The following is a 144,179-nucleotide window of genomic DNA, read 5'->3' on the forward strand; positions in this document are numbered from 1 at the left end:
AGGTTGATTTTTTCTGTAACAAAATGGAGCCGACGTAGGGACTGGGTGTGTTCTTAACACAAGAATACAATTATAACCCAGTCGGGACCCGTAATAGTTCAACTGCCCGTGGCCCACAGCTCCGGGACGTAGCTTCACTTGAGTGGGGATTATGTAGTAGTGTTGGTATAAAGTGCTCCTACTGGCAATAGGTAGTGAGAATTTCCCTATTAGCTCAGTTGGTAGAGCGCTGGACTCTCGTACTGAGAGTCCGTGGTTCTAAACCCCCCAGTGGAGGTTAATTTTTCTGTTACAGGTTTCAAATTCACAAATCGATAATTCAAACTTGCTTAGCGATTTAAACAAAATGAGCCCAGAACGTGTGGGGTTTGTTTTTAACTATACATGCAACAGTTTAATATTTTTTACGTTGCAGTTGCCCTCAAGATTTGTTAGTAGACACCACACAAGAAATAAATAGACAAAGTGAAAATGTATCCGCTGTTGTAGAACGTTCAACAGTATCTACAAACTTAACCTTCGAATGTACACTTTGAAATGTTTTGTCCACACGTATATAAATTGATCATGTTTTGGTGCTAATATTTTGGGTGTTTGCCATGGTTTGTCGTTGTTGTTGATGGGAATGTTTTTTGGGGAGTTATTTTGATATGTTTTTTCGTTACCAGTGGTCAGCTCGATAGGGGAATATATCGTTATAAATAAAGACACTTGACCCAAATAGGCCTATTAATAACTCATTTTCATCAAGCTGCATGGTTGGATAAATATTTCAATGTCGAAAATTAACAGAACACACCTAGGCCAATTTGTATATAATAATGGTGTAAGACAGGGGATCGATTTGTTATATTGTGTTGCGTATAAACAATTAAAATATGTTCAATACTTAATAATTTCGAGACTGTGAAAATAATGGATAGTCCGCCTCCTTCGCGCTGACTGGCCCTGCTTCACACATCTCGTGATATCATCGGGAATGGGCAAAATGAAGTGTCCATGGCTTCGACAAGTGTGCAACCATTTTTAGAGGGGGTGGGGGTGCAGCTATACTGTCCTCTAGAATTTTAGTTAGAAGAGTCCTTTCAAACTAGAAAAAGATACTTTTATTGTGTCCGGATTCTTTTTTGTCTATGGATAATTTTTGGCGTTCATCCATCATAAAACTGTTAAAGCACGCCTGTCATTGACACAGCCTCTTACTTCACCCGTGAGTTCTGTATATTCTGCTACCTCAAGTTTATCGATATTAAGCTACGTACAGCCCAGTAAACGCAGACCTCAAAAGGGTCCAATGACTTTCATGCCAAAAGGTTGGTGGAATGTATCGCATGGTAATGCTTGCCTCATGCCCTTTCGGTCTACGATCGATCCCCATTGGTGGGCCCATTGGGTAATTTTTCATTACAGCCAATGCTCCACAACTATTGTAACAATAGCCGCGATATGTACTATCCTGTCAGTGGGATGATGAATATAAAAGGTCCCTTGTTGAAGAGTAGTCCAATTAGTGGCGGCAACGAGTTTCATTTCTAATTCTCTCCGTAGTACTAAGCATATATTGGATATATCAGACGGCATATAACTTTAACGGAAATGTGTTGAGTGCGTTGATAATAAAACTTATTTCATTATATCTCCCTTCTTTTTTCCCTTCTTATGCCAAAAGGCAAAGCTGTTTTTTTTTGTGTTTTTTTAAACTGAATACGAAGACCATGAACTCACCGCCATCACAGAGTTTGTAGATGTCTTGCATGACTCGTTCCCAGCGCTGCAAGGTTCGTGTGGGCGGGTTGGTCCCATCTTGTCCACAGCCCGCTGTCGCGTCAATATAGCACTGCGTTAAGTTGTTCCCCTTGATCGTGTTTCTGAAAGCACAAGATTATTTCATTACAGACATGAAGCATATTTTTCATTCATTCATTCATTCATTCATTCATTCATTCATTTTACAATATCTAATTGTTTTTCCAGTCCCAAATCAGTGCCCCACAGATGGTATTTCAAAGGCTGTGATACTAACCATTAAGCTGCTGTCCTTGACAGACAGTTCAGATAGCCGAGGTGTGTGCCCGGGACAGCGTGTTTGAACCTTAATTGGATATAAGCACGAAAATAAGTATAAATGAATGAATACATCATGTCTGTGAGAAAGTGCTTATATAAGATCTCTTCAGGCTTGCTGCTAACAAAAAAACTGTGTATAAAGGTTATATGTCACCGAATCATTTTACAGTGATCAATTTAGATACCAAATAATGATGTATTTTCAGTCGTCTGTAGAGTCTACAAATTATAAGTTTGGTTTATTTACAGTAGGCTACTGTACAGTGTATTAATGCTATAAAAATTAAAATGTCTTAAACATTCATACACTATGAATTGTTGGTTATTTACACATTATTTATAAATAAAGCTGTTTTAAGTGACACGTTGTGTTAAAGGGACATTCCTGAGTTTGCTGCATTGTAAGATGTTTCCGAATGATAAAATATTTCTACGATTAAACTTACATATTAAATATATTTTCTTGTTTAGAATATCAGTGTTTGTATAGTCAATGTGTTTCTGGTCATATCAATATTTGTAAGAAGCCCAAACTGGATTTTGTCTTCAAATAATTTCGTACGTACGAAAAAAAGTTTTTAGGAAATAAAATGAAATTTAACCTAGTACAAATATTAGAACGGTCAGAAAAACGTTTAATATACAGCCAGTAATATGATATGCAGAAAAATAAATTTGATATGTAATTACAATCGTTAAAAAGTCTCGGTTAGGAATGTCCCTTTAAACAGCCACTTATTGTCCAAAATCCATCTAAATTGTACATAAAATGAGGTTGATGAGAACAGAATATTGTTCACCACACTCACGGACTTTTTTGTACAGATTCGTTTCATACATTTATTCTTATGTTTTTCTGTGGGATTTAAAAAAACCCCAATTGTTTTAAAACAAGTGTACCGGAATGTGAGATAGCGTAACGGGTGGTAAACGTCTGTGTTATTTTATACTGCGTATTTAATAATTGAAGGGCACACTCAATTTTTTAACATGGTCGTCCCGATCTTTCTCAATGAATTTTCTATTTTACAGTAATGTGTTTTTTTGTTTTTTTTCTTTCTTGTTTTTAATAGCATGCACATTTGTGGTGTTCCATAATTCATCATGTGGCAAAGGGGCAAAATACAATTTTTTTATAACATACTCACCACCCACAAAATAAATTTGTATTTAAATTAAGTATGCATAGGGGGGAATACAACAGACCTGCCAGGCATAAAATAATAGTTACCCCCCCCCCCCCCCCACACACACACACTGGCATAGTCATGATTTTATATTGGAGGGTGTGCAACCCCACTATTAGGGGAGGGCAACCCACACTATGTATGTATGTATCTATGCATGTATGCATGTATGTATGTATGATTTTATAAAATTTAATACAATAAAAAGCAAATGAAAAAAGGTTTGATTGTGGGGAGACATTGCCCCCGTAGCCCCCCTCGCTACACCATTGCGTGCACACACATACACAGTGACACACACACAATGAATCACAGCCACACACACCCACACACAACACACACCACCACACACACACACACACACACACACACACACACACACACACACACACCATCTCCCACATGTAAAGAAATATGAACTAACTTTCAACTCAGGTTATTTTTTCCTTTAAACCATTGGAAACTTCTTTTCGTCTGGGTTACAGCTAAAATACTCACAGACAGAGGTTTTCCAGCGTCTGTCCGCGATTGTTGGCCGTCGCCGACTCTATCACCTGGTTGAGGACGAGTTCCATCTCGACCACGCACGTCTCCGCCATCGTCGCATTGCAGCCCTGCGACGCCACGCCGTCGGCTGCAATAAAAACGTAGAGTGTCAGGGCAATGACGTGGGGAGACATTATCGAAATGTTGAGAGCATATCGTACATACGTATATGTATGGGGAGGCTGGAAGTCCGAAAATAACACGGGTCTAAAACAAACGAAGAGCTAAATAATTAAAACGGTTGGACTGAATTACCGTATATAGTGGGATTAGCGCATCGTCCAACCAACGTTAATCTAAGTTTTGGCGTGGCACAGGAGGATTATATTCAGCACGTACTCGATATATTTTGTTGATTCTGGGTTGTTTACTTTCAGAACATGGGGAAATAACGTGGTCGTATAGTCAAACATTCGTTGACTCAGCGAGGCGGGGAAGTCATTGTAATATCACTTTAATGACGATGTTGTTTTTCGACGTAACGTTAACACGTACCTATGTGTGTTTTAAAAAAAGTGTTTCCAATTTTATGAAGGTGCATCATGGTCAAAGTGTAATCGTATCCAGGGGCGGCACAGTGTAAAAATAAAAATAGTGGTACGGCTCGAGGTTGCCAGACTCTCCTTTCAAATTCACCTGTGAAGGACATTTTCAAAGATACAACAAATATACCCCCGCCCCACCCCCACCCCCACCCCAAAACAGTAGTACGGCCATGCCGTACCTCGTTGAATAGTACCGTCTGCGCCGCCGCTGTTATCGTCTGCGATCTAGGTAATAGTTGTAGTGTCAACATAATGGTATAAAAATCCGAGATAGCATCTCCATTAAAGGTACATTCCTGAGTTTGGTGCAATTTGTAAGATGTTATCGACTAACATAGACTTTTTAACGAGTGTAATTACAGATCAAATATATTTTTCTGAATTAAATATTAGTGGCTGTATATTAAACGTGTTTCTGATCGTTCTAATATTTGTACTAGGTTAAATTTCACTTTATTTCTTAAAACATTTTTTTTCGTATGTACGAAATTATTTAAAGACAAAATCCAGTTTGGGCTTCTTACAAATATTAAGACGACCAGAAACACATTGAATATAGAGACACTGATATTCTAAACAAGAAAATATATTTAATATGTAAATTTAATCGTAGAAATATTTTATTAGTCGGAAATATATTGCAAACTCGGGAATGTCCCTTTAATATATCACTGTTTTGTTTTATTTGCACCATTTTGTGGAACAGTTTAGATTAACTGCATGGCTTAATCCTAGCTTCTATAAGACTAATCCCGCGCTCAAACTGAAAATCCTTTTCACGCCAATAAATTGAAATTCAGAAAACAACAGCAGCAACAGCAACAGTAACAACAACAACAACAACAGTAACTGTAACCGTTATTCATAATATTATCAAACTATCTAAAACTCAAAAACATGATATATGGCATCATCAATGGTTTGTGGAATCATTTGTAATTGAACTAACAGTATTAGTAACACATAGGCATGTTTTAAATTTAGGATCAAATTCCATTCATAAAAAAATGTGTGTAACATTTTACAAATGCATGTGCTTGTCGATAGCTTATTTGTTTTTACTTTTCCTTGATTACAGGTACATTTTTGGAATGTGCGTATACACCTGAAATACCTGATGATTTCCGCATTTCTAAACTTGCCTACAGGATAATGTATAGCTCAAACGATCTGTACTGCAATAACCCGGATATATTAGGACAAACATGGAAGTACATACTTTTTACAATTGTGCCTGGATAATCGTGGGCGGGAAACACTAATTAAATAAAACAGCACTATAATTATATAGCATACCTAGCCGTTTTAGGGGAGCTATCACTCTGGTGACCCATCACTCTCCTGAATCTAATTTAAAGGGACTACCCCGAGTTTTCAGCCCTAGCAAGACTTCCGTTTGGTCCTCCTCCCCCTCAACAAAATAAAGACACATCCTGCATTTTCCTGTTTTTAAAAAATATACCCTACCTCAACATGATGTTAAGCATAAAGCAGTATACGTTTGGACGTTATAAAAAATTATAAAATAATACATATGAAATTGTTTTAGACAAAATTCAGTAATGAGATACTATAAAACATTACGGTGTACAGAAATGCATTTAATTGTTTATAGAGATAATAATATTCTAACAAAGAAAAGTAAGTAAATTGTCATTTTAATAATGTAAAATATTTTATATTTGCTGAAAAACTCTTAAAATTAATACAAACTCAGGACAGTCCCTTTAAGGAAAGTAATTTAAGCTTCTCTTAGATTGTGAATATGTTTTAAAGTAGGGGCGGGATTTAGCTCAGTCGGTTGAGTGCTCGCTTGAGGTGCTTGCGTCGCAGGATCGAACCACCTCGGTGGATCCATTCATCTGATTTGTTTTCTCGTTACAACCAGTGCACCACAATTGGACAACGGCCGTGGTATGTGCTTTTCTGTCTGTGAAAAAGTACATATAAAAGATCCCTTGCTGCATTAGGAAAAATGTAGCGAGTTTCCTCTGATGACTACGAATCAGAATTACCATATGTTTGACATCCTATAACCTATGATTAATTAATCAATGTGATCCTGTGGTGTCATTAAACAAAATAAACTTGTTTTTGTAATGTTTTAAAGTACTACAAAAGGATTCAACTACATCAATGCCCTGTACGGTAATATTTTAAAGACTCTCCGTAATTTAAGTTCTAAGGGGATTAATTAATCACTCACTTCTGGTTTCTTTTCACAGCGAGATCTGATATAGATACTAATAAACTAGTTACCAGTCGTTATCAAGTTTATAACTCGACGGCACTAACGACCGCCGGTAATAGGGGAGTATAGTAGGTGGTTACAAGTGCCTCGTAACAATGCCAGAAGTAACTAGTAAGCACTCTCCGAAGTGGTCAAACTAAGCCCACAGCTAAAACTGATGGGAAATGGCTGGTGTATGACACGGACAGCCATAAGAGAAAAGCACCTGTCACGGTTGGAAAGACAAGAACTGGGATGTGGAGGTGGACAGCGAAAGAAGTTGAAAAATAAGAGGAGCTGCCAGATCAGGAAAAAAATTAGATGGAAGTCAAAGGAGAGAAAGGAAAAGGGCATAAAGATATAAAAAAATATATTTTAAAAAACCCCGATATGTCATAATTGTCACAACAAATGGTATCAAGTTTATTACTGTTTTATTTGTTAATTCTGTGAAAATCATTACAAAATCATTACCACTACATATTTAAACAGAAAATTGTGATAAGAACAGACGATTACTAACCATTTATCTTCCCAATTACAAATTGTGATGTCATCAAAAGCAACAATATTATAACAACGTATGTTAGCACTATAACTTTGATGGATATGTGGTCTCAGGTACGATAGGTCGATGTCTCGACACCTCTCAGCGGATCCACTGGGTTATGTTCATGCCAGTTTCATTGCCGATATTTTAAAAAAAATCACTGTGTAGTTTGTCCTGTTTGTGGTAGGAAAATGAACAAAAGACTGAGCATTGTAGGGATCTGCTTCTCCTAAAATACGTTGAGGGTAGTGAAAAAAGATAGAGGAAGAATCAGGGAACATTAAGACAAAAAGCGCACTTTAAAACAAAATGGCCACGTTTTAGTGGCATGTTTTCTGCTAGAGGGCACAAAGGGTAAATTTACGCACAATAAAATCATTTTTGAATTTTTAAATAGATTACAGTAAGAGAAATGCTGTTTAAAATGTGTCAAAGTACATGAAATGCAGTGTCCAATTTCAAAAGATTTCAAACCCATAACCTAATCGTAGGAGCACTTATGGTCTTGTTTTTATTACGTACCCTCAAGTTACTTTCTGACAGAAAGCCTGAGTGAGGAAGGGCAACTGCATCTCGACCACCGATGGGCCCCGCCTTGCTGTCACGGGAGTGTATTTGTCATCTCATTCTTTATACGCAGTGTCATCATTTACCACATAAAAGTTTGTTTTGTTTAACGTTACCACTAGAGCACATTGATTTATTAATCATCGGCTATTGGATGTCAAACATTTGGTAATTCTGACGTAGTATTAGCGGAAACCCGCTGCATTTTTCCAATAGTAGCAAGGGGTCTTTTTATATTAATCATCCCACAGACAGGATAGCACATACCACGGCCTTTGATATACCATTCGTGGAGCACTGGTTGAAACGAGAAATACTCCAATGGGTTCACCGACGGAGATCGACCCTAGACCGACCGCGCATCAGTCTAGTAATTTACCACTGAGCTACGTTCTGCCCCACCCTCCCCCGTTACCACATTGTCAAATAAATACACCAGCGTCCAAAGATGTTAGCATTGTGTCACCAAGTCATATATTTTGCCTTTTCAACTCTCTTTCTCTCTCTCTCTCTCTCTCTCTCTCTCTCTCTCTCTCTCTCTCTCTCTCTCTCTCTCTCTCTCTCTCTGTGTGTGTGTATGTGTGTGTGTGTGTGTGTGTGTGTGTGTGTGTGTGTGTGTGTGTGCATAATCTTCATATTTGTGAGGGCCAATGCCATCTGACTCCCCACCCACTCCCATCGCCCCTTCCGACGCCTATAAAATATTCCCTTCTTTGTTTCCCTCTGCTTTTATTTTCAATGACATTGAATGCCCTTTTAACAGCGCGAACGAAACGCAGTGTGCGTGATATATTTGTATGTAAACTATGACTGTGTTCGGTCCTGGATTGTCATTCCTAGTGAAGTTTTTCAAACGGGAAAACAATGCCTGTGTACATTGATATGAGAGGTACTAAAATGTCACACAGATCAGCGGCTAAGCGCAAAGTCACTTTGTGACAAATCTCCACGGCCGTCGCGCCCGACCACGACCACGTCGTGTGGGCAAACACCGGTCTGGTTGGGGTATGACATGGCGGAGTCAGACATGCCGTACCGGTACGCGATATTTGGACCAGGTTTACCAGCCTCTCCCGCCTTCGCGTGACCGAGTAGTGAGCAGCGCGGCACGATTGTGTAACCGATGTGTGAACTGTGCCTTTGGTCAGCTTTTTTCACAATTGAAGTTTATTAAATGTTTTGCAATGGCATATAGGCCTACTCAGACAGAGAGAGAGAGAGAGAGAGAGAGAGAGAGAGAGAGAGAGAGAGAGAGAGAGAGAGAGAGAGAGAGAGAGAGAGAGAGAGAGAGAGAGAGAGAGACAGACAGAGAGACAGACAGAGAGACAGAGACAGAGAGAGATATTAAATTTTATATTTATATATGAATAGGGCAAATATTAGGACTAGTGTTAAGATTATATTCGAAGTTTTCATGATTTTAGATAGTCTTTGTTTTCAGTGTCATTTCGTTTTATCTTTGTTATTACATTTATAATTATCTCAGAATATGTTAGCGGCAAAAATACGTCAACTTAATTTGAACGACAAAACTATCAATGCTTTCAAAATCGGTTCTCTGCACAAGGCAGAGTTAAAAGGAACGTTTAACAATAGTGTGACTTCTTCCTGGAATCACTGTCAGTTGTTCCAGTTATAGGACTTCCATTTTCTATGATGATATATCCTTTCTAGTTTGCATGTAGGTAGGAAGGAATGTTTTATTTAACGACAAACCGAACACTTTTTATTTACAATTATATATGGCGTCAGACATATGGTTAAGGACCACACAGATAACGAAAGAGGAAACCCGGTGCCGCTAGACAATGGGTACTATTTCCGATTAATAGCAAGGGATCCTTTATATGCAACATCTCATAGACAGAATAGTACATACCACGGCCTTTGTTACACCGGTTTGTGGAGCACTGGCTGGAACGAGAAATAACCCAATGGGTCCACCGACAAGTTTAAATGTAGGAGAACTGTGAATAGCAAAACTAGTTTGACAAATCTACATCTGTACCAGACAGAGCTCATCAGTGGAACATGTAAACGGTTGTGATGACATACACTCATGAATCACTGTTCAAACAATGATTGCCAGGTATATCCGCTGGGTTTTTTTTTCATCCAAACGATACAAATTTAGTAGACGAATTACATATAAAAAACAACAACCAAACAACCCTTCCCCACAAATTGAAAAAAAAAAAATGGTATAGCATCATATATCACTTGTGATATATTATGTGGACGCCAAAAGCTGGAGCAGAAAGAATAATAGTCGATATACAGGAGGAAAATTGACTGTTGCAAAATTGCAGGCGTCCCTTTTGTTACACAACTTAGTTTGGAGGGCAATGTTGATTTCAATCTCTATGCTACCAAAATTTAAGATTGAACGTTATACTGGAAAATATTGGTTAAGCATTCATTGATTGAAAACATATTTCATTGCATAAACAACAAAAGGATTGGGCACAAGTTTGCCAACTTTCTATGCCCTCTCCTATATACATACAATATAATGGCGACAATTACTTAATTATAATATAATAGTAATGTATACATATAAAATTTGTATACAAATGTATTTTAATAACAATCGAATTGAGGTAACGAGGGTATTATGTACAACAGGATTTTGAGAAAAAAAAACCCAGAAAAGAAACAAAGAAGAACATGTGCCTTCAAACCATTAGACTATTTTAATCAAAACGATGTGTTTGTTTAATAACATTTTGAACACAAATAAATATATTTTTAATTATAGAGATCACTTAAAGTATTTCGACCATATAAAAGCAGTTGTAGATGTATTGGTAACGAGTTACGAGTTAAGCATTCATGTTCGATGCTATTTGCAAAAGCAAATACATTTTTGCTCACTTGGTCTTAAAGGGACAGACGCTAGTTTGTAAACACTACAGCATATTTTTCACTAATAGAGTCGTTTATGATCACTAAAATCAAACATTACTTATATTGTATTGTTTAGATTGTCCATTTCCATACAACTGAAGTGTTTCTGGTCATCCTGGTGTTTCTACGTAGTGTCCATTTTTACGGGTTGAAACTAGGGTGTAGGTGAAAAATATGCCTTAGTGTTTAAAAACTAGGGTCTGTCCTTTTAAGTATACTTGATTTAAGTATGCACTCTATTTTCAGAACTAGTAGCACTACCTGTACTTTAAATATCGGACCTGTTTACAAACAGTGAAGGGACAAGATATTCATTCAAACCCTTCCTAGTTCCGCATACCGTTTGTGGTGTGGTAATGTGTGAAATCTAAGTAAGCTTTTATCACTGACACTCGGCTCTTCATAAACCAAGACGATTACATTTAACCACAGTATTCACACATATTACATTATTTAAAAAGAAATTAAGTAAATAGAGTTTTAATAAATATGTTAATATATTATTAAAATAAAACACTCATTTCATTTTATATATCATCTGATATCTGAATATATATTGAATAGTGATTTTCATTTTTTTTTCATTTCAATTTAATTTCATGCTTAAGGTTCAAGCACACTGTCCGTAGCACACGTCTTAGCTATCTGGGCTGTCTGTCCAGGACAGTGGGTTAGTTGTTAGTTGTTAGTGGTTAGTGAGAGACAAGAGGGTGTAGTGGTCTTACCACTTACCCAGTGAGTCGTTAAAACTCGCTCTGGGTTGGAGCCGGTACCGGGCTGCGAACCATGTACCGACCAGCCACATGTCCGACGGCTTAACTACGACATCACCGACGACGGTCTGAATAGTGCTATGAACGGTGTATGTTTATATAAAGCGGTGTGTATGTATGTATGTATGTATGTATGTATGTATGTATGTATGTATGTATGCATATATATATATGATATTTGTATGTATGCTGCAGAATTATATAAAAGATTTACTTTATAAAAAACAAAAAACATGATTGGTCTTATCTATTTCCTCGATTAATTTATAGCATAATTAAGTGACTCAAAAAACCCAATCACTTTGTAGGTTTATTCCCCGAATATAAGAAGAGTTTTACGTCACCATCTTGTGTAATTAGAAAACAACAACAACACAAGAATAAAAACAAAACAGCCAACCAACACATACACACACAAACAGACACACACACACACACACACACACACACACAAACAAACAGACAAACACACACACACACACACACACACACACACACACACACACAAACAAACAAATAGACACACACAGACACACACACACACACAAAATCAACAACAACAAAAAAAAAAACCCCAAAACATTAGATTATTTTTGTCAGTTTTCGTCTTGGATGATATTATCAGTAAAGATTCGTTAATCGACTCATATGCAGGTTATACACCTCACACCGCTATTCGAAATGATGGTCTGTTAGCACTTCTCAACTTTAAATACACGAAGACTTCTTAAAATTCAAGTCTGGTTGTTTTCTCTCGAAACATCACAGTTTGGTGTTTTTCAAATTAAAATGAAACCGGATTTACAACCATCTAAAATAGAACAAACAAAGAAGCCAACGGGAAGCTGGGGGAGTATTTTCTTGGTTTAATATCCATATGTTTTCCTGTTAACTCGTCAACATGGGTTAATTTGTAAAAAAGAAATTGATAGCCTTTTATTCAAAATCCTTGAAATTATATTTAAGAATATTCACTATGGTTGATATTAATTAAACTGAATTAAAATTGTCTAAGTACAAATTCCTTTCCAAATTACATATATAACAGATTAAAAATACAAAAGGATGCAAAGAAATGTACAACGTTTTAAACAAATCAACAATAGTGCTAACATCTCAACGAAATTATTCAAATTTAGGTTACTTATTAAAATGAGTGGAAAACGATCTATAATTTACCATTTCTGTATATAAAAGACCCAACTTTACTATAGTTTCAATATAGAATTTTACATCGAATAATAACAACAAACACTTTTCTTTATAAAATAAATTATATTGAATCAAATATCAGTGAGTTTTGTCATACACAGCCAGAAACATTGGCATATTTGTTCTACGACTGTTCCAAGAAGAAGAAGACATGTTTTATTTAACGACGCACTCAACACATTTTATTTACGGTTATATGGCGTCAGATATATAATTATGGTTAAAGACCACACAGATATTGAAAGAGGAAACGCACTGTCGCCACTTCATGGGCTGCTCTTTTCGATTAGCAGCAAGGGATATTTTATATGCACCATCCCACAGGTAGTCGGTAGTACATACCACGGCCTTTGATATACCAGTCGTGGTGCACTGGCTGGAACGAGAAATAGCCCAATGAGCCCACCGACGGGGATCGATCCAACACCGACCGCGCATCGAGCGAGCGCTGTACCACTGGTCTACGTCCCGTCCCATGACTGTTCCAAAGTATTAGTTACTAGTATATGGAACGAAATATTACGGTGGTACCAGCACCAAGGTGAACATATACAACTCGATAAACAGACAGTATTGTTTGGAATTATAAACCGCAACAAAAGTATAATGGTATTTGTTAACTGGCTCATCAATGGTAAATAGTTTATATATAGATGTACAATGCAGAAACAGAGATCTAACATATATGCCCTTTTAAAAATTATAAAAGATAGAATACAAATTGAAAAATATATCCTTTTACAAAAATTGTCAGCTTAAAGAATATGAAGAATATTGGGCACTTTGGTTAACATTCCTGGAAATAAGACTTAATACATCGTTCTGTGGATATTTATTACAAGACAAAATTTACTACTTTCTATTTCAAAATCTGATATTAAACTCATTATTTCTCTATTTCAGTCGTTCCTGTTTTCCTTCTTTTCCCCCTTAACCCCTTTTGTCTCTTTACTTCTAACCTCACTGTTAACCCAATATATTAAATAATTATTTTGTATGTATCCATGTTTAATTATCCTGTCGAACTGTACCATGTGTATTCATGTTATGTTTATATTAACTTATAGCGCGATGTAAGGTAGTGATATCAGGGTCCCCAACCCTGATACTACCATATTTGTTTCTGCGATTAATAAATTATTAAAATAAAAAATACAGATCTTAATAGTGCATAATTTCAGACTTTATAAACCTACAGTAGTCTATAACCAAGTCTAAACGCTGACAGTAACCAATTCTTACGTTTTGGATAGATCAAAACTTGAACAAATGTAATACACAAACAGGATTTGCTTGGAGTGTTCCAAGAATCCTCAGTTTAATGAATATATACACTATTAATCAATTTATTTATTTATTTATTTATTTATTTTTTTGGGGGGGGGGGGGGGGGGGGGGAAGTCGACTCAATGTTTTTGATATACGCTATAATTCATATTAGTATACTTTGGAATATTGTAAGTGCCTTTTTATGCTGCAACCTGTCCCTAAACAAAAGTCCCCTATCAGCCCCTGACAGACAACACATTATTTTTAACATATAAATGTAGACTATGTTTCGAGAATAGTATATCATTAGATGGTTGGACTATGGAACAATACTTAATATAACGGCTCCCTATTGATATTTCATCAACAGAAATTAAATAACTATTGTCACTGACAGTGAAAACTATTTATATACTAGTAACCATAGATTTATTAATCTGTTTTCTATTAATTCTAGTAAAAAATAAAAACCATGAAAGAGCGTGCTTACAACTCTGTCGGGAGGGGGTTGATGAGGAGTTTTGTTGGACACAAAGAGAGATAAATTTGGCAGTTGCTTAGAGCCGTAACATCCGAATATTTTATCAGACTTTTGTGAAGAAGTTAAATGTGTTTTAACTTGGTATTACCCATGATTTATTTTATTTCACCTTTTCGTTGAGTTCAAATCTCTAAGATAGGAACCCACAGGCTTTCCTCCTCCCTATAGAATCAAGAAACCACCTGTAGCAATTAGAGGTGGATCTGGGGGGGGGGGGGGGGGGGGAGGGGCCCGCCGCCTAAATTTTGCGATAGTTATACTTTTATTATATATTTATTTTAACTTTTTTTAAGATCCCTCTCCAAACCTCCCCCAAAGTTCCCTTGGCATTCCACCTCATGTCACTGGGGCCCCCCAAATGGATTTTCTGGATCCGCCACTGGCAATCCTCCCCATCTAACCCTCCACCACAATAGCGCCGGCACCGTACAGGTAATGCCAATAATACATGTGCGGAAATCCTTCCCCTTGCTGACAAAGTCAGCAGACGACAAACAACTCATTCAAATGAACGGTCATCGCGTCGGTATTTTAAATGAACGGTCAAGACTGGAGCATTGCAAATGAATTCTGTTTGCTCACACCGTGTCGGTAGGCCTAATCGATCCCAGAGCCGCACAAGCCCCGTGTCTACACGCTGAGAGGAGATCAACAAGTCTAAAGCTGTGTTCAAATATAACGTATTTGTTGAGGCACGAACGTCGAATCCGTTACTTAAGAATTCAAATGCGTGGTGGAAAGTCACGGCGGCAGGTTTATGTGTTCCCATTTTTTATTAAAATATTTGTAGCTTAAAGTCATTACGTTTAAAAGAGGAATCACGTTGTTCTCTGTCCCTTGCGGTCGCATAATTACTTCACGGTGCATAGATGAGCATCAAGTATTTTAACTAAGTATACGTGTGTATATAATTGTTGTTTCGTGTTATTTTAAGTACTGTTTAATTTTTATTTGTTTGTTTCAGGGTTTTTTCTCCTTTATATAAATTATTATTCCTGTTAGCTTTTTAAAACTATATTAATATTGTTTTACATACCATCTATTTAAAATATGTTCTTTGGTATTACACCTGAAAGTACAACACATAAGGATGTGACATTATCATTAGTTTATAAAGTGTTTAAAAATTAACGAAATAGAATAGTCGTTAAACCTTTTTTTAATAAGTAGAATTCTAATAAATTCAATTACATGAAAGATTTAAGATTGGTTTTTAAAACAATATTTGAACATTTATTCTCATATTTATTCATAATATTTTACATATCACTGCGCAAAAACAAAATTAAAATTATGTTACAGTTTTAAAGGTATACAACTGGGCCGCGTTAAAAACTTAAAACTAATGATATCGAGTTTTACATGATTTACACGTGTACCCTTAGAAAACATATTAGGGGTGGGGATTACTGCTTGTAGAGATTTTCATCAAACATCTATAAATATCATTACAACAAAGTAAAAAAATACACAACTATACAGACCACTAATTTTCTATGGAAAGCAACAGTGTTTTGTCTATACTATACATAAAAAGAAAGAAATGTTTGGCACCTCAGCACATTTACAAACTATTGTGATATATAATCTACAGAGTGAGAAAAGAAATTAGTAGCCGCCAGTTGAGCTAATTTTACCAACTGACAGTAACAGATATTTTATATTAACTTTTTCCCACAAAAAACTTCAGAATATACCTCGGCCTTTGATATTCCAGTCGTGGAGCATTGATCATAACGGGAACAATCCAATGAATTCACCAAGAGGACTGGATCTAATGATTTATCGAATCCAAGATTGAAGATCTACAATAGATGAATGCAGGGGTGAGGGTGGGGGTGGGGTGGTGGTGTTGGTGGCAAGCGATAAGTACTTCCCTTTAAAAACTGTGGTTTGTTTAATTTTTACACTGGAAGTATTATATGTGTAAACATATATGTTATGTATGTACACGCGGCGAAAAGGAAGAAGAAAACCTGACACCCCCTTTAAAACTTTCTGTATCTTCCCTTGAATACTTAACCATGAGTGTCGAATCGATGTCTGTTGGATCTACATGCTATTACAACAATTTAGTTAGTGACTGTTTGTGAAAGACGCTTTCATCTAAATCTACTTTCGTATTAAAGGTATTTTGTTTGTGAACAAATACACGCAAGAAATAACTCACAGGTGTGTAATTATTTATCAAGGCTTATTAAATAGCAGCACAGTCAGTGCGAAGGTTTAAATTGTGACAGTGTTTAAGAGTCTGACGTCATTACAATTCCACAGCTCATCACAATGGGGATACTGGCCTCGATGGGAAGTTAAACGTTTGTTTAACAACATCACTTGTGAACATTGATTTATTAATCATCGGCTGTTGGATATCAAATATTTAATAATTCTGACATACGGGAAACCTGCTATATTATTCTATTAGCAGCAAGGTATCTTTGATATGCACTTCCCACAGACAGGACAACACATACCATGGCATTTGGTATACAAGTCGTGTGCACTAGTTGGAACGGCTACTGGATGTTAAACATTTCAGTTTTGATAATTCTTACATAATATAGTCTTAGAGAAAACGCGCTACAATTTTCAATATGCAGCAAGGGATCTTTTATATTCACATTCCTACAGCCAGAAAAGCACATGCCACGGCCTTTTCTTATATTAGTCGCGGGACACTGGCTGGAACGAGAAAACGCCTATAACATTCAGAGAATGGGTCCACCGTGTGGGCTAGGGTGGGATGATGGTGGTGGTGGTGGTGGTGGTGGATGGGGTGATCTTTGATCCAAGCACTTCGGACGAGCGCTTACTGATTGAGTTAGACCCTCTTCCCCTGGAATCCCCTCAACAGACACATTGGGTTTTCCACCGTCCCAACCAATTCCCCAATATTGGTATATCAAAGGTCGTGGTATATGCTGTCCTGTCCAAAGAAAAATGCATATAAAATATCCCTTACTGATTATGGAAAAATGTAGCGGGTTTCCGCTAAGACTGCAATTGCGTATGTAAGAATTAACAAATATTTGGCATCCTATAGGTAGTACTAAGCCAAATAACTTCCGGCTGGGTCAAAGTTGGAGGTGCACCGAACTTTTGATAGAGAAGTGAACACCACAATTCCTGTGATTGGTTATAAATGTGAGTGTGTTGGTTGTAAAAAATAACAGTTTCATCTGGGTAAAAAAAATATGCAATTTTATTTCATCTAGTACCAATGTGTCAAGTAGCCTTGTGCTTGAAACATGTATGGGGTACCTGTAAAAAAAAGTACTCGAATTTTGTGCGGAACTAGGGTAGTCATAGACGCTACCCGTTATCTCAGAAACGAGCAGATTGACCCCCAATTTTTTCTGATTCACTGTAAGTGTGAGGGGTGGTAGTATTTATATCCGTGGCATTTATGTCGGTTGATACGTTGCAGGTAGGAGTTTTAGCCACATATGTTACTATTGTCGTCTATGGGATTTGATTTGGTAGTATGCACCCTGATATGTTGCAGGTAGGAGTTTTAGCCACATATGTTACTATTGTCGTCTATGGGATTTGATTTGGTAGTATGCACCCTGATATGTTGCAGGTAGGAGGTTTAGACACATATGTTACTATTGTCGTCTATTGGATTTGATTTGGTAGTATGCACCCTGAAATGTTGCAGGTAGGAGTTTTAGCCACATATGTTACTATTGTCGTCTATGGGATTTGATTTGGTAGTATACACCCTGATATGTTGCAGGTAGGAGTTTTAGCCACATATGTTACTATTGTCGTCTATGGAATTTGATTTGGTAGTATGCACCCTGATATGTTGCAGGTAGGTGTTTTAGCCACATATGTTACTATTGTCGTCTATGGGATTTGATTTGGTAGTATACACCCTGATATGTTGCAGGTAGGAGTTTTAGCCACATATGTTACTATTGTCGTCTATGGGATTTGATTTGGTAGTATACACCCTGATATGTTGCAGGTAGGAGTTTTAGCCACATATGTTACTATTGTCGTCAGTGGGATTTGATTTAGTAGTATGCACCCTATAGTCGTTGATTAACAAATCAATGCGGTGTCGTTAAAAAAGAAAGAAACGATACAACAATCTCTTTACAAATTTCTGGAATAGCCCTTAAATATCAAACAAACTGTACATTTGTAACAGCTAAATAGCTATTAAAAATGTACAGCAGGTTTTAATGGTAATCAGAGTTGACTAATTACAATGTAATGTTAGTTAAATTTCTGTCATGCTAATAATTAAACAAAATACACCTTTTCACGTAGATTGCCGAATCACACTTTTATTTATTTATACTTTAAACGTATATATTACACGTACATCATCTTAATCATATGGATATAGGCCTATTGAAAATGTATAAATTGTAAACCTGATTATAAAACAGTTAAACTTATATTAAATGTATTTTTGTCAAGTGCATACGGAAGACGGTTTAAGACAAATATTTGTTTATGATTTGTTTGAATATTGTATACAGAATAAAGAAACAAGACAAAAACATATGGAAGAAACAAAAAGATGACATTTGTTATAATTCGTATATAATGAACACTTCGTTGTTGATTTGCAATCGTTTAAAATCAGCAGTAATAGAAAATGAGTAAAAACAAGGTATTTAAAAAAATGTTATTAAAAGTAATAATAATTCCCGAAAGATGTTACTAAGAGTTAGGTTAAATATCATTAACCTCCTTTATAAATCAAAATAAGGAGGCCGCAGTATACATGTAGTAACCGTGTTTGTTATCTTGATAATGAACTGATATACCTTTTGAACTTTGACATGTATGCTGCGCAGTCGGTGTGGGTTCGATCCCCGTCGGTGGGCCCATTGGGCTATTTCTCGTTCCAACCAGCGCACCACGACTGGTACATTAAAGACCGTGGTATGAGCTATCATGTCTGTGGGAAAGTACATATAAAAGATCCCTTGCTGCATTTGAAGAGACTACGAGTCAGAATTACCAAATGTTTGACACCCAATAGCCTATGATTGATTAATCAATGTACTCTAATGGTGGCGTTAAACAAAACAAACTTCTTCTTTTGTCATGTAAAAAAAATACAAGTTTTAATTTTAAAGAAACAATGACCCACCATATATATGATTTGTTTTCTACTTTGGAAAAGGAAAACTATCGATCAATCATTTGGTGAAATGTTAACATCCACCGAACGTCCAAGCACGCCTGTTTTGGACACACATTTCGAGATACCTGGAGAAATTTGCACAAGACAGACAGGTGGCAGAAAGCAGCACTGTAGAATTATTATTTTTAAAAGTAATATTCTGAATATTATCAATTAAATTACAAAATAAATTTGTAAAAAAACCAACAACATAAACAAGGTTTTCTTTATATTTCAGATGGAAGCGGACACTAGGACTCAAAAACCTGGACGAACCTGCGCGATAAAACATTAATATATTGTATGATTGCTATACACCAGAACTGCGTTTCTTACAATACCGAAATCTGAAGTACATTGACTTCAAGTTTATAATCTTTACTCGAAAGATTCATTATCCAAATTTACTATATAATCCCTTTGATTTGCTTACCTTGAAATACGTGTCCAGAACAAATCGAAACCAAAGCACAGAAACTCATAGTCATCCATCGACACATAATTTCATGAAAATAATACATCTTCCAAATTCAGTAATTAAACGACGAGAAGAGATTCAATGATGTACGATAAACACAATAAATATGTAATTTACGTGAATCATCACGCCTCACGTGTTTTGCGGTCGTTGACCAAATGGTGGACATCGTGACTGACCTATGGTCAAAAGCCTTACTTACCTTGGAAAAGCAGAGACGTCAACGCCAAAGTGAAAATACAGAGAATCCAAGACATAGTGATCCGCTCCGCTCGCTCTCTCCTTCCTAATCTGCCGCTGTTTAGTATTTGCTGGCGAAGGAAGCTGGAAGTTCAAGCAACGTCCACGACAACCAAGGGAGATAATCCACAGCCGAGTATTTCTCACACGTATGGGTTGGACGGACGTTGCGCAGATTTGCGGATAACGCCCGCTAGTCTATTTTTAAAAGAAGAGTGAACAATTCCTGGCACCGCTACTAATTGACAAGGTTACGCTGCCGGGGGTCGACGCTCTGGGCGATTAGAAGGTCCAAAGGGAGAATCACACGTCTATGCCTAAACCCGCAGATCTGGCGTTTGGTGGTTCCCGCGACAATATACGTCGATGTTTGTCAACATGGCCAGGTATTTGTGGAACGAGCGTTTCAGTGGAAAGGTCGTTTGTCTGGAGATGTGATGTGTTGGTTGTGTATCAGAAACTGTTTGCAGTTGGTTGTCAAACTGGATACAGTCACAAAGTATATCGGAGCAACACTGTTACGACGTCCCAGCCCGATTACATGGCCTGGAGTCGCCAGTGGGTGGACGGCTCCGGAACACCGACAGACGATAACGACACAGTTCGTAAAACATGTATGTGGGAATACCGGAAGAAGAACTGGAGTTGCAGGAGCCTATCCGTAACATTGTCCTTTCCTGTCAGTAGGATGTATCAATTTACTGACAAAAACATTAAACTGTGTAATCTCATATGTTTCATCAGTGTCCAACAAAAATGACTATATTTACAGTAGGTAGCATAGTTGAACAAAGTATGCGTATCATCTTTAGAAAAAGATTATGTGCATTCAGTAGGCATATATGGCTTTGCATAGGTGTCTACCCACCTACCAAATGCAACAGTTAACCAAACATAATCTATCTGGGGTGTCTGTCCAGGACAGTGGGTTAGTTGTTAGTTGATTAGTGGTTAGTGAGAGAGAAGAGGGCGTAGTGGTCTTATACCTACCCACTGAGCCCTTAAGAACTCGCTCTGGGTTGAGCCGGTACCGGGATGCGAACCCTGTACCTACCAGCCTGTAGTCCGATGGCTTAACCACTGCGCCACCGGGGCCGTATTTATTCATTAATATGCGTATATATGTATAACATCAAGTCCGGGACCTACCTCATTTGGTAGAATGATCGCTTGAAGTGCTTGGGTCGAAGGATTGAACCCCTCAGTGAACCTATTCTCTAGCTGGGTGTTTTCTTGTCCCAACTACTGCCCTACGGCTGGTATATCAAAGGCCGTTATATATGTTGTCATGGCTGCTTGGAAGTGAATATAAAAGATCCTCGCTACTAATAGAAAAATGTAGCGGGGTTCCTCTAAGACTATATGTAAGAATTATCAAATGTTTGACATCCAATAACCAAATATTAAGAAATCAATGTGCTCTAGTGGTATCGTTAAAAAAACCTGTAACTGTAACATCAAATATGGGTACAAAAGGTCACCAGTAGCAAATTAAAGGTCGATATGCAAATAAAAGCCCTTTGAAAACGGACAATGACAAAATATTTTTGAAAACTGAAATATTTTTTACATATTGAAAACATTTATTAGCTAAATCCATTTTATATGTTTTGCTTGTTTGTTATTTTATTGTTACATAGATATTTAAATTACATGCACATCAAATTACTTAAACTGGATATTTTTATTATTATTATTATATTATTATTATTATTTTATTTTTTCAACCTTCATGATGGAGTCGGCATAACTTAATAAGCAGTCGTGGATTAAAAACACGGACTAGTCTGGATCGAATTTAAGTTGAGGTAATTTGTTTAGCCAGGTTGGACAATAGATCGATTAGCCGGCGAGTCACAAGGCAAATAGTGCGAAAAGGCACGTTTCGTCGTTTTGCTCAAACACGCACACAGCGAGTCAAACAATTCACACGAACGCACAGTGAGCATTTGATACAAAGAAATGAACACTTGGTAATCAGATAGATTTATCAGGTAGACTATTGTTTGACAAAATGTTAGTCAAAATGTATAATAAAACATTAAATAGATCAGTGATATAAATAAAGTGTCTATTGCTAGTGCGGCTGCACTTGTCATTTTGTTCACCTTTTGTGTAACCGTCACCAGTAACAATGACAGACTGTCAAAATATAGCCTTGTTTTGATAAGCGGCCTTCCAGGACCGGCCTCGATGGTGAAGTGGTTAAGCCATCGGACTTAAGGCTGATAGGTACTGGGTTCGTATCCCAGTACCGGCACCCACCCAGAGCGAATTTAACGACTCACTGGGTAGGTGTAAGGACAGATAGCTGAGGTGTGTGCCCAAGATAGCGTGCTTGGCCTTTGATTGGATCTAAACACGAAAATAAGTTGAAATAAATGAATGAATGAAGGAACTGTTTTATCTAACGACGCACGCAACACATTTTTTTACAGTTATATGGCGTCAGACATAGGACCACACAGATATTGAGAGGAAACCCGCTGTCGCCACTTCATGGGCTACTTTTTTCGATTAGCAGCAAGGAATGTTTTTATATGCACCATCCTACAGACAGGATAGTACATACCACGGCCTTTGTTACACAAGTGGTGGAAGACTGGCTGGAATGAGAAAGAGCCCAATGGGTCCACCGACGGGGATCGATCCTAGACCGACCGAGCATCAAGCAAAATGAATGAATGAAGGAGCCGTTCAGGGGACGGAAACAAAAACGTTTGCTTTGTTTAAAGACACCACTAGAGCACATTGATTTATTAATCATCGGCTATTGGGTGTCAAACTTATGGTCATTTTGACACAGACATAGAGAGGAAACCCGCTACAATTTTTCCATTAGTAGCAATGGATCTTTTATATGCACCATCCCACAGACAGGATAGCACATAGCACGGCCTTTGATATACCAGTCGTGGTGCACTGGATGAAACGAGAAATAGCCCAATGGGCCCACCGACGAGGATCGATCCCAGACCGACCGCGCATCAAGTGAGCGCTTTACCACTTGGCTACGTCCCGCCCCTTCAGGGGAGGGATATCATTGGATGCGTTACCTAAAGCTATGGGGGAGGGGAGAACATGCTTGTCAAAATATTGCAAACTAATGTGAGCTTCCAGCCGAGTTCTAAGAAGCAACGATATCGTGATGTGTTGCAAACGTAACTCGTGTTTGTTTGGTTTGATCTTAAGCTTGTAACATCGTAACATTGCGACCTCCTTTCCAAGAACTGACAGAAACCACCTGTATTTACCAAGTAAAGGCCTTACTAGCAGGTGCACACGAAACATCCCTTGTCAAGTACCATGCTGTGTGACATACGTTAGTGAAGAAAAAAGACAAACACATATGCAAGGGTGGAATGTCTTAGACAACTTGTGCAAGCTGAATCAATCAATCAACCATTTGATTCGTGCTTACATCCACCGAAGGTTCAAGCACGACTGTTTTGGGCACATTCTCCTAGATTTCCCGGTGGATGTGTACAAGGCAGTAAACTAATAATTGTGATGAATGTACCCTAAGCTCAGATATATGTAATTTGTCCCACAGGTTATGTTGCATATGGCTAAACCAGCTAGATATTTTCTATATTGTTGTATATGTTATGTTATGTAATTAGGGGTGGGGCGTAGCACAATGGTAAAGCGTTTGCTTGATGCGCGGTCGAACTAGAATCGATCCCCGTCGGCGGTATCATTGGGCTATTTCTCGTTCCAGCCAGTGCTCCACAACTGGTGTAACAAAGGCCGTGCTATGTGCTATCCTGTCTGTAGGATGGTGCATATAAAAGATCCCTTGCTGTCAATCGGAAAGAGTAGCCCATGAAGTGTCGACAGCGAGTTTCCTCTCAATATCTGTGTGTATCTTAACCATGTCTGACGCCATAGAACCGTAAATAAAATGTGTTGAGTGGTGCGTTAAATAAAGCATTTCCTTCCTTCCTTGTTATGTAATTATTATATTAATAAATGATATCAAATTACAAATTGTTTGTAAAGTAAAAGCACAAACATGTTTATAACCTAAGAAAAATAAATGTTCCTCTCAATTAGTGGGTAACAACTCAAATCTTATAATCTTATCGAGTTACGGAGTATTTTAATAACATGCATCACATTCTAGCATCAGGTTTGCTATCCAATTCACAGTGGCTGCCACCTAAATTTCACGTAGTAATAAAAGTAGGTAAAGTTTTCAGTGACCTACATTAATTAAAAAGGTTGCCTCTAACATGACATGTCCGAAAATGCTGTTTTTATGCAATTTTAATTTTCATACCAATTTAGGCGATCTTTCTGTGTGTTAACACTGGCAATGCGAAGGTTGCCCAATAACATTAAATGGGTATATTACCATAAAACTTGTATGTCACGCAGAGATTGGCAGACAACTGAATATTAACTATACTGTCATCAGTCGTTCGATTCATTCAGAACATGCGCAAATTCATGTCAAGGACAGACCCAACATCTCGACAACGAAGGAAGACCGTTGCTCGTGTATAGTTTGTTTTGTTTAACGACACTAGTCGTCCTAGTACGCTTTGCAAGACGATCCCCAATGATCAACAGCAATGATAAGAGTCTGAAGGGGAAACACACAACATGGTGGCAATGCTTACTGTCGGCAAAAGGCTGCGTGCTGTCGACATGAGAGCTCTGGGACTAATCACACATCCACTACTCGCTCCTCTTCACAAATAGGAACGTCTGAAGTGGTTGGCAGCAATAGCCCATTGGAATCAGAGGACCCAGAGAAGGGTACACTAGTCCGATAAAAGATGGTTCCTACTCCAAACAATGGACAGTCAGAATTGAGTTATGGAGATCTAGAGGCATAGTCCATGACAAGCAACCTATGTCAATTGGTCGAGGTCCAGTAATGGTACAGGGGTGCTTTTCCGAGTGTAAACTACATCAGTTAACTGTACCTGGAACACACATTGGGCGGATATATTAGGATGCCAGCTTTGATAGAGATGATGTTCCTCATTTTGACAATCATGCACTTGCATGCTGTCCCATCTTCATGACGACGATGACACAGCAGTACTTGATCATCTGCAGCAGAATGCATAGGACTCTACCATGACCCGAATCCTATATAACATATCTAGGGTCTTTTGGGGCACATGGCGAGGAAGATAGATCTGAGGAATAGCAAAGAATACCACACAGGAGGATTTGTCATTTGGTGTCTAGTAAGCACGCCCAGTTGGTCATCCAGGCACACAAGAGGATATACCTGGTACTGTCAGTGACGGACTGTGAATTGTATTGTGATATTGGTTGACCTTTACAGGTGACAGTATCAACCATCAGGTAGTTCGTTTCAGCTGTGGAGCAATAGTTGTAAGCTGTCTGGCAAATGCTCATTTTCATGTCACTTATTCATATTAATAAAATCCTTTAATATTACCATTTAATCATCAGCAGCATTCTTCTTTCACTACTACAATCAGATATACAAGAATAAAATGTTAAACCCTAAAAGTATTCTTGTAGTACAAGATGACCTGTGCATGTCTCTAAAAAGAAAAAGTTGGTTGGTGATTTAACTTTTATTCAGACGAATATAAAAACCGAAAATACTTGTCTCCTCAGCACTTTTCTGTTTATTATCAAAAAGAACAACAGAACAATGTATATAGAAAAATAGCATTTATTGTATGTTTTCAATGTTAACATCAACCTAATTCTGCATCATATTCAGTAACACCCAGTATTTTGAAAAATTAACTAACAAATTTGAAGTAAAATGTTAAAAGTTAGAAAATAGGACTAAGCATTGAACGTTGGTTAGACATCCATACACTTTGACATAAGTTCTGTTCTCAACAGCAAAACCTGCATAAACTTTAAACTGCTATGTATTCGAACATGAAACAGTAGCAATGAGCTCATTACAGATATTCTTATTCTCTTCTTGCCTCATTTATCTACATGAAGATGTTTCGAGGAAATACCCGTTCTTCATGTCCATTTGAAGACCACTCAGACCTCAATTATCAGTCATGTACAAATCAGCTTGAAATTTGCACTCTATGTCCGTCAGGTCTGTGCAATACGAGTCGCTCTAGTAAAGGCAGGCGCCATGGTTAGTCTAGTTAGATTATCAATCAACTCCTCTGGCTCACATCTCTGGGTCGATACATGATTCCTTTTCCTCTCAGTTCCCTCACAATACCAGGAGGCAGTTTACCAGTCACAGAAATGGCATAGCAACCTTTGCAGAATCGTGCTGAAATGGATGAATTAATAAATGTGTTTATATTTGTAGGGATTATGTTAATCATGGTGATGTATAGGTACATGCAATGATGTGCAATACTATATAGAGTCTAATTTACAAAGCCTGTTTCTGACTTACACATGTACAACTGCAAGTAGTTAAAATGCTTAACACCTGTGTTTGTAAGAAAAACAAACTTCATAAATTTGGCCCATAATATCTGCCAGCTGAATCACTATCATTAAAGAAATGGCATGTTTTATGTACTGGGATATTGTCTCCCCCCCCCCCCCCCCCCAAAAGAAAGAAGCAATTCAGCCATTTGTAAATTAATGTAAATATATCCAACACCTCAGCACAGTATTTAAATCAACAAATAATATTGAGTGTTGTTGCGGGGGTTTGTTAGTGTTCATTGTCGGGGTGGTGGTGGTGGGCTAGGGATAATTTTTGCCATTTCATTTTCCCCAAATATCTTTTATCGTTTTTGGCCCAATTTGCTCCAGCACTGGGATGGCAGTTATTCCCTGTCTCGTATACTCATGGTGTTGATTACCTTTTAATGTGGACAGAAAATTTTGCAAATTTAAACTGACCTATTCTCTGCCATTTGGAAACCCAGCTGTCTTCTGGACTCATCATAGCAACCATACTGAAACAAAGAAAATAAATGAAGCCGATCAATCAATCAATGGACATCTGTAAGTTACATGTACATGTACTCTAAGCCAGAAAGAAAGAAATGTTTTATTTAACGACGCACTCAACACATTTTATTTATGGTTATATGGCATTAGACATATGGTTACGGACCACACAGATATTGAGAGGAAACCCGCTGTCGCCACTTCATGGGCTACTCTTTCCGATTAGCAGCAAGGGATCTTTTATATGCGCCATCCCACAGACAGGGTAGTACATACCACAGCCTTTGATTTACCAGTCGTGGTGCACTGGCTGGAATGAGAAATAGCCCAATGGGCCCACTGACAGGGATCGATCCCACACCGACCGCGCATAGAGCGAACGCTGTACCAATGGGCTACGTCCCGTCCCAAGCCAGAAAGTTCTATTACTGTAAAAACAAAAAAGCAGACTACAAGGCTCGAAATTCATGTTGTGGAATGGGAAACAATCTCTACTTCTGACATTTTAATCTAGATGCAAATGCTAGAAATTGAGAAGCAAATCTAGCTGTATAACCTACCACCTACAAACTATTTGTTCAAAAATCTGAACCCACTTTGCAGTTTATCAGTTCTCAAACCGTCCTGATATAATAAATCCATACTGCCCATCAACATTTGCACTGAGAAAACAATGCAGTAGACACACCAGGCATAGGATAATAATTACGGTCTCCCACCTTCCCCACATGATTAGTTCTAGAACTGTTCTGATATATAGTTATTTATTACAACTTATTTTCTTGCTTATATCCAGTTAAGGTGCAAGCACGTTGTCCTGGGCACACAGCTCAGCCATCTTTCCAGGACAGTGAGTTAGTTGTCAGTGGTTAGTGAGAGAGAAGAGGGCACAGTGGTCTTACACCTACCCGTTGAGTCATTAAAACTTGCTCTGGGTGGAAGCTGGTACCGGACTGCGAACCCTGTACCTACCAGCCTTATGTCTGATGGCTTAACCACGACACCACCGAGGCTAGCTCTCGGTATGCAAATAAATTCGCCAAATTTTCTATTAAACTAAAAAAAATTGCAGAAATCAACATTAATTATTATTTTTATTTCAATTATTACATGAAATAATTTCGCCAAATTAAAATAAAATTCGCCAACTGCTTTCAAAATTTGCAATTGGCGAATTTGGCAAGTGCCAAAGCTACATGTAGCTCTGACCACCGAGGCCGGTTCTGATATATAATAAATCCATGCTACCCAAGGGGAGATAACAATGAACACCAACAAACCCATCAAAGTTTGCAGCAGACCAAACAGGCATAGGATGATAATAGCAACATCTCCCGCCTTCCCTGCATGATTAGTTCTGGAAGTACTCTGAGAAATAATAAATCCATGTTGCCCAAGGGGAGATAACAATGACTGAAGAAGAACAAACCCGTCAAAGTTTGAGCTGGTACACTCGTACACCGCATCACGGTTGTTCTTCATGTGCAGATACTCCTCGCAGTTGTCACACCCATCAAACGCAAACTGATCCAACGTCTACAAGATATAAATTATCAACACATCAACAGATTTATTATAAAAATACATGTATCTGCATATATATATATTACATACATACATATCCCTTGTACATGAATTATATGAATACAAATTACATACCTGTTACAGCACATATATATTACATATAAGCCTGTACCTGCATACAAAATATTACAGTCTATGCATTACATATAACTTATTATAAGCCTGTTCTACCTGCATACAATTTATGCATTATATATACCTGTACCTACCTGTACATATGAATTATATATACACCTGTACCTGCATATATGTATTACTTAGATCTTTACGTACATATGCATGATGTATACATGTATCTGCTTAAATACATGTATGTATGCATTACATACTCCTCCATGTCCCATGTCCCATTAACCTGTATGTTAGCAGGAGTGCATAAAGTACTAGTCTGCTAGCTTACGGAATTGCGAGTAACAAATAAATTTGATACACCAGTTAAGAAACATCACTACCAGTCAGTGGCACATCCTCCTTTTCATACTCAATATTCAAATAATGTATGTGTGGTTCTACAATTCAGCTTTTAAGGCCAGTATGTGAAACAATATCAGGGCTAGCTCTAGGTGAGCAAAACAATTTGCCAAATTGTTTATTAAACTTCAAAAATTGCAGAAATTGTCAGTTATTTTCTAAAAAATGTCAATTATTACATGAAATTATTTCGCCAAACTAAAATAAAATTCACCAACTGCATTCAAAATTGGCAATTGGAGCTAGCCCTGAGTATATATAATACATTTTACTAGGTACAATGTTTTTAGAAAAAACCACAACGAAGACTTACCCACAAAAATCAGTTCACATCGTTGTGTTCAATGACAACATTGACTTAGAATTAGGCAATATTGAAAAAATACAAAGTTCATGAACATTTACTTTGCAACAACATTTTTGGAAATAAAGTTGCTCGAAGTCAAAGAAATTGAACACCAAAACGTGTATGCACAGAACTGACTTTACACTTTGACAGAATGTCTACTCTTCTGAATGTAGTGAGGTAGAGAACTGTGTCATGCTAGTCTGACAAATTCTACAAATGTATACAGTACATCAAGTGTACAACTTGAAGACACTTATATGTATCACACAGTTAAGTTTTATTAAAATCAAAGAAACACCATTTATCACAGCAGCCACTGGAGTAAATCTGCAGATGCTGCAATTCACAAAATTGCTTTAGAAAAAAGCCAACATCATGGGTTCAACTAAAATACATTTTGCTTCATCATTTAAATACAGGCCTCTGGATTTCACAGTAACGATAGTTTCTGGTACAGTGTCAGTAAAATCACACAACCGAAATTTTGCTTCCCATGATTATTATATCGAGTATGACTATGCAACGAAAATAACATTTAAACAGTTTCAGATGGGTTCCCATGATTACAAGGCACGAAACCAAATCAGTGTTTCCCATCAAGTTTGAAATCCTATGGCCTGTAAATATCATGTCATGTACTAGCATCTCTTCACGGAATATGTTTTGGCAACATAAAAATGCCGATGAGTGTTAATCGATTTTACTTCAGCTTTTACATCAGAATTGTTGAAGTAAATTTGCGAGAACCGAATTTGTCCCAAACACAACCCTTGTCTTCTTCTACTTCCAGTATTTCTGTATCACTCTAGACTTCGTGGTCTATTTGTTAATTTTAACATTACAGGGTGACAATGTCATTACATGTATGTCTTCTTTGCAGATTTCAGTTGTGGAATTTCAACAACATATGCGAAAGCAGGTGCAGATGAAAAAAAAGAAAAAGAAGTTAAATCTGATCGCAGCCAAAAGCTTACTGTTCTAATTTTACGTTTGCAGATTTCAAAGATTTTTTTAATATTTTTTTTTTTTTTGCTGGTAGACAAATATATCACTGTTAGCATGCATTTTCACTGCATTCAGCCTCAGATTCAGACTTTTGTGTTTCAACGATTACTTCAGTGACATCCTCAATGACATCTACAGTGACATCTTCGGCAATATCCTCAGTGACATCTACAATGACATCTTCGGTGACATCTACAGTGACATCTTCAGTGACATCTACAGTAATATCCTCAGAGTTATCATCGCTGTTATCGTCACTGTTATCGTCAGTATTGAACATGTCTGCAGGTATGGGTAAGGATCTGTCGATGACAGTGTGGTCGATGGGAAATATTCCACTTTTTTTAAACCCAGATATCAGGTTCTGAGGACAGAGAGCCTGCAGGTACACATGGCAGGCTATTTCGCAAACATTGTATCTGTTGACTGTGCCCGACGCCGTCCTGATTCGCTTGTGGAACTCGTCGTCGTACATTCGCTGGAATGGACCGTAGCAGGATATCTCCAATGGCTGTAGAATGCGACTTACGTGTGCTGGTAAAATAAACATGATAATGTTCTTCGATTTAGCCCATTCGATGAGGCCAAGTGAAAGATGGCTGGCGTGACCATCTATCAGCAACAAAAGTGGTTGGGTGGAACGGTCGGGAGCAAATTTGACAAAATGATTCTCGAGATAGAATCGGAACGTCTCCGTGTTACTCAGCCCATTTTCAGACAAGGTCCCATTTGCGCCAGGAGTCCCACCTTTTATCAAGTCGGCATTCCATCGCTTCCCGGCAAACACAAAAAATGGTGGAATAGCCATTCCCACAGCACTGCCCGAACCAATCATTGTGGTGGTCTGCAATTTGCCTGCCGTGATGGTTGGTGATGCTGCTTTATCCTTCCCACCAGTCACAGGTGATGGTGTAGGTTTTGGGGTCACCCCCTTCTCGTCAATGTTGAAAATCAAGTGAGGCTTGTCTTGCAAGTCATATTTTGCCATGACATCGGCCAGTTCTTTAAAATATTTCGATACAATTGTTTCAAGTGCTGATCTGACTTTGCCCAGCTCCAAACTCCTTACGCGTAATGGTTTCAACTCCGGCCATCGGGTTAAGAAACCTTCCATCCAGTTCCTGGTCAGGGGTTTGGATATCTTCCCTATCCGCTTGCCATAATCTGAGGCAAGCATGGTCACTTCATTTCTTGTATAGCCGTAGCCATATTGAGCAAAACGTTTTATATGATCGGTTATTTTGATTTCATCTTCCTTACTAAAGACCGGCGGTCTGCCTGTTTTCGCACAATCTGGATCAACCTTTCCAATAATCCGATCTCTCAGGGTTTGCATTGGTACAGCATGCTTTCTGGATGCACCCCTGACAGACATCCCATCTTTAACAGCTTTCACAGCATTTGTCAATGCTGTAGGAGAATAGGTCCGGTTTTTCCTTGGTGCCTTGAGTGGTTGCATCTGAAATATTTACAAAATGTACATTACACGTATTGCTAAAGCATGCATAAATTTAATGTTAATAAGCCATTTTGCAGACCTGTGTTTTTATAATTATATAATTTATATATATCAATTACTATTTAAATGTAAAACTTATGAATATCTAAGACATTTAACAAATTAACACCAAAATGCCTTCATTTTCATTATTGTTTTCCTTAAAATACAACATGCATCAAAATATAAAAGTGCCCTTTTTGCTTTATTAATGTGCCTATTACAATACAAAAAGAAAAATGAAAGCCCTAATTTGCTGCTTTTAGTAACTGCCAAACATGTACATGCAGGAGTTACAAAATTAACTATTAAAGGCATACTGTCATGGATTTAAGGACCTTACTTCTCTAAAAAAAGGACTATATAAGAGAAAACTACATTCATTTGGAATACCAAACTTTGCCAATGCTATATATCACCCCAAAATTAACCTTGATGGTTGAAAATTTTTGTCAACCCCACTAGCAATTTTCATTTTTAAATCTTGAATTTTACTGTAGTGAATATAGCAGGCAATTCTAACAGACATGAGTGGCGACTTAATTAAACACTTTATGTACACTTTAAAAATGTATTTTTAATGCCCAAGCCATAGGGAATACTAATACAGTCAAACTTTGATAACTCAAACTTGAAACTGCATTGCAGCTGAATGATTTCACTTGATAAATTGTAAGAAGCGGGTGCTTCACTGTCTACCTCTGAACTCTGAAAACTATGCATCCCCAGTTGAATTGATAATTGATAAAATTTATATAAACTGATATATAACTAGCAAAGCTAAGGTTTGACACGATTCACTCCTTTGAGAGCAAAAAGAAACAGCGCTAACAATTATTACAAGTGCTCTTTGAAGTTAACCAGACTGTGTCTGTAATTATAATGTATTGCGTAGCAAGGCCCTCCGCCACATACGAACACTGACACCCAAACACAGGATCATTTCCTTTTGCTTAGTCAGCGATCTATTATTCAGTAATTATCACCTTAATACTTGACAGCCAAGACCACCCGAGACAGGCGCGCTTCGCCTGAATGACAATTCATTTGTCTTTGAAATACTATCGGCAATGACAGTTTGATCAATCCACACACCGAGTTTTAGAGGTGCATAATTTATTAAATCTTTATGGTGGGACCAAAGAACTAAGTTGAAATATAGAGTTTTTTTGAGTTTCTGAAGGCTGTTATTACTAGTTTATATAGCAATTTGGCCAGGACTGTTGCTTCAGTTCAAGAGATCGAAGTTTTTAAGATATCAAAGGTTGAGTTATCGAAGTTTGACTAATATGCAATTGCACTATAGCATACCTATCACATGACTTAAAAATATAATAAGTCAACATGTTTGTGTTCCCAATCATCATTTTTTTTTTTTTATGAATTATGGATTGCTGTCATAATTCATTTTTTTATACAAAATATCATTAAAGGTAGGGTAAACTCAAATAAGAGCCGTATGTGTTGGAAAGATGCATACCCGGACCACCAACAAATATTGACACTTTAACAAATGAAAAACGCGTAATTTTAGAGTTAATAAAAAAACCATGATTATTCCTGCTAGCTGGGGGCAGACATTTTGTTTTGTTTTTTGTGACGTCTGGTGATATAGCTTGGGGCGAAGTGACGTCAGCTCCGTCGAACTCCTCTTAAGCACAGTGTAAACAAATGCTCTAATTTACGACAAGGCGCTTCGCTTTCATCAACCTGACTTGTAAAACAAAATAAATGACTTCATTTTGCATCAATAGAATGAAATGGTGTTATAGTATTGTTCTCTTTAAAAAAATCCAAAGAAAAAATGCTTATTATTAGGTAGGGTACGTTCGAGCAAAAACGACCACTCACGATACCCAAGTGATAACTTTCTTTTCTTTGGGACTACATAATTGGTCAGTTTTATGATTTTAGATGGGAAAGTCTACTTAATGAAGGGTTTTACAGAATTACTTACAGTACTAAAGTGATAATGTCCATTACGAATTTGAGGGGCATCCGCGCGGCTATCAGACAATACCTTGTAGTCTTAATAAAGGAGGCACGTCTTTTTAGTGTGTCTAGACACAGTGTCTGGGGACCGTCTAAATAAACGCCTGCCAATCAGGAACCACAGGTACAGGCCACGTAAAGAAAATACCAATTAACCAAGAACACACTCCGATTATTATTCCAGTACGTGGGTTAATTTATGTACAAAACATAATAGTTATTTCAACACTTTGACAATGGTGGCTTATTTTGTATTGAAAAATAATATATGTACTTGTTGCCGGCTTACTGGGATGGATATTATTACAGAACATTGCGATGCATCCGCAAAAATCAGGTATGTTTTGTTTCTTCAGTTCGAAGACTAATTCCTGACGTGACACGTTAGGTATTACGTAACCACCAGCTCGTCAGAGGGCGTATTCACTGGGATGGTACAAAATGGCTGCGCCCGTTATATATAATAGCCGTCACATTTAGCGTTTTATTAATTAACTATACGATTATACTTTTTGATATTAAACAATAATGTGCGTTATATATCGTTACAAAACGAATCCAAATGATGTACCCATCATGTTTTCCTTGTAATCAAATATATATATATATAAAATACTTTTCTGCACATCATGATAATTATTTTTAAAACCATTTTAATACTATGTATAATGATATACATGTATCATGATATCAATCATCATATAATAATTAAATAAGTGGTTTGCTTGCCAATTCAGTGGGTACTGTTCACCAGTGATTTGAAATGTTTGGAATCATCTAAGAAGGAAACTGAATGGGCCTTTAAATTATTTGCAAGCAAAAATGGAGTGGAAAGTTTAAACATATTTGATCATTTGTAATTTAATTATACAAACTTGTCAATACATATCTAATTTAAACTATGCATTTTAATCATGAAACAATAAACACACCATTTTAACAAGCATATCAATTTAATGAAAAAATTTTTACATAATGGTGCAAGAGTTCAGACAAGGGACATAACCAACATTGCATATTTTGTCAGTAAATATTGTATTTGTAATTATTTTATTTTTTAAAACACATCTTGTTTTTACTAAAGCATTTTATTACTGGAAATGAAAGAAGATAAAATTTTACATATATATATAATACATATATAATATTTACTTACATGTAAATCTGAACCGTGAGTAAATTTTATGCTTTATTGCCATTAAAATTTACTTTGTTAATATTATTAATTCTGTATGTCTTTCCTACTGACAACAAAAAATATATTACATTGCTCACAAATGAATCGTACCAAATGCTTGACAGGACTCGCACTTAAAAGATTTTAGTTTAGCCAATTTTCAGATATACATGTACATGTATGTAGATTACATTCATGTATCTGCTTGAAAATGTTATTCAAAAGTAGCTAATTTAAAGAGAATTTGATTAGCCAAATAATCAATGTTGTAGCCACTTCGTATTTATAAACATTAGCAATGAGCTAACTTGGCAGTGGAGAGGGTGAGCCCTGGGATGTATGGGTCATACGAAACATGGTCAGCATGGCATTCAGTCACACCTCTTTTTTCATTATCACATTCGTCCCAAAACATGACTCAGATAGTGTGGGTTCCTGCAGGGTTTCTAGATTATGGTAGCCCCACTCCCATGGCTAGTGATATTCAATGTTGGGCTAGTAAATAATTATTATCGCCATGTCTGATAGCTAGTGAAAAAAGAAGTTGTCAAATGCTGTATTTAAGTTTATTTAGAAAATATGAATATCCTCTCCCAAAATCTAAGGGTTTTAAGATCTATCTTCCTTTTTAGGCGACAATCTGATTATTACTATTAATAAAATTGTATTTACTTAAAAATAGGGCTAGAGAATTTTTATTCATGACTAGTAACTTTTTTAAAACTGATCCCATCACTAGTGATTTTTCTAAAAATTCTAGAAGCTCTGGGTTCCCCCACCTCCCCTTATAAAATCCTGGGTAAGCCAATGCATTCAAACAGTGTTACATGTACGTTAAAGGAATACTGTCACAGACCACTTACCTATTTAATGGTCTAACAAAGTATAGTATCTGAAATTTTTTAATTTGATTTGTACCTAAATGTACTTTATTCAACTATCTTCATAACCACCATACTCCATTTATTAATGACATTTAGTAAAAATAATTGAATTATGGCAATGGTCCTAATTTAAAAAATAAAATTACCAGGAAGGATATGGATTTCACTCCATTGTTAAGGTGATGCGATATATGTAATTTTTTATTTATTATCCATTTTTCGAGAAATAAGGTCCCTAAATCCATGACAGTATGCCTTTAATGCCACAAAGCTATTTTCACTGCTCAAGCAATGTGTTCGTGGGCACTTGAAAGCAATCTCAAAATATATAACTTGTCAATTTAATGACAAAGATGGTGGACAAATTATATTAAAGAATTTATATAATATGGATTATACTTAACACAGAAATAAAATCAACAAAACCAACAAAACCAAACAACAAAAAACAAAGAAAACCCCAAAAATTGTAGGCAATAAAATTTCCATGAAATAAAATCCTGCAAGATGTTAATTAATGCAATTAAAGCGGCACACCCTAGTTCCATCCAGCGAAAATAAATTATAATTTGGTTAATCTACAAACCTGTAACACACTTAGATCACGTTTTTATCAAATGGAGTGAAAAAGCAGGTTTTATATCGATAAATACCATGGGAATCCCCATGTCCCAATTGCTTGAAATAATTTTGAAAGTTAGTATTCTGATGTCACCGGTAGATGTCGCTCGAAGCACAACAATGCCTACGTCACGACAAATTTCACAGACTTGGGGTGCATTCGTTTCACCTCTCCTGGACATGTTCCAACTGTTCTGTCCTGGTTGTATCCCCTCTCCAGATATCGTAAGACGTAGCAAAATTATTGGTTTTAAGGGTTTGTAACGTTTTGTATTGAGACACTTACTTGTCTGAACTTTATTGTTACTGAAAATGTTCACGAACTGTGAAGAAAAATCTCACAAATGAACAACAACAAATCGGATGTTGATTGCGCGAACCGTGCACGAGAAAACAAACCGAACCAAAATGATAACGGTCACGTGATATACAAATGTCTGTGACATTGAAATGGAAATATCCCCTCTAAAAATAGATTGGACCTCGCTTGCTTAACGTTTTTTCTCTCGACAACACGTCTTGTGAAAAAATGCATTTCGTGGTTTTACAAACATCAGGATTACCAAAAAGCACTTCAGGTGAATGGAAATGTGTATTCTAAATAATAAAATGTAAGTAAAGTGCAATTTTATTTGTGAAAAATGGGGTTTAATAGCGAAAAACAACGCCGTAATGGTTAACAAATAAACGTAACTAGGGTGTGTCCCTTTAAAATGATGTCAGTAAGAATTTTTAGCACCTTATTAAATACAATATACATACATAATTACAGACATGTTAGTTTGATTTGTGTATTGTTATAATAAGCACTTAAAATTGCCAAAGAAAATTGTGAAAACAATGCATTGCAAACACAAACTTGATAACAAATTAAGTATCAGTTACGCGAAAACACCAAGACATAACCAATTTGAGACCTGACCTAACCTTCGCAATACACACATACATTTATGTACTGGAAGAAACCTGTCAGCACCTATATATTTAACCAGAACATTGTTTAAAGGAGGTGTTGTCAGGTTTCTTCCAGTAATGTATGTATTAGTGGTTAATATGTGAAATATTTGTTATCGACTAACTCGAAGATGATCAATGTAGGCCTAATGCTAGTAATGGTATTTAGCGTCAAACACAGGGTGTATTATTTAGAGTGGGAATCACTGCCTACCCAGTGGTAGGTAGAACTTCAGTTTTCATTGTAGAGTTATCCCTGACTGACACTGCCCAAACTCTCATACAGCAGAGTACTCAGGCTAGTATTTTGTTAGCTGCTTTGCAGTGATCACATAAAAGCAAACCTTTTACCGTCATTAAAAATACAAATTATACAGTTAAATAGATTTAAAACATATAGATCAGTTATTAATTTTATGGCTTGAACTTGAAGCAATAAACAAAAAGAACTGTTCAAAACTACATGTCACATGATGTGAATAATTTAAGTTTGTAAACTTTTCAATTAAGTTACTTACCTGTTTAAACCTCATGATTGCTGATGAAGATCCTGGAAGATGACAATATACTCTGAAAATGTAACTCGAGCAGACACCCAACAAAACTGAAACAAATTGCACAAGAAAAGAAAACGAAACGTCACGGAGTTTCAAGCATAACGGAGTTAGAAACATTTACGATATAATACGATTAATGGTACGAAATAACTAGTATCCAGTGGCTCAAAAAGGTTTAGGGTCCATTTTTATTTCACATGAGGTATTTACCTTTACAAGTGAACACAATAAACACGCTCGAAGATTTCGGACATCTTTCGGCACAGTTTCCAGTGACATGTTTTTGATAAAATCACACCGCTTTCTAAATTTCGTTTCCGGTTTCAACTGTTTTCACAAATTCCGGATTCCGGATTACAAATAAATGGACAATTTATTTCAAACTACTTTTATAAAAAAAACTGTAGGCCTAATTCATTAAATTAAATTATTGATAAAGGATATCTAAAATATAAATATAATTTTAATAACCCATAATTTACAATTATAAATATTGGTGTTGATCCACTAGTCACTTTATTGTAAAATCGATATTTTATAAGAGTGCTAGATCAACTGGTCCCAATTTGAGATGACACTAAACCAATCTAACCCAGTTTCTTTTTCTCATTCATTCATTCGTTCATAATTCATTCTTTTTTTCTTGTCATTATGATGAACTATGACACTATTTTATACAAGCGTACGAGACGGGTGGTGGGATCTGGTTGTCAATTGTCTCGCCTCCATTCCCCAGTGCTGGAGAAAATTGTGTCATGAAGACGAACGTTTTCACATGCATTTCCATCACCCTTCTCACAATATTAGTTGTAATCCATGTAAAAATGCGTAATTAATAGTTTGGAACCCTACATTGTTGTTTGGTATAGTAATGCATGCTATAATTTTTGTTTAATTCCATAAAAAAAATCAGCCTCTCTCCCTCCCATAAAAAAGATGCCTCAACGCCTATGCTATTTCAAGGAATCTCTTTACATCGTCGACACGTGGTAGCAGTCTGATTCGAGGACAAAACATAATACATCGTTGAACAATTATTTCGTTTTCTTTTGTAACCAATTTGACGATGGTGGTTTATTTGTAAATATTGTAAACTTATTTCTATTTAAGTGAATGGCGGTGCGCAACCTTGAGAATTACGAGACAATCTGCTCACTAGAGGGCGGATTCAATGGGACGAAATAAAAAGAGCCCGTTTTAATTATATTTAATAGCCTTCATATATTTACCGTTTTATTAAATTAATATAACAATACTCTTGTTCATATTAAACAATATGTGAATTAAATACCACGAATGTCCAGATTCTGTCTCGTATCGATCCGTGGTCACTTTAAACATTGAATCTTAAATATAAAAAAACGAAAATAATAGTTGTGATTTTGCCAACCTAAAAAGGATTAGGCTATTTGTTTTCAATCAAGCAATCAAGCAATCAATCGATCAATCGACCAATCAAGCGACTAACCGATAGACCAATTGATAGATCAATCAAACAATCGACCACCCATTTGAAACGTGCTTACATCCATTGAATAGTTAAGCACGTCTGTCTTGGGCACGTTCTTCGAATTTCCCGCCGGTTAGGTATTAGCTTTGCTGTGATTTTTTTTTTTATGGGACGAGTTATTTTAGAATGACTTCATATTGGGAGGTTTTGAATAATCCGCGTAGTAACACAATTTACCTCTTTTCGTATTATGCATCACATTTTGCAATACATACATAGAGTAAAGTTTATTTATAACACATATAATTGAAAATATAATTTAAAAGTATTATAAAATGAAAAGACCTAACCTATGTCGCGAACGGAAGGCGGATGTGTATTGATTGTTAGTTGTTGTTAGGCACCTTCGTATGTGTGGATTAAATAGGTGCCCGTAAGCTTTACAAAACGACCACACACTTACGTTCACCGATGACAACTAAGTATATTGATGACGTAACTAAGAATGTGCAAAATTTATTTAATATTTATACAAAAACATTGAAATCTTGACGTTTATTCTACGCTTAATTATGATCAGTAAATTTTGTGACATTCAAGTTCCAAGTAGCCTACCTGCCTGCAGTCACATACAGCCTGCCTCAGGCTCAGTAGGGCCTACTTGCGTACTGTAATAATTATCAAAGCGTGCTTATGACAGGCTATGATTTAATTTCTTGGTTAGTCATGAATGATAGGGGGAACATTGTACACTTGACAAACGTTTCAGATGTGACCCAAATGAGCTTTAACATTAATTGGCATTGTAGATGATGAAAATCATCATGATGTCATAAAACTCCGAGAGAACAACTTTCAGTTTAGCATTGATATTATTTTGTAGCAGAATGGTGCTCCCTTTCAAATCATATACCAAATTACGCCAAACATTTAACTGATCTGTCATCTCAAAGATCACAGGGTAGGGCCTAGAAATGTGTTTTTTTTGTTATCACATTTTGTTATGGCCATTTGTGTTAGTAAAATAGCAAAATGGATAAAATCACTATTTAGGTCCACCTTCGATTTGTTATAAAGGACATTTGTCAATTCAGTACTGAGTAGGCCAACACTAATACACGAAAGATGGGGTTTTGTGGCTCGATGCCGAATGCCATGAGTGTGAAGCATGGAGTTCTTCACAACACGTGTTTCGTCGATGTTCTAAACATGATTCCCCACATTCTGTTGGTTCTCATCTGTGTTTTCATCATAACGGTCTGGAACCATTCCGTTATTGGTAAAATCAAAGTCACAACATGGGTGCACTTTCAGGGTCACAATATTCGATGGATCTTGACACTGACGTTAATTTTTCTCAATATTGTTCAGATAGCAGAAGGCGTGATATCCGATTCACATGACCCCGATTCTGTCAACTACCACACGTTTGTACCACAGTGCATTGCAGCACTTGCGACAATTGTCAGTATTGTATATTATCACAATGTTGAGATGTGGAACTCGCCCAAGTTTCTTTTGGTGCTCATGATCTACTGGCCATCGGCTTCTGTCCTGAAGATTCTCAAGGCGATTTCTCTCTACAAGAACAACCTAACGATCGAGTATTTGAAACCGTGGCTACTTTGGATCGCAATCTCCATCTACCTGACCATGTTCTTTGTCGAGCTTAATCTACTTCGGATACAGGTTTGATTTCAAATTTTAAACTTTTTGTATTTACAAATTATGTAGTTAATAGTAATACATGTAAAATATATATTAATATTAAAAATATGTTTTGAAAGTTAAAGTTTGTTTTGTTCAACAACTCCACTAGGGCATATTGATTTATTAATCATCGACTATTGGTTGTCTAACATTTGGTCATTTTGAAATATAGTCTCAGAGAAGAAACACGCTAGCACATACTGTGGCCTTTGATGTACCAGTCGTGGTGCACTGGGTTTAACAAGAAATAGCCCAATGGGCCCACCAATTGGGATTGATCCTAGACCGACCGCACATCAGGTGAAAGCTTACCACTGGACTACATACCACTCCACCCTCAAATGTTTACAGTCGAGCATATAGCAATAATGCAGGTTGATCTTAAGTGTATTAATTGTTGTACATGTATGTACCTGTACATTGTATACTACTATTAATGTATGCATGTAGCAGATGTATACAGTCGAGCATGTAGCAATAATGCAGGTTGATCTTAAGTGTATTAATTGTTGTACATGTATACATGTACCTGTACATTGTATACTACTATTAATGTATGCATGTAGCAGATGTATACAGTCGAGCATGTAGCAATAATGCAGGTTGATCTTAAGTGTATTAATTGTTGTACATGTATGTACCTGTACATTGTATACTACTATTAATGTATGCATGTAGCAGATGTATACAGTCGAGCATATAGCAATAATGCAGGTTGATCTTAAGTGTATTAATTGTTATACATGTATGTACCTGTACATTGTATACTACTATTAATGTATGCATGTAGCAGATGTATACAGTCGAGCATGTAGCAATAATGCAGGTTGATCTTAAGTGTATTAATTGTTGTACATGTATGTACCTGTACATTGTATACTACTATTAATGTATGCATGTAGCAGATGTATACAGTCGAGCATGTAGCAATAATGCAGGTTGATCTTAAGTGTATTAATTGTTGTACATGTATGTACCTGTACATTGTATACTACTATTAATGTATGCATGTAGCAGATGTATACAGTCGAGCATGTAGTAATAATGCAGGTTGATCTTAAGTGTATTAATTGTTGTACATGTATGTTGTATACTACTATTAATGTATGCATGTAGCAGATATATATATATATATACATACATGTACAGTATACATGTACAAAACATAAAATGTAGATGATGTACATGTTACATATACACTGTTTAAAATTTAAAGGTGAACAATGTATGTGTAAAAATTTATACGGTACAAACTTATAAGGTGTAGCATACATGTATATGTACCTGTAAATATTTAATAATGATTGCTTCTCTTTTTCAGAGGTATTCGTTCTTTAAGAATGCACGCTTACTGAAGCCCCCTCCAGACCTGGAGCACACAAAATATGTTCACTCATACGTGAACTTCCTGTCGAAAGCCGTGTACTGGTGGGTCACTGATCTGATGGTGGATGGATTCCGACACACACTGGACCAGGAGAGACTTGGACACCTCCCATATGCAAGTCACATTTCTCACACAATGCTGCTCATTAAAGGAAATCCTGTCCTGGACATATCTTTCTTATCATTTCATATAAGATCATCAAACATTGCATGCAATTATAATTACAACTGTTCCAATATTATTATTCCAAATATTATTATGTGAACATTATTTTTATAAAGGTATAGGCATTGGAAGCTGTCAAGAACATACGGTGAGGTTTGGTTAGGCAAAGGTAGACTATATATTACTTTGCCATTAAAGAGACATACCCTAGTTTTTAAACACTAAGGCATATTTTTTACTATTGGAGCCATTTTTGATAACTGAAATCATACTTTACTTAGATTTTATTGTTTAGATTATTCATTTCCGTACATTTGAAGTGTTATTGGTCATCCTGGTGTTTTTTTATATCACAAAATGCATTTCTCATATTTTTAAAAACGCACGTGTGTATGAGAAGTAACAGTTATGGAGTTGGAATTTAGTCTATTTTTCACCATTTCAAAGTCACAGACTCATGTTTCACTCAGTTGTAACTTTATCCAAGTGTGTTACAGGTTTGTAGATTAACTAAACTTAGTGTGTATTTTCATGGACTGAAACAAGGGTCTGTCCCTTTAAAATGAGGGTGGGGAATGTGTAATGTTCAAAGTTCGGGGCCAAATTCTTTATTATGCATATGCACAGGTACATTGTGTATGATACTGAATGTTTTAACCCCAAATAATGGGTTTTATTACTGTTAGTTAGGCTGTTAGTTAGCAAGTTAGTGTAACAAGATTGTTTTTATTTTGCAGAGTGAAAAGGCTTCAGTACAGTATAAAAAATTGATGGCTGCTTTTGAGGAAGAAAAGGTAAGATAGTATTATTATTTTAGTTTTTTAGTATGAAACATGACATGTAAATGTATTTAAACACAAAAATTCCAATGGCAAAATCTTTTTGTCCCATCTGTTTTTCAACAGCTATTTTAATTTGGCAAACTGTAAAAATGACAGCTTAATTAATATATAGATAATAATTGATTACTGTCTCAACTTACCTGTACCAGCTTTATCCTGACCTTGTCATGGATATGGGCCCCGTTCTACGAAGCGATCTTAGCCCTCAGATTACCTTAGGCGCATAGCTACCCTATGCACTGAAGTTGATCTTAGGGCAAAGATCGCTTCGTGAAACGGGGCCCTAGAAGTGATAAAACGTCCTCAGGGCTTCTAGATTATGGTAGCCCAACTCCCGTGGCTAGTGATCTTCAATGTTGGGCTAGTAAATAACTAATATTGCCATTCCCAAGGGCTAGTGAAAAAAAAGGTCAAATGTTGCAGTTAAGTCTGTTTTGTAAATATGAATATCCTGACCCCACCCCAACCCCCATTGTTAGTGTTTTTAAGCTGTATCTCCCTCTTTAGGTGACATCTTATTATTACTAATATTTAGTAAAATTGTATTAACTTAAAGTAAAGTAGGGCTAGTGAATTTTTAATAGTGCTTAATACATTTTTTAAATCACTGATCCCATGGCTAGTAGATTTTATAAACATTATAGAAGCCCAGGTTCTTTAAAAAAAAAAATCAACCCCCCCCCCCCCCCCCCCCTATAATTTGTGACATGCTACATCTGGTCACATTAATAAAGCATTGTTAAATGACAATTTGAAAAAAAAAAAGTATGTGTTCGATGACCCAATGCTTTACACAAGTACATTGTATTTACTATACTGACATCAGTGTTGATTAACCTCCACTTGACTACATGTTACTCTAGTGTCAAATTTGAACCCAAATCAATGCAAACATACAAAATATACATTGTATGACAGATTGTCACACTACAGATGTACATGTATATAGTGTGATCCCAGCTTGCCAGGTGGCATTTATGTAGGCCCAGGAGTATGGAATAATTGACAGGACCAGGTACTAAATGGTGGAACTTGTGAACTATTTTTAATGAATTATGGTTATTAATCCCCTACTGGTCCAGCCAGAGAAGACTGTATGTTTCCACTCCGTCCTTCTGTCCGTCCCTCTGTCCATCTACAACTTGTCTGACTTTTCTTCAGCAGTGCCTTAAGATACGCTAACCTAATAGATCACAAATGATACTAATTCAGTCAGAGCAATTCAAAGGTGAAAACAACTTACCAATCATGGTCACTAATTTGCCAATGTAAGCTAAAACTCCGAGGAAAATAATAAGGTAAGCTACACACACATATCGGTAATTGAGCTGACGATGGCTGGTGTTTTTCTCATCAGGTGTTAACCGCTCAAGCTAATGCGGGATATGTGTTGGAGCAGGCTATCTGATCATCTTTTTTTACGCAATAACCATTTATTACCTAATGTGGCTTATCCGGTGCAGCGGGCGCTACACGTGAAATTACAGTATGTTGTTACATGTGTGTAAGACAAAAAACAGATTTTGTAAATTTGGTGATTTTTATATTTACAGTTTCAGGCCTCTCAACAGAATAGACCTCCATCATTGACCAAAAGTTATCTCAAAGCCTTTTGGAAGATGCTCCTGTTGGCAGGAATATTCCGCTTGTGTGGTGACTTGTGTTCCTTTGTTGGGCCAGTCTGCATCGAGTACATTATCGACTATGCTTACGATGTTTCCAGTACAGATTATCAACCAAGCTACAATTCTTCTTCATCTTTGGTTTGTATATATTCATTCTGTATGTACTGGTAGTGTGAGAATTCACAACATGTTCCATATTATAAAGCAGTTGTTACTGTAAACAGGTATTGAAGGGTGGGTCAAGGAGCAGGTGCACCGTCAAAATTTTAGAAAACCCTCTGCCTAAAATATAACATATATATATATGAAAAAAATCCCTTTTTTTAGGAGAGAGATATAGAAAGTTAGAGAAAGAGAGGGAGAGAAAGAGAGGGGCAGCACATCTAACTGGAGAAGACTCTGATTGTCTTTTCACTACCACCGACTTTATGCTAGGTCCACCGACTTTATGCTAGGTCCACCCACTTTATGCTAGGTCCACCCATTTTATGTTAGGTACACCCACCTTATGCTAGGTCCACCCACTTTATGCTAGGTCCACCCATTTTATGTTGGGTACACCCACTTTATGCTAGGTCCACCCACTTTATGCTAGGTCCACCCACGTTATGCTTGGTCCACTCACTTTGTGCTAGGTACATCCACTTTATGCTATGTTCACCTACCTTATGCTTGGTCCACCCACTTTAGGCTAGGTCCACCCACTTTAGGCTAGGTCCACCCACTTTAGGCTATGGCAACCTACTTTATGCTAGGTCCACCCACTTTATGCTAGGTCCACCCACTTTATGCTAGGTCCACCCATTTTATGTTAGGTACACCCACCTTATGCTAGGTCCACCCACTTTATGCTAGGTCCACCCATTATATGTTGGGTACACCCACTTTATGCTAGGTCCACCCACTTTATGCTAGGTCCACCCACATTATGCTTGGTCCACTCACTTTGTGCTAGGTACATCCACTTTATGCTATGTTCACCTACCTTATGCTTGGTCCACCCACTTTAGGCTAGGTCCACCCACTTTAGGCTAGGTCCACCCACTTTAGGCTATGGCAACCTACTTTATGCTAGGTCCACCCACTTAATGCTATGTCCACCCACTTTATGCTAGGTCTACCCACTTTATGCTAGGTACACCCCCTTTATGCTAGGTGCAATTGATACATTAAAAATTTATAATTTAATGAAGGGTTCTTTGTTTTTCCAGCTTTTCCCATATGTAACGCTTGGGGAGTTTGTTTGGAATGGTTACATTTTGTCTGTGATCATTTTCCTAGCCTCCATTCTACAGCATAGCTTCTTTCAAAACCACCACTTCATCGTAATTCGAGAAGGCATCCGACTGCGCTCGGCTATCCAGGTATGACATTATTAAAAATGGATTCCATCATCTGGTGAATTCAATAATTATCTTGTTTGTTATGACAGTTCAGAGATACATGTTTGTGATGAGATTTTGAAGATATTTTATATTGCCAATGGTTCGGTGTCATCTTTATGCTAAATTTATTTTGAAAATTACTAGCTGTAATTTTTTTTTTTTTAAATCATTCTGAGATTATGTTTTTAGCAAAGGTATATTTTTAAAGTGCTTTGAAACTAATGAATTTCTTACCTGTCATATCTTAATTTTTTCTTCCTTAAATTAAATTTTTATTTAATCATTCTCCCATACATGTACTTACTTACAAACAGACTGTGTTTTAAAATATTGAATTATAGGTTCTAACTTCATGTAATATTTTTTTCAGAGTCTTGTTTACGACAAATCTCTGAAACTGTCCACTCTGGTGATGAGTTGCGGAACCACCACAGTTGGTCAGATTATGAATCACATGACCATCGATGCCACCTTTCTCATGCATCTGTTCTTCTTCATCCACTACATTTGGGCTATGCCGCTTATGGTTTGTATTTGTCATTGGATATTATCTTTTAATGTATGTCAGTGCAGGAGGTAGCCCAATGGTAAAACACTTGTCTGATAAAACAGCGCTAGCCTGATGCGCGATCGATCTAGGATCGATTTCCGTTGGTGGGCCCATTGGGCTATTTCTCATTCCAGCCAGTGCTCCACAACTGGTGTAACAGAGGCCGTGGTATGGGCTATCCTGTCTGTGGGATGGTGCATATAAAAGATTCCTTGCTGCTAATTGAAAAGAGTAGCCTATGAAGTGGCGACAGCGGGTTTCCTCTCTCAATATATGTGTGTCCGTAACCATATGTCTGACGCCATATAACTGTAAATAAAATGTGTTGAGTGCGTCGTTAAATAAACCACTTCCTTCCTTCTTTTTATAGGTGATTATTCTAGGATTGATCCACACTGGTAGACCCATTGGGTTATTTCATATTCCAACCAATGCTCCATAACTGGTGTAACAGAGGCTGTGTTATGTATTGTCTTGTCTGTGGGATGGTGCATTTAAAATATTCCTTGCTGCTAATAAAAAAGAATAACCCATGAATGGCACCATCCAGTTTCTCCCCTTATTATCTGTGTGGTCCTTAACTATATGTCTTGATGCCATATAACCATAAGTAAAAACGTGTCGATGCATTGTTAAAGTAAAATGTTGTTCTCTCTTGTAATGGATGTAGTGGTATATAGCTCCATGGTAGAGTGCTTGGTTGAGGTGCCACACAACTGGTATATCAAAGGCTGTAGTGTGTCGTTTCCTGTCTTCTGTAAAAATGCATGTAAAAGATCCCTTGCTGCTGTGTGTTTTTAATAGGAATAACCTTTGTGAGTGTAACATGTTTCCTCTGACACTAACTACATGTAAACCACAATCTTTACCTGGAAAGGTGAGTGAGCGCACCCGCTCCCCTCCACACTCGCCTAGAAAGTTTTAGGAGAGTTGCAACCAGATTTCTCGGAAGTAAAATTAAAAAAAATATTTTATCTAAAACTTCAAGTGATTGCTCGCCTAGCACCATTTCAGGAGAATGATCTTCAGCTTGCCTTGATTTTACTCATGGCAAGTCTCAAAAATTATGAATACTGTAGGTTACATACATGTAGTGTATGGTTAGTTTTTTTTTTTAACTGAAAGTATATAGTTTGGAAATTTAAAAAGGTATGAGGTGTTTATTTACGAATGCCACTGCACCATGTATAAAATGTGTCACTTGTTCTGTGTTATCATTAGTATGTATTCTCAGGTCATTCTTGGCTTACTGTTCCTGTACCTGAAGCTAGGAGTAAGCGCAGTGATTGGTGGGATGGTTGTCGTTCTGTGTGGTCCACTCATGTACGGAATGGGTGTTGTCCTCTCAAAACTACAGAAGAGGGTTCTGGTGAGTAGTTAAACAACAATGTCATTCTTTATGATTTTTAGAGGGAACTTTAAATCCGTGATCCTAAGTTTCTGAAGTATGTACATTTTCTGTTTTATATAAAATGCATTTTTAGGTACTGGACCATTTCATCCAGAACACTGTTTATTGCACTTAATTATAAAGTTTTTAAAACACTTTGACTTCTATACAAAGTTTTAAAATATACTTATCTTGATTTTATGTATTGTATTATATTTTTCACCCACAGCTCCTTACACTGTGGTTTTACATAAATAAATCTAAATAATATTTTCATATACTTACCATTTGTGACACTCAATAGCCGATGTGTATTTGTGTGCTGGGGTGTTGTTAAACATTCATTCATTCATTCTGTTTATTGCAAATAATTTTAAAACTAATGATTCAAAGTTATAGTCCTTCCCATCATTCTATAAAAATGGTTTTTGTAAATAATTCCAGTTTGGTTTGACATCAGAAGTGTTTTGGAAATAACAAAAAAATAATATTTTTGTGTGCAATTTACAAATCAACCAGCTTTAGAAATAAATAACTTATAGTAAATCCACAGGATGAAAAAATGTGTTCTCTGTGGTATGGAGTATAAGTAATTTATGAATTATTACAGCTTTCTTTATTACTGAATTAATTACATATATAAATAACTTGTAGTAAATCCATAGTATGAAAAAAGGCATTCCCTGTGGGTCGAACTATAAGTAATTTATGAATAATCCCTAGGCCCTGTGTTGTATATATATATTATATGTGCAACTTTTGGTCTCTACAATCTTCAGCAGTTATTTGCAATGAACAAATTGTTCTAATGGGACAAAAAGGAGACCGTTATATGCAATACAAATGCTAAGATGTCCAGAAACATTTGATTTAACAAAATCGATAATAAAGAATGCAGTTAAAACAATGTGTAATTTAATAATAAAGAAAGCTGTAATAACTAAAATATTTTGCATCACCTAATGACTAATTGTTTTCTGGTCCATCGAGATATGAACGCAAAAACCTTTGCACCTCTCAACCAGTCAGATAACTGTACAGTGTACAGACGCAAAGAAAATTTAATTATTAAAATAGGATGGGATCATTAGTTGGGGAAATAAATGTAATTCTTTTATCACAAATTCATGAAATGGGTTTGTTTTCGTAATGGACTAGTACATCCTATGACTAACATTTAATTTTTTCAAGGTTTAGAATTGCCAAAAAAGCATAATAATGCTTAAAAGAGAATTCTTTGCACCCCACCCTCTCGTTGACATGCTTAGTATTATTAATTTAACTTTACAGTATTATGCACCATATTATTCACAATATTATATTAATATAATCTGGACTTCAGAGGTTATGGTATGTACTGTCTTGCCTGTAGGAAAATGCATATAAACTATATTAAAAGATCCGTTACTGCTATGGGTACAAATTTAACAGGTTTCCTGTAAGACATGTCAGAATTTATCAAATGTTTGACGTCCAATAGCTGGTGATTAAAACAAAATCAATGTTCTCTAATGGTTTGTTAAACAAAACAAACTGTAACTTTTAATTAACATCATCATTATCATTCATGTTTTGTAGGTGTTTACTGACAGGCGTATAAAACAGGTGAACGAACTCGTACATGGAATGAAGGTGATCAAGCTACTGGCCTGGGAAGACGTGTTTGCTAAAAGCATAGAGAAAACCAGAGCTTTGGAAATCCGCTTACTATTCCCCATCATGTGCATCCGGGGTCTCATAGGTGAGCACACTAAGTCTTATACTTGATTGGATGGATATTCTGTAACATGCCTGTATTCTGTTAAGTTTCAGGCATGTCTACCTTGGGCACGAAGTCTGATTGTGCCAGACTTCCCGTCCAGGGCAGGTCAAATTCACACACAAGACACTACACAATACACTACACAATACAATTTATAAACTGGCAGGGGTGGACTGATAATACCTTGGTACCAAATACAAACTGGCCCTGTACTTATAAAACTCTAAAAGTCTCTAATATAATGGCAACATATAGAATTACATATATGTGTGAATTCATTAAATATTTGAGTCTAGACTGAAAGTTTTGTAAGTATTGGCCCAGCTATATCAGTCCACCCCATCCCACCCCACAAAATGGTTTGGATTTCATGGTTTCTATTTCTTATTAACACTTCTCTAGTTCTTCATCTGTTTTATTAATAACGTTTTTAAATCAAAAGTGTTCTTCTTAGCTCACAAAGCCAACTTGTCTTACATCCTAAAACAAAAAACTAAATTTTTTCAGTTAATCTGTTATCTGCAAAATATTTCTGCTGGCCAGACCTGTGGTTAAATTAAAATGAGTAGAATAAGAAGCATGAGTATTTGATCTTTGAAATTTATTATGGCAAACGAGTTACTAATTCTTGGGGCGAAAGCTAGTTGAGTAATCTAATTATTAACCATGCAATATTGGTGGGATGAAATGGATTATTTGTCCTATAATACTGTCATGTCATGTCATAGGGTTTTACGTTCACATTCAGAACACCTGTCGTAGGCACAAGAGCCGGCCTTGGCCGGCTCCTCCGTCCATGACAGGAAAGGTGGGTAGAGGGGAGAGGAGGGACCGCCTGCACTGGCAAGTGCAAGGGAGCACCAGCAGCCCGATCAAATCGGTAGCAGGCGGGTGGGGGTGGTGGTAGTGCTATGGAATTTGAATGGAGCAGTTAAATGCCAAAGAGAAAAGGGTGCGCAATTTTGATTGAGGGAATTTGGCGCAATTTTGGACGGTCGGTCGAAAGGTAAATGGCCGAGCTAATATAGGTTTTGATATTAGTGAATCGAGAGTAGCTAGTTAATTTTAGACCTTTACGATGCTGTGGTGTCTCCCTAGGTTGCCCATAGGGCCCTTATAAAGGGCTTGACCGCTTCTGGTCAAGGCATCACCAAGTACCAAGTTATTACCAGCAGCAAGTATTGGGGGTTTGGGTGGGGAAGGCCGATATTCTTTTGTTCAGCTTCCCCCGGGTGCATTGCAATTGTGTACTCGGAATGGTATTCTTTTGTCCGGTTCCTTATTAGAGTTGGTGCTGGGCCATTAAATGGGGGCGGGTGCATTGTTATCATTAGTCAATGCACCCTGTGTACTGATGCAGTGAGCGTGTAGTCTGTGTGTGAATCCTAGTTTTGTGTTAAGGTTGTACCTAATTGTCTTAAGTCCCTATTCTAGTGAGTTCAACGGTCATTCATGACCACTCATCCCCCTCCGTCCTTGTATATCATTGAATATAATGACGGAGGGGGAGTTAAACTAGCCTAGCTATCTAATTTGAAGGGTTAAACCCTTATAGTGTAGGTATTGGTTTAAAAAGCCTAGTGCTTGTCATACTTAACTTTATTACCAATGCAATAAACGAAACTAACGGTGGCAAGTAGCAATTGTATACATATATTCACCAATCTAGGTATTTAGTTTGAAGAATTTTGATTCCCGCCCCCTAAATATAGGATTTTAGTAGGCTTACTTGGTTTGTCTTCAGGCTATCTGGATAGTTGGGTGTCGGTTTTCCTGCATGTCTTTGCTTCTGGAACCCTAGTTGACTTACCTTAGTTAGCTAGGATGGAATGCATCAGTAATAAAAAAAACAAAAAAACCAAAAAAAAACATGGTGCGGGTGCAAAGACAAATTCGTGCAGTTTATTTACAGTTAGGTGTAGTGGGGTTCTTGATCCGTGATTGGCTGGATTGGACCAATGAGAGTGCTGCAAAAAATAGGCGATAATTAGTGGTGTCCTATCTTGGTTGATTATCTAACGATGTTGATTGGCTGGTTAATTAGCCAATTGGGTTACTGCGACTTCGATCCTGTCTTAGTGACAAAGACAGAAAGAAAAAAAAGAAAAAAACCACGAAAAAAAATAAAATAAATAATAATAATAAGTAAAGAAAATTAATAATAATGTGTCGTTAGCGGGTGGTGTATGCCAGTTGTCAATCACGAGCTTCAGAACATGAACATATTTACAGTATATATAATACTGAACCGGGTATGTGCTTATATAGTGGAAATATTCTAGGCCAAGATGTAAAATCAAGTCCCCTTTAAATATCATTCCTGTTCTTCACAACTCGTATATTAAGCTGTGGTATGTTCTGTCCTATCTGTGGGATCCCTTGCTACTATTATACATTTTTTTTCTTGTTTGAAACACTTTTTTGTTGATTTTAACTAACTTTTGTTACCAGGTTTTATTGGTATGGCAGCACCGACTATTGGGGCCATAATTGTAAGTGTTTAATAAGTTTAGTATCATACATTGATGTATTTGATTTATATTTAGTACATGCATGGTTACCTGTTACACTGTTTTTGTAAGTTTGTATAACACATGTATTAGCACATTATGTAAGTTACTGTATCGTGTCTGTATTGATGTATCCTGTAAAGACCACCCACTTATAATTTAAACTGCTGTTTTTTTTATAAGTCCACTGGGTAGCTAACTGCATGATTATTTCAGATGTTTTTATAAATTTAGTAACATACATGTAATTGTTATAGTATCATGTATCTTTATTAACTACATGTAAGTACCACTGAGACAGTTAGTTATTTTATAAGTTAGCCATTTAATGAAATGCTTGTATCCTTTGTTTATATATATGTTTTATTTCAAGTATGTTTGAGAGTAGCATTAGTACTGCAGTTTGCGATGATTTGTGTAGTTTTTGTTTTTGTTTGTGTAGTTAGTATTAGCACTGAACTTAGTGTAGACAATAGAAGACATGGTAACAACCAAAACAGCAAGGACATACCTAATTGGGGATGGGGTGGGAGTGCATGGAGCAAGCTCTGGGTGGGAAGAAAATTTTGACAAATTATCTATGAAACGTTAAAAACTGCAGAAACCCACAGATGTTTTCAATAAAATATCTGTCATGGCCAGAAATTATTTTGCCAAATTACACATACATGTATAGTAAAATTCACTAATTGTTTTTAAAATTTGCACTTGGCAAATTTGTCTAGTGGAAGAGTAGAAACACAAAGCCTTTTATTCTAAAAGTGTCCTTAGCTAAAGAAGACTGTGTTTGTGGGTGTGGGTAATTTTTGGCATGTTTCCATCAGAGAACTGTTCAAGCACGCCTGTTGTGGGCACAACTTCCGACTTCACCAGAGAGTTCTGTCCATGACAGGAGACTATGCTATGTAATAATGTGCTCTAATATATATGTGGGTTTTTTTTACCTCACACCCCACCCCTTCCAGATATTTCAGACTACATACATTTACATGTAGGCTTGGTTTGGTCTGAAATGCTTAGAAATAAACTTCATGTGAATCTGGTAGTTTGTTAGTTTTTTTTTTTTTAAAGATCCTTGATCTTTTATTTTTAAATGGCTGTGATATCTTAATACATGTAGCATGTTTTAGGATTAAAAATATTCCAGATATAGTGTCTTTGATTAAAGATCAAGTAGCCAGCTCAACATTTTTATTTGTCAGGGCTAGCTTTGGTTGAGTAGAAAAAAGTTTGCGACGTTATCTATTAAACTTCAAACATTGCAGAAACCCAGTCATTTTCTCACAAAATATCAGTTATTAAATGAATTTATTTTGCCAGATTAAAATAAAATGTGCAAATAGTTTTTAAAATTCACAATTTACAAATTTGGTGAGTGCCAGAGTTAGCATTGTTTGTCATAAGACTTTTAGCTTGAGTGCAGTACATAAAACATATCTATAATAACTTCTACTAACAGTTGTTCAGTGTTGATTGCACTTGAAGCCAATAAAATTTAAATATTAAATTAAGGTGTTTTTATTTTTAACTTGACATCTGTATATTTTGTATCTTAAAAAAAGAGAGAAGAAATCCCTTTTTTCTTTTCAATGTGTGTACATGTACGTTTCATCTTGCATGTTAATTTCACTATCAGTTTTAATTTTCCTTCTTACTTCAGACCTTCAGCCTGTACTCATACCTGGGTGACCACCCGCTGACCGCTGGCCGAGCGCTGTCCACTTTGGCACTGTTCAACCTGCTGTCGTTTCCCCTGTCTTTGCTGACCATCTTCTCATCGTCGCTGGCCAACGCAATGGTCAGCAACAAGCGTCTCGTACCATTCCTCACTGCCCTCGAAATGACCGACACAGAAAAACTTGGACGCCGCACCCAGTCAATTGCTGTCGAGACATCGGACAATGAGGTTTGGGCATTCAGTTTACTTTATTTTGGTGCTTGTATCTTACTAGATAAAATTTATATATGTTAAGTTTATAATCTTTTATTCTTTAAATGGTTTAAATAAATAGTTTTCAGGAGCTGGAGGGGAATGTGTGAAATTAAAGGAATTATTTCTTTGTTGGTGAAATAATTTTCATACATATGTTTAACCATTGTTTGATGCCCAATAAACAATGTACTTTTTTGTGCTGGGGTATTGGGGTATCCATATATCTATATATCCATATATTCATCCACCCACCCTTCCATCCATCTGTCCATCCCCACCCATCCATTCAATCATTTATCCAATCATCCTTCCATCCTTCCATCCACCCATCCATCCATCCATCCATCCATCCATCCATCCATGCATGCATCCATCCATCCACCCATCCACCCACCCATCCATCCATCCATCCATCCATCCACCCACCCAAAAATCCACTCGTCCCAAACCATGCCATGCCATGCCATCCTACGCCATCCTATCCAATGTGGCGGAACGTAGCTAAGTGATATAGCACTTGCTTGATGGTAGAGTCCATTGGTGCTATTTCTTCTTCCAGCCAGTGCTCCACAACTGGTGTAACAAAGGCCGTAGTATGTACTATCCTGTCTTTGTAATGGTGCATATAAAAGATCTCTTGCTACTAATCGGAAAGAGTAGCGGGTTTCCTCTCTCAGTATCTGTCTCAATGTCTCATCCTTCCATCCTTCCATCCATCCATCCATCCATCCATCCATCCACCCATCCATCCATCCATCCATCCATCCATCCACTCGTCCCAAACCATGCCATGCCATGCCATCCTATGCCATCCTATCCAATGTGGTGGAACGTAGCTAAGTGATATAGCACCTGCCTGATGGTAGAGGCCATTGGGCTATTTCTTCTTCCAGCCACTGCTCCACAACTGGTGTAACAAAGGCCGTAGTATGTACTATCCTGTCTTTGTAATGGTGCATATAAAAGATCTCTTGCTACTAATCGGAAAGAGTAGTGGGTTTCCTCTCTCAGTATCTGTCTCAATGTCTCATCCTTCCATCCTTCCATCCATCCATCCTTCCATCCTTCCATCCATCCATCCACCCATCCATCCATCCATCCATCCATCCATCCACCCAGAAACCATCCACTCGTCCCAAACCATGCCATGCCATGCTATCCTATGCCATCCTATCCAATGTGGCAGAACGTAGATAAGTGATATAGCATTTGCCTGATGGTAGAGTCCATTGGGCTATTTCTTCTTCCAGCCAGTGCTCCACAACTGGTGTAACAAAGGCCGTAGTATGTACTATCCTGTCTTTGTAATGGTGCATATAAAAGATCTCTTGCTACTAATCGGAAAGAGTAGCGGGTTTTCTCTCTCAATATGTGTGTCAGTGTCTGATGCCACATAACCGTAAATAAAATGTGTTGAGTGTGTCGTTAAATAAACCATTTCCTTCCATGCCATGCCATGCCATCCCATCCCATCCCATCCCATCCCATTCCATCCCATTCCATCCCATCCATCCATCCACTTGACCACAAACCAACCCTTTTACCCACACAAAACACCCATTTGTTTGCTCGATCGCTCTCTCACCCACTCACTCACACTTGTTGGTGAATCCAATTTCATTCCATTTTTATTTCCAGCTAGTGAAGTTGGACTCCAGTGTTTTCATCGATGGCGAGGATGGGATTCCTCTGACGAACCTGCGCACCAACATGTCGTGTGCCGGCTCCATGAGCAGCGTGGCGTCGCGCACCCCGACTCACAGCCGACAGAACAGTGGCGCCTCCCTCCTCGACGCCCTCGACAACAAGCGACTCAGCCTCAACCAGAACGCTTCCTATGAGTGTCTCGACGTCAAGCCCAACACGATGATCAGGAAGACAAGCGCTCCCGTGATCAGCACGGTAGATTCCGACCAGCACGTCCGACATCGGCACCACAGCACCGTGGTGTCAACAGCCGTGTCCACGGATGGGGGAGTGGAGGACGGAGATGACGTGACGGTGATCGAGCTGCGTATTGTGGTGGAGATCAGCAAGGGGTCGTTCTCGTGGGACGTCAGCACGAAGGAGCCTGTCCTCACAGATATCGATGTGAAGATAGCTGCAGGTGAGATAATGGGCTACTGTGATTTAAAAATATATATAATTTTATATATTTTTTTAAATTCCAGAACATCTTTTTTTTTCTCTCTCCTTTTTAATTCCATCTCAGTTTTTTCCTGATTTGTTGGCTCCTCCTATCTTCAAGTTCTTTTGCTGTTCACCTCTACATCCTAATTCATGTCTACAAACATGACAGGTGCTTGTCTCTTTTAGCTATCTGTGCCACACCCCAGCCATTTCCATCAGCTTTTGCTGTTGATTTAGTCTGACCACTTTGTAAAATGTTCTGTGATTACTTCAAGCTCCTGTACTCCACTATTAGCAATGACTAATTAGTGCCATGGGCCAGATCAGTTTTAATAGGTTGCAAGGAGTGTTGATTTGTTGTCACGTCTGAGGAAGGAATAGAAAGGAATATTTTATTTTAAAGTGACAGTCCCTAATTTTTAAACACTACAGCTTGTTTTTCACTATTTGAGCCATTTTTGACAACTGAAATCAGACATTACTTGGGTTTTATTGTTTAGATTATCAATTTCTGTACATCTGAAGTGTTTCTGGTCATCCTGGTGTTTCTAACACCACTAAATGCCTTTTATATATTTAAAATAACATCTCAGAAGTAACGATTATGGAGACAAGCTGTAGTCTCTTTTTAATAATATTTCCCTTTTTCAATGTCACACACTCTTGATTCACTCTATTATAGCTTTAACCAAACTTAGTGTCTATTTTCATGAATTGAAATTATAGCCTGCGACTTTAATGACCCGTGAAAACATGAAATGGCTATTTGATGTCGGACATGTGCTAATCTTAAATGACCCAGTAGATCTCTATTTACATTTAAACCTTGTAAAGTCTGAACCAAATTGCTAACAACTACGATAAATTACTCTCCTACTTTTAATTACTGTTAGATGTCCCCCAATTTTGTCCAAACACAAATTTTGAAAAAAACATTACAGTGACACAGATTCCACATATGAGACTGTAACAATGTCACCAATATCGACTTGGATGAGAATGCATAGAGCAAAATACATGCAGTTTGCCATTTTCAATTGTTTATGGAATACTCCTCAAGGGGCGTTGATCGATATGACTTAATCTAACAACGTCATGACATATACGCTAAGGTATAACACACTTATTATGACATCAGATTAATTATGTCACATACTTAGGAGGGTATTCCACCAAAAATCAAAATGGCAGACAGTGAAAAATTGCATGTGTTTTGTCCTAGGAAATGTTAACATAGTCGCTATAATCGATATTGTTTCAGTCTAATATGTGGAATCCATGTCAGTGTAATGTTTTTTTAACGATTTTTGTTTGGATAAAAAGTGGAGAAAATCTAACGGTAATTAAAGATAGGAGAGTAATTTATTGTAGTTAACAATTTGGTTCGGACTTTAAACTGCATAAACGGGATTTAGCTCAGTCGGTTGAGTGCTCGCTTGAGGTACTTGCATCGCAGGATCGAACCACCTCGGTGGATCCATTCAGCTGATTGGATTTTTTCTCGTTCCAACCAGTGCACCACAACTGGGCAAAGGCCGTGGTATGTGTTTTCCTGTCTGTGGGGAAAGTGCATATAAAAGATCCTTGCTGCATTAGAAAACATGTAGCGGGTTTCCTCTGATGACTACGAGTCAGAATTACCAAATGTTTGACATCCAATAGCCGATGATTAATTAATTGATGTGCTCCAGTGGTGTCGTTAAACAAAACAAACTTTAAACTGCATAATGTCACAAGATGTGGACACATCTAGAAATGAACATGACCAAACAGTGGAAAAACTCTGTGATAAAGTGTCTGCCTGATATGTCATCAGCTGTAGGATCAATTATTCTTGGTACATGTATGTACTGATCTGTCTATGGAAAAGTGCATATAATAGACCCCTTGCAGCTAATGGAAAACATTTGTTGTTTTTCTAAAGGACTATATGTTAGAATATAACATGTTTGACAGCCGATGATTTATAACAAATTTAAAACTTTGTCAGAAAGTTTGAAACAGATACATGTAAGTAGTATTTTAGGTTTTGGCTTGCACAGAAAATGTTTTTTTTGGTAAAGCATCTTAGGGGCCATACACATTTATTAACATTTTCATGAGTTTTAATGAATAATTTATTTAGCACCTAGTTACTAACCACCTATTTCTATCTTGCAGGAAAACTTGTCCTAATTGTAGGTCCGGTTGGCAGTGGGAAGTCGTCTCTTCTGGCAGCCATGTTGGGTGAGATGATCACCGTGTCTGGCTGTGTGGAATGGGCGAGGTATAAAGATGTCAGCTTTTTAAAACACCGTACAGTATGGAATTAGAAATGATACCCCAAAAAGCTAAAAAAAAATTGTATCATGTCTTAGGTATTGTAAAATCCCATCCCATCCATCCCCATCCTCATCTCCATCTCAAACCACCTCACCCCATGCAACCCAGCGCCACCCCACCCCATGCAACCCAGCGCCACCCCACACCACCTCATCCACTTGCCATCCCCATCCTCATCCTCATCCTCATCCTCACCACATCCCCGTCCCCATCCCCATTCCCATCCCCATTCACCATCCCCCATCCCCCATCCCCCATCACCATCACCATCTCTTGCTGCTAATTGAAAAGAGTAGCCCATGCAGTGGCGACAGCGGGTTTCCTGTCTCAATATCTGTGTGGTCCTTAACCTTATGTCTGACGCCATATAACCATAAATAAAATGTCTTAAGTGCATCGTTAAAAAAAATTCTTTCTTTTTGTATTTAACCATAGGTATTTATTCTTATACTGGGAAGTTTTAGATTAATTATCAAAGTAAAATATTCTTCCATTGTTTAACTAAAAATTATTCAAAAACATTTATGCAGTGGAACATTCTATGAATTATACAAAGGTACCCGTAAGTGGTTGAAATTTCAACCCACAGACTAGGCAAGTCTCACCGCTGAAATAAAAATCTCTTACGTTATCACTCAGTTATACTTTTTCCAGTCTACAGGTTTTGTACCTAACTACATGTGATAGAATTTTCTTTTAGTTATTTACACAAAATAGATGTGTGATATACTCCCTACATGACATGTTTTTGTTGTTTTAGGAACATCAACATAGCACTTGTGTCACAAAGACCCTGGCTGATGAATGCTTCAGTCCGAAACAACATTCTCTTTGGAAAGAAGTTCTCGTATAAAAGGTTTGAAGCATTTGGAAATTGATGAAATTGCACGTGCGCATATGTGTGTTTGTGTGTATTGAGGGTGGGGTTTGTTTGTGTGTATTTGTTTTTAATCAAATATGTCTTCTTCTGACTGTCTTAAATATAAGTTTCTTTTTAAGGAAACCGGTGTTGGTGCGGTAGGCCACAGAATTGATGTATTTGTTTTTTTTAATTTCAATCAATGTTCCACAACTGGTATATCAAAGGCCATAGTGTGTACTGTCCTGTCTGTTGGAAAATGCATATAAAAAATCCTTCGCTGCTTTTTGAAAGGAGTCTCCTGCAGTTTCTTCTCTTCATAAATGTCTTAAAACCTACAAATATTAAAGACTTAATAGCTGTAGTTTAAGATATTCTGAAGTGTTATTAAAGGGACATTCTCCAGTTTGCTGCAAGTTGTAAGATGTTATCGACTAACAGAGACTTTTTAACGATTGTAATTACATATCAAATATATTTTTCTGCATACAATATTAGTGGCTGTATATTAAACGTGTTTCTGATCGTTCTAATATTTGTACTAGGTTAAATTTCATTTTATTTCCTAAAATGTTTTTTTTCGTATGTACGAAATTATTTGAAGACAGAATCCAGTTTGGGCTTCTTACAAATATCAAGACGACCAGAAACACATTGAATATACACACACTAATATTCTAAACAAGAAAATATATTTAATATGTAAGTTTAATCGTAGAAATATTTTATTAGTCGGAAACATCTTACAATGCAACAAACTCAGGAATGTCCCTTTAAAGAAAACATATTTTCCTTTTCTTTTTAAGGAACCAGATATGTAGTAGATGTATATAATTTTATTTAACTATGACTTTTTTGTTTGTTCAGGTATCGAAAAGTCCTTGCCATGTGTGCCCTTTATCAAGATCTTGAGATGTTTCCAGCTGGGGATTTGACAGAGATTGGAGAAAAGGTCAGGACACAAATATAGCAAAATGTGAAATAATGTAAATTTGTTCTTATAAGAGTGTATTTCCCTCACCCCACCTAAATCTAGTCAAGGTTTTTTTTGTTTATACCACCTTCCTTTCCCTAAATATCTATACAAAGGAATGGTTATTTTATTATCAGTGTATTTGAAAAACAATTGTATACAAATCTATCATTTAATTTATTTTATGTGCCTTATTAAATGTGTTTCTATTATATTCTGATATGATGAAAACTACTTTCAGGGCGTAATGCTTAATAGCTGTAAACATGTTTTTGGATGTGTGACTAGCATATTCTGATATGATAAACTACTTTCAGGGCATAATACTTAATAGCAGTAAACCTATTTGTGTGTGTTTTTGGATGTGTTTCTATCATATTCTGATACGATAAACTACTTTCAGGGTATAAATCTGAGTGGTGGACAGAAGCAGAGGGTTGCCATTGCCCGTGCTATGTATTCAGGAGCAGACACCATACTTCTGGTACCTTCTTTACTTTAAAACATTATTAAGTATCAACGTGTAGTACTGATGATCTGAAATAAGTTTTTCCTTGTTCAACCAATCAGTCAATCAACCAGCCAGTCGGCCATTTAACACATGCTTACATCCACTGAATGTTCAAGCACGTCCGTCTTGGACACTTACTGCGAAGTTTCCAGTGGATGTGTCGAAGACAGGGATTCTCTTGTTTGAATATGGATATAATTCTGAACCATACATAATACGTGTCCGGTTTTGAGGGAATTCCGATTAACAGAGGGTCCGGTTTTGAGAGATTTCACTGTACACTTGATATATAAGAGCCCAATTACTCGGTTACTACAAAGTGATTAATTTTGGTGTTTAATTGAAAGAGCTGTGGAAAAGTAATGTATAAGGGTGTTGGTGATATAAGCACAACTGATTAACAAATGAATTTCAGGGCACAATATTTCACGCAAACCGCCGTTCTGTTCGCGTGTCGGTTACGCAAGATTAAATTTACGCGAACCGCAAATCGGTTACGTCGTGACCTGTAGACGTTCAGAAATTAAAACTTGCAGACTTCACGATTACAGTAAGTTTATTCATGCAGACATACTACTAGTATTTCGACAAATGTTTTAGACTGATTTTTAGATACTTGATGTGCAGCAAACCAGTAGCCAACGGTATATTGCAACGGTTGGTAGCCTTTATTTGTTATTTATAAAAGAAAATTATTAGTCTAATCATACACCAGGGAATGGGCATTTTTCCTCCAAATGTATCTATTTTGTTTCAGTATTGGGCTGATATTTAGTCATTTTACAATAGCGTTAACTTCCTTCCGCAAGCTGCACAGAGGTTATAGAATACGGTGGCCCGATGTCCGAGGACAGTGGTTTTTAGATTCGGGCAACTAAAAATTACTTTTTGCAATCCCGATGGCAAATGGTGAATAATAATATAATAATAATAATAATAATAATAATAATAAATCTACAACACTATGATCGTACGAAAACAAAAGAAACATCTACAAGTCACTTCTTTCGATTTGCAAGCATTAAAGAAACTGTTTTATAAAATGTTTTCTTTTGTATTTTGTTTTAACTTTATGTTTGAGCTAAAAATTATGTATTTAAATATAATTTCAACGTAACTTTGAGGTAACCGATCAGGTAATCCACGGGTTACCCAAATATAATTCACGTAACAGAACAATTGGTTACCTAGGTAAAAAAACACGTGAACCGACTTCCGGTTACCTCAGATTTCGAAATATTGTCCCCTGAATTTGTGGTGAATTTATACATTAAGAATGTAGTTTTCCTGTCATTTGTTTTTTAAAAACAATATAAAGAGTATTTTATTAGCAAAATATTGTTTAGAAACAAAATGTATTTAGTATTTGATTGTGTCTTTGTGAGTGTTATAGGTCAGTCATAGACACAGTTGTTTAGGGTTATAGGTCAGTGATAAACAGTTGTTTTCCCATCCCAACCAGTGTTCTACCATTGGAACATCAAAGACCACAGTTGTATTTTCCTGTCTATTTAAAAGATCCCTCGTAGCTTTTTGGTAGAGTACACCACTAATTTGATCGATTATAGGTCACTAATTAACCAAATAAACCCATAGCACCTTTTCAGGGCAAGCTCTGGGTGAGCAAAACATTTTGTCAAATTGTCTATTAAAGGAAACATGTCACGAGACCATATTATAGCTCATTTTAAAAGCAAAATGATATAAAAATAATATACAAATAAGTTTATAACAATAAAATACGCGTAGTTAATTTAAAATGAAGAAAATACGCCAATCAGTATCAAAGTATGATTTATGCATATTTATTCGTGAGCGTTCGAAAAAAAAGGGAAGTGACGTCAGAACCGCTGTACTCTTCCATTGTTGTTAACTGTTTATATATGGAGTAAGGGCCTTACGATCTTTTCAGTCCAACAGTGCCGTACTGCGCGGCCTTTGGGTGTAAAAATAAACAGTTTAAACGATCGGGATTGTCTTTTTACGGTTTTCCAAAGGATTGTATCCGATGAAAGACGCGTGTATTTTATCGCAAAACAAAAGATTGGACACCAACACCGCATAGTACTTTGGTGTCAGCCTATTTTAGTATTAACAGCCCAGAGCCCGAACGTTACCCAGAGACAAAAACAGTACTCGGTTGCGAATGCCGAGGTATACATTGTACATATTTGGCACAAAGATACACCTCAGCATGATGTATTTATATATGTTAAAAAAAAATGTCGATTGTTATTCTTTTTTTTTTTTAAAAGAAGAGATTTTTCATGTTAGGCCTACATAACAAAATCTGTATTCACCGTCCGAAGAAGGAAATGTCAATAATTAATTAAATATGGCATATACAAACATAGGATTTGGCATGAGGATACAGCTCAGTATGATGTATTTAAATATGTTTAAAAAAAAAAAAAAAATTTAAATAATGATTTTAATCTTCGGGCGGAGTACGTCACAAAAACGTTCCTCATCGCCCGAAGCCCCAAAGTAACACGAAGTTCAATACAAAATAAACCACTGCTGTCGGTGTCGAAATAACTATTATGTTTCATCCACGGGCTGACTTGAGAATCGGAGTGTTGTTTTAGTTAATTGGTCCTTTCTTTCTGTGGCCTGCACATGTGATTCCTGATTGGCAGGTGTATGTTGCAGGGTATCGACCAGGTAAGTGATTACCACTGTCTAGACATATGTACAAAATACTTGCCAGTATTTTAAGATCACAGGGTATTGTTGGCGTAACCTGTCGTGACTATAGTACAATGTTAATGGACATTATCAGCCGCCCTGCTTCATTACTGTAAATAATGCTGTAAAACCTTTGATTAAGTAATAAGTAGACTTTCCCATCTAAAATTACAAAACTGACCAATTATGTAGTACCAAAGAAAAGTAAATTATCACTTTGGTATCGTGAGTGGTCGTTTTACTCTAACGCACCCTACCAATAGGCCTAATAATATGCTGCTTTTTTTTAAAGAGTGAAAAATACTATAACCTCATCTCGTTCTATTGATGCAAATTGAAATATATTTAGTTAAAAAGTTGATTATACTTTCAAGTCATTTATGTTGTTTTACAAGTCAGGTTAATGAAAGTGAAGCACCTTGTAAATTAGAGCGTTTGTTTACACTGTGCATACAGATTTCATTATGTACAGCCCGAACATGAAAAATGCGATATTTTCTAAAAAATAATAAAAAAAATTTTGTCCTACATTTATATTTTTTACATATTTAAATACATCATATCGAGGTGTATCTTTATGCTAAATATGAACAGTATACACCTTGGCATTAGGATCCAAGTTTTGGTTTTGTCTCTGCGTTACTTTCGGGCTCCGGGCTGTAAATTTGTCAACCGGTCTGGCACCATCGGTTTCTCCACCCTCCGACTCGCTATCCGTTTTTTCTTCAGTATCACTGTTGTAAGTAAATGTGTGTCTTTCTTCATTTACTAACAACTCAAATTGATACGGCAAAATGTTTTGCGAACGAACACTCATTGTTTTGGTAAGCTGTGCAAGTCTTAGATTCTTTATGAGTGGTACGGACTAATGCTTTTAAGTGTAAGGCTTCAGATCAAGCGACGCGTCTCTGACGTCACGGACCTCGTGATTACCCTGCTCATTAAAGATCGGCAATTTCTGCTAAGAGCTCGTATCGGTTTTTTTTTTATGGAGATATTTTAAGTAATAAATTTTGTTTAATTTTTTTTTTTAGGTGATTCAATTTATAATTAATTGTACATGGTTGGTGCCAAATATAGGTCACGTGACATGTTTCCTTTAAACTTTAAAAATTGCAGAATTCAACAGTTATTTTCAAAAAAATGTCAATTATTGCATGAAATTATTTCACCAAATTAAAATAAAATTTGCCAACTGCTTTCAAAATTCGCATTTGGCGAGTTCTAGAGCTAGCCCTGTTTTTGTTCAAGCCCCTTTCTGACCTGGAGAGGCAATCCAAGCTGCTAGATTGTGTCCCCAGGACAGCATGCTTGAACCTTAATTGGATATAGGCATGTCAAATACTTTTAAGTCAGTTAGTTTTTGGTAGAAGCTGCAGGTTTCCTCAATAACAGTTGTTAAAATAACCATATTTTAAACACCCAAGTGGCCATTGTTTAAAATTCACTGAGGTGGGTGTTAAACAAATATTGTTTTCCTTTACTTGTTTTCTATCTTGTGTGTGTATTTTCAGGATGATCCTTTCTCAGCACTTGATGCCCATGTAGGAAACCATGTTTTCGAAGAGGCCATTTTGAAACATCTGATACGCAAGAAGAAAACTGTTGTCTTGGTTACCCACCAGCTGCAGTATCTCACTCAAGCTAATGATGTGAGTTTATCATGGCAAAATAAATTTAAAAAAAACCCCAGTTTGCTATAAAACTCCTACCTCCACCTTCACTTTCTTTGAGTCTTAATTTTTGGGAATATAACACATTTTTCATCTGTCCTTGCATTTGGTTAAAATGTCAGGTTAAAGTTCTGTGGTTAAAGTTTGTATATTGTAACATTTTTACTAGTTTCTCAGACTTGGCCCTTAAGTTTAAAGGGAAAGTGCATATAAAAGATCTCTTGCTGCTTTTCAAAATGAGTAACCTTTTTTCTCTTCTCCCAAATGTTGAAATACATGTAACAATAAGTTAGTCAACAAATGGCTGTATTTTAAAATTTTCCTTTCCTCTTTCCTGGGCGGGATGTAAAGCACTCTCCTGATGCACAGTCGGTCTAGGATCGATCCCTGTCAGGTGACTCAATGGGCCATTTCTCGTTACAGCCAGTGCATCACGACTGGTTTATCAAAGGCCATGGTATTTGCTATCCTCTTTGCGGGATGCTGCATATAAAAGATCGCTGGCTACTAATGGAAAAATGTAGCAGATTTCCTCTCTAAGACTGTGTCAAAATTACCAAATTTTTGACGTCCAGTAGCCAATGATTAATAAATCAATGTGCTCTAGTGTTGTCATTAAACAAAAACTAACATTCCTCTTTCCTTTTAAAATCGTATTTAACATGTGGTTAATGTTTTTTCTAGTTGCCCTTAACTATTGAATCATTTAATGAATAATCTTTTAACTATTTACTACTTACTCTTGAATGTGACCACAGGACAAGATCAGGTCATTTGGACTCATATTAAAGTTTCTCTTACTGTTTTTGAGGAACGGGATGTAGTCCAGTTGTAAAGCGCTCGCCTGGTGCATTATTGGTCTGGGATCAATCCCTGTTGGTGGACCCAATGGGCTATTTTTTTATTCCAGCCAATGCACTACAACTTGTATGTCAACGGCCATGCTATCCTGTCTGTCTGATGGTGCATATAAAAGATCCCTTGTTACTAAGTGGGTTTCTTCTCTAAGACTATATGTCAAACTTTACCAAATGTCTGACATCCAATAGCTGATGATTAATAAATCAGTGTGCTCTACTGGTGTCGTTAAACAAAAACAAACTTTAAGTTATTGTTTTTGAATACTATTGAATACAGTTTTTTATTTTATGTTTTTGATAATGTTTTTGTTTTTTGTCAAGCAGGTCATAGTTATGAAGGATTGTGCAATCAGCTTCCATGGAAAGGTGAATCAGTTAAAGAAATATGACCTTGAACTCTATGAGTCATGGAGGAAAGCTGTCAAAGATGTCAAAGCCTTTGAAATCAGGTAACAGTACCATAGAATCAACTTCTAAAATTAGGTTTTATTTTAGGAAACTAAAGTACAAACTACAATAAATTACTCTCCCAACATTTGGTCCAGACAAAATTGTGAAAAAATCATTGCAATAACACAGAATCCACAGGCTAGATGGTAACCATGTCATCTATATTGACTTCGCTGAAATCTCCTAGGACAATAGCCATGTAGGCTGCCAATTTGCTTTTTTGTGGAATACTCTCCAAGAGGGGTGGAAGGATTGGATGTCATATTATTTCTTTTCACATTACCTGTCCACAAACAAGGGCACCTCCCCACCATGCAAGTGGTCTGGTCCGAACATCCCAACAGCCAATGGGATGGCCTAAATTCTTCTACTGCATACTGCTCTCTAGTTCCGGTCACATGACTGTAACTTCCTTCTTTTTCTCTTCGCTAAAGGGTCTGGACGTCCTTTTGCTTGGCTCTGTTTTGGAGTCAACTTTTTATAAGACCTTTGGTTTTGTATTCGTGTTTGGGTGAAATGTTTTTCACCTTCGTTTTCATTAGCTTTCATTAGCTTTGTTGACCGGCTTTGTGTTTGTGTCATGGTTGGTTTTTTCTTTCTCTTTCACAGATTGAAAAATTGTTATCATGTCTGATGTTAATGTTCAGCGACTTGTACGAGCGTGTTTACGCTGTAAGAAGTTTACTGTCGGCGGCGACCCACATGACTTATGTCTGGGTTGTGTTTCGTGTGCCCTTACTTCAAGATGCGACCTTGTTCGGGGTTATCAGATGTCGAATTCGCGGCTTACCTAAAGGTGTCAGCGAGGGCCAAGAAGGTGGAATTTTCGCCTTCCATAGCAGACTTCGTGGCGGAAGTGTACGCTCCATTTTGCCGTCCATGCTTCAAGAAACAATGGCGTCGATGGCAACCGTACCCAAACCGGCGGTTTCGGGGTCAGGTCCGGTTCCAGTCCCCTCTTCAGGGGGTGCGGCTTCTTCAGCTCCACCGATACCTAAGACTTCGGATGACAGGCCTGCGGTCTCTACGCAGCCCTCCAAGAAGCCGGCTCATTCAGATAGACGCTCCACGGATTCCAAGGCTCACCGATCTTCGGCGGGGAAGTCCTCTTCGGCGCATCGGAGCCGGGACCGTAGCTGCTCCACACGACCTATACGGCTCCCTACGGGTTTCACAGATTGTCAGCGCTGACCTTCAGTTGATGTGGCTTCCAAGGCCTCCGAGGGATCTAGACGGGACCGTCCACGGTCCGGTTTAACCGGCGGCTTCCATTACGGTAGATCGATTGGCCTGTGCTCGAGTTCTACGAGACTTTGGCGATGAAGCTCCTGCGGCATCTGTCATTGAAGAGCCCGACTCTGCGGACCATATGACTATGAGGGATTGCTTGGTGGCCGTCTATGACATGTTGCCGTCCTTGCCACATCCACCGACGCCGTCCAAGAAGGGACCGACACCGATGATAGCGACTTATGTCCCTCCGGAGGATGTGGTCATCCGTTCCTTGGTATCCATACGGGACCGCCCACGGTCCGGTTCTCCGGTATCTCCATCGGACCATGACCAGAGCGACTGGCCTGTTCACGGGTGCTACGTGACTTTTCTGATGATGTATCGGTTCTTGCGGTACTGGAAGATCTGGATGTGGCGGACCACCTGTCACTGAGGGCTGTCATATCTGATATGCTACCGCCGCTGGCCCATCCACCGGTTTCAGCCAAGAAGGGTCCGGTTTCGATGATCGCCACGGAGGTTCCACCGGCAGATGTCGGTTTTCGATCGTTGCTGCCACAGGCCCCCGTCGGTTTACACGGCTACCAGTAACCGGCCCATGCAGATCGTTTGTTCCAGCAAGCAGACAGAGCCCTGTAACGAACTGGAAGATTGCGTCATCGGCTCACCGTTCGGTACCGTCGTCTCGTGATTGATCGAAGTGGTACATCGTCCAGGGTTCCACCGGCTCCTGCCGGTCCGTGTACATCGTACCGTCCACACCAGTCGGCAGCTGATCCGGCGTTCAGGGTTTACACTGGCTCCTGACGGGACCGTCCACGGTCCGTGTTTCCGATTGCAGCCAGTACATTGGATCGAATTGCCTGTGCCAGGTTACTGAGCGATTTTCCAGATGATGCGTCGGCACCTTCCGTTATAGAAGATCTGGACACAGTGACCCACATGGCTGTGATGGATGGTCTCGCTGCGGTGTATGATATGCTTTCGTCACTGCACAGTCCACTGGCACCATTCAGGAAGGTTTCCGTTTGAGGACTGATCCGATGTCGAGGTTTACTTGAGTCGACTTCATTTGTGCCGTTCCCCATTCGTCACAACAAATGTATCCCGTCTTCAACCTATCCTTCAACAGTGTGGTGCCGGCCTTGGATGACGCTGTTTCCGGCGGGACCAGACATCTTCCTAGAACTTAGATCGGCGCGTCCTGTCGATGGCTTCAGTTCAGCGTAGATGTTGTACATGCTGTCCTATTTGATGTTTTCCTGGCGATCATAACTCCTCATGTGCAGGATGCCAGAGGATATGCCTTGTTCCAGCCGTCGACTTTGATGTTGGTCTACCTTATATCTTCCGTGACGTCGATGTGCACTACGATTGCACACTATCATCAACCGACTTGCCTGAAGCGATCCATTCTTGACTTTCAGCACAAGCCGGTAATCTTGGCAGACCTGTGGTCTACATACGGCTGTTTGCCGTGAAGGGGTTCGACGTTACAAGCGTTCCGGGTTGGTGACGAAGACGGTCTACTGGTCTGGTCACTTGTGTTGAGGTCCCGTGCACCGATATTCTCTTGTTTGAGGAAGGTTCAACGACATTCGGCAGATCGTTCTCTATATCCGGTGGCAATGCAAGACAGTCGCTACTTCCGCTGGTTCCGGAAGTCATCCAGTTGCCATCACGTGGTATGGGGTTTTTACCGTCGCCGTTTTCCTATGGTTCATTGCGGCTTATCAACTCACTGACGTTCACTGTTGTTACCGCCAGCGTTCGTGACCGATGCTGTCTAGATTGTCTCTGCTGCTGTTTCGCACCAGGTGGTGTGACGGCCGTGGATTTTAGCCGGTTGCTGTTTTGCGTTGCTTCACTTCCACGTATATCGGGCATATAGTGTAGCGAGTTGCTACGCTGTTTTGGCTCTTGCCTGTATCACGGGATCGCTGTTTCTGATGTCTTGATTCCTGAATCACTCTATTACTGTTTCATGAAGTATCATTGCAAGAGAATTTTGACGTCTGCGCAACATTTGATGCTTAGAGGTCGCGGTATCCAGTTTGTTTCTGAATCCATGCATTCAGTACAATAAAGCAGATTTGCTGATCCGGTTACCAGTCGCCCTGCAGTCCAGTCCCTGTTGGTGGCTGTGGTTTCCAGATGAAGCCGATCTACACATCAACCTGTTGGAGATGTTGGCAGTTTACAACGTCATCCTTCAATGGCGAGAGATGCTGTCAGGCGCCTCTCTCATGGTAGCCACAGACAGTATCACTGCAGCGGCTTACATCAATCGCCAGGCGGAACACACTCCAGCAGTCTGCTGCAGTTGACTTATCGTCTCTACAAGCTGGTCGACGAGATTCCGCTGCAACTTTGGTCTCGCCATATTCCAGGGGTTTCCAATGTGCTAGCCGACACGCTGTCTCGCCCATCGTCTCCACAGCCGACAGAATGGATGCTCCATCCAGAAGCGTTTCGATGGGTGTGCGTCAAACTTTGGACACCAAACATCGATTTCTTCGCCACACGATTCAACCATCAGCTGAGGGTTTACGTGTCTCCGGTGCCAGATCCCGAAGCTCTGGAGCTCGACGCCTTGGCCATCAGCTGAGAACAGATGGAAGCGTACGCTTTTCCTCCACCAATCCTCCTTCCAAGGGTGCGTCAGAGGTTTCATCTGTACCATTGTCGCCTGTTGCTCATTGCTCGTTGCCATCCAGGTTGTGGTATCCATCTTGCCGATCTGCATCCTTTACCACTGCCAGACTGGGATCATCTGTTGTTGCATCCCACGTCAAGACTATACCATCCTCGTCCGCAGTTGTTCCAACTGCACGCGTGGACTTTATCTCCAAGAGTTTGAGGAAGAAAGGCTTTTCTTCGCAGTCCACGGCGGCCATTTTGAAAGCGCACAGATCATCTACTACTGCAGCTTATAATGTCAAATGGCTTTGCTTTCACCGATGGTGTCCGGCAAAAAAACTCAAAACCTCAGACGATCCAGGTACCTCGTCTCGCTGCTTTTTTTGCTGTATCTGCGGACCGCTTTACGATTGAAGGGGTCTACCATCGCTGGGTACGTTTCGGTCATCGCTACTGTTCATGGTATCGCTACTGGAACGAAGTTATCGGGTATTCCTGCGATCCATAAGATGATCAAAGGGTTTTGCCTTGAGGATCAAGTACATCGGTTTCGGCCACCAAGATGGGACCTGAATCTGGTGTTACGAGCGTTATCGACCGCACCTTATGAGCCGATCGAATCCTCTTCCCTGCAAGACTTGACGCGGAAGACGGTGTTTTTACTTGGTTTTGCCACGGCTGCTCGTGTCTCAGAACTCCATGCTCTTGATGTGGACTTGGTATGTTTTCACTGAGTTCGTCGTGCGGTCAACTTGGGGTTACTCATGAACTTTGTTGCAAAGAATCAGTTACCAGACCAAGCGCCTTGTTCATATGATGTGCAGGCCCTCTCCTCTATCGTTGGTCCAGCGGACGTTGAGGACTTGGCGTTGTGCCCTGTCAGAGCCCTGCACCAGTACATCGAGAGGACCAGATCTTTTTGCCAACATCGCAAGAGACTTTTCCTCTCCTGTAACCAGAGTCGGTTGAGGGATATCACCAAGAACACGGTGGCCACCTGGATCCGGTCTGCTATCCTGACCATCTATCAGGAGGGTTTACCTCCTCCATCTGCTACTAATCGGCATGAACTCCGTGCCTTGGCTGCCACGATGTCCCTGCACTGCAACACACCCATTCAGCACATTATCACTGGTTGTTTCTGGGCTACGGACTCCATCTTCGCCAACTATTATCTGAGGGATATCTCCACAGAGGACGTTGAAGGTTTCCATCATCTGGGTTGTTGCTGCACAGACTCTGTTGAATACAAGCCGTCCTCGTCGCCTTTGATGTCTGTCGGATTCTGGGCTACATACCGAGATTTCCATCGAATCGACAGGTGAGGATTGCTTAGACTTTTGTTCTTTTGCACAGTTCACGCACTGGTGCCGGAACTTTTGTCTCGATAACCTTTACCCTGCACTGCATGTGGTTATTTGTTGTCGTTATTGAACTAACAGTTCTTTGGTGTACTAGACAGAAAACACTCGGAGGGCTTGTTTTGTTCAATGTTCTGACGGATGCACCTCATTACTTTGTCGCTTGTTATTACTAACACTTCAATACGTGAGGGGTTACCTAACACCTGCATCCCTGGTGGCTACGACTTCCCACCCTGTCAGAACCAGCATGTGATGTGGCTTCCGCCTCCTGGCACATTTTTTCTGGGAGCCGTACCTTCCACTGCTGACGGATGCCACCATTCTGGTTGTTGTTACTAACATCACCTGCATTGGTCTGTGACGGGCATCCCTAGGAGGAGGGCTTACCAGGGTTGGCCTCATTCTTCCACTAGTCGGCCTCTTTCCGGTTTGGGAAGTTGTCATAAGCATCTACGGATCTCGGCACCCACCACCATCTGTTGAATGCTGCCCTTGTTTGAGGACAGGTAATGTGAAAAGAAATTGAGAAAACTTGGAGTGTTTTCTCTTTTATAGTTACATTACCTGTCCTCAAGATTTCATCCCACCCGGGCCTCCCCGCTTCCTGTTCTCCGTGCGATGCACTCAGGGAAAAAGAAGGAAGTTAGTCATGTGACCGGAACTAGAGAGCAGTATGCAGTAGAAGAATTTAGGCAATCCCATTGGCTGTTGGGATGTTCGGACCAGACCACTTGCGTGGGGGGGGGGGGGGGGGGAGGGAGGTGCCCTTGTTTGAGGACAGGTAATGTATCTATAAAAGAGAAAACACTCCAAGTTTTCTCCAATTTAATTAAGACACCTACTTTACAAGCTTCCAGCCCTCTTGAAGAATATTCCATAAAAAAGTAAAATAGCAGACGACGAAAAATTACATGCTTTTTGTCCTAGGATATCTTAGCAAAGTCGAAGTAGGTGACATGGCTACATTCAAGTATGTGGAATCTGTGTCAATTTAATGGGTTTTTTCCACAATTTGTATATCAAATAACATTGTATGTGCTGTCACAATTAGAATTCATTTTAACAGGTGGTGAAAGATTTCTATGTTACATTTTTCACACAAACAATTTAAAAATTTGATATACATGTACTTACCTCTCATGATACCCAATAGCCAATGTGTATTTTTGTGCTGGGGTGTTGTTAAACATTCATTCATTCATTCATTCATTCATTCATTCATTCATTCATTCATTGGAAGATAAAATTCATTATTCATAGATTTTTTTAGTTTATTTTATCTTTTATATACACTTCACTGTCAATTATATATTGATAAATTAGCTGGCTGTAATATTTTATTTGGGTGAAAGAGCTACTTCTTTGTTGGTTCCTATTTGAAATAGTATTACATGTATATCATGAGCTGTCATATAGGCTGTGCCATCTGTGAGGAGGTGTAGATATAAGGACCCTTATTGCTAATTAGGGGTCTAATTCACTAAACTCTCGCAACTTTGCGATCTTGCAGTGCAATGCTAAAAGACTTACAAAGAGGATGCTTTGTTGTCTAACAGAGCCTAAGAGCACTTTGTGAATTAGGCCCCAGGTCAGGTTATAGGTTTTTAATGTGTACATTCAGAGCAAGCTGTTGTAGCGCATGCCTGTCATGGGCACAGATGTCGACTTACGCTGACTTCTCCATCCAGGACAGGATATTACTCATTGATGTGAGTAATTTTTATGCCAACAGGATCAGTTTTAGAACACTTGCCTGAGGTGTGATGATCCATAAGATTGATTACTTTTGATGGACTCGTCCAGTTTTCCCAAATCTCAAACATTATACTATGACTGGTATATCAAATGACATTGTATGTGCTGTCATGTCAAAGTGCATATACAAAATCCCTTGCTTTGCTACACTGAAAGGAGTAACCTCTATGAGGTAGGAGTGAGTTTCCTTTCTCACTATCTAAATCAAGTGTCAAAATAGCCTTAGAGTAGACACAAAATAGCCTTATGGTAGACACAAAATAGCCTTATGGTAGACACAAAATAGCCTTAGAGTAGACACAAAATAGCCTTAGAGTAGACACAAAATAGCCTTATGGTAGACACAAAATAGCCTTATGGTAGACACAAAATAGCCTTAGAGTAGACACAAAATAGCCTTAGAGTAGACACAAAATAGCCTTATGGTAGACAAGAAATAGCCTTATAGTAGACACAAAATAGCCTTATAGTAGACACAAAATAGCCTTAGAGTAGACACAAAATAGCCTTATGGTAGACACAAAATAGCCTTATGGTAGACACAAAATAGCCTTATGGTAGACACAAAATAGCCTTATAGTAGACAAGAAATAGTCTTAGAGTAACAGGTGCTGAGGTGTTATATTCTATTTTCATATTCTAAACCAAAAATGGAAATATTACTGTATGTTGGGCTATATGGTAGACAATTTGGCTTAACTGGACAAAGCTGGGAGTGCATTTAAACAGACATTCCTTTCTGTCGTTGTGATTTTGTTTGCTAATTGTCTTCACTGAAATTTTGCCTGTTAGACTTCCAATCTTGCATGGCTTCTGAAATTTTCTACATGATTTTCAATCATAGATGCACTACAAGATTGTTAGCTTTTAATAAACAGATGAAAGATACATTGCCACTTTATTAATACATGTGGGAATAGTCTATGTAGTGACAGTTGGTTTCACTGAATTCTCTCTTTACCAAGTAAAAAAATAACCATGTTAGACAGCAAATAACCATAGTTTAGAAGTGTTTAGATGTCTTTAAACAAACATTCCTTTCCTTTCTTTTCCTTTGGCGAATGATGGCTTAAACCCTGATTTACCTTTTATCACATTTTTTTGCATGCATCACTGATAATGTTTTTCATGCAGATCATACTTTGACAGACACGTGAAGCAGAGCGGTGCAGAGACACTGCGGTAATTTTTGATGTTTTCGTACCCAACTAGTGCTATGTCCCTCCCTCCCTTCCATTTGCATTTTGTTTGTACTCTTGTTTGTATTTGTAACTTACCAGCTATAAATTGCATTGGCTCGCGGCTACATGCTGCAGTGTACGTGATAGTCAACTTACAAAATGTTGTCTTGGGTACTTTCTTGTTTATCAGCTGGTCGTAATTTCATCAGTTATTATACAGGATCCTGTATTTGTCATAATAGATATTAGTGAGTTGGTAGTTGTGGCGGAGTTGTTGTTTTTTAAGGTGATCCTGTCTGTGTCATAAGTACATGCAAATATAAGTTTACCAGATTTTAAATTCACTAAATTTTGTTTTAGATACTATTTTTGTCATACCAAGTAAATAGTAACTTAACCAAATCAGTATATATGTTATGTTGGATCCTGTCTTTGTTGTTAGTGATTGTAAATTACTAAATGTTATATTGGATTATATCATTGTCACAAGCATTAGTAAATTCACCAAATATTATATTGAATAATGTTTTTGATGTAAGTGATTGTAACTTCACCATATGTAATATTGGACCCTATCTTTGTTCAGATTGTTGTGAGTGATCATAAATTCATCAGATGTTAAATTGGAGCCTCTCTTTGTTATAGGTGAATAGTTGGCCTCCCTGTGAAATAATAATTGTGTTTAGTGTTGTTTTTCTGTCTTTTGCTCAGGTAATTTAGTTTATGATTATTTTAGTTTTTATTTCATTTCATAACCCATTGAGTTCATCTGCCTTTGCTGATCCTCACTGTGGTGTAGGGATGAAAACAGTCTTATGGTTTTTAAAAGAGTAGCTTTTGCAGCACTCATTTACCAGTGTCTCTGACATTTTAGAAATATTTACTATAAGCATCTGTGATAGTTTTCAAATCTATATACATGTATATCTTTATTGTTTTAAAATGTTCTGTGTGAAATTGTGACAGTTTTTGTAAGACATTGTTACAGTTAAGTGCTCTAATGTTGTTTGATGTTTACCACAGCCCCAAACACTGTTACCACGGTCTGATTATAATGTTTGTTTTTGTCTTCTTTACATTACCATTTGTAACACCCAACAGCCAATGTGTAGTTTTGTGCTGGGGTGTCGTTAAACATTCATTCATTCATTCATTCATTCTTTACATTTTATTTGTTTGTTTGTGTTAACATGTCATTGTGTCTTTCATAAATGTGACTCTTTCACAGCAGTTTTCCATTTTCTTTTCTAAGTAATTTTATAATTTTGTAATAAATCTATATTGATTGCCATCACCCTTTGTTTGACACCAACTGCTGCCAAAAACAGAATAAAAATATTTTAAAAAGTATGTGCTGTCCTAAGCTGTGTGAAACTTAATACACACCCATCTCATGTAGCTGTGTGAAAATGAATACACACCCCTCCCATGCAGCTGTATGGAAATGAATACACACCCCTCCCTTGCAGCTGTGTGGAAATGAATACACACCCCTCCCTTGCAGCTGTGTGGAAATGAATACAACCCCTCCCTTTCAGCTGTATGGAAATGAATACACACCCCTCCCTTGCAGCTGTGTTGAAATGAATACACACCCCTCCCTTGCAGCTGTGTGGAAATAAATACAACCCCTCCCTTTCAGCTGTGTGAAAAGGAATACACACCCCTCCCTTGCAGCTGTGTGGAAATGAATACACACCCCTCCCTTGCAGCTATGTAAAAATGAATACACACCCCTCCCTTGCAGCTGTGTGAAAATGAATACACACCCCTCCCATGCAGCTGTGTGGAAATGAATACACACCCCTCCCTTGCAGCTGTGTGGAAATGAATACACACCCTCCCTTGCAGCTTTGTGGAAATGAATACACACCTCTCCCTTGCAGCTTTGTGGAAATGAATACACACCCATCCCTTGCAGCTGTTTGGAAATGAATACACACCCCTCCCTTGCAGCTGTATGGAAATGAATACAACCCCTCCCTTGCAGCTGTTTGGAAATGAATACACACCCCTCCCTTGCAGCTGTATGGAAATGAATACACACCTCTCCCTTGCAGCTGTTTGGAAATGAATACACACCCCTCCCTTGCAGCTGTATGGAAGGGAATGGTCTATTACATATGAGACATTGTTTTTCTTCCAAGATGGGAAACCTGTGTATCAAAAAATAGGATTTGATGGATTACAAGATAGCAGTATTAACAAATTAATAAAATAAGTTATTGGCTTTATGACAGTTTAAACAAAGGGTTTTAGGGCACTTCTAAAATGACTTTTTTGTTGGTGGGTTATGCCAGAATCCACCTCATGATTTAAGTGCCTGCATGTTCTGCATCTGTAATGCACACTAGTTTTGTCATTGGTCATATATTATTTAACATTGTAATATTTGAAGCAAGCTTGTTCATGTTGTTGGTTAACACATGTATATTAGTAGGTCTGTTAAAGGGACACACCCTAGTTACGGCTAGTTGATAACCATTACGGCGTTGTTTTTCGCTATTAAACCCATTTTTTCACAAATAAAATTACACTTTACTTACCGTTTATTATTTAGAATATACATTTCCATTCACCTGAAGTGTTTTTTGGTAATCCTGGTAATCCTGGTTTTTGTAATACCACAAAATGCATTTTTCGTGTTTCATAAAATGGCACGGGCCTCTGAGAAAAAAAACGTTGAGCAGACAAGCTCTAATCTATTTTTAGAGGGGATATTTCCATTTCAATGTCACAGACGTTGGTATACCACGTGACCGTTATCATTTTGGTTCGGTTTGTTTTCTCGTGCACGGTTCGCGCAATCAGCATCCGATTTGTTGTTGTTCATTTGTGAGATTTTTCTTCACAGTTCGTGAACATTTTCAGTAACAATAAAGTTCAGACAAGTAAATATCTCAATACAAAACGTTACAAACCCTTAAAACCAATAATTTTGCTAAGTCTTACGATATCTGGAGAGGGGATAAAACCAGGACAGAACAGTTGGAACATGTCCAGAAGAGTTGAAAGGAACGCACCCCAAGTCTGTGAAATTTGTCGTGACATAGGCATTGTTGTGCTTCGAGCGACATCTACCGGTGACATCAGAATACTAACTTTCAAAATTATTTCAAGCAATTGGGATATGGGGATTCCCATGGTATTTATCGATATAAAACCTGCTTTTTCACTCCATTTGATAAAAACGTGATCTAAGTGTGTTACAGGTTTGTAGATTAACCAAATTATAATTTATTTTCGATGGATGGAACTAGGGTGTGCGGCTTTAACATAACAGTAGACAATAATTCAGTCCTGCAGTGAGATGATAAAGCTATACACTGACATCTTCCCATTTCCCCCCAATTGTACGTGATCTGCATAATGCCACCCTTTATATACCATATTTGGGGAACTAAAAATATTTAAGACTGTCACAATTATAAGAAAACAAATTATCCAATAAACGTAAATTGAGTCCTACAGCATATGGTTTTATTTATCTGGTATATAATTGTTGTATGTAGTTTTTAGAGCTTGACATTATGACATATTAAGTTTCATTTGACATAAAACTTACAGATTGTATGAGTTGTTATGTACTAATTATTGTATCCTGGTAAATGGCAGCTAATTATATATCTTAGAATCCTTGAATATATCCATGTACATGGCATTTTGCACTGATTCATATAATCTATTTTTCTATTTTGTTTTATTGTTTTATAGATCACATTTCTTTTTCATGTGGTGTTAAGTTCAGTCTGGCAGAGTTATTTTAATTAAAAATTATCTGCTATTATTACATGTAAAAAATGATGTGTGTAAAAATTACATTTGTATGAAATGAAAATCGTATCACAATTTAATATCCACTTTTTGTCATGTATGTTTTTATACCTTTCTGGGATAGCTTATTTACGTTGTTATATATTCACATTCTTGCAGGAAGTCAGGATATTTGTTTACAATTTTTATCATATGACATAAAAACAACCAGTTTTGTTAAATAGGACAAAGTTTTGGGACTTTAATCTTATTATTGTAATATTTTATAGTTGTATTAATATATCAGATCCTGTTTTAATAATATATGGATTTTCTATCATGTGTTGGTTGATCAGTGCAAAGTCATAATATATTGTAATACATGTATGTATTTTATTATATTTATGCCCTGATCATGTTTGAATAGAAACATGCATTTTACTATGATTCATGTTTATTAGGTCAAAGAATTGTGATTAGCATATTTAGAGAATAACTAACAATCTACGAGGAATTACAAAATATCTGTCCCAAGTGAATGAATGGACAGATAATTTGTAACTCGTAGCGAGTTGGTTATTATCTTTATTACCCATTGTCACTTTTATCTGATTTTTAATATAAAAATGTCTCTGCTGTTTACAACGAAGCCATCAGCCATTATGTCATATAACCTTACACGCATTACATGACATAATGTAAGTGTCGTCATTGCATAACGGCATTCATTTTACAGCCAAATGTTTACAATAGAAAATAATATGAAAATAACTATTTTTTAATTATGACTGTGTCTTATCATCATAACTTTTGATCATGTTATTATTGTTAATATCCTGATCGTAATTTAATAGCAATTAACCTATCATCTATCTTTATCAGAAACAAGGACTCGGATTTGGAACATACCAGAAGTAAGAGTGTCACAGGAGAAATCAGCTTCGAACGTGAGCGGCCTCATACATTGCAGGTATTCACTTTCCTGTCAAATAACTTTGTTTGGTAAGCTTCACTTTCCTGTCAAATAACTCTGTTTGGTTTGCTTCACTTTCCTGTCAAATAACTTTGTTTGGTTTGCTTCACTTTCCTGTCAAATAACTGTTTGGTAAGCTTCACTTTCCTGTCAAATAACTTTGTTTGTTAAGCTTCACTTCCCTGTCAAATAACTTTGTTTGGTTTGCTTCACTTTTCTGTCTAACAACTTTGTTTGGTAAGCTTCACTTTCCTGTCAAATAGCTTTGTTTGGAAAGCTTCACTTTCCTGTCTAACAACTTTGTTTTGTAAGCTTCACTTTTCTGTCAAATAACTTTGTTTGGTTTGCTTCACTTTCCTGTCAAATAGCTTTGTTTGGTATGCTTCACTTTCCTGTCAAATAACTTTGTTTGGTTTGCTTCACTTTTCCTGTCAAATAACTTTGTTTGGTATGCTTCACTTTCCTGTCAAATAACTTTGTTTGGTATGCTTCACTTTCCTGTCAAATAACTTTGTTTGGTTTGCTTCACTTTCCTGTCAAATAACTTTGTTTGGTTTGCTTCACTTTCCTGTCAAATAACTTTGTTTGGTAAGTCATTTGTATAGTGTACAGGGGTGGGATTTAGGTCAGTCGGTTGAGTGCTCGCCTGAGGTGCTGGCATCGCACAATCGAACCATCTCAGTGGATCCATTCAACTGATTGTGGTTTTTTCACATTACAACCAGTGCACCACAACTGGTCAAAGGCCGTGGTATGTGCTTTCTTGTCTATGGGAAAGTGCATTTAAAAGATCCCTTGCTGCATTAGGAAAAATTTAGCAGGTTTCCTCTGATGACTTCGAGTCCGAATTACCAAATGTTTGACATCCAATAGCCGATGATTAATTAATCAGTGTGCTCTAATGGTGTCATTAAACAAAACAAACTTTGTATACTGTACGTTATTTTTATTTATAATTTATTTTATGTTTAGCTGATCTTATCAACTGTTTGCCTTTAGTATTTGATTATTAAGTTAGGTCAAACCAATATATAATTATAATTTTATAGGAATCTGAAAAAAAAGAGAAATGTTTTATTTAACAACGCACTCAACACGTTTTATTTACGGTTATATGACATCAGACATATGGTTAAGGACCACACAGATATTGAGAGAGGAAACCCGCTGTCGCCACTTCATGAGCTACTCTTTTTGATTAGCAGCAAGGGATCTTTTATATGCACCATCCCACAGACAGGGTAGTACATACCACGGCCTTTGATATACCAGTCGTGGTGCACTGGCTGGAACGAGAAATAGCCCAATGGGCCCACCGACGGGGATCGATCCCTGACCGACTGCGCATCGAGTGAGCGCTTTACCACTGGGCTATGTCCAGCCCCTTATAGGAATCTGAAGTAGGGGTGGATAGACTACATGTATGTATTATCCTGCCACACCTTTGAAAGGCAAAGCAGGCTGTGAATTTATCAAGATTCCGTGTTTCCACAAATCCCAAGTTTTGGGTCGGAAGTATATAATTATGAGATGCAATCCCAAATATCTATATTCTATCATTTTATAATTCAAATGGAATCCTAAAACCAAATCCCAAAATTCAGTGCCTGCAAAGTAATAACTGCCCTCACCTCCATTTGCATGAATCTTCTGATGCCTATGTATCTCCACTTAATTGTTGACACTGATGTTAAAATCCAAATTTAAAATGCAACACTTTATACAAAATAAGATGCATTGTGTAGCTTTTATGTCTTTGAAGATGAGGGTGGGATGTAGCCCAGTGGTAAAAGTGCTCACTAGGATCGATTGGTTGGTCTAGGATCGATCCCTGACAGTGGGCTATTTCTCATTCTTGCCAGTGCACCACGACTGGTCTATTTAAGGCCATAGTATGTGCTATCCTGTCTGTGGGATGGTGCACATAAAAGGTCCCTTGCTATTAATGGAACAATATAGCAGATTTCCTCTCTAAGACTGTCAGAAATACCATATGTTTGGCATCCAGTAGCCAATGATTAATATAGCAATCTAGTGGTGTTGTTAAACAAAACAAACTAACTTTTTCTTTGAAGACAAGTTTGGCGTGACATCAGTTTCGCGTTTTCTTGTTGAGACCGTTTGTCATAAAGATTTTCTCTCCTTGTCTTTATCATGAACAGTCGAACATGAGCCTGCCCGGCCATGCAGCCCACCGAACCGTTTCTCAGATGTCGGTGATGACGGAAGCCAGCAATGAAGATGGTGGCAGCAGTGATGATGGTCAGACCAGCAAGCTAATGCCCAGCCCTTCAAGTGCGATTTCTATCAACAGTCTAGTCTGACATACCGTATATCTCCGTGTTTAATGCTGACTCTGTGGATAAGCCGACCACTTATATTTCACCTCAATATCTAGTACAAAATGGTTGGTATGATGTGCAAGCCGACTCAACGTTTATTTTGTTAAAATGGGCAAAAATATAGATATATCCGATCGAGATATTGTCGATCTCGGGCAATAGTGAATCGCGAAAATTTGTTTTGGTGAACCGATCAAAGTACAATGTACGAAAACTATTTTAATAAAGATTTTACGATAGCTGAAAAAGAATAAAGGTTTATTTTAAAAATCCCCTAATGTGGGATAACATTATTTTGTTCTTTTTATTTCTTGATTGAATCGATTGTATAGACATTGCTAGCTGATAAATGTAGTTCCATTTTTAAACTGTAGTGTAAATATTAAATCTGCAGTTGAGGACAAAATATCAGCGGTCATAAAAATACTTAATGACTGTTTCGATCACGCGACACATTTGGCGCTAGATACTGGTCCTACTTATTAGTGGCTTTTATTGGAAATTGTCGACCCAATAAAAATAAAATAAATTTCATTTCATTTCTCAAATAAACTATAACTTTTGTTGTGTGTATCAAACAATCAAATGGACACTTGTATGAGACTTAATACAGGCTGTTAAAAATACTGATTAAATAACGCAACAGTAAGGTTTTGAAGCCGAGATTGACCGATGCATTTTCATTAGTATCGCATTTCTGTACACGCCAATATTTAGTTGTATTTTGTCAGACATTTTTTTGTTGACTCCGTGTATTGGCCGACCCCTATTCTCTTGGTGGTATTTAGAGACTTGAAAAGTCGGCTAATACACAGCGATATACGGTACTGTCAGATTGGTTTTAATAATAATTTAAGAAGTGTGTTCATAGTTCTTTAAGTTGGATTATTTACAGTAGCATACAGTTTATTAAATTAATGTAATATTTGTGGATTGTTTTAAAGAGAATTTAACATTTATGTTATCAATTTCTTTGTGCAGGATGTTTTTTGATTTGTCATATACAGTAAAACCCCTCTGAACCGGACACCCATAGGACCCAATAAAAAGTCCCGTTTTAAAGGTATCCAGTTTGGATAGGTTATGTTCTTCACTGATATTTAAAAAGCAACCTTGAAAGATGTCCAATTTACAGAGGGTCTACTGTTTAGAGGTTTCACTGTAATTGTATTATGTCGGATTGTTTAAAAAAAAAAAATTTAAGAGCTACATGTATGTTCAGGGCTCACTCATCCATTACTAAATTAGCCAATTGCTAATTTTTATATGCAGTGGCTATAACATTTAGTCTTTTTCTAAAAAAAAATTATACTTTAGACAATGTCGGTCATTAGCAAAATTTACGCATCACAAACGTGCTCTACATGTATTTGTGAAAAAAAATTACCCAGACATTTCACACTGTTAATCTGGTTTACAATAAGTATGATGAAATTTATTAGTTCCTCACTGGTCCAACCGGAGGACACTATACCTGTAGGTTTCATCTCTGTCCTATCTGTTACCGGCCTTGGTGGCGTCGTGGCAGGCCATCGGTCTACAGGCTGGTAGGTACTGGGTTCGGATCCCAATCGAGGCATGGGATTTTTCATCCAGATACCGACTCCAAACCCTGAGTGAGTGCTCCGCAAGGCTCAATGGGTAGGTGTAAACCACTTGCACTGACCAGTGATCCATAACTGGTTTAACAAAGGCCATGGTTTGTGCTATCCTGCCTGTGGGAAGTGCAAATAAAAAATCCCTTGCTGCTAATCGGAAGAGTAGCCCATGTAGTGGCGACAGCGGGTTTCCTCTCAAAATCTGTGTGGTCCTTAACCATATGTCTGACACCATATAACTGTAAATAAAATGTGTTGAGTGCGTTGTTAAATAAAACATTTCTTTCTTTCTTTCTTTCTGTCTGTCTGTCTGTCTGTTCATCCATCCGTCTGTCCTACATATAGTTTTCAGGATGGGGTTTTTTCACAATTCCTTGAGATATTGAGCTGAAATTTTTTGTACAGATTTATCATGTACTGTTATAAATCCAGTTTGACATTTTTGACAGAGTTATGGACCTTAAATTTAGGAGATACACAAAAAAATTGAGAACTGTAGGGCACAAGTATTGCTTTAGCAGTACTCTTAGAATATAATATAATTTTATTATACATTTACTTAGTAACCACTAAGAAAGTGTCTACAGAACATGGCAGGCTGGTTGAGACTGAGCACAAAGAAACCGGGGCTGTGGCGTTACCGATATACCTTCGCTTCCTGCGGTCGTGCACCATTCCACTATGCCTTGTGACCATTCTGCTTCACATCATAAACCAGAGCCTTCTTGTCGCATCCAACTTCTCACTGTCCATGTGGTCCAGTGATTCTAGTGCCTTCGATCGCAACCTCTCGGGAAACAGGTGGAACAGCTCGTCACAGGTAAGATCAGGTCAATTTGCAGGTAAAATTAAGTGCCTTTTAGGTAAAATGAAGTGAGTTTGCAGGAAAATTGAAGTGAATTGACATTGTAAAATGAAGTGAATTTGCATTATAAAATGAAGTGAATTTGCATTATAAAATGACTGACTTTGAACTATTTTAACATGCCTCTATACCACTAAGGTTCAGGGATGTGAGAGCTACACGGAAACCCGTACATGTAAATACGCTTTTCCATTTTGTCTAAAAAAGCAAAAACATGATGTTCAATGCTGTTGACCACACACGGTTCATTTGCATGTTTTCACGGTTTCAAGTTTATGATGTATGCCTTATATTATAAGTTATAACCAGTTTAGATTTGTTGGCATTGAATGCAATTTTTGGCAGTTCCAGGGGTTGCAAACAACAATTTTCCTTCAAGGGGCTCTTGAGTGGCCCCTGGACCCCGTCCACAGTAAGCTTTTTTGTTCTAGCCCCTCTCACATCCCAGAAGGATTCAGGCATATCCATTGAATTGTAAAATGAAGTGAATTTGCGTTATAAAATGAAGTGAGTTTGTAGATAAAATGAAGTAAATTGAAGTGAGTTTGTAAGTAAAATGAAGTGTCTTTAGATAAAATAAAGTGAATTTGCAGGTAAAATTGAAGTGAATTTGCAATGTAAAATCAAGTGAATTGGCATTATAAAATGAAATGAGTTTATAGATAAAATGAAGTAACTTGAAATAAGTTTGCAAGTAAAATGAAGTGAATAAGGCGGTAAAATGAAGTGAGATGGCCAGTAAAATGGAATGCATTTGCAGTTAAAACCTTCAGCTATGATCCAATTAATATACCTTGATAGACATTGATAATATGAAGTGTCCTGACTGTTGGAAAGCTCATTTAAATGAAACTACCTTTTCCAACCATAATAATTTCTTTCTCCTTTTTTTAATAATATAAACATAAATTATGGTATTAATAGATAAATTAGACAAATTAAAATACCTCATTGGTCGATTGAATGAAAATAGTAAACCAGTGTAAGATTATTATTTCATGTTCTTGCAGTTTGACAACGGACCATATCTGACGATGTATACGAGTTTGGCTTTCAGTGCCATTGTCCTGGCTTTGATAGCCACCATCATTTTGTACTACACAACTCTCCATGGCTCGGCCCACCTCTTCAAGGCCATGCTGCACAAAATACTCAAGGTGTCGCCCAGGTAATTCCAAGTCCTTGCTACACAAATACTCAAGGTGTCAGCCAGGTAATTCCAAGTCTTTACTATACAAAATACTCAAGGTGTCACCCAGGTAATTCCAAGTCTTTACTACACAAAATACTCAAGGTGTCAGCCAGGTAATTCTAAGTATTTACTACATGAAATACTCAAGGGGTCAGCCAGGTAATTCCAAGTCTTTACTACACAAAATACTCAAGGTGTCGGTCAGGTAATTCCAAGTCTTTACTACACAAAATACTCAAGGTGTCACCCAGGTAATTCCAAGTCTTTACTACACAAAATACTCAAGGTGTCACCCAGGTAATTCCAAGTCTTTACTACACAAAATACTCAAGGTGTCACCCAGGTAATTCCAAGTCTTTACTATACAAAATACTCAAGGGGTCACCGAGGTAATTCCAAGTCTTTACTACACAAAATACTCAAGGGGTCAGCCAGGTAATTCCAAGTCTTTACTACACAAAATACTCAAGGGGTCAGCCAGGTAATTCCAAGTCTTTACTACACAAAATACTCAAGGGGTCAGCCAGGTAATTCCAAGTCTTTACTACACAAAATACTCAAGGGGTCAGCCAGGTAATTCCAAGTCTTTACTACACAAAATACTCAAGGGGTCAGCCAGGTAATTCCAAGTCTTTACTACACAAAATACTCAAGGGGTCAGCCAGGTAATTCCAAGTCTTTACTACACAAAATACTCAAGGTGTCACCCAGGTAATTCCAAGTCTTTACTATACAAAATACTCAAGGTGTCACCCAGGTAATTCCAAGTCTTTACTACACAAAATACTCAAGGTGTCACCCAGGTAATTCCAAGTATTTACTACATGAAATACTCAAGGGGTCGGCCAGGTAATTCCAAGTCTTTACTACACAAAATACTCAAGGTGTCAGCCAGGTAATTCCAAGTCTTTACTATACAAAATACTCAAGGTGTCACCCAGGTAATTCTAAGTATTTACTACATGAAATACTCTAGGGGTCGGCCAGGTAATTCCAAGTCTTTACTACACAAAATACTCAAGGTGTCACCCAGGTAATTCCAAGTCTTTACTACACAAAATAATCAAGGTGTCACCCAGGTAATTCTAAGTATTTACTACATGATATACTCAAGGGGTCGGCCAGGTAATTCCAAGTCTTTACTACACAAAATACTCAAGGTGTCGGTCAGGTAATTCCAAGTCTTTACTACACAAAATACTCAAGGTGTCACCCAGGTAATTCCAAGTCTTTACTACACAAAATACTCAAGGTGTCACCCAGGTAATTCCAAGTCTTTACTACACAAAATACTCAAGGTGTCACCCAGGTAATTCCAAGTATTTACTACACAAAATACTCAAGGTGTCACCGAGGTAATTCCAAGTCTTTACTACACAAAATACTCAAGGGGTCAGCCAGGTAATTCCAAGTCTTTACTACACAAAATACTCAAGGTGTCACCCAGGTAATTCCAAGTCTTTACTATACAAAATACTCAAGGTGTCACCCAGGTAATTCCAAGTCTTTACTACACAAAATACTCAAGGTGTCACCCAGGTAATTCCAAGTATTTACTACATGAAATACTCAAGGGGTCGGCCAGGTAATTCCAAGTCTTTACTACACAAAATACTCAAGGTGTCAGCCAGGTAATTCCAAGTCTTTACTATACAAAATACTCAAGGTGTCACCCAGGTAATTCTAAGTATTTACTACATGAAATACTCTAGGGGTCGGCCAGGTAATTCCAAGTCTTTACTACACAAAATACTCAAGGTGTCACCCAGGTAATTCCAAGTCTTTACTATACAAAATACTCAAGGTGTCACCCAGGTAATTCCAAGTCTTTACTACACAAAATACTCAAGGTGTCACCCAGGTAATTCCAAGTATTTACTACACAAAATACTCAAGGTGTCACCGAGGTAATTCCAAGTCTTTACTACACAAAATACTCAAGGGGTCAGCCAGGTAATTCCAAGTCTTTACTACACAAAATACTCAAGGTGTCACCCAGGTAATTCCAAGTCTTTACTATACAAAATACTCAAGGTGTCACCCAGGTAATTCCAAGTCTTTACTACACAAAATACTCAAGGTGTCACCCAGGTAATTCCAAGTATTTACTACATGAAATACTCAAGGGGTCGGCCAGGTAATTCCAAGTCTTTACTACACAAAATACTCCAGGTGTCAGCCAGGTAATTCCAAGTCTTTACTATACAAAATACTCAAGGTGTCACCCAGGTAATTCTAAGTATTTACTACATGAAATACTCTAGGGGTCGGCCAGGTAATTCCAAGTCTTTACTACACAAAATACTCAAGGTGTCACCCAGGTAATTCCAAGTATTTACTACACAAAATACTCAAGGTGTCACCCAGGTAATTCCAAGTATTTACTACATGAAATACTCAAGGGGTCGGCCAGGTAATTCCAAGTATTTACTACACAAAATACTCAAGGTGTCGGTCAGGTAATTCCAAGTCTTTACTACACAAAATACTCAAGGTGTCACCCAGGTAATTCCAAGTATTTACTACATGAAATACTCAAGGTGTCACCCAGGTAATTCCAAGTCTTTACTACACAAAATACTCAAGGTGTCACCCAGGTAATTCCAAGTATTTACTACACAAAATACTCAAGGTGTCACCGAGGTAATTCCAAGTCTTTACTACACAAAATACTCAAGGGGTCAGCCAGGTAATTCCAAGTCTTTACTACACAAAATACTCAAGGTGTCACCCAGGTAATTCCAAGTCTTTACTATACAAAATACTCAAGGTGTCACCCAGGTAATTCCAAGTCTTTACTACACAAAATACTCAAGGTGTCACCCAGGTAATTCCAAGTATTTACTACATGAAATACTCAAGGGGTCGGCCAGGTAATTCCAAGTCTTTACTACACAAAATACTCAAGGTGTCAGCCAGGTAATTCCAAGTCTTTACTATACAAAATACTCAAGGTGTCACCCAGGTAATTCTAAGTATTTACTACATGAAATACTCAAGGTGTCACCCAGGTAATTCCAAGTATTTACTACATGAAATACTCAAGGTGTCGGTCAGGTAATTCCAAGTCTTTACTACACAAAATACTCAAGGTGTCACCCAGGTAATTCCAAGTCTTTACTACACAAAATACTCAAGGTGTCACCCAGGTAATTCCAAGTCTTTACTACACAAAATACTCCAGGTGTCACCCAGGTAATTCCAAGTATTTACTACACAAAATACTCAAGGTGTCACCGAGGTAATTCCAAGTCTTTACTACACAAAATACTCAAGGGGTCAGCCAGGTAATTCCAAGTCTTTACTACACAAAATACTCAAGGTGTCACCCAGGTAATTCCAAGTCTTTACTATACAAAATACTCAAGGTGTCACCCAGGTAATTCCAAGTCTTTACTACACAAAATACTCAAGGTGTCACCCAGGTAATTCCAAGTATTTACTACATGAAATACTCAAGGGGTCGGCCAGGTAATTCCAAGTCTTTACTACACAAAATACTCAAGGTGTCAGCCAGGTAATTCCAAGTCTTTACTATACAAAATACTCAAGGTGTCACCCAGGTAATTCTAAGTATTTACTACATGAAATACTCAAGGTGTCACCCAGGTAATTCCAAGTATTTACTACATGAAATACTCAAGGTGTCGGTCAGGTAATTCCAAGTCTTTACTACACAAAATACTCCAGGTGTCACCCAGGTAATTCCAAGTCTTTACTACACAAAATACTCAAGGTGTCACCCAGGTAATTCCAAGTCTTTACTACACAAAATACTCAAGGTGTCACCCAGGTAATTCCAAGTCTTTACTATACAAAATACTCAAGGTGTCACCGAGGTAATTCCAAGTCTTTACTACACAAAATACTCAAGGGGTCAGCCAGGTAATTCCAAGTCTTTACTACACAAAATACTCAAGGGGTCAGCCAGGTAATTCCAAGTCTTTACTACACAAAATACTCAAGGGGTCAGCCAGGTAATTCCAAGTCTTTACTACACAAAATACTCAAGGGGTCAGCCAGGTAATTCCAAGTCTTTACTACACAAAATACTCAAGGGGTCAGCCAGGTAATTCCAAGTCTTTACTACACAAAATACTCAAGGGGTCAGCCAGGTAATTCCAAGTCTTTACTACACAAAATACTCAAGGTGTCACCCAGGTAATTCCAAGTCTTTACTACACAAAATACTCAAGGTGTCACCCAGGTAATTCCAAGTATTTACTACATGAAATACTCAAGGGGTCGGCCAGGTAATTCCAAGTCTTTACTACACAAAATACTCAAGGTGTCAGCCAGGTAATTCCAAGTCTTTACTATACAAAATACTCAAGGTGTCACCCAGGTAATTCTAAGTATTTACTACATGAAATACTCTAGGGGTCGGCCAGGTAATTCCAAGTCTTTACTACACAAAATACTCAAGGTGTCACCCAGGTAATTCCAAGTCTTTACTACACAAAATACTCAAGGTGTCACCCAGGTAATTCCAAGTATTTACTACATGAAATACTCAAGGGGTCGGCCAGGTAATTCCAAGTATTTACTACACAAAATACTCAAGGTGTCGGTCAGGTAATTCCAAGTCTTTACTACACAAAATACTCAAGGTGTCACCCAGGTAATTCCAAGTCTTTACTACATGAAATACTCAAGGTGTCACCCAGGTAATTCCAAGTCTTTACTACACAAAATACTCAAGGTGTCACCCAGGTAATTCCAAGTATTTACTACACAAAATACTCAAGGTGTCACCGAGGTAATTCCAAGTCTTTACTACACAAAATACTCAAGGGGTCAGCCAGGTAATTCCAAGTCTTTACTACACAAAATACTCAAGGTGTCACCCAGGTAATTCCAAGTCTTTACTATACAAAATACTCAAGGTGTCACCCAGGTAATTCCAAGTCTTTACTACACAAAATACTCAAGGTGTCACCCAGGTAATTCCAAGTATTTACTACATGAAATACTCAAGGGGTCGGCCAGGTAATTCCAAGTCTTTACTACACAAAATACTCAAGGTGTCAGCCAGGTAATTCCAAGTCTTTACTATACAAAATACTCAAGGTGTCACCCAGGTAATTCTAAGTATTTACTACATGAAATACTCTAGGGGTCGGCCAGGTAATTCCAAGTCTTTACTACACAAAATACTCAAGGTGTCACCCAGGTAATTCCAAGTCTTTACTATACAAAATACTCAAGGTGTCACCCAGGTAATTCCAAGTCTTTACTACACAAAATACTCAAGGTGTCACCCAGGTAATTCCAAGTATTTACTACACAAAATACTCAAGGTGTCACCGAGGTAATTCCAAGTCTTTACTACACAAAATACTCAAGGGGTCAGCCAGGTAATTCCAAGTCTTTACTACACAAAATACTCAAGGTGTCACCCAGGTAATTCCAAGTCTTTACTATACAAAATACTCAAGGTGTCACCCAGGTAATTCCAAGTCTTTACTACACAAAATACTCAAGGTGTCACCCAGGTAATTCCAAGTATTTACTACATGAAATACTCAAGGGGTCGGCCAGGTAATTCCAAGTCTTTACTACACAAAATACTCAAGGTGTCAGCCAGGTAATTCCAAGTCTTTACTATACAAAATACTCAAGGTGTCACCCAGGTAATTCTAAGTATTTACTACATGAAATACTCTAGGGGTCGGCCAGGTAATTCCAAGTCTTTACTACACAAAATACTCAAGGTGTCACCCAGGTAATTCCAAGTCTTTACTACACAAAATACTCAAGGTGTCACCCAGGTAATTCTAAGTATTTACTACATGAAATACTCAAGGGGTTGGCCAGGTAATTCCAAGTCTTTACTACACAAAATACTCAAGGTGTCGGTCAGGTAATTCCAAGTCTTTACTACACAAAATACTCAAGGTGTCACCCAGGTAATTCCAAGTCTTTACTACACAAAATACTCAAGGTGTCACCCAGGTAATTCCAAGTCTTTACTACACAAAATACTCAAGGTGTCACCCAGGTAATTCCAAGTATTTACTACACAAAATACTCAAGGTGTCACCGAGGTAATTCCAAGTCTTTACTACACAAAATACTCAAGGGGTCAGCCAGGTAATTCCAAGTCTTTACTACACAAAATACTCAAGGTGTCAGCCAGGTAATTCCAAGTCTTTACTATACAAAATACTCAAGGTGTCACCCAGGTAATTCCAAGTCTTTACTACACAAAATACTCAAGGTGTCACCCAGGTAATTCCAAGTATTTACTACATGAAATACTCAAGGGGTCGGCCAGGTAATTCCAAGTCTTTACTACACAAAATACTCAAGGTGTCAGCCAGGTAATTCCAAGTCTTTACTATACAAAATACTCAAGGTGTCACCCAGGTAATTCTAAGTATTTACTACATGAAATACTCTAGGGGTCGGCCAGGTAATTCCAAGTCTTTACTACACAAAATACTCAAGGTGTCACCCAGGTAATTCCAAGTCTTTACTATACAAAATACTCAAGGTGTCACCCAGGTAATTCCAAGTCTTTACTACACAAAATACTCAAGGTGTCACCCAGGTAATTCCAAGTATTTACTACACAAAATACTCAAGGTGTCACCGAGGTAATTCCAAGTCTTTACTACACAAAATACTCAAGGGGTCAGCCAGGTAATTCCAAGTCTTTACTACACAAAATACTCAAGGTGTCACCCAGGTAATTCCAAGTCTTTACTATACAAAATACTCAAGGTGTCACCCAGGTAATTCCAAGTCTTTACTACACAAAATACTCAAGGTGTCACCCAGGTAATTCCAAGTATTTACTACATGAAATACTCAAGGGGTCGGCCAGGTAATTCCAAGTATTTACTACACAAAATACTCAAGGTGTCACCCAGGTAATTCCAAGTCTTTACTATACAAAATACTCGAGGTGTCTCTATGCAAATTTGACAACCATTGCACAGATGTTACTACCTGGAGGGGCACTGGGTTTCGTCTCCGTCCTTGTGTCTGTCTGTCTGTCCGTCCGTCCCACATATAGTTTTCCAGTCTTTCTTTTTTTGCAGTGTCTAAAGAAATTTATCTGAAATTTTGTATATGGCTTTAGCATGTACAGTTACAGATCATGTTCGACTTTCATGGTGATTTTGCCCAATTTTAACAGAGTTATGGCCCGTGAACATAGGAGATATGAAAATTTGTTGGACCCGGTAGTGTACGTGTATTACTTTAGCAGTGCTTGTCTGTTGTTATATAAGAGATTAAATTTTTGCTATCTGTTTTCTCCAGATTTTTTGAAAAAAATCCTAGTGGAAGAATACTCAACAGATTTTCAGCAGATGTAATAGCAGTTGACCAGGTAAGCTCGCTTGGTGCACGGTCAGTTTGGGATCGATCCCCGTCGGTGCACCACAACTAGTATATCAAAGGCCGTGGTATGTGTTATCCTGTCTGTGAGATGGTGCATATAAAAGATCCCTTGCTGCATTAGAAAAAATGTAGCGGGTTTCCTCTGATGACTACGAGTCAGAATTAGCAAATGTTTGACATCTAATAGCCGATGATTAATTAATCAATGTGCTCCAGTGGTGTTGTTAAACAAAACAAACTTTATTGTTTTTCGCCATTAGGACTTCTAATATTGAGGTGTTACTGAAATGTGGTCTGAATGCTTTGAAACCCAACTCTTTTAAATATCTTAATTTTGTTTCTTGTAGAAAATGTTTGCTAACATTTACGTTTTGCTGTTTTGTGGTCTGAATGTCAGGCATGTCTTTATAACACATTCAACTAAATGAGACCCAATCTTTGTAGCATTTGGACTTATGAGACTCAGTCTTTATAGTATATCTGAGTTAATATCTTCACAGCGATTGTCTTCCAACATTGAAGTGTTGCTGCGTTGTGGTCTGAATGCTGTGGAAGCCATCATCGTGAACAGCATCACGACACCGTACTTCCTGATCGCGGCCTTGCCTCTCATCGTCCTCTACTACTGCCTTCAGCGCTTCTTCCGCAGCTCATCCAGGTAATTAGGAAATTATACACCATACCAGCTGCTACTGAAACTGGGTCTTTTTCAGTAATAGTGTTTTAGATTATTTTTTAAATAATATATATATTTTTTTTACTCAAGATATAAATAAAACAGCAATGCATACACATAGTGAAAAATAGTGAAAAATGTCTGTTCCTTGGAAAATGAAAATTTATTTTCTTGACTAGTTTATCCTACTAAACTTTATATTTATCTATTCTTTAGTTAAGTTATTTTTTGTGGTATGAACAGAATGAATATACAGTCAAACCCGCTTATTTGCATACCCTCGGTGCTGCTCGATTTTGTGCAATTAACCGGGTTAGTCGATTAACCGATAGAGTACCGACTTTCACTTTGTAACAGCCATCCAACTACAAAGTGGCATGGGAGACAGTTTAGCATAATGCGGTACTTCATACCGGAACTATTACAGTTAACACATGTCACATACAGTTGGATATATATAAATGTAAAAAAATATATCGATCGATATATATATAATTAGCATGACGTTTTTGTTTTAATCTGCCAGACCAGAAATCATTTTTTTAAAAACAACCCAACAACGTCCGTCACTGGGCGTCGTTTTCTAAAAACACAAACTTTGTGCATTAAAAAACAAAACACTGACCATCCACTAGTGTAAACAAAGTGTATTAGCCATGTAGTTAATGAGATAAACTTGAAACAACAGAACCATCAAAAAGTTCACTTTTCATCGGTGCACGTGTTTACAAAATGACGTCAGTTTCCGGAATTACCGGGCTGTTGATTGAATTACGTGAACTTGTATGAATTTGCTGGTATGGTGTTCATTCCCTCCCAAAAGATATGGCAAGCTTTGGTATTATTTGTGATCCCCAAATAATGACTTTTTTATTGTTAAGCAATTAAAGTTAAGCTCGGCTAGTGAGTCGTTATCAGTTCCAGCAGTCTGCATTGCATGCATGACCTGTCTAACACAATTGACTGACCTTCATGGTGCGGTCTGACTGACTGGTGTCTAACAATATAGCAGAAACTTAGGGACGATCCATAAATAACGGATCTTTGTTATGTGGTTTTTTTTTACGACCTCCCCCACCAGTCTTTTTTTTTTCGCTACATTTTCTGGGAAGCAAGTGATAAATCGTTTCTTTTGCGTTTAACAGATATAGCGTACACTGCATCTAATGAATAAGTGAACAACAACCCTTTCTTGGTCACATTTATTAAAAACATAACCGCCTAGGACGACTGATCTGTAATCTTTTAATTACTAACAAGGCTTCTCAACATAACGTAATTGACACAGAACAATGATTGCCCTGAACACGTCAATCGAATAGGGCCTCAATAGTTGAGTGCGCATGCGTACAAGCGCACAGGCGGTACTTCTAAAAATAATAGTCGGAGAGTTACCTGTTATTGAGATGGCCTCTGATTAACAGCAATATATTGCAAACAAAACATTAGGTCTTAGGTTTATTCAACTTATTTATGTCATTCTTAAATCTTGTAGTCGGGTATTGTGATTCACCAGTAGTAACGTGCACACCATCTCATTTGCATGTCACACGTCGACTCTGTAAACAGCGATTACAGTCGGCTTGCCACACAGTGAGCTCAAACAAAACAGATTAATCGGTGATTTATTTGAGTTTTTTTGCCAAAGTTTGATAGACTTTCTCAGTCATTTGTGACATTAATTTAGCACAAAAACAAAACAAAAAAACGTTATTTATATGTGCAAATAACCGATATATAGCCTGTAGTCTGTGCAATTAACCGGATGTTTTGTAGTGTTATACGGGCAAATGGTTCCGTGTTGGGTGAAAATAGTCGATTAACCGAATTATGCTATAAACCGATGTGCAAATAAGTGGAGATGACTGTATATATATTATATAAGTTGATTGTTTTTGGAGCAGATGACATTCTTAGCAATTAAATATTTATATCTTGACCAATGTTTTTGCCAGTTGCAGGTAAAATCAGAACATTTATGTTATTTTCTAACAATTTTAGAATACAACAATAAAGTGTCTGTCAAAATGAGTTGTGAACAGGATTTTTGAACTATTTTGTATCATATACACTACATCGTGTTGAAGCGAAAACCTTTTTTTTGGTTGTCAAAATAATGTGAATGGATATATATATATAGCATTTTGGAATTAAACTTTTTATACAATTACAACAAGTGTCTTTTTTTCAAAGCTGTATTCTTAATACACACCTTGGAGGAGAGGTTTTTTTTTATGGTTACAATCTTTTAAGTTAATACAAATGTAATTAAAACATAATTTTTACTTTCATTTTCCAGAGAGCTTCAGAGATTGGACAGCGTAACAAAGTCACCTATATTTTCTCTCTTCTCAGAAACATTGAATGGCTTACAGACTATTCGAGCTTTTAGGTTAGTTATTACATATTTTTGATTAATAAGATATTCACAGATGTAAGTAGCACGTTTATTTTTTTTTATTTTTTTTTTATCTCAATCTCATGGTCCATTCCTTGATGTGGTGAGGTAGCTTGCATGTCTCAATGACCCGGAGAGCTATACCAGCTGGAGCATCAGCTCCTGGTAGGGTCACCCAAGCTGGACTGGTCAAAGTGTAGAGACTAGACTAATATGGACCAGACAGACAGGGGACGTTAGTCAAGAAAGACAACTGTCTAGGAGAAGCAAACTCTAAAATCAAAACTGGACTGGAGAGGCTCAGAATCCTAGTAAGGAAACTCTCCTAGGAGAAGGAAAACTCCAAACTCAAACCAAGTCCACGGAAGTCAGAGTACAAAAGCTATGCATAAGCATTAGCGTGGAAACTGAAATGTCTGTACATGTACTAAGCTCTATGATTATCATCATTTGTATCTAATTTGGAAATATTAAATGGTTGTGTAACTTTGAATTAATTTAAATGCCAGTCCGAGTGAATTAAGGATGGGAATAGATTTCCATTTCAGATAATTTAAGCTTTAATTTAATTTAATTAGATTTTTTGTGTTAACAATGCTTCATTACTGGTGTATCAAAAGTTGTGGTATGTACTGTCATGTCTGTGTGAAAGTGCACATAAAAAATCCATTGCTACTAATGGAAAAATGCAGCAGGTTTCCTCTGAAGACCACGTCAGAATTACTAAATGTTTGGTTAATAAATCAATGTGCTCTAGTGGTGTCATTAAACAAAGCAAGCTTTTAACTTCAAATCTATGTCTGACATGTTAAACATTTATGTTATCAGGCTGTGTTGATGTATTATTTTCAGAGTGCAGACAGACTTCAAGAGAAGGATATTTGCTGCTATTGATAAGAACGTGATGCCATTTCTGTATCTTCACACTACAAACAGGTGGCTTGGTGTTAGACTGGTTAGTATTTAATAACTACACATAGGATAACAATGGTATCAAATAGATTGCTCAGCATCAGTCTACTTAGTACTTTAATAGCTACATGTAGGATAAGAATGGTATCAGTCTGCTTAGTACTTTAATAGCTACATGTAGGATAAGAATGGTATCAGTCTACTTAGTACTTTAATAGCTACATGTATGTTAAAAATGGTATAAGTCTACTTAGTACTTTAATAGCTACATGTAGGATAAGAATGGTATCAGTATACTTAGTACTTTAATAGCTACATGTGGTATAACAGTCTTATCAAACAGATTACTCGACATCAGTCTACTTACTATTTTATTAGCTACATGTAGAATAACATACTTATGAAATAGATAGCTCGGTATTAGTCTACAGGGACTCTGTCCAAACCGGCATCTGTCTAAACTGGATTTCTGTGTAAACTGGCAAAATTTTAAAGTCCCGTCCAGCTATTGTTAATTTATTAGGAATAAAACTCTGTCTACACCAGATGCTGTCTATTCCAGTCTTCAGATGCAAATTCAAGAACAAAAGAACTTCAGTTTATGTAGTAAGTAGCTCTGTCTACACAGGCATGCGATCTTACCTCTACTATCTGCCAGTGGTCACCTTTTAAAGAATGACGGCAGTCCCCAGTAATTGGGACACCAAAGAACGTGTTATAAAATAATCGCGCCATTTTGAAAGCCTGATAAAAATGAACTACACCTGTTGTAACGGGTGTAGGTAGCAAGATAAATCGTATTATTATGTGTATGTGTTCCTACCTGCATTGCATCATATTAATCTGTTTATAATTATAAAACTATAAATTTAGACCCCTGTTTCGTATGATTTTAATCAATAAAATAATGTTATTTATTCTGCTTGTTTTTTTATATGTGTTCTGGTTTGAACACATATTTGTATTACAGTCAGATATTAATATTCCACTTTCAAAAGTCAGGACTGAACTTGTGTCCCAGCCTGTTTCTCACTGACGACCCAACGTATTTTGTTTATTGTGAGTTTGATTGGTTTTTTAGAAACACAGATATCTTTCCATGTCTTACACATAGTCCAAACGTTCAGTTAATATGACGTTTTATTTATGTTGGTATTTTTCTTATCAATATACTGCAAGAACCGTAACTCTGGACAAACTTTGTCTACACCAGCATTCTGTCTAAACCGGCATATTTAATCGGCCTCTAGTGAATCCAGTTTAGACAGAGTCCACTGTATTTAGTATTTTAATAGCTACATGTAGGATAACATATTATCAAATAGATAGCTCAGTATTAGTCTGTATAGTATTTTAATAGCTACATGAAGGGTAACAAGTCTTATCAGATAGCTCAGTATCAGTACTTCGTATTTTAATAGCTACATATACAATAATGATTGTATCAAATAAATAGCTTAGCATCAGTTTAGTTAGTAATTTAATAGCGACATGTAGACTAATAATTTTATGTAATAGCTTGGTATCAGGCTGGTTAGTAATTGAGTAATTATGTTTAGAAAAACAGTGACTTTGAATGCATCATGATTAAGCCATCAGGTTTAAGGCTTGTAGATAACAGGTTTGTATGATGATAAAAAAATATCGTCTATCCAAACCGACAGAATGAATTGGTCTTAGGTTCAAAAGGCAACTCCACCTATCTTTCTATCACTGACAGGAAGGAATGTAATGTTTTATTTAACGACACACTCAACACATTTTATTTACAGTTATATGGCGTCGGATATATGATTAAGGATCACATAGATATTGAGAGGACACCCGCTGTCGCCACTTCATGAGCTACTCTTTTTCAATTAGCAGCAAGGGATCTGTTATATGCACCATCCCACTGTCAGGATAGCACATACCACGGCCTTTGATATACAAGTCGTGGTGCAATGGGCCCACCAACAGATCACTGACAGATAACCTAGATAGCTGGCTGCAGAGAGCATGATGGAACATGAATTGGATATTGTTTGTGACTTATTTTGTACTTTATTAGCAGTATTTGTTTTGTAAAAAAAAGTAAAATTTATTAATGATATCCACTTGTGTATTCAGGACTATCTGGGCTGCTTCCTGGTGTTTTTCTCAGCTGTGTGTAGTCTTAGTGCTGGTGCACTTGGCCATACCAACCCGGCATTCATCGGACTCTGTATCACGTATGCTTTACTGGTAAGTCGCTTTGTTTAAAAACAGTTGATTGTGAATACCAAGTAGCAGATTCTGTTCTGAGATTAAGAATACGCCTGTCAAGTTCTGGAGCCCTAGCTGTATTAAACAGTCACATGTCTTATATTACCACTATGTGGAAATGCATGGATGGTCTCTTAATAAAAAAGAAATGTTTGTTTATAAACTTTTCAGCTATATTTTAAATTAATGCTAATTGGTGTCTTAATTTGTGATTGTTTTGACAAATGGTGTCGAGAGAAATGAGAAACCTGCTGCTGCCACCTAGGTTACTCCTTCCAAAATGCCTGTAAGATGTCAGTTGTAGTCGACTCAAGACACGAGACACACTCTTCAACAACATACCTTTATTCTCCAACCAAGTACAATAACATCATGTGACCTCACACACGGACCACACGTGGCCTCAGACCACAATTAATTTCGCTATATGTTTCTATATAGCCTTAGTGGCTATAACATTTTTATTAATATCAGCAGGCCCGTGAAGTTTTGTATGTACCTTTGCCTGCATGGGGGACACATACCCTGAAAAGGACAACCCCTGTTGTCCAGCTCTTTCTCCCAGCATGTTGGTTTAAACAGACACACCCTCTAAACCAGGCCGGAGTACACCCATTTTACACAAAAAGCACTACTTTTGCATGGGCCGGAATTACCACAAACAAGTCTTCAATGTCAGCAAGTTACACATGTTTACAAACTACATGCTATCCCCTGTCACTTTAGTCAAACAGTTGCCACTTCATAGCTGTTTGCCATGAAATAATCACAGTCAAACAGCAGACTACTTACGCGGTCAGATTTCCGGATTTTGGACAACCAAATGGGAAGATAACTGTAATCTGAGACCTATCACAGTCTAGATACTGAGGCCCACTTCGGGTTACCTACATGCTGCAAGGGATCTTTTATATGCACTTCCCCATGTTGTTAAACAACATAAACTAACTTTCTGGTGAACGATCTACCTCTAGTCTAACTAATCTACATGTCGTTATTATAGAGATTCCATTGTATTCATAACATCATTTAGAGTGACTGTAGAATAAATATACAGAACCACATATATGTACCAGTTGTTTATAGTGTGCAAGAATCTTGCGCACTGTAAACAAGTGCAGTAAATAACATGGCAAAACAACTGGTATGTGGTTCTGTATTTATTACATATTACCTTTCTATATTATGATTAATAAAAGTTTAATTAAATAACACATCATCTGGAAAGTTGGTTGAAATTTATAAGCGTCATGGCTAGGAACATGACATCATTCAGGCTAGAGACATGACGTCAGACATGACGTCATTCAGGCTAGAGACATGACGTCATTCAGGCTAGAGACATGACTTCATTCAGGCTAGAAACATGACGTCATTCAGGCTAGAGACGTGACGTCATTCAGGCTAGAGACGTGACGTCATTCAGGCTAGAGACGTGACGTCATTCAGGCTAGAGACGTGACGTCATTCAGGCTAGAGACGTGACTTCATTCAGGCTAGAGACGTGACGTCATTCAGGCTAGAGACGTGACGTCATTCAGGCTAGAGACACGACGTCATTCAGGCTAGAGACACGACTTCATTCAGGCTAGAGACACGACGTCATTCAGGCTAGAGACACGACGTCATTCAGGCTAGAGACATGACTTCATTCAGGCTAGAAACATGACGTCATTAGGGTGAACACATACTACGCATGTGAGTTTTTGTATCACACATATGTTCAATAAAATATATTTTTATTGCACTGTCAGAATTGTCTTTGTTACTAAAGTAAGATTAAATGGGTATGTAATAAATGTTATTGTTGTTGATTTAAAGGGACATACCCTAGTTTTTAAACACTAAGGTATATGTTTTACTATTAGAGCTGTTTTTGATAACTAAAATCATATATTACTTAGATTTTATTGTTTAGATGATCAATTTCCGTACATACGAAGTGTTTTTGGTCTTTCTGGTGTTAAAAATACCACAAAATGCATTTTTCATATTTTTAAAAACGCACATGCGTCTGAGAAGTAATGGTTATGGAGTCGCATGTTAGTCTATTTTTGAGGGTATTTCAACATCACAGACTCTGTTTCTCTCTGTTGTATCCAAATTTGTTACAGGTTTGTAAACTAACCGAACTTAGTGTCCATTTTACATGCTGAAACTAGGGTCTAGGTGAAAAATATGCCTTAGTGTTTAAAAACCAGGGTCTGTCCCTTTAAAAGACTTGACAAACACTTTACTGTTGTAGATATCCAACCAGCTGAACTGGATTGTGAGAACGTCGGCCGATATAGAGCTGAACATGAATGCTGTTGAGCGTATGGAGGAATACATTGAACTACCACAGGAGGAGAACACACACGAAGACGGTGAGTTATTACAGTAACAGCATTTCTCTCTTTTTTTAAATAAGTCTTGTTGTAAATTAAAGGAAAGGAATATTCGTTTAACGATGACTCAGCACATTTGAAACTACAACTGTTTGGGGTTTAACTTATGGTTACATCGACATTTAGTTCATTAGTTGAGCTCGTTCAAGCCAGTGCACCACAACTGGTATGTGCTATCCTGTCTGTGAGATAGTATATATAAAAGATCCCTTGCTACTAATTGAAAAATGTAGCGGGTTTTATGTCTAAGGCTATGTGTTAGAACTACCAAATGTTTGACTGATCCAGTAGCCGGTGATTAATAAATCAACGTGCTCAGTGGTGTTTTTAGACAAAACTGTTTTATTTTTATCAGTCTGATGTCCAGTTACACGAACAAAGACGACATTTCTATTTCTTTTTGTTTTTATTTTATTTTATTTCAGGCAAGATAACTGTGACTGATGACTGGCCGGACCATGGCAGCATAGAGTTCCACAATGTGTGCCTGGCATATGACGCCGACCTGGAACCCGTGCTCAACCACGCAACATTCAGTATTAACGGAGGAGAGAAGGTAATACACAGAGTTTTAAAATAGCTACCAGTTGCTATCACATTTATGTCCCAAGTAAAATAATTTTTAAACCAAAACCAGCTTTAATGAGTGAAAAATAAAACATTTTTAATCGATGGGACGTAAATTTGGTCACCAAATATTGTAACAAAAAATGGGTTACTGTCAAGTGCATATCAAATGGTCATAATTTACTTAATACCTATATCAAATATTCAGCATGGTACCTTTTATCCTATAACATACCCATAATATCCATATCATAAACCCATTTGATATTTACCATTATTAACTTGGTTAATAATGTTTTGCTGTCAATGGGTCATTTGTCTACAGCCAACAAAACTTGTATACCTGAGTGTAACATTTTGAAGAGTAGAATGTTATTTTAGAAGTATTTTAGGAGAAATATACCGGTAATTCGTTACCTGTGTTTTTTAATATGTAAAATATCAACCTCGTCTAGTTAATCGGTATTTGTCTCGAGACAAATACTGATTAATGTAGACTATGTTGATACTTTCCATATTAAAAACACTCGTGACCAATCCTCTATATATAAACTTTAATTACTATATAATTGACCGTGATTAACAATACACACATTTATTTTGTTTCGTAAGTCACAGTTTATTAAATTACCACCAATGATTAATTTCTTTAGTTTTGATTCTGACACCTAACAGCAAGAAAAATGTAATATTGTAGATTATATTTTATGAACACTATTTTATGCTTATTAAAACTGTTTTCATTATATTTATAGATTGGTCTTTGTGGAAGAACTGGCAGTGGAAAGTCATCGTTGGCACTGTCTCTGTTTCGTATGCTGGAACTGACGTGTGGTGAGATATACATCGATGATAAGAATATCCACCGCGTCGACCTGTCCACCTTGCGGTCACGACTGGCCATCATTCCACAGGACCCGTTCCTCTTCTCTGGAAGTGTCAGGTAAATATTGTCTTCATTGGGGTTTAGTGCGTCGTTAAATAAAACATTTCCTTCCTTCATTGCGGTTTCTGCTCTCAGCTTCTTGGACAGAGATGGCAGGTAGCTCCTGCCTATGGGAAAGTCTATATAAAAGATCCCTTTCTGCGTTATTGGTACAAATAGCTCCATTCTTTTTTGATGAACTGTTCCAAATTATGTGCCAAATTACCTCATGAAAACTGGGCAATCTTTTAATATTGTAGTGATTTTCCCGAGTATTTATTTTATAATTAACGGTTACTTACGGTTTGGCAGATTAACGGTATTCTGTGATGCGTCTGTCCTTCTCCCTAGGTTCCAGTCGCAAGAGAGCGGGCTTGGCCTTTTTCGAATCGTCTGCTCTCGTTTTGTGCCATGTGACGCTCCTCGTCCAATGGGGGGGTCCGTTTTTCCCGCCAATCCCTACATGGTAAGGCACCAGTAGATTATTTGTCTCCAGGGGTGTCAGGCGGCGGACCAGTTCCAACTTTGACATCCAGTCGTCGACTGGTCGCGAGTCACCACACTCTCCCCCGTTTTATAGAAGAGAAGATCACCTCCCGAATTTCCAGGGAACATCAAACACTTCACCAGCAGGTTACTGGCTCGGATTCATCCGGGCCAGGATTCGATGACCATCCATGAATAAACAGGTTCTTTGGAAGCAACCAGGGTTTCCTATTGTTATAGGTTAAGACTACCCCCCAAAAGAAACAGTCATATCATGTTTGAAAAAAAAAAAGATACTGCCTTATCTGGCGGTGGCATCCAGAAAAGCCATTAAAGTTATATCCACGAATATTATCCATTGAGCATAGTTAAAGTCAAATCCATGAATATTCAGATTATGCATTAAGCACAGTTAAAGTCACATCCAGGAATATCAAAGTTATGCATTAAGCACAGTTAAAGTCACATCCAGGAATATTAATAATGAAACACCAAGAACTACTCCTTGAATAACACTTAAAGTTTAACACTTAAAAGTTAAACACTTAAACACTTAAAAGTTAAATAAATTCCAACTCAGCCTTTTGTGCAAATGTCAGTCAAGGCAACTATATTACATTATATTACACAAACCTAACAAAAAACTGGTCCATCATATTTTGCCCTATATGATGTTGGCCTCCTAATTACATCCTTACTAAAAAAGAGTCATAATTCAAATAATTATCCCTCAAATTGGCAATAGTTAATTGAGAATTAACTATTATTCCCCCACAAAATAATTTGGGACCCTCTCCCTAAGGAAAACAAAATAAAACAGGATTTTTCATGGCAGATACCTTCCCTCCCCCTCACAAAAGATGGAAAAGGTCCGCATCATCCAGGAAAAATATAATTTTATGTCCTGTTTTATCTTCTCAGTATTACATACTTACCTGAGAAGAGACCCCTTAAAAATAAGGTCTGTTCCCAGTTACCCAAAATCCAACCCCCTTCCTGGGACATCTTCTATTATTGCTTACCCACAGGTCTCCCATACCCAATTAACTGTTCCCCAAGTGGATGCTGAACACCAACCACAACAATCAAGCACAGTAAAGCGTGGTTAAGCAGTGCATAGAGACAACAACCAAGGAGAAAGGAACTACAGAAGAGGGGCGACTATAAGTGAAAGTGCAACTAGTCCTAAGAAGCACAACATGGAACACACCGTACACACCACCCCTCTGACGGTACTCACTGCGGTGAGTCTGCTCCACACACAGGACAAATGTACAAGTCCATCAATCTACCCTCCTCCGGGGTTACCTCCACACACACACCATGATACCATTCTTTACACCGGTCGCACTGTATCATGAATTCACCTGTGTAAGGCCCCATACAAAAACAATAAGTTTGTTGGCTCTTTGTTTTTCCCCTAGTTTGTTTACCCTGTTCTGTTGTTTCCTTCTTTTGGCCCAGTAACTCCCCTTTTGCCCGATCTAACCATGGTGGTACCCTTCGATCATTACACAATTTTAATCGGTCATGGTTGATCACGGACACTCCTTTACGGAGTTGTACTTTGTACAAATAAGGGGAAATGCATTCCCTTATCAGTCCAGGACCTTTCCATGGTGGGCTAAGTTTTTTGTTTTCCCCTTTAAGAACAGCCGTGTCCAACACATACACATAGTCCCCATTGGAATACTTGTGTTCTGCTGTTCTCAGGTCATAGTCCCTTTTCATTCTTTTCTGGGACTCACCCAACTTATCCCTAGCCAGTTCATGTGCACTCCTGATGGATTCTTCAAGCTGGGCCACATACTCATCAACATGTGCAGGCTGCTTCCCTACAGGGGGCCTGAACATGAGATCTGCAGGTTGATTGACCTCTCTACCCAGCATAAGGTGATTAGGAGTGTAACCTGTGTGGCGGTTTACCGCAGAGCGTAAAGCCCCTGCCAATTGAGCCAGGTTATCATCCCACCGGGTTTGAGATTTGTCAATATAGCATCGAACAGCATCCATGAGTGTACGGTTGTACCGTTCGACCTGTCCGTTAGCAGATGGACGATAAGGTGTGGTTCGGGCTGTATGAATATGGAGCAATTTACACACTTCTTGAAATAGCTCCGATTCAAAATTTCTCCCCTGATCAGTGAATATCTCAAAAGGGTAGCCAAATCTCAAGAAAAACTCATTGATAGCTGCCCTTGCTGTCACCTCAGCTGTCTGGGATGGCAATGGTATGCACTCTACCCACTTTGTAAACTGGTCTACCATCATGAGTACATACTCATTACCATTTTCAGTCTTGGGTAATGGTCCCAGGAAATCGAGATGTACCCTCTCCATAGGGACCCCCACATGAAACTGTTTCATGGGGCACCTCGCCTTCCTATTACCCTTCTTACAACGGTTACACTGTACACAGGTAAACACAAAGTTTTTTTACAGCCCTAGAAATACCGTACCAATAATACCTGGCACGCATTCTGCATTTGGTACGTTCCACGCCCTGGTGTCCTGATGCTGGAATGTCGTGATTTACCCTGAGCCACGCCCGTCGCAAGGAATGGAGTACAACTAGCAGTTCTCTTCTCCCCGAATCATCCTCAATCCGTTTGTACAGGACCCCACGTTCATCTAAATGAAACGTGTCCCGGTTAATCCAATAGCACTTGGATTTACGGTCGCCCAGAAACAATTCTGCCTCACTGGGTACTATCTGCGTTTCCAACCACTGGATAACCTGTCTCAAATCCCGATCCTCATGCTGCTTTTCCTTCATCTGGTCAGCCGAGTACCCCGAACTGTCCTCAGTAATAGTTACTGACAGCACTTTGTTAGGGACCACACCTACATCTATATGTGTACACAATGGCCCTGTACTCTGGGGCTGGGGGTCGAACTCAATACCCCCAGTGAGCAACTGCTGGAACTCAGTATTCTGCACCACTGATGCACTCTCAGTCACAGCGGAAACCACCTGCCATACCAATGTCGGTTGATCCACCCAGGTGGCTAAAGGTACTGCATCATCTACGTTTTCAAAAAACGAGCCCCAATTATCATTGGCTCGTACACAATACTTGCAGCCCCCACAAGGCAAGTCTTGTAGTCTGACACCTGCCTTAAATTCTGGGCATGGTTGTGATAAAGGCAGTCGTGATAAGGCATCAGTGTCCATGTGCTGCTTACCGGGTCGGTGTTGAATCTGCATGTTATATTGACCCAGTTCCTCTAACCATCTGGCTAATTGACCTTGCGGTTGCTTAAAGTTTAACAACCAGGTTAAACTGTTGTGCTCAGTTCGCACTAAGAACCTCCTACCCAGCAGATAGTGGCGGAACTGACGGGTAAACTTTACAACCGCCAACAATTCTTTCTGGGTAGTACAGTACTTTTTCTGTTCTGAGGTGAGGCTACAGCTGGCATAAGCAACCGTTCTTTCGGTGCCGTTCTGCAGCTGAGACAACTCTGCCCCTATTGCCTTGTCCGATGCATCCGTATCAAGTATGAATGGGTCATCTTTGTTGGGCAATGTTAGCACCGGAGTGGATACCAGTGCCTCTTTTAGCTTAACCCAAGCTGCCTCCTGAGCAGGTCCCCACATAAATGCTTTTTTACCCGTGATCTTGTACAAAGGGACTGCAATTTCCGCAAAGTTAGCTATGAAATTGCGATGGTAGTTGGCAAAGCCCAAAAAACTTTCTACCTCCCTTGTGCACCAGGGAATAGGCCACTCCCGAACACTGTCGGCATATCCAGTGCCCATCTCTACCCCGTTGGGACCTATCATTCTACCCAGAAATTCCACCTTTGTTTGAAACAGTTCACATTTCTTGGGTTTGAACTTCAGACCATATTCGTGAAATCTGTTAAAGACTGACTGCAAATTAGTCAAATGATCACCCTGGTCCTTACCCATGACCAAAATATCATCCAAGAATGCTAACGCCACATTCCACGTTAACCCTCTCAAAACCAAGTTCATGGCTCGAGCAAACGTTGCCGGAGTGTTGCACAACCCAAAACCCATGCGTACGAACTCAAAAAGGCCATACTTTGTGACAAAAGCTGTTTTTTTCCGGTCCCTCTGCTTTAACACCAATCTGGTAATATGCTGAATTAGCATCCAGTTTAGAAAACCAGATATTTCCAGACAGGGTGTCTAAACACTCATCTATCAGTGGTAACGGGTACACGTCTTTGACAGTGACCTCGTTCAACTTTCTATAGTCAATACACCACCGTACCCCTCCATCCCATTTACGAATCAATACGGGAGCAGAAGCCCACTCCGACGCAGATGGCTGAATTATTTCTGCATCTAGCATTTTCTGTAAATGAGCTTCTTCCTCATTGACAAAACATTGGGGTGTTCGCCTCATTCTTGCCTTGACAGGCCGGGCATTACCTGTATCTATCTCGTGCTCTATCGTGGTAAATGAGCCAAAGTCAAAATCACTCTGGGCAAACACATCCTGGTACTCAACCAGTAAAGCGGCCAGGTTTTCAGCTTGCTCAGAGTTCAACTCTTTACAGGAGTTGTACATGTTTTTCAAAAATTCAGGTGCCACCTGTTTTTCACCCTGAGATTCTTTCAACCTTTTTACTGTAGCAGAAGGCGGCAATTTGTGATTTACCACCGGTGCTGCTTCCATAGCATGCCCCACAACCTGCTGTGCCTGGAGTGTTACTGGTCTATCACCCAAATTCACCAGACACACACTAGCCTTGTTGCCTGCTGCCTGGAACGTATATGGCATCATTGCTAATGTCGATACACACTCCGTGCTCGGCTCAACCACAAATGTGGGCATACTTCGGCTCACACTACAGGGAAAATGTTTCGCTGAATTTGGCGGTACCACCACCTTTTCTAGCACCTTAACCTTCGCCACCACTGGCGACTGACCAATCAATCCAAAAATCATAGAAATGGATTTACCCCCAACCGTCAAAGTGCCTGCCTGTAAATCCAACTTTGCATTACAAGCCCTCAAAAAATCTAAACCCAACAACATATCATCCTCGATTGGGGCTACATACATTTTGGACTGAAAATTGGTATCTCCCAGTGTCAAGGTCACAGGACCTACAACAATCCCTTCCATTTTCATTTCTCGGCCTGTGGTATTCAAAGATACAGCCTGAATAACGTTAGGCTTAGTCACCATGCTATCATAGATTCGGTCAGCAATGATATTCACCTCAGCCCCAGTATCTACTGTGGCATTTACAGAACACCCATCTACAATAACAGGTACAGAGAACATAGGCCCAGCGCTTACAGGTTTAAGTCTGATGACTGGTGTTGCCTCCCCTTTCTCTGTCCCTACCGCCTCCACTGTTATCTGCCCTTCCATTGGACAACTCTCTGGAGGTACGATTACCTTCCTTTCTTCTACTACCATTTTCTTATCCGGAACATCACCCACCCCTGGGCTGTCCCTAACATCATCATCTACACCCCCAGAATGTGCTGTCACCCCCTCGACCACCACTGTCGAAACTGACCCCTCTTTTTGAGCCACCATTCCCGTCGCCTCAACTGCCACATCCGTGGTTCCTGCAGCCACCCCCTTTTCAGGTGCTACCGCCACTACGTCCACAGTCTCTACGACTACATCCTTCCCCTGGTTACCTCCTATCGTAACCCTATCTCGGCTACTCTCCAAGGTCACCCCATTTTCGACAGTCCGATCTACATGTGACTCGTTCGATGCTAGCCCTTCCTGTTCAGCCACCTCACCCGTTGCCCCCACTGTCATGCCCGCATTTTCTACAGCCACCCCCTTTCCAGGTGCTCCCCCTGCGACGTCGACAGTCTTTGCAACCACCTCCTCCGAGGTCATACTCGTCTCCTGGTCACACCATGTAACTTTATCCTGGCTACTTTCTCCCAAGGCTACATCGATTTTCATGTTTTGACACATATCCCCTCCCCCAGGGGTCTGGTCTTCGGGCATGATAATGATACAATGATCACTCTGTAAAGTTGGCTTCTGGATGGACGCCGAATTCTGACGTGTACATATCTCTACACCCCCCCCAACTTACAGATTTCTTCCCAACAGAACTGCCAGCCACCCCCTTGGTGCCGACAGCCCTGCACCCGGTACCCAACGGTACCATACCTGCTAGAGGCCGTCTACCACTACTCTCTTGGACTGGGTTAAGGCCTACTGACCCAGCCCTTTCCCGTTTAACGACTTCGTTCCTTTCCACTGTGGACACTCCCTTCGAAAGTGTCCCACCTCATTGCAAAGATAACATCTAGGAGACACCCTTTCCCTTCCCTGTGGTGAAGGAGACCCCTCCCTTCTACCCACTGAAGGTGACCTATCCCTAGGTTGGAACTGCCCCCTGTTGTTACCAAAATGCGACCTGTCCCCCCCTGGGCTACTCGCTCTCCGCCCCTTTAACTCTGCTACGTCCCTCATCAGGTGTTCCACCATTTTTTCTAGTCTCTCTATAGCAGAGTGGGGGGCGTTAGGCATTTCCCGCCCAAGGCTACCAGTGTTTCTACTAACACTCATTTGAGCTACCCGCTGTCCACCGATTGACAGTTCATCCACCCGACTAGACAAAAAATCCAATCTATCACTTAAACTGTCTCCCATCGGATTAAGCTCCCTATTGATTGTACTCCTATCACTGTGTCCCCATCCGTCTACACGGGACACACGAGCCTCTAACGGTGTACTACCCGGTATTCTACCAGTAGATCGAGCATTCAGAGCTGCATTGGTGCACTGCCACCGTAACAACGTATCCATAGCATCGTCAAGAGTCCGGGGATTTGCATTGCACAAATGATGTGCCGCTGCTACATCTTCACAACCCTGACAAAATCTGGTCGTTACCTGAGAAGACATAAAGTCGTCGGGCAGACCCTGAAACGCTCTATTTGCTAGAACTACCACCCGGTCCGCCCAATCTCTGATATCCTCCCCTGGTTTTTGTTTAGCCGTGAAAAACTCCATCTGAGCCGAACTCGACATATCATACGACCCAAATCGTTTCATCAGCTTGTGCATAATCTCTGTATACCGGAGGTTTTGAGGAGCCAATATAAGGGCATAATATTCACTGGCCTTACCCTGTAATGAAAAACAAAGTTCCTCTTTACACCGCTGTGGGGGCCAGTTCGCACTCAGCCATGTATTGAAATTTGGTTTCAAAAGCCTTCCAACTACTTTTGCCATCATATTCCACTTTCTTGTTGAAATGAAATAACCTTTCCTCCGGCGCACCCCCCCTTACTGGGAACCTCCCCTCCGGATGAAAATTAAATCCATCCCTTTCTACATCACCCCCTCCTTGGCGATATGAGACATGACCCTGATACATCGACCTCCCCTGTGGATGAACGGTAGAACCACCCCTTTGGGGGTTAAATCCTTCCTCATAAGAAATGGGACTACTCCTGTGCCGAGTACCCCCCTCTGGGTATGACAGTGGACCACTCCTGTGTGGGTAACCACCCTCCGATGACGGACCGAAATCGCCCCCGTTTGGGTTATCCCCCTCTGGGCGTGAAATGGTACCAACCCTGTTCGGGTAACTACCCTCTGGATAGGAAGCAACGTCACCCCTGGGTGGATTACCCCCCTCTGGAATGAAAACCAAACTGCCCCTATGGGCATTTGTCCCCTCCCCCGGATGAATACCAAGACCACCCGTCAACGGTGTCCCCCCTTCTACGGTACCGGACCCCGTACTTACTGAACGGTGATACCTAGAATTCCTGTCTACGTACCCGGAACTAGGAGGTGTCAGAATAGAAATGTGGCCTACTTCATGCAGGCTAACCTGCAAATCCGGGGATTGACTTTCCCCCATAGCCCCATCATTGTCACGAAATGACATACCGGGAACTGTTCCCAGAAAAACACAATAAATAAACGCAAAGTATGTCGGACTTTCAAAAAAAACTTTATTTCTCTGCACTGGAGCCGAACCGTAAATTTGAAATCCTCCCCCACACAAACAAAATTATTACGTCATTTAGTCAGAAAAAGGTCAAGAATGCAATATCCTATAAAAATATATTTAAAAACACTGTGAAAAACTTCCTATTACTTCGAGAAAATTAATTCTTTTTCCTGAAAATAATTAAACCCAAAGACAAAAGACAATTAATTAAAAAAAAATTGTAATTAATAGATTAGCAGATGCGTTCAAATGCTCGCAGCGCCATTGTAGTGATTTTCCCGAGTATTTATTTTATAATTAACGGTTACTTACGGTTTGGCAGATTAACGGTATTCTGTGATGCGTCTGTCCTTCTCCCTAGATTCCAGTCACAAGAGAGCGGGCTTGGCCTTTTTCGAATCGTCTGCTCTCGTTTTGTGCCATGTGACGCTCCTCGTCCAATGGGGGGGTCCGTTTTTCCCCGCCAATCCCTACATGGTAAGGCACCAGTAGATTATTTGTCTCCAGGGGTATCAGGCGGCGGACCAGTTCCAACTTTGACATCCGGTCGTCGACTGGTCGCGAGTCACCACACTATTTTGGATTTAATCCTACGGGACATTCAAAATTCAAAGGCACCGCAAATGCCCCTGCCCGTTACTGAGCCTGGTCAGGCTGCTGGTGATCTCTTGAACTTGCTAGTGCAGGCGGTCCTCCCTCCCACCCACCCCTCCAAATGCCTCCGCCCATTACTGAGCCTGGTCAGGCTGCTGGTGCTCTCTTGAACTTGCTAGTGCAGTGGTCCTCCCTCCCACCCACCCCTCCAAATGCCTCCACCCATTACTGAGCCTGGTCAGGCTGCTGGTGCTCTCTTGAACTTGCTAGTGCAGTGGTCCTCCCTCCCACCCACCCCTCCAAATGCCTCCGCCCATTACTGAGCCTGGTCAGGCTGCTGGTGCTCTCTTGAACTTGCCAGTGCAGTGGTCCTCCCTCCCACCCACCCCTCCAAATGCTCCTGCCCATTACTGAGCCTAGTCAGGCTGCTGGTGCTCTCTTGCACTTGCTAGTTCAGTGGTCCCTCCTTCCATCCACCCCTCCAAACCCTTTCCTGTTCTAGACGGATGAGGCAGCATAAGTCGACACCTGCGCCCATGACAGGAGTGTGCTACAACAGCTTGCTCTGAATGTGCATGTTAAGCCCTTTGACCTGACCTGACCATTATTGGTAGGAATAGTGTATATGGCAGCAGTGGGTTTCTTGTCTTTTTGTCTGTATACCAAATATTGAAATAACTGTATATTAGACACCAAACAGCCATAGTTGAAAATATGCTGAGGTGTCAGTAAACAAATATTCCTTGGATAGCTTTTTGATTTTCATCTCAGTGTGCCTTTGCACTGTGTTCTGTCAGTACTGGTGTTAACTGTGTTACTTCGGTTACTCGTGTAAGTCTGTAATGCATATCTGCTATGGAACTTTTATTAAATATCTTGGTAACTGACAATTTGCTTTTATTTAATTTTTATTTATTTTTATCTGTCTTTTAAAAAAATATGTTCTTTAATTTTAATTTACTATTGTATATACTGACGCCCACCTTCTACCTCTGGCTCCTGATTACTACTATTTTTGTTAAAAAGCCATTTATCATGAAAGCATTTGTTTTTACAACAGTTTTTATTCCACAGACATTACCTTTTTTGACACCCATTAGCGTGCATGTATATGAAGAGTTTAGGCGCAAAACGCGATATATAAATTTTTTTCATTTTCAGAAAAAGTGATTTTTTTTAATTGGCGTATATTGCGTTTTGATAAAAACCAGAATTTACCCAATTCAGTTTCATCAGGATCAATCGTGGTTTGCGGCAAATCAGCGAGCCTATGATTAGCCCTTACTGACATACAATAATGGCTTTAACTAAACACAAGAAAGAAAATGGTTTATATCGCGTTTTGCGTACGAACTCTTCATATGTTTGTGATGGGGTGTCGTTAAACATTCATTCCTTCATTCCACAGACATAACATGGATCCAACGTACCAGGTGGATGATGACCAGCTATGGGCGGCCCTCGGTGTTGTCCAGATGAAAGAAGTCATAGAGAATTTAGAAGGCCAGCTGGGTGAGTGTGATGTGATCTAATTAATATGTCAGTATTTTAAAATAGCACTGGCAAGTAACAAAATAAGGGCTTGAAATTAAAACATTTATGGTAATTTTTTCCAGCAATCTTTCCTTCTCAAATTTTAATTGGAAATGATATTTAGTAAACATCTAACATTTTAATGATCTTAGTTATCAATGATTCCATAAATTTAAAAAATGAATACATAAATTTTAAAATGGTTGTTTATCTTTTTTTCAATCTTTAGATTTCACTGTATCCGAAGGGGGAGATAACTTTAGTGTTGGTCAGAAACAGGTACGGTTCATCAGTATTTAAACATTACCCAGTTGTTTACCTATTTTTGCTAATTTGAGAGTCCCTGGGACTTCAATTTTTCTTTCATGGAGGTTCCAGTTTGAAAGGTGTCAACACAAAATCTGACATGGTTCTTACACTTCCTGGAAATCCTGGAATGTCCTTGAATTTTGTGATTTTAAAATCCAGGCCTGAAATGTCCTGGAAAAAGCATTAAATTTTATTCTGTCCTAGAAATATCTTTTCTTTTTTTTTTTTGTCTCAATTCAGACAACAATTTGTTATAAAAACATTTCATTGATTGAACATTTTATGTCCTGGAATTTTTTTTAAATGTCCTGGAAATGTCCTGGAATTTATGTTATTTCAAGTGTAAGAACCCTAAATTGATTCTCAAACATGTTGCATTAGGGAGCCAAAAATGTCAGTCTTGATTTTTAACCTTTATTTTTATACTCAATGCTTTTCATGGCAACCTTCAATTAGCCATATCTTAACCCACAGACTTGACAATCATAACACTGCTGAATCTTTGGGGCCATTTGACAAAATTATTTTAAGCAAGTTTTATCATTTTTAAAAGCCCGCTCCTCTCCCCATGCAACATTTTGTAATCCTAAGAGTACCCTCCCCACTAAAATTATGTAATGCTTATCAACCTTCCTCCACTTTGTGTGTCATTGTCATGTAATTTGATTATCACCTTTAACGAATAAAATAGCAAGGAGTGGCTGCACATTACTTTAAGAATAGAAATGAGACATTCTTCTGCTAAATTTACATACATGTATCTCTTTGTAAACAACCCTTCCTCCTCCTCTTTAATAACTTGTAGAAACATCCCATGTTACCCCTCACTCCTAGAGCATTACATAATTGTTGAATGGCTGCTTTCATGATCTAATCTGTTTGTAATTCTCAAATTAATTAAAAATGGATGTAACTTTTTAATATCTCTCTCTCTCTCTCTCTCTCTCTCTCTCTCTCTCTCTCTCTCTCTCTCTCTCTCTCTCTCTCTCTCTCTCTCTCTCTCTCTCTCTCTCTCTCTCTCTCAGAATAACCATAGTTTAGATATATAGTTGTAAATTATAATGTGCTCAGATGTCATTATACAAATATTGCTTTACTTGTATGCATTAATATTTATGTGTGTTGTTCCTGGTAGTTGCTGTGCCTTGCCAGAGCATTTCTGAGAGATTCCAAGATAATCATTCTAGATGAGGCTACAGCGTCCATCGACATGTCAACAGACAAAAAACTTCAGGAGGTTGTCATGGATTCAGCATTTAAAAACAAAACTATTTTGACAATTGCTGTAAGTATTTCATTAAAGCATACATATCTAGTAATTGTGTTGGGGCAAGATCTAGCTAAGTCAGTCGATCGCATCTTTGTGGTAGTTTGATCATAGGATCGAACCCTCTCGATTCACCCATTCTCTGGCATTGTTTCCATCCTGTGACTGGTATATCAGAGACTGTGGTATGTGCTGTCTTTTCCGAGGAAAAGTGTATATGAATGATCCCTTGCTTCTCATGAGAATATGTAGTGGGTTTCCACTAAGACTATGTGTCAGAATTGTCAAATATTTGACAGCTATGTTTCATTTCAACTGGTGGCTACTTATACTTAATACTTCTTACACATACACTAAACATAATTGAATGGATAAAACTGGCTATTTCAATTAATTTGTGTAATTATATGTAATTTTTGTCTAAATGTCACATATTACATGTAGCTGTATTATGATAGAAAAATATATTTAATTTTTTAACTCCATGTTTCTTTTGCAGCATCGTGTCACAACTATACTCAATTATGATCGTATCCTGGTTCTCGATTACGGCAACATTGTCGAGTTTGACTCACCACAAACACTGTTAGATACACCGAAAAGCTATTTTTCCACACTTATCAAGGAAGCAAGCAAATAGTTCTTCAGATGCATTTTGAAAGGGGTTTGGCGATACAAACAAAACAAATTTGTTTTTTGGCAGTTTCTTTGCTTTGAAAAAAATCAAATATTAACTGTAAATGTTATTAGTTTCTCATCAAAAATTACCATGTTTTAAAAGTTCCTTATGATGCCCTTGAACATTCTAGTCATACTGATCTATAACATGGTGGTTACTGTACCAAGAGATTCTTTTTGTTGTGTTCCACTTCAAAATCTTATTCTGACTGTTGGTGAGAAAAAGACTCGCCCTGTCTTGGATACATGCACTATGGAATCTTGGAGTATGTACCCAAGACTCGCTCTGTCTTGGATACATGCACTAGGGAATCTTGGAGAATGTACCCAAGACTCGCCCTGTCTTGGATACATGCACTAGGGAATCTTGGAGAATGTACCCAAGACTCGCCCTGTCTTGGATACATGCACTAGGGAATCTTGGAGAATGTACCCAAGACTCGCCCTGTCTTGGATACATGCAATAGGGAATCTTGGAGTAATGTACCCAAGACTCGCCCTGTCTTGGATACATGCAATAGGGAATCTTGGAGTATGTACCCAAGACTCGCCCTGTCTTGGATACATGCAATAGGGAATCTTGGAGTATGTACCCAAGACTCGCCCTGTCTTGGATACATGCACTAGGGAATCTTGGAGTATGTACCCAAGACAATCTTACTTGAACCTTCAGTGAATGTAAGCATGAGGCAAATTGTTGATTGGTTGAGTGTGAAACAAGACTCTGTCATCTTGTGTTTGTGCACTATAAGTTTTGACTGGATTGGCACAAAATTTAAATTTCCTGTGGAAACTTTAAGTTCTTGTAGTTAGCCGTGAACAGTTACATTGTATGTTGGTATTGTGCTCCAAAATTTGTATTATGGTATGGTAAAAAGGACAGTCTTAAACTGAGCATGTTGTTGATAAAAAGATATAATATTGTGTGACTATGTCATTGATACTGATACAGTGTGCACTTGCATACTAATATTTCCAGTTACAAATCTGGCTGTGCTAGACCTGGTTGTTGTAGAAATGGTTTCAGTATTTTGTTTGTTATAAAGCATCTGTGCGATTGTCTACTTCAAACATAAAGCTGTCAACCAAGATACACAGTATTACAGAAATTTGAGAATGATCGGCCATAAGGAATGACCATTTAAATGGATATACAACAAAATGCTTTTAAGTGTCTTGCTCCACCGTTAATGGATAACAGTGTTTTTTAGAGAAAAGATTAAGGATGCAGAAATAGTTCATATACTATGAATGAGACAGTGTTTTTTGTTCATAAAGGCCTTTGCTCTTTGCTCATATATTGCATTATACATACACATGTATGTATGTATGTATGTATGTATGTATGTATGTATGTATCTTTCTTTTTGTTTTGTTAATTGTTTGTAAAATTTATTTATTATCCACATAGTTTACAATGAATGGTTACACAAGTATGGTTTTATTTAGATTATGTGGTCACATATAAGTATGGTTTTATTTGATACAATCTTTATGTTGACACGTATTGATAATTGTTATGACATTGTTGTGGCATCACTAGTTTATAAATTTTTAAAAGAATCATAAAAATCCCCATAAAACTTCAATGTAACTGGATTTACGCATATGCGTAGAGGCTCCCATTTTGGTAGCGAGGGAGAAAGCTGATTTTTGCCCGAATTGAACAAAAATGCCTGAGTTTGAATAATGTTTATTCATATTAGCATTACTGCTAAACAGTTATATTGGGTTGCAAATGAATCACTAGGCATTTGTACATGGATTACAACTAATATTGTAGGTAGAATGATGGAAATACATGATGTAAAGGTATCAGGCCAACTCATTTTGTCTAAATATGTCTTATTGTTTTTGCCTGAATTTGTGAATTTGCTCCAGCAATGGTATGCTTATGGATTTGCATTTTTGCATTTCATCATCTGACCTCATTAAATATGGTCAACATTGATTGTGTGGCAGATACAATAATATGTAAATTTGTTAATCTGTTGTACATTTTGTGGATAATAAATAAATTATCAAATATGTGTGAGTGCAATAAGAATTTTATGGCATCCATTTTGGAATTGTTTTATTCCACTCACTCTCACTTGGGGGAATAAAACAATTTCCAAACTGGTTCCATAAATCATTTATCACCCTCGTGCTCATGTAATAATCTAAATTATTGTGCTTTCAGCTTTTTAATTTGTTTTGTTACCTTGCTACTTAGTGCTTTGCTGTGTGAATAACAGTAGAAAAGCTTGCCAAAGATCAGTGAAATATCTAGTTATTATGTAGTATTAGTGTTTTACACTATTGTTTATTGAAATCCCATGATGCTTATCCCTTGGCTTAAGTCTTCTTTTTAGTAGTGTTGGAAATCAGCTGGATTAATTTTCAGCCTCGATCATCGACTATAATTGGTTTGTTGCAACTGATCAACTTTCAATTATACAATCACTTAAAATTACATGAACATAATAAGGATTTAATTACTAAGGACCATGCCCCTATTGTGTTCACTAGGATTTAGACCCTACAAATGGCTCATTTTAACTTTTAATAACTATTTAATATCTGTTTATTTTATGTACATGTGAAAACAAACACCAAGCCGACATATTTACATCAATTCCATCATCTAAACTGGAGGAACAATTACAGTCAACATTTTCCCACACAAATCAATTATGGAGTTTCATAATCGATCATCAATCGGTAAAGCCAAAGTGATCAATTTGCAATTATAATCGATCATTGGAACATCACTACTTTGGGACTTGTAGGGGAATATTAAAAAAAATATATATATATATATATATAAAAATACATTGTCAGTTAAAAAAAAATCGAAAAGAAAAAAAAATCATGTAATGTCTAGTGATAAAGGTAGCTTGTCAAATTTAAATGTAAATCTGTTATTAATATTATGTTAAGTCACTGGGTATGATAATACATGTATTAGCTTAAAGGGACACACCCTAGTTATGGCTAGTTGTTAACCATTACGGCGTTGTTTTTCGCTATTAAACCCATTTTTTCACAAATAAAATTGCACTTTACTTATCGTTTATTCACCTGAAGTGTTTTTTGGTAATCCTGGTCTGAGAAAAAAACGTTGAGCAGACAAGGTTTAATCTATTTTTAGAGGGGATATTTCCATTTCAATGTCACAAACGTTGGTATACCACGTGACCGTTATCATTTTGGTTCGGTTTGTTTTCTCGTGCACGGTTCGCGCAATCAACATCCGATTTGTTGTTGTTCATTTGTGAGATTCTTCTTCACAGTTCGTGAACATTTTCAGTAACAATAAAGTTCAGACAAGTAAGTGTCTCAATACAAAACGTTACAAACCCTTAAAACCAATAATTTTGCTAAGTCCTACGATATCTGGAGAGGGGATACAACCAGGACAGAACAGTTGGAACAGTCCAGAAGAGGTGAAAAGAATGCACCCCAAGTCTGTGAAATTTGTCGTGACGTAGGCATTGTTGTGCTTCGAGCGACATCTACTGGTGACATCAGAATACAAACTTTCAAAATTATTTCAAGCAATTGGGACATGGGGATTCCCATGGTATTTATCGATATAAAACCTGCTTTTTCACTCCATTTGATAAAAACGTGATCTAAGTGTGTTACAGGTTTGTAGATTAACCAAATTATAATTTATTTTCGCTGGATGGAACTAGGGTGTGCGGCTTTAACACAGTTACATGAAAATCTGGTGTTGATACCTAATGATACTGGCTAAGTATTTTCAAAGTTATCTTAGTGCTACAATACCATAAAACCATCATAGCCTATGATGTCACTATGACACACGCCATAGCCTACAACTGTTTTATGATATCATAGTGTTACCGGTAAGATAGTTTAAAAAATCTGGGCCCTTGTTATGATGCTATTGGGAGGATAAATTTATATGAATATCCGGTCATGTGTTTAGAAAAAGAAATCTGGTCATTATTTATATTAGCTTATTTAGAATTAGTTTTAGAATATATATATTACATTATATTTAAGAAGTTTTACAACTCTTGTGACGGTATACAAATATATAAATATGGTGAGTTTTTTTCATCATACAAATATTTAAAGTATTTTATGACATATCAATGTCTGTGTAGAGATTTATTAATTAACATGCTGCATTATTGAGTATTTTTATATTTATCTTGCTAAATGTTTTTCTTATTTAACTACATTGTAGTTAGAATAAAATTCATTAAACAAATGTAATATTATACATATTTTTATGTAATTGTTCACATGCCATTCACAATTTTCAACATTTTTAATAGTGTATATTCTTCTCTTCTTTTTTTTTCTTTTTATTTTATCTCACTCTCCCACTTAAAAGTGAGCATCAAAAACGTTGATTTTGCAAGGACTATTTTTATCTACATTTTATTTACATTTTAATGCTCATAAAAATGTTGATAATGGGGAAAATATTTACACATAACAGAAAAATACACTGAGAATTTTTAAAAAGAGAACACTTGGTATTTGATACCAAATTTAATTCACTAGTAGCGTGGTAATGTCTGTATAAACTACAAACTAATGAGGATTGAATGTCAGTTCTGTTGGACTGCCAGTAACAAGGTTCACTTCATGACACTCATTTTTGTTTTATCCCACTGCCATCTTTCCTTTGACTTCTTTGAATTCCATCTGATTTCTTCCCGATCTGACAACTCCTCCTATCTTTCAACTTCTTTCGCTGTCCACCTCCACATCCCAGACCTGGTCTCTACAACCGCGACAGGTGCTTGTCTCTTGTGGTTATCCGTGCCACACACCTGCCATTCCCCATCAGCTTTTAGCTGTGGGCTTATTCTGACCACTTTGGGGAGTGTTGAGTACCTGTAGTTACATGTACTTCTGGTATTGTTAACAAGCACTTGTAACCACCTACTATGCTTCCCTACTACTGGTGGTGAAAATGTAGAATTATATCACTATCTAGTCATCATATATTGTCTCCCGTATAAATTAATATTATATTGGATTATGACTTCCAGGGAAAGCATATCAGAGGCTATGTACATGTATGTGTATTACATATCATAATGAAGAGACTGTGGCATATCGGAGGCTATGTATGTGTATTACATATCATAATGAAAAGACTGTGGCATATTATTATTAACACATTTGTGGATTTTAGGGGGTGAAATTAGGTACACAGTGGACCCATTTTTGATTAGTTTTTACCCATCCCAACCAGTGGTCCATGACTAGTATATCAAAGGTAATGGTATGTGCTGTCCTGTCTGTGTGAGACTGTATATAAAAGATTCCTTACTGCTAATATAAATATATAGCAGGTTTTAGGACTACATGTATGTGGGAGCAGGACGTAACCCAGTGGTAAAGCGCTCGCTTGATGTGCGGTCGGTTTGGGATTGATACCCGTCAGTGGGCCCATTGGGCTATTTCTCGTTCTAGACAGTGCACCACGACTGGTACATCAAAGGCCATGGTATGTGCTATCCTGTCTGTGGGATGGTGCATATATAAAAGATATTTTGGTACTAATAGAAAAAATGTAGCATGTTTCCTCTCTAAGACTATATGTCAAAATACTGACCAAATGTTTGACATCCAATAGCTGATGATTAATAAATCAATGTGTTCTAGTGGTGTCGTTAAACAAAACAAACAGACTTTAACATTTATGTGTTAAAAATGACCAAATGTTTGACACCGAGTAGCTGAAAATTAACAAATCAATGAGCTTTAGTGATATTGTTAAACAAAACAAAATTTAATATTTTAAACTTTTCTTGCTTATTTAGTTTTATTTAGTATTTGATTTATATATGCAATAAAATAATGTAGTTTTTGTTTCACACTAGCAATGACATAGGTATGTATCTGGAACAATGACATATGTATCTGGAACAATGACATATATGTATCTGGAACAATTTAAGCCTAATACATGTGGCTATGTGTTGTCACTGTAACATGTTCAATATGAAATTGCTAACCTGCCAGAATAAAGCAGGGATTATTAATATTTTAAAGTATTTTAGTGTGAAGAACCTCACAAAGTATCTAGTATTCTTTAAACATGTTATTTAATAGTCAAAGACATGATTTTGTTAGGTGGGGGTTTTGTATTGTGTACATGTATTGTATGTCTTGATTTTAGAGACAGAATTGTATTTTGCTACATGGTATTTTAAGGTGTTTATGAATTATGATTGTACATCCTTATACAAGTACAATGTAGTATCTAAAAAGTGTTATGATGAAAAAAAGAAGAAAAGTTTGTTTCTTTTAACGACAGCACTAGAGCACATTCATTTAATAATTTTCGGCTATTGGATGTGAAACATATGATCATTTTGACACAATCATAGAGATGAAACCTGCTACATTTTTTTCATTAGTTGCAAGGGATCTTTTATAGGCACCATCACACAGACAGGATAGCACATACTATGGTCTTTGATATACCAGTCGTTATGCACTGGTTGACCGGCCTCGGTGGTGTCTGGTGTAAACCACTTGCACCGACTAGTGATCCATACATGTGTAACTGGTTCAACAAAGGCCATGGTTTGTGCTATCCTGCCTGTGGGAAGTGCAAATAAAAGATCCCTTGCTGCTAATCGGAAAAAGTAGTCTATGTAGTGACAACAGTGGGTTTCCTTTCAAAATCTGTGTGGTCCTTAACCATATGTCTGACGCCATATAACCGTAAATAAAATGTGTTGAGTGCGTCGTTAAAACATTTCTTTCTTTCTTTTTGATGCACTGGTTAGAGCGAGAGTGTTATGATGAGTTTACATTTATGATAATTTTTTTATGTTAGCTACAAGCATGTACAACTCCTACAATCAAATTAATTTAAAGGTATTTCACCCTCACCAGAAAGGTCGTCTTTTTTTTTTTCTCAAGAAAATTGTGGATAATCTACATTAATCTACTCACCAGTATTTCACCAAAACAGTATAAACATTTTTAGATGTGTAATAGAAACTAAAACCGTATCTCTGCACAAGGCTGATTCCAAGAAAAGTGACTCCTCTTCCCAGCCTTGACTCGCATGTCTATGGAGGAGAGCTGATACTGACTACAATATGTCTACCTGCAAGAGGACTGCCACTATACCTGTAGTCCTGCAGAGTCTGTTTATCCTAGTAGCACATGTAGCACGTAATGTGTACATTTATTTTCCCCAGGTCAGGTTTCTCCTTTCCCCAAGGGGGTTGCAAAATATATATCCTGGGAAGGGAGACCACTGTTATTTGTGCTACATGCCCCGCGGATCTTTAAACTGGTTCTGCCTGTAGGAGGATGGCCACTTTATAGTGCACTACAATATAGGCACCAAAAATAGTTCTAAAGCTTCTGTAAAGATGGTCAGTTGGAATGCACACACACAGATGCACAAATAATATTTCAAGTATGGAACTGTAAATACAGTAAAGTACTCCTATAACGAACCAAAAGCGACCATGATACCTGTAGTTAGTTCATTACAGCAGTAGTTGGTTGTACACATTTACATAATTTGGTTATTAATGTATAGGGAGATAAAACAAGACTTTACGATCAGTTCGTACTATGCAGTAGTTTGTTCTAAGCATGTTCGTTGTAAAGGTACTTTACTGTACACACATTTTGATAAAATTATTATCAGGTGAACTACCTTTAATGAAAAGAATGAAAGATATTGTGTTACAAAACACCAGTAAGACGAGAATGAAGCTCGTTTTAAATTATAAATATGATATAGCATTTGAAACATATATGATGTCTCATTCAAAACCTTATAAATATGATATCCTATTCAAAACATTATGAATACAATATCCTAAACAGGATATTCTACCAGTAAATATGATATTCCATACAGGACTTTTTAAATATGATATGTCATACAAAACTTAAAGGCGCAGACCCTAGTTTTAACCCGTAAAAAATGGACACTAAGTTTAGTTAATTTACAAACCTGTAACTCATTTGGATAAAGTTACAATAGAGTGAAAGAAGAGTCTGTGACGTTGAAACCGGGAAATATCCTTAAAAATAGACTAGAACTCGAATCAATAACCACTACTTCTCAGACGCACATGCTTTTTTTAAAATATGAAAAATGCATTTTTTGGTATTAGAAACACCAGGATGACCAGAAACACTTCAGTTGTATGGAAATGGATAATCTAAAGAATATAATATACCGGTAAGTAATGTTTGATTTCACTGATCATAAACGCCTCTAATAGTAAAAAATATGCTGTAGTGTTTAAAAACTAGGGCCTAGCTGTCCCTTTAAAAAAATGTATGATAGCCTATAAAAAAAACATTGTACATATGATAACCCATACAAAATACTATAAATAAGACGTACCATAATGACCAGTTTCACTGCAGGGTGTGTTACCATGGTGTTATGTTACAAGTATATACTGCCAGTATGCTCGGTGTAAATAATGGTAAATGAGGGCAAGGCTAACAGAACCATTTCACACTTTAATAGTTTATGCTTTAGCATCATATGTAGAAATGAGGGCAAGGGTTAAAACTATGTCATACATGCATTTATAATTCACCAGGGTTTATATTTGCTGTATGCTGTATTTCATTTTGTTCAATATTTTTGTTCTATTGAGGAACATGTTTTAGATTATTGGTGTTCAGTTCTGTTGAATGTGAACATGTATGTTACAGTCTGTATAGTATTTTCAGTTAGAAGAGCTTTTTCAGTATGTTAAGGTTTATGTTTCAGCTTGTCATTACTGGTGTTAGTCAGAGATATGTGTTTATGTTTTATTAAGTTTTATGTTAGTGTACCAGTGCTATAGTATTTGTTAACTGAAGGTTTCAGTTTCTTTGGTGACATTATTTCAGTTTGTTGGTGTTCAGTATTTTTTCAGTTTGCTTAGTTTATGATTTCAGTTTGTTGTTCAGCTTAAATGATTTCTGTTTATTGTTCAGTTTAATGTTTTTGTTTGTTGTTTAATGTTCAAATTTGTGGTTCAATTTAATGTTTCAGTTTGTTGTTCAGCTTAATGTTTCAGTTTGTTGTTCAGCTTAATGTTTCAGTTTGTTGTTCAGCTTACTGTTTCAGTTTGTTGTTCATCTTACTGTTTCAGTTTGTTGTTCAGCTTACTGTTTCAGTTTGATAGTGCTAGTATTTTGTTTGTCAGTCGGAGGAGCATATATCAGCCTGATTAGGGTTTTTAGTTTTAGTTTTTTGTGTTCATATAATTTTAGTGTGTAGTACCGGTATGAATTATGGTGATATTTAAAAAGAACTGCATTCAACCAACCATTTTTGTATCTTTATGGTTGAAGAAAGGTTGAATTGGGGCATTGTTTATGACTTGGATGGGATTACAGCAGATGATTTGTATTTTACTTTTTAATGTTTACCTAATGTAAATGTTAGATGATGAACCTTTTGTACATTAAGTTACGTTTGTTACCTAGATACACCAAACATTCCCTGATGTTTTTTGTGATATATGAAACCATTAAGTCAGTGAAATAAGTCTGATCTGATAAGAATCAAACTGAATTAAGCTCCACTAGGTTATTATACAGATGATAACAAAATGAGTTGCCACTTATCAAATACATGTCTTGAATGAAATAATTTTCACTCGTCATAAGACATACATTTGGTAAGTGGCAACTCATTTTGTTATCATCTGTATATAGTGAGTGATGATTATTTCATGAGAACATACATTGGACTATAACTGGTACCAAGTTTGTTATACCATTTATTAGCTCAGCTATTGTTTTTTCAAAATATGTTTCCATATCTATACATGTACATGCATATAGAAATGATAATGTCACTTTGTATTTTATTGACGGTCACAGATAATTGTCAAACCAATTTTCTGTTTATTCTGTTCAAAAAATCTTTTATGAATTCCATTAAAATAACATTTTATTACAAATTTAACAATAAAAACTAGTGCAAATGAAAACTTTTAAATTTTTGTGATGTCATTGTGCATGTTTGTCAAAATCATGATAATGCTATATTTAGTACCAACAAAGTCAGTGGTCTGAAGTGTCAAGATTGTCCAGTAACACATTTTATGTTACTCAAATGCATGGTAATTTCTTGAGAAAAAAAAGTATAATTTGTATTATGAGTTATGAGAACCCCGCTGGGTTCAATAAATTAGATTAATCCATGTGTATTAGTTTTAATGTAGGCATTTGGGTCACAGCAGAACCAAAAGAAAATACCATGAGTTTGTAACCATTTAAAAGTAATAATCATGTAAAACGTTTGAAATATAAAACATTTGGGATTCCTTTTAACTCAATTATTTATAATTTTGTTTGGGAGTAGGATGAAAAAATAAATGAAATTAGTTATTTCAGTCCAAGTATTACCTGATTTGACATACTGAAAAGTTCCTTTCATGCTTCCATGCATAGACGTTGGGGTTTTTAATGATGATTGATGTTGTTTTTATTGTGCACCTAAAAGTACTCATTTTGAGGTTTTCTTGTCATGGTATTTAATAATATGTTATTCAATGTTGTTTTAGATGTTTATTTTGTTAGAGCATTGGACATTAGTTTTAGATACTAGTCATTAGCTGTTTTGTTTTCAATGTGTTCAAGTTTGTGTGTGTTAAAACCACTGTAAAGCTAATGTGTTTGCTCATGTGAAGTTTTACCATCATTATTATAGTGCTTTTTACCTAACACTAGTCAGACTGGATACATCTTTGTCCTGTGTTTAATATTTGTTATGTGATCCAATTTTGGTATTTTAATGAAACTTGGTATGACATGTGAATGTTAAACAGGTTGCCCTTCTTTTACACGTCGTTGTTTTACAAGGGTTCTTGTATAGCAGGTTTCACTAGTTATATCATCATTGTTACAGACTGAACAACAGTTTCTGTATTGGATAGTCTATGTGAGTATTTCGGATTCTGCTATTCTTGTATACTCCAACTTGTTTGTTGTGTGTTGCTAATATATGTCACGGTGAGGTACATGTAATTGTCCATTCATTCATGCATGAGACCAGGTGTGATTATCAATTCATAATTACATGTAGCTCACATTTATAGGCCAAATTTATGGCAAACTGTTTACTGATATAATGAAGCTCCCCATTGTAATTTAATATATACTGATGGAAAGAAAGAAAGAAAAACATGGTATTGTAGAACAAATTTCATTCACGACTAGCATAGTAACTTGCATATAACATACAAAGATGTCATATAGGATGGAGTGTCAGTAATGTGAGATTGAATGTCAGTAACTTGGTCAACTTCCTGACACTGTAGATGAAACCTGTTCTGACACCCAATATCCGATGTGTATTTTTGTGCTGGGGTGTTGTTAAACATTCATTCATTCACTGTAGATGAGGAATTTGATTGCAGTCGCTGTATGTTGCTAACATAATTTATGTGATCCCTTAATATTTCTTTCAATCGGTATATACGGTTGGTGCCATTTTGGTTACATAAACATGTTCCAAATAATAGTAGCCTGGCTAGAGATTTTCATAGCTATCTTAGCGCTAAATCATGAAACCATCATAACTTACGATGGTTTTATGATATCGGGACCCAGTCTCAAATAGTAGTCAAATCTTTAATACTAGTCTGGTCAATCATTCACTTAAATAAAAAAAATAACAGCCTGTGTCATATATTCAAGTGTTTGCAGAATCTTCGTTGATTGAGTATGATGATTATGTAGCTTGTAATTAACTGTATATATTATTTTCAGATGGTATTCTTTTTTACCATTTAGTTGAACTGGGTCAATCAATGGATTTGTGTGATTCTGCTAGCAACTCAACAGTTATTTGCAGACATCATGGTTACCGTAACGAAAATTAATACCAAAGTAGCTGTTGTTTGAGAAACAGCGTTCATACACTTTTAACCGGTGGTGATGATATTACGTGTGACAGTTGTAATAATCAAATCTAGTAAAGTTTATGTATGTATGGTATTCGAACCTTTTAAAACATTTTATTGTATGTATCAGGAACAAGTGCAGCTAGTTGTTTTCTTTACTAACATTTGCTAGACTGGTTTTTATGCTACATATTAAAGAGAATGACACTGGGAAACCGTGAAAATAGTTTGCAAATGTTAGTGGAAAATGGCTTGCTGAATGTCGGCTAGTTAATGTCTTTACATATTTCAAAACCAAGATCTGTAACGTGTAATTCTGTAATAAACATGTGTATTTTGTAACTGAAATTATTATTTTAAAAATTAGCACCAAAATAATTAAAATGTTATACAGAGTGAAGGGTATAGCTTATTTACATACTGAGTATGTTATCATCTGTAAAGTATATATTACATTAAGAATGGCAGGGTCGAGATTTGTTTTTGACATGAGTGTGATTTTCAAAAGAACTACCTATTTATAACTAATTTTATATACAAATTTTATAATGTAATTGATACATGCATATACATTTTCCTACTGTTTACGTCATTTTGATGATAAAATTAAAATTGTTTTTTAAATACCTGTATCATATTTGAGTTTTCAAAAAACCCTACCCCCCCCCCCCCCCCCCCCCCCACCAACCCTTCCTGCCATTAATTTAGAATAAAATATGGGTTCTTTATCTTGACAATAAAATATTTTTCATTTTACTTTAGAATGTGCCAGTTTATTAATCAGTAAAACGTTTTTCTATTTTTCTTTTTTAAATTTAAAGTCGCATCCTACTGCTAGTAAAAGAAAATCATTTGCTAAAACTATTTTTATATCATTGAATGGTATTGCTAGTTACTTCACCTTTTTTCTTTTTCTTTTTCGTGCTATTATTATCTTGATATTCTTGTTAATGTGTCTGTGCGATTCATATATGGAAAATAACTGATTGATTGATCACTTGGAAGGTGAGATAAATGCTATGATGAGGTCTAATGTTTTGGAGTAGAAGTAAATCATTTTTCATATTTAGTCTCATTTTGCTTTAAATGCATACTCAACGAAAATAGATACACATCACAAATCACGCTATGGTATTGCATGTGAAAGATGTGTAGTAAATGAGACACGTTGTATGCTGAGGCCTGATGTGGAAGTCAAGAACTCATGATTCATTCATTCAGTACACTACATTTCATCTGAATTGATTACCAGGTTCGTCTCTTGTGTATTTGTTTTACATAATTCATTTCTTATCAGTAATGCTTTAACATTGTCCTTGTAATGAATTTATGCTATTTATGTGTTCATTAATCATTTACTAATACTATTTAGTGTTATAACGTGTATCTGCTTAGATTTCACTGGAATGAATGGAACTAACCGACAATATTTTTATTTCCGACAAAAAAACACAAAAACCCCCACAAAAAACCCAACAACAACAACCCCACACATACCAAAAACAAAACCCACAATGTTTGTTTGCATGGATACAAATATAATTAAATTTGTGTTACATTCATTACAACATAACGTCATCACATTGGTCCAGACGTAGCAAGAGGAGTTTGTTCATTTCTCGATGAACGTAAACATTACGTCATCAGGGAACGTCATATCTGATGATGTCATTTTATACGGGCAAGTCTTATTGAGCTTTATTGTTTATGGTCCAAAAATAATTCAAAATAAAGTATGAAATTTTAGTGTTATTATTAGCAAGTATGATTCAAATTTAATTATAAGTATTGTCTATTATTTCTTTTACATTCATCTGGATATGAACCAAAAAACATCATCCGTAAACTTCACACGCCGATTCACACGCTTTGCGGATGATTGTTCTTTTTTGGTCAATCCCCGATGAACGTAACAGAAATAACGGACAATCCTTAAGTATATATGAACTAGATGTTTAGCATGACAACATTAGTCCAAATTTACAAATATTAAACATGGTCCTAGTCATTATAACTTGATATACACATGACTATCTTGGTGAATACATGCATGTGAACAAATGGTTTCCTGTAAACCGTTCCAATCTGACGTCTGCCTGAGATGGATCATTTTGAATCATGGCATAGCGATATAGTGCATTAAAATACCCTGCTGTGTAGTCCTAGTATGCTTAAAGGAGCTCATACTTATAATATTTTAAAGCCAAAATTTAAAACGTTAGCAAAGTGTCCATTTATACTATTTACTATTGATGCTATGCTGTGCCCCGTTTATTGTATAGTCCGTCTTCAGCATTAGTGAGGCTTTAGAACCACCCAACTCCCTGTACTAACATTTATCATTAGGCAAGAAGTGGCCCATCATAGACCACAAGCAGCTTTTTAGAGTAGTGTTAAGTATTATCTTTTATTTTAAGTAGAAGACATATCAAAATATATACTAGTACGTTAGGGCTATTCCAGAATGTGTCATATTGGAGAGAGCCAGTACATGTAATTATAATTATTTCTTACACGTGCTTTGGTGAGAACGCCACGCCTTATTTATGATCTCACTTGGCAGTAACGTGTTATTGATTTTTAAAAATACGATTGACTGCTCCTATGTGACGATCCGGTCAGCGCAGCCATTTCATCCAATGAAATAAGCATGATCAAAATGGATTGCTCTGTAACATATAAGTAAACTGTAAGCATAAATGCTATAAATAGGTCTTAGTTGGGGGAGACATTAAAAAAAAAAATTAAACCTGGTTTTTGATGATGTTTAAGAAACGGAATACTACATTTGTATGTGTTAGGTATTATTTATATACCTTTCACTTTTCCTCAATTAGACATGTTTTGGAAAAAAAATTCGTATGATAATATATGATTTTTAACGGCCACCCGTGTATTATTATTTTTTTATTACATACCTGACTGGTCTGTCGCAATTTCCCCTCAATAAAGTAAATGCAGTTTTATTGTGTGGGTAAATAAATATTAATAATAATATTTAAAAAAACCTACTTTTTGCCTCCAAATGAAATTTATAAGATATTAAACAGCTTCCATTTCGTCTAATGCTTATGTCCCGAGTGAAATAATTTTTAGTTGTCACGAGCTTTAGGGACATAAACATGATACGAAATGGTAGTGTTTTATATCCTATTTATTATCCATAATCGATCTTAATTTTTATTACTCAAATCGTTTGGTTGATGTTCCTGTAAGGTTGTAGTGCGCCAATCGGATGACGTCACGAAGTGTAACGTCCCACTTGGCGTTCTAGTGGGACGTTTCACTTGGATATGCATCAAGATATTTGTAACCATATGGGTCATAAAACTTCTTATTAAAGAGCCCTTATTAACTTTTGGTGAGTATTGGTTGATGAACCTGATTGTATTTTGTAGAAATCAGAACCAGAACTTCTATACACACTGATAGTTCTCAATATAAGTGCCTTTGATCTTCACTGACATCGTGTTAATACCTTGCTGTAGGTGTTATGAGTTCCATTTCCATTATACTACATGTATTATCTTCTCATATCATATTTGGTGAGATAATGTATTTAAATATTTGTCCCCTACCGGTCCAACCGGAGTGGACTGTTGGTTTTTACTGCATCCGTCTGTCTGTCCACCTGTCCCGCATTCAGTTTTCCCAATTTTATTTTGCAATGCCTCAATATATTCAGCTGAAATTTTGTGTACAGCTTTATTATGTACTGTTAAAGATAAGTTTGACTTTTATGGCGATTTACCTATATATGACAAAGTAAGGGCCTTTGTACTTAAGACATCACTATTTTATTTTACGGACGTTGTTTTTGCAATGCCTCAATATATTGAGTTCAGATCTGTATATAGATGTATCATGTACTATTACAGATCAAGTTTAACTTCCATGGCGATTTACCCATCTTTTACAGAGTTATGGCCCTTGAACTTAGGAGATTTAGGAAATTTGTTGGGCTTGATAGGGGACATGTATTGCGTAATACTCTCACAATGCTTGTTATTATTATTATTATTATTAATAATAATAATTTAAAATAGATTATTATTCATCCTTGTTTAATGGCCAGTGATGACAGGTGACTTACAAGTCATGAAAATATGAAATAATTGTATATGTGTGTGTGTATCTATCCTTTTTATGTGTACCTCTCTTCTTTCTTTTCAGCTCTAATTAGAAATACTGTTAGGGTTGTTCTGGACTTGATCACATGGGATATGGGGGTGGGGAGGTGGCTGGTACCATAATCATTATTCCATGCTTGGTAAATCTTCCGCAGTTTTTTCTCTATACATGGTTTACATAAAAATGTATTTATGGGTGGTGGATATACTTATATATTACCCTCCCCCCCCCCCCCCCCTTTGTGAAACATTTTGGAACATTCCTTTAAAACTTATTTTAACTATCCTGAGTTTTAAACAAATATTTAGGCATCCAAATGTATATATTGACCTTTTTTGACAGTTTCTGGTTCGAGTGCATCCGCATTTTAATGGATGCTGACCAACGCGGAGTCCCTGCAACAGATCTGTAAAGCTGAACAGATTTCAACTTCTCCGATCTGTCCCATATCCGAAAGAGACTGTCTGTAACTTTGTTCCCATGAAACTTTTCTTTTGTCTGCATCGGTTTGTTACCGATGTTTTTGAAACCAAGCTTTACATAACTTGTTTGTCTCATGAGTTTGTTGACAAAATAAAAACTAAAAATATAATGTGGTTATATGTCGGATGTCTTATGATCTGTATTGTTTGTTGATCATATTAAATCTAACCTAGTTGAGTGGTAGCCTCTATAACTAAAGTACGTTTTCACGCCTGTAGATGTAGAAATAAATAGTGTATTGTTAATACTGTCAAAAGTGATATCTACTGTTTATTGTATAGTTAAGTTAATATTAGTAACCATGACGTTGTCATCGGTTACTTGTAAAAATTTTTTATGTAGTGACGTATTAGTCTTGTTAGTAGTGTTAAAGTATTCTTTAATTATTCTTCTTATTATTATTAGTTTTTTGTTTTAATCCTGCCATGACAGTACAATGCTTCGTATTTTGTTTCTTCTGTAAATTCAGTTTTTTTTGGTCACAGTAATAGATTGCGATGGCTTATTCGTTATAACTAATAGAGCTATGCTGTTATTTTGTTTTTTAAGTGTCCGTTTGTAACGTCCGTCTTATTTTAAATAAATATTTTTATTCACGAATGCTTTTAGTTGTTATTTTAATAGATTAAAGTTAAACCACATGGACCCAAATGGCTGCTATTTATTTGAACATAGCCCGAATACTCTGACTGTAAGAAAGCTAGATGGACATTTGGACGGCTATGACGCTATAATGAGAGCGTCATACCTGTCCATATGTCCGTCTAGCTTTCTTACAGCCGTACCGGCCTCGGTGGCGTCGTGGTTAGGCCATCGGTCTACAGGCTGGTAGGTAATGGGTTCGGATCCCAGTCAAGGCATGGGATTTTTAATCCAGATACTGACTAAACCCTGAGTGAGTGCTCAGCAAGGCTCATTGGGTAGGTGTAAACCACTTGCACCGACCAGTGATCCATAACTGGTTGAACAAAGGCCATGGTTTGTGCTGTCCTGCCTGTGGGAAGCGCAAATAAAAGATCCCTTGCTGCTAATCGGAAAGAGTAGCCCATGTAGTGGTGACAGCGGGTTTCCTCTCAAAATCTCTGTGGTCCGTAACCATACGCCATATAACCGTAAATAAATGTGTTGAGTGCGTCGTTAAATAAAATCTTTCTTTCTTTCTTTCTTTCTTTCTTTCTTTCTTACAGCCGTAGTACTCTGGCTAATTTGAACACTGGCGTAGCTAGAATTTTATATTTGGTGAGGAGGTACCAATAGTCATGAGTCAAGTTATTGGTCGTAGCGAAAGGAAACTGTATAATGTGGTCGGGGAAATAAGATTTTGGTGGGGGGGACATGTAACCCCCCTGTAGCTACGCATTTTAAATCTTTAAAAAAGGTTTTTAATTTTTCTCAACATTTTGGGTACGTCGCCATCAATCGAGAATCTACCACTGCCGATGGGTCCATTGGGCTATGTTTTTATGTTCCAGCTATAACTCCACATCTGGTGTAACAACGGCTGTTGTGTGTACTATATTATCCATGGATGGTGCATATACAAGATCCCTTGCTTCTAATAAAAAAGAGTAGCCCATAGAGTAGCACGAGTCACCTGCAGCCCTACCACATATTGATATTGATATGTGGGTAAGGCTAGAGGAAAGTCTATGTACTGCGTTGACAATTATCGACAAACAAATGGTTGCAAGGTACTGTGTCTAAAATAGATTTCCCCCCCTAAATCTGATGCCACAGAGATTTAGTTTGATTATTCTCGAGTCCAGTCATGACATTAAACTTACATGTTGTTAACCAGTACCAACGCTGCATGAAGTCTAGTACGTGGTGGTATTCCTGGTTATGCGCTCGCTTGATACGCGATCGGTCTGGGATCGATCCCCGTTGGTGGGCCCATTGAGCTATCTCTCGTCACAGCCAGTGTACCACGACTGGTATATCAAAGGCCGTGGTATGTGCTATTCTGTCTGGAATGGTGCATATAAAAGACCCCTTGCTACTAATGGAAACATGTAACGGGTTTCCTCTCTATGACTGTCAAAATTATCATATGTTTGACATCCAATAGCTGATGGTTAATAAATCAGTGTGCTCTAGTGGTGTCGTGTCGTTAAACAAAACACACTTTTCCTGTGCAAGAGGGATGAAATCGCCAGTGAAAGATCACGTTGGAAGTGGCTGTCCACCAATAGACGAGGCACCAGATAAGAGTGTCATGCAATCAACCGCTAGTTTGCCAAGTGCCCATTTGACTATATATTGTGTAGAGATACGGCCCTTAATTTAAAGGGACATTCCTGAGTTTGCTGCAATTGTTAAGGTGTTATCGATAAAAAGATACTTTTTAACGATTGTAATTACATATCAAATATATTTTTCTGCATAAAATACTGGAAGCTGTATAATAAAATTATGTGTTTCTGATTGTTCTAATATTTGTGCTAGGTTAAATTTTATTTTACTTCCTAAAAAAAAAAAATTCGTATGTACAAAATTATTTCAAGACCAAATCCAGTTTGGGCTTCTTACAAATATTAAGACGACCAGAAACACATTGAATATACAGACACTGATATTCTAAACAAGAAAATATATTTAATATGTAAGTTTAATCGTAGAACTATTTTATTTTTCGGAAACATCTTACAATGCAGTAAACTCAGGAATGTCCCTTTAACATGCATATCTTCTCTTTATTATTCTTGTTTTTGGTAGGTTTTTTTCTCTCATAAATCTAACAGACCACAGCTGGCTCTCTTTATGCATGCATGTAACATAACAACATGAGGAATCAATAGAAGATGAACCTTATGTCGCTGCGACATACAAACATTACTACCAGGACATTAAATATTGACGACGAGCAGACAAAGAAACTTGGCGTGCATGTACATAATCTAAAACATAAAAATACCTTTAATTCCCACATTAATTTACTTTTAGCTCATTAAAGGTGATCCTGGGTCCACGTGTGTGTGCAGTGATTTTCTAGAGGGGGCTACATGGGGTCCAGACTAGCGAGTAAAGTTTATTGGGGTGGGGGGGTCGAGTAATACTACCCCCCAAAAAATTATAATATTGAAAACAAAAAGAACATTTGCTTGAGTAGGGAGGGTTTTTGACCCTCAACCTCTGACCCTTCACACGCACATGTGGGTTCTGTTAAAAAATATATATATATTTTAAAAATCTGGCTTATTGAATACAGCCAATAGGAATTAACTTTATAAATGAAGTGTAAACTGATCTTCACTAATTCACTAAGGTGGACATGTCAAGTAAAATGTAATGGCGTCAAACTGAAGTTTAGTGATATTATAAACTAAGAGCATGACCATACTTAGAGTAGGAGCATGGGCATACCCCTCCCCCAATAAACTACCTTTTTGTTTAGCCGGGGGAAAACAACCTTATTTATAGTTAAAGGTTTGTTTTGTTTAACGACACCACTAAAGCACATTGATTAATTAATCATCGGCTATTGGATGTCAGGCATTTGGTAATTATGACTCGTGGTTATCAGAGGAAACCCGCTACATTTTTTCCTAATGCAGCAAGGGTTCTTTTATATGCACTTTTCCACTGACAGGAAAGCACATACCACGGCCTTTGACCAGTTGTGGAGCACTAGTTGAAACGAGAAAAAACCCCTCGAATCAGCTGAATGGAAGTACCTCAAGCGAGCACTCAACCGATTGAGATATAGTGTCGTGCAATTGATTCTTTCTTTCTTTTAAATTATTTCCGTGCTCATATGCAATTAAGGTTCAATCACGCTGTCTTGGGTACACACCTCATCTATCCGGGCTGTCTGTTCAGAACAATGGGTTAGTTGTTAGTTGTTACTGGTTAGTGAGAGAGAAGAGGGTGTACCCATTGAGTCGTTAAACTCGCTCTTGGCTTCGAACCCTGTACCTACCAGCCTTATGTCCGATGGGCTAACCATGACACCACCGAGGCCAGTAATTGATTCTAATTTGACTGACCCTCTCCCAGTTATTTTACGCTAGGTCAGATTTGTGAAAACATGACAGCACAACAAAAGGAAAGAAAAAATTATATGCTTAGTATATACATGTTGTTCAATAGCGTCTTCTGAACAATAAAACTACATTTGACATTAGCAATAATATCGTATGGGCTGTGTGGCGTTAAGTACATAATTATGAATTTATGAATAAAATATTAATATCTAAAAATCTATATACCATAAATTGTTTGCATTCAACCATAGACACATGCTGGCAGACATTGTAAAGACATCTCCCACGAGATATTTTATTGCGATGCTTTAGCAAATAATATACACGACAATAAACTTAGTAGTATTGTTCTTCTCAAACAGATCTGCCTGACATTGCATTAGAATCTCAACTCACGACTGCTGTTAGCAGAGGAGTGTAGTAGGTGTTTAGAGATGCCTCAATAAAGCCTGAAGTCTATTGTAGAGGAGTGTAGTAGGTGTTTAGAGATGCCTCATAGTAAAGCCTGACGTCTATTGTAGAGGAGTGTAGTAGGCGTTTAGAGATGCCTCATAGTAACGCCTGAAGTCTATTATAGAGGAGTGTAGTAGGTGTTTAGAGATGCTTCATAGTAAAGCCTGAAGTCTATTGTAGAGGAGTGTAGTAGGTGTTTAGAGATGCTTCGTAATAAAGCCTGAAGTCTATTGTAGAGGAGTGTAGTAGGTGTTTAGATATGCCTCATAATAAAGCCTGATATCTATTGTAGAGGAGTGTAGTAGGTGGTTAGAGATGCTTCGTAATAAAGCCTGACGTCTATTGTAGAGGAGTGCAGTAGGTGGTTAGAGATGCCTCATAATAAAGCCTGAAGTCTATTGTAGAGGAGTGTAGTAGGTGTTTAGAGATGCCTCATAATAAAGCCTGAAGTCTATTGTAGAGGAGTGTAGTAGGTGTTTAGAGATGCCTCATAATAAAGCCTGAAGTCTATTGTAGTGCAGTAGGTGGTTAGAGATGCCTCATAATAAAGCCTGATGTCTATTGTAGAGGAGTGCAGTAGGTGGTTAGAGATGCCTCATAATAAAGCCTGAAGTCTATTGTAGAGGAATGCAGTAGATGGTTAGAGATGCTTCATAATAAAGCCTGAAGTCTATTGTAGAGGAGTGTAGTAGGTGGTTAGAGATGCTTCATAGTAAAGCCTGAAGTCTATTGTAGAGGAGTGTAGTAGGTGGTTAGAGATGCCTCATAATAAAGCCTGATGTCTATTGTAGAGGAGTGTAGTAGGTGTTTAGAGATGCTTCATAATAAAGCCTGAAGTCTATTGTAGAGGAGTGTAGTAGGTGTTTAGAGATGCTTCATAATAAAGCCTGATGTCTATTGTAGAGGAGTGTAGTAGGTGTTTAGAGATGCTTCATAATAAAGCCTGATGTCTATTGTAGTGTAGTAGGTGGTTAGAGATGCCTCACTAAAGCCTGAAGTCTATTATAGAGGAGTGTAGTAGGTGTTTAGAGATGCCTCAATAAAGCCTGAAGTCTATTGTAGAGGAGTGTAGTAGGTGTTTAGAGATGCCTCATAGTAAAGCCTGACGTCTATTGTAGAGGAGTGTAGTAGGCGTTTAGAGATGCCTCATAGTAACGCCTGAAGTCTATTATAGAGGAGTGTAGTAGGTGTTTAGAGATGCTTCATAGTAAAGCCTGAAGTCTATTGTAGAGGAGTGTAGTAGGTGTTTAGAGATGCTTCGTAATAAAGCCTGAAGTCTATTGTAGAGGAGTGTAGTAGGTGTTTAGATATGCCTCATAATAAAGCCTGATATCTATTGTAGAGGAGTGTAGTAGGTGGTTAGAGATGCTTCGTAATAAAGCCTGACGTCTATTGTAGAGGAGTGCAGTAGGTGGTTAGAGATGCCTCATAATAAAGCCTGAAGTCTATTGTAGAGGAGTGTAGTAGGTGTTTAGAGATGCCTCATAATAAAGCCTGAAGTCTTATTGTAGAGGAGTGTAGTAGGTGTTTAGAGATGCCTCATAATAAAGCCTGAAGTCTATTGTAGTGTAGTAGGTGGTTAGAGATGCCTCATAATAAAGCCTGATGTCTATTGTAGAGGAGTGCAGTAGGTGGTTAGAGATGCCTCATAATAAAGCCTGAAGTCTATTGTAGAGGAATGCAGTAGATGGTTAGAGATGCTTCATAATAAAGCCTGACGTCTATTGTAGAGGAGTGTAGTAGGTGTTTAGAGATGCTTCATAATAAAGCCTGAAGTCTACTGTAGTGTAGTAGGTGGTTAGAGATGCCTCACTAAAGCCTGAAGTCTATTGTAGAGGAGTGTAGTAGGTGGTTAGAGATGCCTCATAATAAAGCCTGATGTCTATTGTAGAGGAGTGTAGTAGGTGTTTAGAGATGCTTCATAATAAAGCCTGAAGTCTATTGTAGAGGAGTGTAGTAGGTGTTTAGAGATGCTTCATAATAAAGCCTGAAGTCTATTGTAGAGGAATGTAGTAGGTGGTTAGAGATGCCTCATAATAAAGCCTGAAGTCTATTGTAGAGGAGTGTAGTAGGTGGTTAGAGATGCCTCATAATAAAGCCTGAAGTCTATTGTAGATGAGTGTAGTAGGTGTTTAGAGATGCCTCATAATAAAGCCTGAAGTCTATTGTAGAGGAGTGTAGTAGGTGTTTAGAGATGCCTCATAATAAAGCCTGATGTCTATTGTAGAGGAGTGTAGTAGGTGTTTAGAGATGCCTCATAGTAAAGCCTGAAGTCTATTGTAGAGGAGTGTAGTAGGTGTTTAGAGATGCTTCATAATAAAGCCTGATGTCTATTGTAGAGGAGTGTAGTAGGTGTTTAGAGATGCCTCATAATAAAGCCTGATGTCTATTGTAGAGGAGTGTAGTAGGTGGTTAGAGATGCCTCATAATAAAGCCTGAAGTCTATTGTAGAGGAGTGTAGTAGGTGGTTAGAGATGCCTCATAATAAAGCCTGATGTCTATTGTAGAGGAGTGTAGTAGGTGGTTAGAGATGCCTCATAATAAAGCCTGATGTCTATTGTAGAGGAGTGTAGTAGGTGTTTAGAGATGCCTCATAATAAAGCCTGATGTCTATTGTAGAGGAGTGTAGTAGGTGGTTAGAGATGCCTCATAATAAAGCCTGAAGTCTATTGTAGAGGAGTGTAGTAGGTGGTTAGAGATGCTTCACTAAAGCCTGATGTCTATTGTAGAGGAGTGTAGTAGGTGGTTAGAGATGCCTCATAATAAAGCCTGAAGTCTATTGTAGAGGAGTGTAGTAGGTGTTTAGAGATGCCTCGTAATAAAGAAAGAAAAATAAAGAAATGTATTATTTAACGACGTACTCAACACATTTTATTTACGGTTATATAGCGTCAGACATATGGTTAAGGACCACACAGATTTTGACAAGAAACCCGCTGTCGCCACTACATGGGCTACTCTTCCGATTAGCAGCAAGGGATCTTTTATTTGCGCTTGCCACAGGCAGGATAGCACAAACCATGGCCTTTGTTGAACCAGTTATGGATCACTGGTCGGTGCAAGTGGTTTACACATAACCATTGAGCCTTGCGGAGCACTCACTCAGGGTTTGGAGTCGGCATCTGGATGCCTCGTAAGAAAGCCTGAAGTCTATTGTAGAGGAGTTTATTAGGTGGTTAGAGATGCCTCATAATAAAGCCTGAAGTCTATTGTAGAGGAGTGTAGTAGGTTGTTAGAGATGCCTCAATAAAGCCTGAAGTCTATTGTAGAGGAGTGCGGTAGGTGGTTAGAGATGCCTCACTAAAGCCTGAAGTCCATTGTAGAGGAGGGTAGTAGGTGGTTAGAGATGCCTCATAATAAAGCCTGAAGTCTATTGTAGTGTAGTACGTGGTTAGAGATGCCTCACTAAAGCCTGAAGTCCATTGTAGAGGAGTGTAGTAGGTGGTTAGAGATGCCTCATAATAAAGCCTGAAGTCTATTGTAGTGTAGTACGTGGTTAGAGATGCCTCACTAAAGCCTGAAGTCTATTGTAGAGGAGTGTAGTAGGTGTTTAGAGATGCCTCATAATAAAGCCTGAAGTCTATTGTAGAGGAGTGTAGTAGGTGGTTAGAGATGCCTCATAATAAAGCCTGAAGTCTATTGTAGAGGAGTGTAGTAGGTGTTTAGAGATGCCTCACTAAAGCCTGATGTCTATTGTAGAGGAGTGTAGTAGGTGGTTAGAGATGCCTCATAATAAAGCCTGAAGTCTATTGTAGAGGAGTGTAGTAGGTGTTTAGAGATGCCTCGTAATAAAGAAAGAAAAATAAAGAAATGTATTATTTAACGACGTACTCAACACATTTTATTTACGGTTATATAGCGTCAGACATATGGTTAAGGACCACACAGATTTTGACAGGAAACCCGCTGTCGCCACTACATGGGCTACTCTTTCGATTAGCAGCAAGGGATCTTTTATTTGCGCTTCCCACAGGCAGGATAGCACAAACCATGGCCTTTGTTGAACCAGTTATGGATCACTGGTTGGTGCAAGTGGTTTACACATAACCATTGAGCCTTGCGGAGCACTCACTCAGGGTTTGGAGTCGGCATCTGGATGCCTCGTAATAAAGCCTGAAGTCTATTGTAGAGGAGTTTATTAGGTGGTTAGAGATGCCTCATAATAAAGCCAGAAGTCTATTGTAGAGGAGTGTAGTAGGTGGTTAGAGATGCCTCAATAAAGCCTGAAGTCTATTGTAGAGGAGTGCGGTAGGTGGTTAGAGATGCCTCATAATAAAGCCTGAAGTCTATTGTAGAGGAGTGCGGTAGGTGGTTAGAGATGCCTCACTAAAGCCTGAAGTCCATTGTAGAGGAGTGTAGTAGGTGTTTAGAGATGCCTCATAATAAAGCCTGAAGTCTATTGTAGAGGAGTGTAGTAGGTGGTTAGAGATGCCTCACTAAAGCCTGAAGTCTATTGTAGAGGAGTGTAGTAGGTGTTTAGAGATGCCTCATAATAAAGCCTGAAGTCTATTGTAGAGGAGTGTAGTAGGTGTTTAGATATGCTTCATAATAAAGCCTGAAGTCTACTGTAGTGTAGTAGGTGGTTAGAGATGCCTCACTAAAGCCTGAAGTCTATTGTAGAGGAGTGTAGTAGGTGGTTAGAGATGCCTCACTAAAGCCTGAAGTCTATTGTAGAGGAGTGTAGTAGGTGTTTAGAGATGCCTCATAATAAAGCCTGAAGTCTATTGTAGAGGAATGTAGGAGGTGTTTAGAGATGCCTCGTAATAAAGCCTGACGTCTATTGTAGAGGAGTGTCGTAGGTGTTTAGAGAACTGTTATCTCTTAACAACGCCTGAAGTAACCATGCAGTGAACACTCTCCGAAGTAGTCAGATTAAGTGTACAAAAGCTGTTGAGGAATTTGACTGATATGTGGCACTGATGGACACAGAGAGACAAGTTTATGTCGAGGTTTTAAAGACAATGATAGGGATGTGGAGGGTGAACACAAAATAAGTTGAAAGATAGGAGCTGCCTAATTGGTAAGGAATAAGATGGAAATCAAAGAAGATAAAGGAAAAGGAACAGTGGCATAGATGGAAATCTCAAGTCACAACAAAAGATACAGTGAAATAAATATTAAGTTTTACTTACGAAAAGGAAAAATATTAAAGCATCAGTGTCATACCTAGATTAAAACGAGGCAATCTAATTAAAATTAGCTCCACTGGTTAATTACTATTACCTGTGGATCTAACAGCACCCCGTTGGAGCTCATGTCCAATTGACCTTTCAATCGACCAATCAAAACCTTACTTGCAAAATCATGCCAGTGATTTGAAAAGAATTTGAAAATATTCGGGATTACCGAGGGTATACGAAATGATTCGGGTGAATTACGAAGTATGCTGGAAACTAATTTAATATAAAATTCGTTTCAAGACGAAAAAAAACCCCGTGATGGTATAGCCATAAAATCTGTTTATACTAGTATACAATCCAGAGTTTATTACTACACTTTTCCCCCTGTTTTTTAATGTTGAAATAGACCAACAAGTTCGCTTATTGCATAAATAGTTTCGCCCGATATTTTTAGAATTTTTATGCTTCCGAATAACGCTATAAAAGGCGAAGTGTAATTGGTCGGTATTTAAATTGTTATTTATAGATGAAATGTCACCTGGACATGGGAGTCCACGCAGTGCTAATAAATCTACTGGTAGACCAGTAGAGCTAATTTTAATCAGATTGAAAACGAGGCTGCCTTAATCACTCACCTGATATTAAACTAACTATACCTCTGAAAAGTGAATCATAGTAGTAATGATATATCACAGCTGGTCATTTCGTGACCGCTAATTTGATATTAACATTGCAAATGAACAAAGGAAGATTTGCACACGTATGCATTGTAACCCGGACCAATAAATTATCCGCTTTTATTTCAGGAGATGCGTTGAAAGTTTGTGAATTCTAATTTCACCTGTGCCATAATCAGGGAATAAACGAAGATGTAAACTGATGATGGTCAGTCATCTGTATTTGTACCAGCGTTGGTTGAAGTCTTTATGGTGGAACTTGAAAACAAGTCGAAACTCTCAGCCAGTTAGAGGTTAGGGCTGCCATATGGTTTCGAATGGTCGCGAAAAATAACATCTTTTCGTCAGGGCTATGAATGAATTGTTTGTACCAAGTTTTGTTGAAATCTGAATAGTGGAAAATATCTGAGACAAAGAGAGGCCAGAGTAGTCATCTTGGATTTCGAAATGGCCAGAAGAATAACAACACTTTGTCAGAGCATTGAGGGGATCATTTGAACCACATTTTGTTGAAATCTAGCCAGTGAAACTTGATAAGAAGTAAACAAAAGTAGCTTGGTAAATCAGAGGCCAGAGCGGCCATCGTGGATTTCGAATCGGACTGAAAAACAAAAAGCTACCTGGTTGAACTTGAGACCAGGCCGGCCATCTTGGATTTGGAATCGACCCGATAAAATAACATTTTGTCAGGATCGTAAATTTTGGCCTCCAAAGTGCTGTTGCAAAATTAATTTTCGCATTCGGGCACAGACGATAGAGACTTTCGGGGAAAATGAGCTGGCCTATAACCTTTTCACCATGCATTTCCATCATTCTACTCACAATATTAAGCCATGTAATAATTCGTAGCGGTTCGTTTGGAACTCTAAATAGCTTGTATGGTAGTATTGCAAATATGAAT

The 144,179-nt window shown here is 37.8% G+C and overlaps 3 protein-coding genes and 1 long non-coding RNA gene across 6 annotated transcripts in view; 2 read left to right on the forward strand and 2 right to left on the reverse strand.

Annotated features, from left to right (window-relative positions):
- Window positions 1-3,934, reverse strand: part of LOC121368635 — a 10,037-nt gene extending 6,103 nt beyond the window's left edge. Inside the window, exons 1-2 of the mRNA XM_041493374.1 lie at window positions 3,753-3,934; window positions 1,726-1,868 (exon numbers count right to left, since the gene is read on the reverse strand). Of these exons, the coding sequence (XP_041349308.1) occupies window positions 1,726-1,868; window positions 3,753-3,934 (325 nt within the window). The remainder of the gene's footprint in view (window positions 1-1,725; window positions 1,869-3,752) is intronic.
- A 21,978-nt stretch (window positions 3,935-25,912) lies between these two features.
- Window positions 25,913-38,598, reverse strand: LOC121368022 (transcription elongation factor SPT4-like). Of its 3 annotated transcripts, none has more exons than XM_041492535.1 (4): window positions 38,446-38,598; window positions 28,573-28,679; window positions 27,093-27,148; window positions 25,913-26,505 (listed from the first exon to the last, which is right to left on the reverse strand). In XM_041492535.1, the coding sequence occupies exons 1-4, from the start codon at window positions 38,512-38,514 to the stop codon at window positions 26,384-26,386; spliced, it is 354 nt and encodes a 117-aa protein (XP_041348469.1). In that variant the 5' UTR covers window positions 38,515-38,598; the 3' UTR covers window positions 25,913-26,383. The 3 variants fall into 3 exon arrangements, with proteins under 3 accessions (XP_041348469.1, XP_041348468.1, XP_041348467.1); XM_041492534.1 differs by lacking the exon at window positions 38,446-38,598 and adding an exon at window positions 38,197-38,226; XM_041492533.1 differs by lacking the exons at window positions 25,913-26,505; window positions 27,093-27,148; window positions 28,573-28,679; window positions 38,446-38,598 and adding exons at window positions 29,810-32,011; window positions 38,197-38,421.
- A 1,717-nt stretch (window positions 38,599-40,315) lies between these two features.
- Window positions 40,316-117,759, forward strand: LOC121368023 (ATP-binding cassette sub-family C member 9-like). The gene is made up of 33 exons (XM_041492536.1): window positions 40,316-41,374; window positions 42,717-42,896; window positions 43,685-43,741; window positions 45,343-45,552; window positions 46,626-46,778; window positions 47,170-47,325; window positions 48,584-48,718; window positions 50,318-50,480; window positions 52,953-52,993; window positions 54,672-54,917; window positions 56,583-57,051; window positions 59,235-59,340; window positions 60,157-60,252; window positions 61,123-61,207; window positions 61,632-61,712; window positions 65,942-66,079; window positions 67,285-67,409; window positions 80,219-80,306; window positions 82,472-82,604; window positions 84,813-85,069; window positions 86,125-86,282; window positions 93,576-93,645; window positions 94,157-94,314; window positions 96,632-96,724; window positions 97,583-97,685; window positions 99,752-99,865; window positions 102,132-102,252; window positions 102,699-102,829; window positions 103,596-103,783; window positions 114,183-114,286; window positions 114,537-114,586; window positions 115,752-115,901; window positions 116,383-117,759. The coding sequence occupies exons 1-33, from the start codon at window positions 40,811-40,813 to the stop codon at window positions 116,521-116,523; spliced, it is 5,064 nt and encodes a 1,687-aa protein (XP_041348470.1). The 5' UTR covers window positions 40,316-40,810; the 3' UTR covers window positions 116,524-117,759.
- Window positions 117,760-131,629: 13,870 nt separating this feature from the next.
- On the forward strand, window positions 131,630-133,641 carry LOC121368024. Its single transcript, XR_005957465.1, has 2 exons — window positions 131,630-131,792; window positions 132,905-133,641. It is a non-coding gene; the product is annotated as an uncharacterized LOC121368024 (long non-coding RNA).
- The last annotated feature ends 10,538 nt before the right edge of the window (window positions 133,642-144,179 follow it).

Source organism: Gigantopelta aegis, chromosome 3 (assembly GCF_016097555.1).
Source record: "Gigantopelta aegis isolate Gae_Host chromosome 3, Gae_host_genome, whole genome shotgun sequence".
NCBI lineage: Eukaryota > Metazoa > Mollusca > Gastropoda > Neomphalida > Peltospiridae > Gigantopelta > Gigantopelta aegis.

What these genes read in the sequence shown, in the direction of transcription:
- LOC121368023 (XM_041492536.1), top strand. Translation starts at nt 40,811, where the DNA reads ATGGGGTTTTGTGGCTCGATGCCGAATGCCATGAGTGTGAAGCATGGA. An exon ending in TCGAGACATCGGACAATGAG is followed by an intron (nt 54,918 to 56,582) that starts GTTTGGGCATTC and finishes TTTTATTTCCAG; the next exon opens with CTAGTGAAGTTGGACTCCAG. An exon ending in AAACTATTTTGACAATTGCT is followed by an intron (nt 115,902 to 116,382) that starts GTAAGTATTTCA and finishes TTTCTTTTGCAG; the next exon opens with CATCGTGTCACAACTATACT.
- LOC121368022 (XM_041492533.1), bottom strand. Translation starts at nt 38,352, where the DNA reads ATGTTTCTAACTCCGTTATGCTTGAAACTCCGTGACGTTTCGTTTTCT. An exon ending in CAATCATGAGGTTTAAACAG is followed by an intron (nt 32,012 to 38,196) that starts GTAAGTAACTTA and finishes TAAATATTTCAG; the next exon opens with ATGCAACCACTCAAGGCACC.